The following is a 144,179-nucleotide window of genomic DNA, read 5'->3' on the forward strand; positions in this document are numbered from 1 at the left end:
CAGGCCTGCATATTTAAACCCGCTCATTGCTTTATGTTTGGTTCTAAAAGACATTTGTTTTGAATTTAGACTGTGCCTTTAAATATTCTCTTTTTTTTTAATAGTTTTTCTAATATCATTATGTGCTTTAAAGTAGGCCAGAAGGGCTGTAGAAATCAAACTGTAATCCTTGATTTAATTATTTCTTGGCTAATATTTTCTAAGTGAAAATATTATTATTTTATACATCTTCATGTATACATATGTATAATGAAATTAAATGTTATTCTACTTATTAAGAGAAAATGCTTTACAAGTGAAAATGTGCAATGCTCTGTTTTCTTTTATAGGTAGATGAAGCAATTACCCTTGGGAACTTTGCTACTTAATCCTGTGGATAGGATGATATGTGAGACATAGCTTCTGTAATGAATAAGATGTTAATTATGGAGATTTACATATTAAATGGGAGAATATGTATTGCATTTGGCAATGTAATGACTATAATAGATATTAAGGGTGATGCACTACATATTTTATTTGTGCCAAGTATTTTTCTACAGTGCTGAAGAAATCATAGGTAGATAAAACCTGTTGGATCATATGGATCAACACCTTGACATGCAGGGTATTCTCTACAATATATTTTTTAAGGATTTTTTCCAGTTTTAAATGACATAATCTATAGTTGTTCATAAATAGCTCCATAGCTAGAATAAAACATTAAAAATATTTATAATGGTATGTCAAGTAATCGTAAAAATATGCAGATTTTACTTTCCTCTCTCAAAGTTGCACAGATTAGCACAATAGTTGTGGCTATCAGCATACAATCCAGCACTTATAACTTCAGATTTGGAAGAAAGTCTTAAGGTCGGCAGTTCTACTGCTTCCATATTTCTAGCATCCTTCATAAAAGGTGTCCAATAAATTGTCATCCAACTTCAGTGCCCACATTTTCTAATCAAATTATACCACAGTGATCAGGAACTGTGGGATGATTATTAGAAAGTGTTTTCTTGCTCTGGTTCTGAGTTTTGTTTTGTTTTCCATGAAACTATGTAGAACACCTCCAAGTCCTTGACCTAATGCCATCCCTTCAAATATGTACCTGTAATTGTCACTCTTAAGTGTCTCTTCTTATGAAACATTTTCATTACCCCACAACTTCATAAATTTCATGGTTTTAATAGTCTACGTCATTCTTATACTTCTCAAGATGAACTGCTCTAATGTGTCAGCATTTTTCTTAAATGTGTTTCATGAAGAATTTAACACAATATTCCAAAGAAGTATAAACAAAACTGAAAATAGTACACGTATTATCTCCCTTGCTCTATACACTGTAATTTATTAAACTGAATCCATGACCTTTCCAAACATTTCTTATTTTATCGCGTTCAAGATTTTTGTCATTTCTTTTTCTAAGTGCCCCCAAATTAAACAGCTGATGCTGAGTTCTGCTATCTAGTCTGAAGTCTAGACTTAATCTGCTTCCTCTCTGAAACATTCAGTCTACATTTTTACGTCTTCACCAACTCCTTGTCATCCTATCATTCTCACATGTGTTTGGCTTTCATTTAATGAACTCATTAAACTCATTCCTTCAGTGCATGAAGATGTAATTTGAGCCAGGAATCTTAAACTCATTTAGTTACCTAGGGTCTCTATTACATTTTTTCTCAATATTTTGACTTATTTTCTTAATCGATGTTTTTCTTACCAATTTGGTTTTAATTTCATACCCAAATCACAGAGAAAATGGACTCAAAATAACATTTGAGGACTTTATCTTGTTATGTTTCAGTTGTTTCTGGACCGTTTTTTCTAAGCATCAGACCTATGGCTTCTCTCCTTGTTTTTTCCCTCCAAATATAGCCAAGACATTCTGTTCCTGTCTTCTGCTTTTTTGCAAGTAGTAGTTATATTTTAAACTTTAGGTCCTCCACAGCTATATTTATGGACTCCTGACATTTGTATTTTTTTCTTGTTTATGAACTGTCCTTCTGTTTTTCTCACCCTTTAGATATGTTAATCTTGAAATTTTGTGTTAAATATGTTAATATCATGAAATCATTTCCATTTTCATTCTCATTTGGCCCATTCAAAATTACGGTTTTTGTAGTATAATTTTCATAGGTATTTAAAATACATTTATGATTTTTAAAAATTAAGATATTGATTTAATATCTGTATTTCCTCTGGTTAAAGTTTGGGATACACATCCAAATCATTCAAAAATGTTTTTCCTCAGATATCACTAATTTCAGGTTATAATGCAATAACTTTTCATTTGATTTAGCCAGACAATTCATCTTTCTTACTCAAAATTAGTTTAGATCAGTATTGCTTTTGCAATATTCTGGGAAATAAAATGATATAGAATATTCAGGATATATGAAACCAACTTTATTCAGGTCTATTTTATTTTTAAAACTATTTCTCCTTCAGTGAAATTTGGTTCTGTTTGTCATTCAAGGAATTTAAAATATTGAACTGAATTTTAATGTATTAGAAAAGTTATTCATAATATTCCCTAATCATCTGTTAGTATCTAGAGTTTTGTTACCTCTCTGATTCCTTATAATGATGATTTGTGACTTCTCTCTTTTTTCCTGAGCAGTCTGACTAGAGATTTATCGATTGTATTTATTTTCTCATAGAACCAGTTTTGTCTTATATATATTTCTTCATTGTTTGTGTTTTCTATTTTATTGATTGATTTTATAATCGTTATAATTTCCTTCTTATTGCTTTCTTTTGGGATTTCATTTATTCTTCTTATTCTAGTATCTTGAAGTCAAAAGCTGAAAGTGCTGATTAAAGATTATTTTTCTTCATTGCCATGAATTTTCTGTTTAGAATTGTGTTAACCGCATCATACTAATTCAGATACACATGCTTTTATTTCGTCCTGTCAAAAGTACTTTTCAATAACACTTTTGATTTCTTTGACACATGGGTTATTTAGAGTTCTTTTTCTCCCATATATTTTGGGTATTTTCCATAAATCTTTATATTATTTGCTTTTAACTTAATTCCACTGTTGTCAGAAATAATACATCATGTGATTACAATTCTGTTCAATTTATTGAGGTGATTTATGGTGCAACTTGATAAATGTTTCATGCATACTTAAAAACAATGTGTGAGCTCCTGTTGTTGGTTGGAATCTTTTATAATTGTAAGTTAGGTCAAGTTCATTGGTAATGTTGTTCAAGTCTTTTATATCCTCATTGATTTTGTTCATTTGTTCTCAGTTGTTGGATGAGAGGAATTAAAATTTCTAACTATATTTGTGGATTCTTCTATTTCTCCTTGAACTACATTGGCTTACCTACATGAGCTTTAAAGGTCTGTTATTAGGTGCATATATATTTAGGATTATTATCTCTTTTTGAAGAATTGACCCTTTTATTATTTTGAGATGGCCTTCCTCATACCTAGTAATATTCTTTGATCTGAATTCAATGTTGTTTGATATTAATATAGTAACTCCACTTTCCTTTTGAGTAGTGTTTGTGTGGTTTATCATTTTCAATCCTATTGCTTGTAATATAATTTTATAGTTGTATTTTTTCTCAGTAGCAGCATATATTAGAGTTTGTTTTTAAACCAATCTGAAAATCTCTGCCTTTTAATTGAAATATTTAGACAATTAAATATAATATGCTATTGAAACATTAAGATTTATATCTTATATCACACTATTTATGTTCTGTTTGCTTCTTTATTCACTTTTTTCCTCTTTCTCTGCATTTTTCTTGATTGAGTATTGTTATATATGCATTTTATCCCCTCAATAGCTTATTTAGTTTTATCTCTTTTTTTTGTTATTTTAGCAATTGCTTTAAGTTATCACAGTCTAGTTTCAAGGGATATTATACCACTCGACGTAGTATATAAGAACCGCAAAATAATAGAATACTTTATTTTTTCCTTCCTAGTTTTTATAAAAATGTTGTCATGCATTTTTAGATGTGTATTTTTATTTTATATGTGTTTATGTATTTATATGTGTGTATGTATGTGTGAATGTTACATATCTCACAATACATTATTATTTTAAGCAGCCAATTATCTTTTAAAGAGACTTAAACAAAAATAAATGAATCTCATATATTTATCCTTGTAGTTACCATATCAGTGTTCTACATTCCCTGGATGTAAATCCATATTTCCATCTGGTATCAACTTCCTTCTGCCTGACAAATTTTCTTTAACATTTCTTATAGCCTATGTACTGATAATAACTTTTTTCAGCTTTTCTGCAGTAGAAAAAGACTTTATTTTTCTTATTTTTTAAAACAAATTATTTTATTTTGGAATAAATCTGTCACCCAATTTATTCTAAAATATTTTCTGAAAACAAACAGATTATAAACACAAAGTGACTTATGGGTTTAAGTGTGCAGGACTGCTAGCTTTAGAATCAGGGAAAAATCAGAGAAAAGAGAAAATGAAGACTCTTCAGGATAATAGGAATGAAAAGGGGAACCTGTGATGTGAGACCTTACTGACTCCTTGAAATCAAGGTCTGAGATGGGTTCCTTACTCTGAACAGAGGTTGGGAAAAAAGTAGCAATGGATATTTTGGTTGCTGTTATGAGTTGGATATAACTGACATTTAATGAGGTTGAAAGAAGGAGATACAGCCACATATCCAACCAGGTTGAATCTGTTATACGTCTGGAACTCCAACTTTATGTATCTTAGACATTCCCATTTAATATTATACATTTCTTAATTTTTATTTTTTCCCCATGTCTTTAGGTATCTATGCAGCATTTTGTGTAATTGTAGCTCGGTCTTCCAAGTCATTAATTTTCAGTTCAGCTTCATTTAATGAGCATTTTAACCAACCCACTGAATTTTTAATATAGAATATATAAATATATGTATATACATATACATAAATATATGTACATATATTTTCTATTTTATAGAAATTCTAGTTTTAAGCTGACTTAATTTTTTCACAATGAATTATATATTATTCTTAAATTGCTCTCTCTGCTTATTTCAATAAAATAGGCACAACTTTATAATAATCATAAATTTAGGATATTTTGTTGTACAAGTTAGGCTGGCTAATGAGATCAGCTATTTTTCTTACAGATAATTTAAGATGTGTGATGCAATGTGAATTTTGGTCCTTAAATTTCATATTTTATTTATTCACATAATAATTTTTGAATATGACTCTTTGAAATTGCTTTTCATATGACAGAGGAAGTAAATATATATCTTAAAAGTGTAATGGCATGACCATAGGTTTTTATTTCTTGGGAGATAAAATTAGGCATTCAACCCCAAAACCTGAATTGAGGAAAATAAACTTATATGATGCATAATGAATATAATATGCTTTTAAAGAAATAAAATAGTTCCCAAACCTGCATAACATTAGATATGACCTGGTTGGATACACTAACATGGAGTAAAAGAAAGTAAAACTAAATAAATAATATGCTTGATTATGCAGCCTTTGAAGATAGAGACAAAAGAAACATAGAAGAATGTGAATATTCATTTCTGGTAGATTGTATAACTTTTCACCAAATATTCACTACCCCCATGCCCTGTGGGGAAAGAGTGTACTTTTCACCTCATAGATGTTGAGCTTGGCAATGTAAGTTGCTTTGACCAATGGTATGTAAACGAGAACAACACACCCCACAACTAAGTAAATTATTTAAAACGTTTGCATACTTTGACATGGTCTCTTGAACCTCTTCCCTCTACCATAAGAAGAATATAGTCCAAGTGTCACTGTTGCAACATCCTGAGTTTTGAAATGAAAAAACAAGAGGATCAGAGCCAAATTCAACTCACGTCTGAACCACCACAGCCAACCTACAGGTATGTGATTGAGAAATAAATGATGGCAATTGTAAGCTACTGAAACTTGGATTGTAATGTTGCATTAATACAGCACAATTGGATTAAAACTATCCAAACATTGCCCAGAAGACTTGAAATAAGAGACTTCAGTTATTCCAGCTTCATTAGAAAGGATCTGCTTAATGCAGAGAAGGGTACCTCCAACTCTCCAGCGTCATTCCCCTTTAATATTTAATTTGTTTACTCTTCCTTTTATGGTCACCAACAATCTACTGAATGCAATCTGATTACCCACATAGTCTGTATAAAGGGAATGAACCAGTTAATGACACATATACATATATACTTGTACTTACAAATCTTTTCCTCTTCATTTTAAGTAAGTAAAATGACTCTGTTGCTTTATTATAGTCTTACATACTTGAAAAAATTAGTTTTCCTTGAGATGTGCATCTCTTCTTAGTGTGCTGAGATTACCCTTTAAATCACTATGTGCCAGGTAAAAATACATTTCAAATTATTATAATGTGTAACTATAAATTATTATGAAAATAAATTCTGTTAACATTATCAGTGGTAAGTCATGTTAGTACCATAAATACTTGAAATTATGTGATGAAAATGGCAGTTTACCTTTATGGTCTTCCTCCCCCAAATATGTAACTCGAGTATAATGTAGGAAAAATATCAGACAAAACAAAATCAATGGACAGTCCACAAAATACCACATAGGACACCTCAAAACTGCCAAGGTCATCAAAAACAAGGAAGAGAAATAGTCAAGAGGACTCTAAAGACATATGACAACTAAAAATAACATGGTATCCTGTATAGGATCCTGGATCAGAAAAAGGACATGAGATTAAAAATAAGACAATAGAATAAAGTATAAAAATTAGTTAATAAAATGTATTCATATTGGTTTATCAGTTGTGACTAATGTACCTTATTAGATGTTAACAATGAGATAAATGGGGTGCAGGATATAGGGGAACTCTATACTCTCTTTGAAACTTTTCTGTAAATATAATACTATTCTAAAATGAAACATTACTAAGAATTGAAAAAGTATTATTTGTATAGGATGAAAAAAAGGGTACAAATGAACTTATCTACAAAACAGAAATAGAGTTACAGATGTAGAAAACAAACTTACGGTTATCAGAGAGTAAGGTGGGAGGGATAAATTAGAAGATTGGGACTGACATACACACACTGCTTTATATAAAATAGATATGTAATAAGGACTGGCTGTAGAGCACAGGGAACTCTACTCGGTACTCTGTAATTGCCTGTATGGGTAAACAATCTAAAAAAGAGTGGATATATGTATACATATAACTAATTCACTTTGCTGTACTAACTAACAGAAACTAAATCAACTATACTCCAATAAAAATTAACTTAGAAAATACATAAACATTTCATGCATAGTTAAAAAAATGTAGATGTAGTATATTTTCATTTATATAAAGGAGGACATATCTCACTTGGTACCAGTTAATGTTTTAAAAAAGAAAAATAATAGGAAGACAACCTAGGAAAGAGATTTGCAATAGCAATATAACATTCTTCTAAGCTCGGGTACCTTTCTAAGATTAGATAGATCATTGTGAAATCAGATAAATTTATATCCGTTTCTTTCTTTATTTACGAGACTTGTATACCATACTTTTAGAAGATGAGGATAGATATTATTCAAAAGGGGAAGTTCTGAGAACTGTTACCAATTAGCAATCAAGTGTTATTTGAAACTATATCATATCGAGACTCATGTAGATGCATATTTTTTCTAGTTTATTTTATGTTGTTACAGATTCATTAACCTTAGGTTTTATCCCAGATAGGAGATTCAGAAAAGCTGAATAAGGCAGAGTACTGTAATTTAACAGTCTTTGCAAAAATAATAGCCTGTTTAGAATGTGTCAGAGAGAAAAATCAATTTTGAAAAAAATTATTATACTATACATAGAAAGTATTGAAGCCCTATAAAACACTCATAAAAAAGGTTATATAATAAGTTATAATATTCAGGATAATTTAAATCTATTTAGAACTAACATAGGGCTTTTTATTTATTACTATAGAATACCAATTATTTTTAAGTTTCTACAGAAGTAATTGGAAGAAATAAACAAGTTGGTAAATCAGGTAATTACAGGTTATTGATTGATATATGTAAACAGTCAGCTTTCAATTTTATGCCATATAGTTCTCTCAGAAAATATATGAAAAACAGATAATTATATGCTAGACTATTTTCTCAGATAAATAGTGGACTTAATTTGAAGTCACAATATTGAAATAAAATTCAACAAATAACATCTTTGATTATAATGGAGCATAGAAACAAAATAAAATTACAAATTCTTTTAAATCTAAAAAATGAGAGAACTGTGATAAAAATTTTATAAAATTGAGTTTTTAGTTTGCTGAAGTTGACAGTGACTGAAAATTCATGATTGTGGAGTTATTAAATATTAAGAAGTTATGCCCAGCTAACTCTTGTCTCTCCTCTTAGTATTGAATCAAGGATTAAATCTGTCTATGTCACATTATTTATAAAAGGTACAGCACAATTTCATGAAGAAAAGTGTACATCTTCCACAAGTATGTAACACTACAGTTGACCAAACATCATATTTTGGTTTCTTTCTCTTTCTCTCTCTCTCTGTCTCTGTTTCAACGTTGTATTTGGAAAAAAAAAATTGAATAATTAGATCAGCTGCTATTTTATTTTAACACATTAACAAATTTTGCATTTGGCACTCCACTACGCAGTTTTACACAAAGATTCTACAGCTAATCCTATATTACTTTACTGATGCAAATGGAAATATTATGCTCCATAAATGACTGCAGATTTCCTCAGGGCTGATCTTAAAATAAGGAGGCAAACTACATGTTTTGTAGTTTTGTATTCCATCTTCTTATCACATAACAAATACACAACAAATTATTAAATAATAATTTATTAATAGCACATTTGTGTTTCAGGCCATGAATCCTGAATGCATCAAAGAAATTATTATAATTTAATGTTACTTTCTTTGAGCTTTGAAATGGACTTGAAATAATGTGAAAAAAATGTATACAATTTTTAATTCTCATAATCTCTTGGGTGATTAAAGAAATACTTGAAGGTTTCAACATCAGGGACTGTAGATGTTATCTGACCATTATGTTGCATCCTCCACATCTGGCCTACCTCTCCTAGGATGAATCCTGTTTGCCTGATTGATATATTAAATCAAATAGCTGTCCGAAATATTTTGGAAGTTCACATACTCTTCCCTTAATCCACCATTAAGAAAACACCAATTGAAATATCTTCAAGTCCATGTAAACTCTTAATGGAATGCTGTCTCTGTCCTCCACCAGGTTAATAGCAAGAAAAGTGTATCCAGCAAAGCCTGGTAATGTTTACATATCCTTCCCCGTGTTTCCTCCTACCTTGCCAAAGCTGTTCCTTCTCCTGAATTTCCTGGCTGGAACTTCCAAGTTACCAAAGACAGAAACTTGGACATTATCCCTATCATTTCTTTCTCCATCCCCTCCAAGATTTGGGGCCATTACACATGAAATTCACTCAATTAATATCCATTGAAACAATGAATACATAGAGACTTGATTTCATACTATATGATCCTGCTATCTAGACTTTCCATTTGTGACTTTGGATTTTAGGATTTTAATATATACATTTTGGTGTAACACAAACATTCAGATCATAGCACCATCATATTTCCTTATGAGATGAATCAGTCTGTCTTAAGCCACCTGTCTTCCCATTTCAAAGAATAACAACCCAAAATGGAGATCATCTGATCATTGTGAAATAATTTGGGATTATCCTCTTTAGTGTTTGCTGTTTTCCATCCACCATCCTGTTTGGTTAATATCAATTATTGTCCATTCCAGAGTGTGATGTAACCAGTTTTAAAGGGTGACATTTTCCAAATCATGAACTTATGTATTAAGGTACTGAATAGTCCAACTAAAATATTATGCCAGTTCTTTCCTTGAATAATTACAATAACTCTACATATTCTGCATGAGAAGTAGGCAGGATTTAGACATGCTATTTCCAGCATTGATTTTTGTTATATGCTCTGTCACATTGTGTAGAAGGTTCTGAAGGTAATAACACATTTTTTGTAGCATGATTGGGAGTTTACCTGCATAGTCTTAAGTTGCCCTGAAAACTCTGCCTGGGATACCCTTCCTTCTGCAACAAGCTTTATCCCTCGCCTTCCTCTATGTCACCGTTCATCGGAGCAGACTTTCTATATTTGTCCTTTTACAATACATATCCCCCATGTCCCATCGTTTTCTGTTCTTACCTTTAATTTTTAAAATAATATTTGGTATCTTAAATTAGAAGTAAATCTTTTTTACTGATTTATTTTTGGTCTTACCACCAAAATGTAAACTACATGAAGACATAAACTCTTTGATCTTTTATATCTACACTAATGTCCTGATGTGGTGTTTCTTTATCAGTTCAGGCTGCTACAACAAAATACCAAAGACCAGGTAACTTATAAACAACAAACATTAATTTCACACAGTCTGGAGGCTGGGAAGTCCAAGATCAAGATGCCAGACAGGTCATGTTCTGGTGAGAGCACTCTTCTTAGTGCATGGCTGGCACCTTTTCTTTTCTTTCTGTGTCCTCATATGGTGGAATTGGCTAGAAATATCTCTGGAGCCTCTTCTATAAGGCACTAATGCCATTTATGAGGGCTCCACCCTCATGACTGAAGCACCTCCCAAAAGCGTCACTTCCTACTACCATCATCTTTGGATTTTATTATTTTAATATATAAATTTTGGGGTAACACAAACATTCAGATCATAGCACAATTATATTTCCTTATGAGATGAATCAGTCTGTCTTAAGCCACCTGTCTTCCAATCTCAAAGAATAACAACCCAAAATGGAGATCATCTGATTATTAATCCATCTGAATTATTTGATAATATGGATAAGTTTTTTGACTGAATGAATAAGCTCCAAATTTGTGCTTCCTCATGTTACCGAAAAGTTAAAAAAAAAAACTTTACAAGAGCAATTTTGAAAACTATAAAGCCAAACTTATCTCTTACAGTTCTAAAGTTTTGCCATAGGTAAAGTAAAGAAACTTTACTGTCAGTTTTTACAAGATACTAACAGGAAAGCAGGCAGAATGTAAGGCTATGGTATGCAATGCAAACTGGAGAATTTATGACATTTAAAGAGAGAGCAGATACTCCAGGAAGGAGTATCTAGTTGCTAGGTAGAAATGAATGTTAGGTGCTATCATATCTTCCAGTTTTTTGTTTGTTTGTTTGTTTGTTTTTAAGTTTGACATCTAGATATTGAGTTAGTGTCCCTAGAGATTCAAGCTTTGGAAGTTAATTGTAAACTTTTTAAATAAGTCAAACCATGTTTGAAGAGGACTGTGATCCACAGGTCTTCAATTTTTAGCCACAGAGCACTGTGCACTCATCATTCTAATATCTTTTTAGAATAATGTTTACTCAAATGCACTTTATATTCAGGGACAGCATAAGAATTCACATGTGAAATTCATTGTTGTGTTTATTGCTGGAATAATTAAAAAGCATTGCTTATAAAATTAATATGCACACTTTGGAAAATTTAACTTAGTCCTTCACATTTCCTCCTCAGAATTGGTGTGTTTTCATTTTACAAATACTGTGAATTAAGTAATAAAGAATGTTCCATTCTTGTGATGGCTGTGGATAAACCATCTCCATTCAATTCAAACAAATATAAGGATATCATGACATGTATTTTTGGATGACTTTAATTTATTGCATCACAAAATTCTAATGGAAATTGAGATATACTCCAAATAAACCTCTAAGATGATATTCTATTTTTATGATATTCCTATCTACAGTGCATATATGTATATGTGTGAAATACAATTATGTGTAATGTGTGAAATACAACTGTGAAATACAGGCATTGTCTGTTTTGTTCTTATTGCATGTTACTTCCACCCAGAAAAGTGCCTGGCACATGGTAAGTGCTTAATAAATGTATTTTGAATGAATGAACAAATCCATTAAGTTATAAATTGGATGCCTACTAGTGTTAAAACCTATACTAAGTACTTTACCTCAAGTAGTTATTTGATAAAGAGCCATTTGAAATTTTTATGTATGTCTTAATTCTCGTCTTACAAATGATGGAACTGAGACTAAAAGAAGTTACAAAGTCTGTTGATGAACACACACAGGAAAATAATGTATCTCTCAAAACCCTGTGCTTTTTCCATTATTCCATTATTTTAAAAAAATTATTTTAAATCGCATTCATTACATGATTGTGGAAGTGATTGATAGTTTATTAAATCTGTTCTTAAACATAAAGAAAAAAAGCATGTCTCAGAAAAATCTTTCTTAAAGAGCAATTGCATTAACTATGTTAATGAAGAAAAAATTAGTAATTTGGCTGTTAAGGTTCATGGTAGTAGTAAAATGTTATGCAAATAGGAAACAAAATTATTACTATATATTTAATTTATAACACTTGTATTTTTAATACAAATTTTTAATTTATAAAAATAAAAAATAGCAATATATATTGTGTTACTATCACATTTCCAGGGCCTATTATGTTTATAAAATTACTTTTACAAACAAAAGACTTAAAATAGTTATATTATTTTAGTTTCCACATTGCCAATATAAACACTAGCCCTAAATTCTAATTAAGATTATGATGAAGGTCTTGTTATATATTATCTTGATATAGATATTAACACTTACTTTGTAGTGGATGCTGACATGGTAGGGAACATATACATGGAGTGACGAATCCTGATAAAACTAGTATGTCAGTCTTAAATACCCCATATTTACAATTTATTGCAATGCAGAAAGAGATCTTGAAGCTATACAGAACTGAAAGTTTTTTGATTAAAGAAAATCTGATGGTGTCCCAGACATTATTCTTACTTTTCTATTTTTAGTGGTATTATAGATCTTGGGATATCTTCAACATGAGGGTGAGGTGAATGTTTCAAAAAAAAATTTTTCTGAATTTATTTTCTAATACTGAATATAAAATGGAATATGCATAGAATACCTACTTGGGATTATAACTATTGCAGAAAATAGAATTTATATCACATTATTTAATTAGTATATCATCATCATAAAATTCACTTTTTTTTTTTACATCTTTATTAGAGTATAATTGCTTTAAAATGGTGTGTTAGTTTCTGCTTTATAACAAAGTGAATCAGTTATACATATACATATGTTCCCATATCTCTTCCCTCTTGCGTCTCCCTGCCTCCCACCTTCCCTATCCCACCCCTCCAGCCGGTCATAAAGGACCGAGCTGATCTCTCTGTGCTATGCGGCTGCTTCCCACTAGCTATCTACCTTACGTTTGTTAGTGTGTATATGTCCATGACTCTCTCTCGCCCTGTCACAGCTCACCCTTCCCCCTCCCCATATCCTCAAGTCCGTTCTCAAGTAGGTCTGTGTCTTTATTCCTGTCTTACCCTTAGGTTTTTCATGACATTTTTTTCCCTTAAATTCCATATATATGTGTTAGCATATGGTATTTGTCTTTTTCTTTCTGACTTACTTCACTCTGTATGACAGACTCTAGGTCTATCCACGTCATTACAAATAGCTCAATTTCATTTCTTTTTATGGCAGAGTAATATTCCATTGTATATATGTGCCACATCTTTATCAATTCATCTGATGATGGTCACTTAGGTTGTTTCCACGTCCTGGCTATTGTAAATAGAGCTGCAATAAACATTTTGATACATGACTCTTTTTGAATTATGGTTTTCTCAGGGTATATGCCCAGTAGTGGGATTGCTGGGTCATATGGTAGTTCTATTTGTAGTTTTATAAGGAACTGCCATACTGTTCTCTATAGTGGCTGTACCAATTCACATTCCCACCAGCAGTGCAAGAGTGTATCTTTTCTGACCACAACACTATGAGACTAGATATCAATTACAGGAAAATATCTGTAAAAAATACAAACACGTGGAGGCTAAACAATACACTACTTAATAACAAAGTGATCACTGAAGAAATCAAAGAGGAAATAAAAAAATACGTAGAAACAAATGACAATGAAAACACAACGACCCAAAACCTATGGGATGCAGTAAAAGCAGTTCTAAGAGGGAAGTTTATAGCAATACAATCCTACCTTAAGAAACAGGAAACATCTCGAATAAACAACCTAACCTTGCACCTAAAGCAATTAGAGAAAGAAGAACAAAAAAACCCCAAAGTTAGCAGAAGGAAATAAATCATAAAAATCAGATCAGAAATAAATGAAAAAGAAATGAAGGAAACAATAGCAAAGATCAATAAAACTAAAAGCTGGTTCTTTGAGAAGATAAACAAAATTGATAAACCATTAGCCAGACTCATCAAGAAAAAAAATGAGAAGACTCAAATCAATAGAGTTAGAAATGAAAAAGGAGAAGTAACAACTGACAGTGCAGAAATACAAAAGATCATGAGAGATTACTACAAGCAACTCTATGCCAATAAAATGGACAACCTGGAAGAAATGGACAAATTCTTAGAAATGCACAACCTGCCAAGACTGAATCAGGAAGAAATAGAAAATATGAGCAGACCAATCACAAGCACTGAAATTGAAACTGTGATTAAAAATCTTCCAACAAATAAAAGCCCAGGACCAGATGGCTTCACAGGTGAATTCTATCAAACATTTAGAGAAGAGCTAACACCTATCCTGCTCAAACTCTTCCAAAATATAGCAGAGTGAGGAACACTCCCAGACTCATTCTACGAGGCCACCATCACCTTGATACCAAAATCAGACAAGGATGTCACAAAGAAAGAAAACTACAGGCCAATATCACTGATGAACATAGACGCAAAAATCCTCAAGAAAATACTAGCAAACAGAATCCAACAGCACATTAAAAGGATCATACAGCATGATTAAATGGTGTTTATTCCAGGAATGCAAGGATTCTTCAATATATGTAAATCAATCAATGTGATAAACCATATTAACAAATTGAAGGAGAAAAAAATATGATCATCTCAATAGATGCAGAGAAAGCTTTCGACAAAATTCAACACCCATTTATGATAAAAACCCTACAGAAAGTAGGCATAGAGGGAACTTTCCTCAACATCATAAAGGACATATATGACAAACTCACAGCCAACTTCATCCTCAATGGTGAAAAACTGAAAGCATTTCCACTAAGATCAGGAACAAGACAAGGTGGCCCACTCTCACCACTTTTATTCAACAGAGTTTTGGAAGTTTAGCCACAGCAATCAGAGAAGAAAAGGAAATAAAAAGAATCCAAATCAGAAAAGAAGAAAATTCACTTTTAAGTTACATTTTTATTACAAGTATTTGAAAAGTTAACAATAAACGTTAGGCATGTTTTGTTATAGAAGGAGATGCTATTTTTTCATTTTATTTTTAATTCTTGTTGGAGTATAGTTGATTTACAATGTTGTGCTAGTTTCAGTTGTACAGCAAAGTGAATGAGTTATAAATAAACTGGACAGCTACATGTAAAAGAAGGAAATTAGAACACTCCCTAACATCATACAGAAAAATAAACTCAAAATGGATTAAAGACCTAAACGTAAGGCCAGACACTATAAAACTCTTAGAGTAAAACATAACCAGAACACTCTTTGACATAAATCACAGCAAGATCATTTTTGATCCACTTCCTAGAGTAATGAAAATAAAAACAAAAATAAACAAATGGGATCTAATTAAATGTAAAAGATTTTGCACAGCAAAGGAAACCATAAATAAAACAAAAAGACACCCCTCAGAATGAGAGAAAATATTTGCAAATGAAGCAACCCACAAGGGATTAATCTCCAAAATATACAAACAGCTTGTGCAGCTCAATATCAATAAAAGCCAATCAAAAAATGGGCAAAAGACCTAAATAGACATCTCTCCAAAGAAGACATACAGATGGTCATAAAGCACATGAAAAGATGCTCAACATCACTAATTATAGAGAAATGCAAATCTAAACTATAATGAAGTATCTGTCACCTCCCACCAGTCAGAATGGTCATTGTCAAAAAGTGTACAAAAAATAAATGCTGGCGAGGGTGTGGAGAAAAGTGAGCCCTCCTACACTGTTGGTGGAAATATAAATTGATACAACCACTATGGAGAACAGTATGGAGGTTCCATAAAAAACTAAAAATAGAAAACAATATGACCCAACAATCCCACTCTTGGGTATATACCTAGAGAAAACCTAATTCAAAAATATACATGCGCCCCAGTGTTCATTGCAGCACTATTTACAATAGTCAGGACATGGAAACAACCTAAATGCCCATCGACAGATGAATGGATACAGAAGATATGGTATATATATACAATGGAGTATTACTCAGCCATAAAAAAGAACAAAATAATGGCATTTGTGTCAACATGTATGGACCAAGAGATTGTCATACTGAGTGAAGTAAGTCAGACAGAGAAAGACAAATGAACTTATTATTTTTTCAACTTTAAATTGTATATGGCTCTAGAGAGTTATTGTGATTTTTAAAGCTTAAAATTGAAAATATACCTATTTCTCTACACAGGAAGTAAATGATTAACTTTAAAAATAAAACTGAATTTATGGAAATATTTTAACTTTATAGTATAAGATAACCAAATATTCTAGAAATATTCACAAACTAACAAAATAGGAGATGACACTGTTAATATTCACTCAATTTTGAGAAGTATTGAAAACTGTATTAGCATGCAAACTCCAGTGTCAAATTTTCAAGGTTTAGGTTTAACTTTGTTAGCTACTGGATATTTGAATTTGGTCAAGTAAATTAACCCTTCTGTGACTTAATCTCCTCATCTTTAAAATGAAGACAAAAAAAGAAAAATATAGGGATTTTTTGAGGGTGAAAGAAGAGAGTGGAATTAAACTCCATATAAATCACTTAGAATTATGTCTGCCACAAAGTAATCATTCAATAACTCATTCTTGAATATGGATACTCTTCAAAGACGTTCAACAAATTTCACTAGATTCTTCAAGGTCCAGCATTCTGAAATGGGGTCTGGAGTGGATTACTCGTTTTCTGCTTATATATATATATATATATATATATATATACTGTTTGATCCTAGTAGGACCAGCATTTCATTCCATAGAAACACCTGTCCTTCTCCATCTTATCATTAAATTAAAAAAAAATATTTGTCAATTTTGTTTTCTGTTTGTTTGTTGACCAACATTTTTTGAGCCTTTAACTTGGGCCAAGAACCTTCCAGTTTAATCCTCAAAAAACCTCTCCTAAGTAAGTATTATTGTATGCATTTTACCAGTGAAGAAAGTTGGTCTCAAAGCCGTTAATAACTTACCAAATATATACAACTAGTTGGAGGTAGAACCAGGATTCTAAACTGGGTTTTTCTGACTTGAAAACACATGCTCTTTATCCTTAGATGTAGTCTGATTGAGCTTCTGAGGTTCAGGACAGAAGAAGTTCCACTTACTCAAAAGGTAATTGAGATTAAGAGAGACAACAAAGTTCAATAATTTAGGATATGTGTGAAATCAACAAACTTTTTTCTCTTCACAATGAAGGGAACAGTTATAGACTGAATATTTATGCCCCCTGCCCCCCTGCCAAAATTCATATGTTGAAGCACTAACCCCCAATATGATGGTATGTGGAGTAGGCCCTTTGGGAGGTAATTAGGTTTGATGAAGTCATAGGGGTGTTCCCCCCATGATGGGATTTGTGTCCTTATAGGAACAGGAAGATACTACAGTTTTTTTCTGTGAGGACACAGTAAGAAGGTGGCCATTTGAAAGACAGGAATAGGGCTCTCACCAGGAACCAAATCTTCTGGCACCTTGATCTTGGACTTTCCAGCCTCTGGAACTGTGAGAAATAAATACATGATACTTAAGCCACCCAGTATATGGTATTCTGCTGTAAGAGGTCAAGCTTAGACAGGAATTGATTAAAATTTTTGATCTATTAGATTTCATCTTCTTTATCCTTCAAAATTCCTTCATTGTTATTATGTTTTCAATGAATCTCTTGCCCTAGGTCTTCTCACAGCACAGTAACCTCTCATTTGTCCTTATTTCTATCACATAAAGATTCCTAGCACATAATAGGTGTTTTGTAAATTTTGTTATTTGCTTATATGATTCTTTATCTGGCAACTTGGAAATGTTTTCATTATTTCATTCTCAAAATATTCTATCTCCAATTGAATAAATTTTCCTGTCATTCTCTATGCTAATATTTTCATTGCTGGGAATTACAATTTTAATAGAAACTCATTCTCTTATTAGTGTGAATTTCAATGTCAGGAAACTTTCAAATTGATAGTGTGGGAGTTGAATGCTCTACTCAAGGCAGGCTGATATAATTACTGTCCTCATGGGTCACTGTTGCACCATTATCATTCTCATTTCCTGCAGGTTCCCTAAGAAAATTTCAGTTATTCCTGGAGTAAGTTGACCTCAAAGTGTACATATGCTAAGTATTATTTTTCAGAGTTCAAAAAATTACCTACTCTTTATTAAACTAATTTATAGTAATTGGAATAAAGACAAGTAGAATGATGAATGCTACTTTTTATAATAATATTTTGTATGATTACCAATCTTCCTATTTTTTCACATGTATGTTCATAATATACTGTTCTTGACTGTGAACTGGTGCTGAGATCCCAAAACTAAGATCTAATAAAAAAATTTAAAAATAATAAGGCTCGTTTAGAGAGTTGAATTGTACTTTCTAAATTCATTGCTTCACTGAACTAGCAGCCACTGTTGCCCTCAGATTATAGAGCCAATGAGATTAATGGCAAGTTCCTGAAAGGTTTAAGCACCGCTCCTACTGTTTCAGATGACAACAAATACACACAAAATGTGTAATCTTTGATTTTAAGATCTTATAATCACAACAAATCAGAGTTAATCATTTTTTCAGCATAGCTTACAGAATATTGATGATAAAATTAGGTAACAAAAGTATTTTATCCTAGCTGTCAGACTATCCTTTGGCTTGTGTAATAACAGAATTTGGGATTAAATAATGACCTTATAGATGTAGTGTTAAATATTTTAGGACCATATCTGTTGATTGTAGAGTGCTAAATTATAATCAATGTGGTTGCTTTAAAATATATACTTTACTTTTAATTTTCAGGGTCAAAAATATTTTATTTTATCAATCACTTGTTTTTTTACTAATACATTTTGGGATTTACATGGAGAAGTAAATTGGCAGTTTTACTTGAACCATCTAGTAAATTCAGAAAAGAATGACTGAACAAGTATGTATATATATCTATGTGTCTATGTGTGAAAAATTCAGATAAGTGAATTATTCTTAAGAATGCCAACAGTACGATAAAAGAACAATATGTAATCTTTTTTTTCTGTTTTTATTTATTTTTAAAAATTAATTTATTTTTTATACAGCAGGTTCTTATCATCTATTTTATACATATTATTGCATATATGTAAATCTTAATCTCCCAATTCATCCCACCACCACCATGCCCCACCAACTTTCCCCCCTTGGTGTCCATATGTTTGTTCTCTACATCTGTGTCTCTATTTCTGCCTTGCAAACTGGTTCATCTGTACCATTTTTCTAGATTCCACATATATACATTAATATACAATATTTCTCTTTCTGACTTACTTCACTCTATATGACAGACTCTAGCTCCATCCACATCTCTACAAATGACTCAATTTTGTTCCTTTCTAGGGCTGGCTGAGTAATGCTCCACTGTATATATGTACCACATCTTCTTTACCCATTCATCTGTCGATGGGCATTTAGATTGCTTCCATGACCTAGCTATTGTAATAGTGCTGCAATGAACATTGGGGTGCATGTGTCTTTTTGAATTATGGTTTTCTCTGGGTATATGCCCAGTAATGGGATTGCTGGGTCATATGGTAATTCTATTTTTAGTTTTTTAAGGAACCTCCATACTGTTCTCCATAGTGGTTGCATCAATTTATATTCCCACCAACAGTGCAAGAGGATTCCCTTTTCTCCGCACCCTCTCCAGCATTCGTTGTTTGTAGATTTTCTGATGATGCCCATTCTAACCGGTGTGAGGTGATACCTCATTGTAGTTTTGATTTGCATTTCTCTAATAATCAGTCATGTTGAGCCTCTTTTCATGTGTCTCTTGGCCATCTGTATGTTTTCTATGGAGAAATGTCTATTTAGGTCTTCTGTCCATTTTTGTATTGGGTTGTTTGTTTTTTTTAATATTGAGCTGCATGAGCTGTTTATATATTTTGGAGATTAATCCTTTGTCCGTTGATTCATTTGCAAATACTTTCTCCCATTCTGAGGGTTGTCTTTTTGTCTTGTTTATGGTTTCCTTTGCTGTCCAAAAGCTTTGAAGTTTCATTAGGTCCCATTTTTTAATTTTTGTTTTTATTTCCATTACTCTAGGAGGTGGATCAAAAAAAAATCTTGCTATGATTTATGTCAAAGAGCATTCTTCCTATGTTTTCCTCTTAGAGTTTTATAGTGTCTGGTCTTACATTTAGGTCTTTAATCCATTGAGTTTATTTTTGTGTATGTTGTTAGTGAGTGTTCTAATTTCGTTCTTCTACATGTAGCTGTCCAGTTTTCCCAGCACCATTTATTGAAGAGATAGATAATCATTTTGTAAACCCTTACTTTGGACTTCTTCTAAACATTAACATACCAACTTAAACTTACAGCTAGGTTATAATTTTTTCTCATTCATCAAGTTACCAATAAGTATGTCATTTCATAGTTAAATAAGCCAATGTTGTATATTACTTCATTTATTTAAAACAAATGTAAATAAAACATTTTAGAGGAATAATTTTTAAAGCATAAAATCCTTTGAGATGCAAAACAGGACAAATTAACTTCTTACTTATTTGGATGAATTAATTGCTTACCACAATTCAATCAATTAAATTCATTTATCTTAAAAAAGAAACACTCTAATAAACAGTACACTGCTCATTTTACCTTGAAAAGTTTACAAAAGCCACCATGCTGGGCTACAAATAAACATTTAATTTAGTGAAATGAAAGAGTAAAACAGAAATCATCTTTACCAACAATTGCTGCAGTTTTCATTGTCATGTTGGAGAGGTTTTTTGAAATTTTTATTTTTAAATAGGATAAATGCTTATCCATGCTGGGGTTAAGCAGTGCAATGGAGTGTTATACAGAGAAAAGCTATTGGCCTTTTAGTTATGGAAATGGTCTCTATATTTCTGTGAAATGCATCTGTAAAGTACTAAAAATAAATTGAGTTAAAGGAAATTCTTCTCACTATCTATGTCAAACAAGTTAGAGGAATACTCAGTTTCTGTTCGAAACATTTAGCACTGGCAATTGTCATGATGTAACGTGTCATTTGCAATACAGTCAGCTTTTTCATTAGGTTTTCAGATTTAATTTCAGAAAATGAATTCACACTTAAAGCTCAGAACACCTGGTCTATGACTAAGCCATGAATCAGTAGAAACAATTGGACTGTTTGATGATAGGAGCCTGCTTCTGGATTTAGTTGGCATTTTGTAACTATGGGAGCTAATTGTTAAATGGCTTGGCTGGTTTGACACACTGACAATGCTCCCATGTACATGGAAATCCTCCTTTTAGCTACAAATATCTTACTCTGTATTGAGAGTGAGTTTTCCAAGTTTTTCCAAAGCTTCATCAAAATAGAAACTTGCAGAATAATTTATAATAGTTTTAGGAACTTAGTGTCTAGAGTCTACAGTTCTAAACTGATTCAATCATACCTTTGTAGGGACTTCAGATGCAAAAAAAAGGAATCAAAATGTCAAAGTGGAAAGATCTTTAGGTCTTAAAAGTAACAGTGGACATATATACACTACCAAATGTAAAATAGGTAGCTAGTGGGAAGCAGCCACATGGCACAGGGAGATCAGCTCAGTGCTTTGTGACCACCTAGAGGGGTGGGATAGGGAGGGTGGGAGGGAGATGCAAGAGGGAGGAGACATGGGATATATGTATACATATAGTTGATTCACTTTGTTATATAGCAGAAACTAACACAACATTGTAAAGCAATTATACTCCAATAGAGATGTTAAAAAAAAAAAAAGTAACAGTGGAATATTGTTCTTAAATGATTACAGTTAAAGATGTATTTGGTTTATCAACAACTTCCAAGTATACATTTTAAACATATGTAATTTCAATTCTCTAAAGAAAAATATATAGTTACTTTCCCATTGATATTTGTTAAAGGAATAACACAATGATGTTTCTAAAACACTTTCTTAATCATAATCTAACTCAATACCTGTGCCAACAGCACAAAGTAGATACTATTTTTATTAATGTACCATTTTCATCCGCGTAGACTTAGTCACCTACACATGCATGCGCACGCACACACACACACACACACACACACACACACAATCTTTCAAATGTCCTTCTTCTGAACTGTTTCTTTATTCATTGCCCTTGCTATTCAAAGTGGTGGTTAGAGAGTTCACAGTATCATCATTGATGGGAAGCTTGTAAAAAATGCAGAATCTTGGGCTCTATCAAAGTCTCACTGAATTAAAATCTATCTGGGTTTTAAATTAAATTCCCAAATGACTCTTATGGACACTAAGGTTGGAATAGTACTGATGTAGACTACCGTCACATTGTAGCAGAGGTAATCTTTTTATGGTCTGAGATAAATATTGGTCTCTGATATTGAAGCTGGCTCCTATGAACCATGCCAGAGACCTGATTCACAATCCAGAAATGGCTATACTTTTTGTAGGCAAATAAATAAGTCCTATTTCTATACTGCAATTAATATATAAGGAGACCTATTATTAATTAATATTATTAATAATTATGTATTCTGAGCTACACAATTCAGAAGAGAGTATAAAACTAAATCTAATCACTTGAATAATAGGGATACTAAGTTAAATGCCACAAAAGGGGTAAAATATTAACTACTAATAGGGTCCAAAAAGTTAAAAAATAATTCCAACCACCTGAAAAATAAAAATTAGTTTGGTGAAAGTTTCATTTGAATTTGAATAGAAGAAGAATAAAATGTCAGCAGATATAGCTAGAAACTTGTTTCCAAGAGAGAAGATTAGAGTGTATTAGTCCAACTATAGGAGAAAGGGATTTTTTGGTGAATAAGTAGTCAGTCTCTGTTACTTGAAATATATTATATGATACGAGGTTAAAAATTAAGACAGGCAAAGTGAATTGGGATGATATTATTAAGAGGTTAGAAACCTATCTCGAGGTGTTTTTACTTTATTTGGTACTGTGATTCTTGAATGACTCTTTAAGGAACCAGTGTGATTGTAACAAGGTGTCACGTTTAATTTTATGTATCATCTTGACTGGCCTAAGGTGCCCAGATTAAAAAATTTTGGGGTATGTCTGTAAAGGTGTTTCTGGAGGATGAGATTAGCATTTGAACTGGTGGACTCAGTAATGTAGATCGCCCTCTCCAGTGTGGGTGGACATTGTACAATCTGTTGAGGTCCCGAATGGAACAAAAGGCAGAGGAGAAGGGAACTTGCCCCTTTTGCTTCATGTCTGCCTGCTTGGGCTGCAACATTGATCTTCTCCTGCCCTTGGACTGGAATTTATACCATCTGTTCCCCTGGTTCTCAGGCCTTCAGACTCTGGGGGAATCACACTACTTGCTTTCCTGGGTCTCCAGCTTGCAGATGGCATGATATTATATACAAATAAAATATTAGCTGTTTTTTTCTGGAGAATCCTGACTAATGCACCAGAATTTTGAAAGGTCTGTCCATTTGTTGTAGAAAAGGTTGAAGAAAAGAAAGACAAAAAGCTAGGAAATGAGTTTGCCCTTGAAAAATGAAGGATATGAATGAGGTTGATGGAGAAAAGACAGATAAAAGGGTTATTTAAAGAAATTTTGGGCATGTGTTCTATAGGACTGGGCGCTAAAATCCCTCAAATTAGACTTTGCAAATGATGCTATTACAAAAATATTCCAATTGAATACAAGAATTCTACTCACACTGCAAGCATATTTGCCTTAGACATTCAAAACCCTAAGCAAAACAAAATGGACCGCTGATTTATTGATGTTTCATAGGATCCAGGTGAAAAAAGATATATTTTTTTTTAAATATTTGAAGAAAAGTTTAATAACCAGTAGCGGAAACTTGTGGCTGCCTGACCAATAGATATTTACTTCTTTTCTGGCTGAATCAAATTTTTGTGTTCATCCCTTACCAACTCAAAAATAGTCACCCCTCTCCAGCTCCAGATTTCATACTTGATCAGTTTGAACCAGACATTCAGACCCCATTCTTATTTCCAACGATGGGTTTAGGCATTGGCTTGTGAAGCAATTCTAGCCAATTAGATTCTAAAAAGCCTGTTTTCCAGAAACCTCTAGGGTAGATTTCTATCATCTTTAAAGAAAAAAAAAATTCCCTTCACATTTGCAGGCCTTTTTCGTTTCTGGGTGTATTGATTGGAACCGCTGTAGGTTTCCTTTTGTCTGGTAAAGAACTAGACTGTAAACAAGCCAACATGGTAAGGGTGGCAGCACAGATTTTTTTTTTTTTTTTTGCGGTACGCGGGCCTCTCACTGTTGCGGCCTCTCCCGTTGCGGAGCAGAGTCTCCGGACGCGCAGGCTCAGCGGCCGTGGCTCACGGGCCCAGCCGCTCCGCGGCATGTGGTATCCTCCCGGACCGGGGCACGAACCCGTGTCCCCTGCATCGGCAGGCAGACCCTCAACCACTACGCCACCAGGGAAGCCAAGCGCAGATTTTTAAAGGTCTGTTGGTCCTTAATGAAATAACTTAGCAGCTAAATTTATAAACCTGGAGCCTTCTGTCTCCAGCCTCTTTTATTACAGCAGGATAATTTATTTCTTATGTTTTAAACCAGAGAAGTAGGGTTTTCTGTTACTTGCAGCCAAAAATATTCTTTAAAAACATGTGAGCAAATAGATACCAATTGAAGCCTATTCTGGGCATGCCTAGTAGGATTATAATTTCCTGTTTTTTTTTTAAATTTTTAATGTAAAATAAATGCGTTTTCTATTTTCTATTAAATTAAGGGTGATACAGAACGTTCTGGAGTATAATCCCCATTGGAGTTTCTAAACTGTGATCAATTCAGAATCCTGGACAGTACACTAGACATGTTGTATCAGCATATTTAAAGGTGATTACCAAGATTTTTAAATTGAAAGACTATCGCTTCCAACTGTCATTAGTTTTTTGAGAAGCCATGATAGATACATAATAAACTTTTTAGTATATCAAAATCTGGGCACGTTTGCATCTTCTTCATTCAATAAAATTCTATGGCTTAATATTGTCATGAAGACTATTTCAAAAACTTCAAAATCTTATTTTAAAACTAAGCAATTCTGAAAAACTTAGTTCTCTTCAGTCCCAAAGATATGTCTCATACGTTAAAACTCAAACATAACTAGTATCAGCAGCAGCAGTTTCTGAAAACTTGTTAAACTTACTTTTAACCAACTTAATCAAGTCAGCATATTCTCTTCAAAAATTCCTGAATGTGCACTATCTTTATAATAGATAAATGGCATTCAATGTTTTAAGATAGTATTTAGATTGTTAGAAATGAGTTCAATAATGCAATTCCCAAAGGATGTACAATTCCATTATATAAGCATGAATGGATCAACTTAAGCATGGTTGTGTTACGGAGGATGTAGAAAGATTGCGATTGTGTTATTGCCTCTACTGGCTCCCAAAACTAGCTGTAGAAGGAAATCCATTGTGTTGGGGTTTTTTTGTTGTTTGTTTTTTTAATGAAAATACTTGTCAGATTCAGCAATCACCAAAGAAATATGCTTTCTGCTTGGGAGTCAGGACTCACAACTGAGCTTCGTCACCTACCTGCTGTCATGCAAACCAACAAGAGTTGGGCAAAGAAAATAACTCACTGCCCTCAGTGTAATCATGAGAATTTATGTGTATTCCTTGAAGATACAACTGCAGAGAGGATCTGAACAATTGCCATCATGGCATGCTATGGTCTGTATTGAGGACCAAACTGGCTTAGTTGCTGAAGAATAAGACCCACCAAGGTCCTAACCAAAGATACAAATCAAAAGAAATTTAGAATGTCAGTAATACTCTCTGTCAAGGTGTTCTATGGTAATATGATTTGTTGTGATACAGCAACTGCTGTATCACATCCTGTGATGTCTTTGTAAACACGTTCTAAGAAGAATTTAGTATGCAAATATGCCCGCAGAATTGAGGATACAGGACATACCTAGAGCTTAATGTTAAATATGCATGAACATAATGTCTTCGTGTTTAATTCTATTATAATTCTGGGAGTTATATTTGCACGTTCAAATTTTAATTTCTACTTTTTATTAATATATAGATATGAGTGCAATTTTCTGCAGGTAAAATAACTTAGGCTTTCAAGGCTTCTTCCCTGATGTAGATAAAATCATTATTATGGGACATGACTAAAGTAGCCACCTTTCTGTTCAATGACTAGCACACAATATAAGTTTATCTTAAAATTTTTAACAAGATTATTTGTGTACAATATGTGCTTAACAACCCATAGTGATAAGTAAGAATAGAAAAGGGCTTTTTACTATAAACTTGTAAAGGTGTCCAACCTATTTCAAGGTACATTAATAATTTATTTAAGGCAACCTTCATAAAGTTAGGAAACTAGTTCTTATTTCTGTTGTTCTGCAAGATGGGTTTTCCAATTATTAACATTTTAAAATGGGATAGTATTGTAGGATTTTTAATGGAAATATGAAACAAAGAGATTTAATTTATTTCTAATTAGCATACTTATTTTTCCCATATACTGAGCTAGAGATTATTCTTTCTCTTTATAGAAAACCGGTACATGTTTCCTGGGTAAACTTACAGAGATTAGTTACACTTTGGCATATATTGCTACATAATAGCATAAAAAGAAAACATTCTTGATCAGTGACATTACTTTGTGAATGATCACAAATGACCATTAACTTTGGTTTCTAAGTATGGACTAATGATATTCAGAGACTCCTTTTATTGCTTCAATTCAGAGGCTAGTTTTATAAGCAAAAAAATTTAAGATAAACCCTGTCATTTAAGAAAAAAACATTTTAGTGCTATTGATAATGAAATTGAGATTAAACATAATTTTTACATATCAAAATTCTGACATGAGTTGCATATAACAGCTAGCCAGCCTCAGCACACAGATCACCTTATAAATCTACTTAGACTATTTTTACCAGCACCACTAACATTGTTGGAGTTGAGAATTTAACATTGATTTACTTTTTTTTTTTAATTTCACATATGACAACTACAGGCACTTAGGTTTCCAATTTATGAGGCATTTGAACATAGTCGCCAGAAATTCAGAGCAAATGCATCAGAGTTCTCAGTCCACCATAAACACATTTTTCTTCCTTCTGTGCCTGTACTCTTTACAAAACCAATCCAGTCCTCTTAATCCACATTCCTCTCCCCTGAAACCCAGACTCCTCTCTTCCTGTCTAGTTTATCTCGATAGTGACAATATTCTCTCTTTCTCCATTAAACCTCTCTCATACTCTAGGTAGCTAATGCTGATATGTTTTTTCTCAACTATATTACATATTTTTTTGTGCCTCTCCTTTTGGCAGAGAATCTATGCTCTTGCTGGTATTAACAACTCTCCCAGAAATAGAACTAAGCACCTGCTGTGAGTCAGAGATTTTAGATCATTTCCCACCTCTAGCTATTGCTTTGGCTTAGGGATGGGTAAATGACCTTCATCTTAGATATATTAGACCTCCCCCACCACCCCCCAAAAAAACAACACACACACACACACACACACATTTATCAGTGTTCCCAGGTCTCTGAGTGTTGAGTTCATGAACATAAGAAGAAATTATACATTTTTACATGGCAAGCTATATAGGAGCTGGGGTTGGCTTGGTGGGTAATTACCGCTGGTTCTTTCTCTAGTAGATCATTTTGTGGCTTTCTTAGATCTCTCATCCCCCAAAATTCCAACTAATAACCTCTGGATAAGGAACTATTTTTTTTCCAAAGGCTGGATGTTTACAATGTCCTTTCTACCAAGTTTCTTTCTGATACAACCCACTGATAGAGCCTCTCCCCCAAAGCCACCCTCACTCTCTTTAAGCCTTTTGTTCCTTATTTATTTTTACTGTCATGATAGTGTAAGGGTGACAACACTAGTTTTTCTCATTTTTTGTCAAGTGCTACATAGGTTTTATTGTGTGCCTGATAACTATGGGCACATTTTATTGTGTGCCTGATAACTATGGGCACTGGGAATATATCAGGAAACAAAAGAGAAATCAAATTCTGCCCTCTTTGAGCCTAGAAAGGACAAAACTAAAAATTAAATATATAGTGTGGGGCTTCCCTGGTGGCACAGTGGTTGAGAGTCCACCTGCTGATGCAGGGGGCACGGGTTTGTGGTCTGGTCCGGGAAGATCCCACATGTCGCGGAGCGGCTAGGCCCGTGAGCCATGGCTGCTGAGCCTGTGCGTCCGGAGCCTGTGCTCTGCAACGGGAGAGGTTGCAACAGTGAGAGGCCCGCGTACCGCAGAAAAAAAAAAAAAAAAAAATATATATATATATATATATATATATATATATATATATATAGTGTGTGTGTGCTACATGATGATAAGTGCTGAGGAAGGGAAATAAGCAGGAAAGATGATATGAAGTATATTTGCATGGGTGGGTGGAGTTGAAATTTTATATAAGGGTGTCCAGGGCAGGCCTCCACCCTGAGAGCATTAGTTTTGAGTATTTGTGACCACTTTTGACCTAACGAGGAGAGAGGATGAGTCTGGGTGGCATGGGAAAAGATCTTTCAGACAGAATGATTAGCATATTCAAAGTGCCCTGAAGTGAGAACATCCTTGGATGTTCAAGGAATCTTATAGAAGCCAGTGTCAATGGAATGGAATGTGGTAGATTAGGAAGGTAGAGAGAAGTAAAGTGGTGAGGGCAGAGACATACCTATGTCAGTAGTAGGCTTTGTAGGCTCTAAGAAAGACTTTGGGATTTTAACCCTGAATGAGACAGGAGGCTCCTGGAGCGTTTTGAGCAAAGGATGGAAATGATCCTGTTTATGCTTTAATATGGTGACTATGATTGCTGTGTTGAGACTACTCTAAAGAGGGCAAGGGCTGGAATAGGGAGACCAGTTATCAGACCCTTGTCATAATCCTGGTGAGAGGTAATGTGACTTGTACCAGGATGGTGATGATGGAATTGATGAGCAGTTGTTAACTCTGGGAAATATTTTGAAGGTAAAGTCAACCTGATTCACTGAAAACTAGACACGTGTGAGAAAGAGGGGGGTCAAGGATGACACCAAGATCTGTGGCTTCAGCAAATGGAATAATGGAGTTCACAGTAGTTGAAATGTTATAGACTGCAGTAGTGGGCTAGCTGGGTAGGAGCTGTGGAGAACATGTGCTGTTTGAGATTCTGATTGTGTGTATATCTACAGGTGTCAAGTAAGGTGTTAGATATATGCGTCTACAAGTCTGGGAATATTCAGCACCTCAAATGCTCTCCACCAAATATTACTTCTCTGGACTATAACCAGATCAGAGAACATGATCATAAATGTTCTAATACAACCTTATTCCATGTATGTTTTCTTATTTGATCCTAGACTAAAAGAAATTCTAAAAGACCGATAGTATTTCCCCAATTTAACAGTTTAGGAAGAGGAGACTCTAAGTTTTTACAGTTATTTAGTTGTTTCAGGTAACAGATTAAACTGCTTACCCTATGTCCTTTATTGACAGCATATATGGTTAAAATCAAGGTGCTAGTTAGGGCAATCATGCCATTTTTGTGGGTGAAAAAAAAAAGCCCTTAAAAGCAAAATTCACATTCCAGATTCTCTCTTTACTATTTTTCTTTATCTGGATCACAAGTGCCTCTACATTTCTAGAAATGTAGAGACATTTTATTTTACATGCACCACAACACCAGTTCAGCAGCTGTTCCCAATTGTCTAAGATGTTTTAATTTTTTTGTGTTTTTTCTTTGATTTCTTTCTTGTGAACTGCATTTTTAAAATTTTCTTTTACAGACAAGACAAACATCTAAGAACACCTGCACTGCTCTACATTCTATATTAATAAGCTTTTGATCAAACAATAAACAACCTTGGGCACTCAGTAGATTTCATTATATTCTTACTCATATTTAGTGGGAGAAATGCTTAATCTGCAGCTGGACTGTGTAGGGCTGGGCCAAAATTTTTGTGTCTTCTCTTTCTAGGACCCAGGATGAAGGAGCACTTCTACACTGAGCACACTATTCTGATTGATGGCAGAAGCCTGAAGGGAAAGGGGCGGGGGAGGGGGAACAGACCTGAACCACTCAAGTGCATTTACAGCTCTAATTAGAATGTGACTTACGTCATGTATGTCCACATTCCATTGAGCAAATCAAGTTATTTGACCAAATCCAAAGTCAATAGGGCAGAGAAAATACTCCCCCAGTGAAGCATGTCAGGAATGGGGAGGAAATAAATAAAACACATTTCATTTTCAAATATTTTGTTTTTCTAAGCTAGTTGTTTCTTCCCTTCAGTAAATAAAATCACCCCAAGAAGTCAAAATCGACAATATTGATTTCCCTCATTGCAAATGCAGTTCCATCTCATAATTACCTCTTGGTCTAAAACCCAAATTAACATGTAAGAAGTAATTATTTTCAACCATACAAGTTCCGTTCAGACTGAATGAGTTGGAGGTTTAATCTGTATTTTTTTTTTCTTCAGTGGTTGCTGTTGTTATTTTGATGCTCTTAACTTGTGTTCACATCCCACCTGACATCTTTTCTAGATATGAAAATCCCTGGCACTTTGTCTGCCCAGAAATATTGTCTTGTATTCATGGTTGTCAAGAGATTTTTAACAAACAGAAAAAAAATCACAAACCCAACAAAGGAAATAAACTATTGAATTTCATAAAGTGAAATAATTCAAACAAGCTGGATATGACCTTTTCACTGAAGGAATCTCTTGATATTTTTATATAATGGTGCACAATAGTTTCTTATCATTGTGAGAGAGAATTCTAAAAGCTTTCTATCTCTGAGATAAAGTAAAAGCCAAGATCATGCCAGAGTATGAAACCGTGTTTCTAGAATGAGCAAAATTACATATTTTTAGGTACTACTGGGAAAGAGAAAAGTCATTAGAACAACAGGCAGAACTGAATTATTTGGATATGGGGGTTGGTGTTTTATTTTCTTTTAAAGAATTTGCTGAGAATGCTTTGTTTTGTTCTATAATTTAGGTATAGCAAGATATTGGTTGGGGGGTGGGGGAGTGGATGTATGAAGGCTTCATCTGGTGATTAATTAGTATATACCAATTATATACTACTTCATTTCAAAATTTCTTTAAAAAGTTTCCATATAATTCAAAGTACTCATCCAAAATACATTTAACCTGTGGCCATTTTTCCCCTTCAAGTTCAGTAAAAAATGTTTTACTTGAGATCCAGGACATATAAAGTGGATCTGTGTGTGTATATATATACACACATAAATGTATATATTAATATATGTATGTATTCCCATGCATCCATATACATACATGTATGTATATTATACATATATAGGCATACATGAAACAAATGTTTCATGAAGCTGTAATATTATTACATATGTTTGACTCTGGTATTTCTGTTCAAGTTCATTAAAAATAAATCTTAGCCATGACCTAATAAACTGATATCATGAGCCATCAGTTTGAAAAACACTGTTGTAAATCTATTTAAACACTTTTATTTCACTTACAGTAAATTAAAAAAAAATAAACAACAACCAAAACCTGGTTTAGAGAGGACAGAAATGTATTGAATAATATTTGATATCTCAGAAAGAGCTGTAGAATAATTTTTGGAGTTTATACAACCAGAGTTTATGCTCAAACCATATGGCAGAGCTGTTTTTCGAATGCATCACTTTTGCTGCTGCTGGGCAGAGGAGCTCGGTTTTTGTCAGAGACACTAGATGTAGCATGTTGTCTTTGGAAGCTCTGCTTCCACTGATCCTGAAGAGGAACGGGTGGGAGCTGCCATTTCTTGGTGTCTCTAATTTAATGAATATAAGGCTCAAGCTAGATTTCTGATTGTTGGGACTCATGTCACATAGTAAAATACATCCTGATAGAAAGCCTTGTTAGATGAGTTTCTACCTTGCAGATGGATAGACTCTCAATAAGGTTAGTTTCACTAACCTAGGAAGCATGTCTAAACCTTTTGGACCACCAAAAGGTATGACAAATGATACTTGTACTGTACAACACAGAAATTCTGCCCTGTGTTTATAAATCTTATCAATATGCGATTTCCCTGTCTAGAAAGCTATAACAATAAGAAAACCACAAAACTGGCTTAAAAAAAAGTAATACAACATAATATAGTAATTTGACTTAAAGACAATTCTGTGTACATTGTTTTCCATATTTTCCATAGATATTTTCCATAGATATTTTCAATCGTTGATTCTAGTTAATGCTTTATTAAGACAATGAGAGACAGTCTAATTTAATTGTGATAAATACATTTCACTGATGATATGTATTTTGTCTTCCTAAATTACATAATACATCTGACAAATCAGTGATAATTCAGTTTACCTTAGAAATGCATAACAAATGAAAACAATTATAGACTTGAAAATCATGTTTACTTACTCCTTTTCCATTTCGCAAATAACAACTTCCTGGAAGTCTCTGTTAAGATATTCTTATTCTTATCTAAAATATTGCAAATTATTTTAAAAATAACATAGCAATGATTGTAAATAATCATACAAGGCCAAACTAAATTACACATGAGATTATTATAGAGCCTCAATATCACTTTGGAATATATAACTTGACATATGACATATATAAAATATTATTTAAGTTATATCTGACAAAAACTTACAGCAATTCATGTCATACTGATGTTTAGATTTCCCCATATACTACATAGGGCTAATCAAAGAAAGCAACTTTTTTTCACTCTAAGTTTTAAAAACAAAGAGAATTCATTCTTTATTTTTTTAATTGCAATAAATAAATAAATAACCCCTGATTTTCAGTGATGCAAAAAAGGAAGAATGACAGCTTCTTTACCTCTAACATTCCAGGACTTAGAAAACATGCTGGTCTTCAAATGATTCCTGACTTAATAAGCTACCACTGGAAATTATTTTTAGTTCAAAATTCTACCAAATACCCTAAGAGGATGCACTTCAGAGGCATGTGCCAGTCTCTTTCACCTCTGGGCAATAGTATCTAGAAATTGGTATGATTTTTAATGGAGAAGATTATCAAATAATCTCTAGTGAATGAAACCTAAGTGTTATTTTTGAGAGTGCAAAGAAAGAACTGTAATAAATGGGGATCCAACCATTATTTCTTTGAAGATCCCTGGGCTCAGACATGTAAGATTCTTTCCTGATTCCCCTGAACCTGTCCCTCATCCACATGCATGATTTTATGAGTCAGTTAGTCATAGATGTATTCACTCATATATATTTATTTTTTTTTTATGACCAGTTATTAACTCCATTTCTAGCCCCTCTTTTCTCTCTAGAGAAGTTGGAGGGGAGTTGAAAATTCCATACTTCTAATTATGGCTTGGTCTTTCTTATGACCAGCCCACATCTAGAAGTCTTCCAGGAGCCCACCCAGAGTCACCTCATTGAAACAGAAGATGCCCCTAGTGCTCTATCGTTTAAGAATTTACAAGGGTTTTAAGAGCCTTGTGTAGGGGACAGGGGACAAAAACCAAATATAAATGTTTCTTATTATATATCACAATAGCATAACATATGTTTATTGTCTGATTTTTGCTTCTTTCTTACAAGATGTAACATACAACATATGCCATCTTGCACACCTTCCTGTTTTTAAAATATAAATTTATATGCTTTCACTTATTTCTCCCCCTGCTGCCCCAGTAATCAGCAATCTGTTCTCCGTATCTATGAACTCAGATTTTTTTGTTTTAGATTCCACATATAAAAGAGATCGTATGGTATTTGTCTTACTCTGTCTGACTTATTTCTCTTAGTACAGTGCCCTAGAGGTCCATCCTTGTCACAAATGGCAAGATTTTATTCTTCTTTTATGGCTGAATAATATTCCATTGCATATATATATATATATTTTATATATATATATATAATATATATATATATACACACACAATTTCTTTATCTATTCATCCTTCAATGGATACTTAGGTTGTTTTGATATCATGGCTATTGTAAATAATGCTGTAGTGAACATGGGACTGCATACATCTTTTCAAGTTATTGTTTTTTTTTTTTTTAAATAAATACCCAAATGTAGAATTGCTGGATCATATGGTAGTTCTATTTTAAATTTTTTTGGAAACTCCATATTGTTTTCTATAGTAGTTGCACAAATTTAGATTCCCACCAACAGTGTACAAGGTTTCCCCGCATGCTCACCATAACTTGTGTATTTCTTATCTTTTTGATAATAGTTATTCTCACAGGTGTAAGGTGTTATCTTGTGGTTTTGATTTGCATTTCCCTGATGATTAATGAAGTTGAGCATCTTTTCATGTATCTGTTGGCCATTTATATGTCTTCTTTGGAAAAATGATTGTTCTGATCTCTGCCCATTTTTTAATTGGATTATTTTGCTGTTGAGTTCTTTGTATATTTTGGATATTAGCTCCTTACCAGATACATGATGTGCAAATATTTTCTCCCATTCATTAGGTTGCCGTTTTGTTTGTTGATGACTTCCTTTGCTATGAAAAAGCTTTTTAGTATGATGTAGTCCCACTTACTTATTTTTGCTTTTGTTCCTTTTGCTTTTGGTGTCAGATTCAAAAAATCGTTACTGAAACCTATGTCAAGGAGGTTACTGCCTGTGTTTTCTTCCAGGAGTTTTATTGTTTCAGGTCTACATTCAAGTCTTTAATACATTTTGAGTTTATTTTTGTGTATAGTGTAAGATAGTGGTCGAGCTTCATTCTTTTGCATATGGCTCTTCAGTTTTCCCAACACCATTTATTGCAGAGACTGTCCTTTCCCCATTGTATATTCTTGGCATGTTTGCCATAAATTAATTGAATATATATGCATGGGTTTATTTCTGGGCTCACTATTATGTTCCATTGATCTATATGTTTGTTTTTATGCCAATGTCATATTGCTTTAAATACTATAGATTTATAATATAGTTTAAAATCAGGGAGCATGACACCTTCAACTTTGTTCTTAAAAATAACAGAAGAAATGAGCATTTATTCTTAGGTAGTAAATAAAATAAGTTTACTTAGGTTCCCTCCCCAAATGTATACTCATCACAAGGAAAAAAAATTCTAACAGAGAGCTTCACAGGATGGTAGATTTCTTTGTTAACAAACAAAACAAAACAACCCAGAGAGAATGAGGGTGGAATAAGCTATTCTAGGGCACATTTTTTCTCATATTTGTAATTTTTTCTGGGGCCCCACAATGGATTGAACAAGGAGACATTGTAGGAATGTTGATTTTTATTTGGTGCATTTTAAATGATCAGCAGCTATTGCTTGTCACTGTTTGCCTAAGCTTCATGGCATGACAAAAATGTTTATCATCTTGATATCCCTCTTTCTGCCATTTTATGGTCTTGATACTTAGAATTTTTCTATCAAAGATGTGAAAGAGTAATAATTCAGGTCCTTGCTTTAATTTTATGCATAAATTAGGATCATTTGTAAATTCTTTGAACAAAAGATATTGGAATCTATTTGTTTTTCCTCCTGAAATTAATTGCCTCATAAGCAAACCCTCAGTATTCTCTGAACTTAACCCAGCCATGGGTGTCCTGGTTCTAGCTTGCACTGGATCACCAGAGTTAATTATTCAATTTTTAAGAATTTTGCAAGCCCTTTGATGTCCATTGATAAATTAGCCATGGTGGGATGACTGACATGAGGGAAATTGGCAAATATTACAAATGGGAGTTTTTGATTCTTTTTTCAAACACCATTCTACCAGCACATTACTGAACCCAGCATGGGTTGATGAACATGGGACCTTTTGACATATTTACTTGGAAGAGAAAACTCCAAATGTTTGTTAATGGTTCAGAATTGTTCATGTTTATATAGCTGGGTACAGATATAGTTACTGTATCTGCTGGCCCTAAAGACTGTTTCCTTTGTTAGAAAAATACCTTGAGGTTGAGACAATGAGAATCACAATGAAAGGTCTTGAAATTATGTAAAGAATTTACTAAACTGCTGTATGTATGATGGTGTGGCAGTTACTGGAGTTGGGGACTGGAAGAGTGGCTTGAGATAAGAGGAGATGATTATGAGGAGGAAGTGGTCACAAACAATATAAGTATGGAAGTATTTTAAAAGGCTGAACACTTTCCTCTATCCTAAGCTTAATACTACATTGAAAATGAAGAACGCCAATTCTTTGTCTCTCTCTCATCTTGTCCCTATAGCAATTCTTCTACTACTGTACTTAGTAGATCTTTCCTCTCTCCAGAGAAAAATGGGAATGTTCAAGGTTTAGTAAGGGTATATAGAAATGAAGATAATGTGTGTGTGTGAATTTCAGAAATGTAATTCAATAAAATTTTGTATGGGTTAAATGACTGAAGGCATTGTATTTAGGACTTCTGATTCCTCACTCAATATTTAATTTTATTTAATTAAAAAATATTTAATTTCAGAGAATTTGGTAAATAATATCTTCAATATGATCTATACTTTTAATATGCAAAAATAAAAATAGCAAAAAGGACAAATGTAGATTACATAGACATTCCAATTATATTGAAGGATACTCTAATGAGACCATTGACTCATTACAGTTTTGACCTCTCAGCAAATTCTTCCTTGTGATGAAATGTGACACATATTCAACCTCTAAGACCACATTTCCACATCTTTCTTCCTTTGATTACATTTATCAGACCATATTAGACTTACAGCTTACCTCCTAATGCTTCATCTAATGGTCTAGGCAAAGGATCTTAATATGTTGGGGACTTAAGGTATGTCTACACTGGAGAAGAAAAAAATAACCATCCAAACATTTTGCTTCATCAACACAGAACACTTTTTTTAGAGGAGCAGGATATAAGAAAGAGGTTGTAAACAGATATAATTTAATTATTTACTGAGTTGTATATGTCTTAAGTTATAGTTTATATATAAAATAGACAGTTGAACTCTATGAAAGGAGGAAAAACTATACTCCTGGACTTGAGATGTTCTCAAACTGAGAAGGCATTGGGAAAATTAACTTTTATCTATGGAAATACTTGTTGATCTCTTTATACAAGTTAATCAGTTTATTCCCCCACTTAAAAGTCAATTCACAGTAAGTATCTCCTTATAAATAAATATCTATACCATCTCTGTGAAGCCCCATGTAATATGCACTAACCTCTTAAGAACTTTAATGGTCTGCCAGCTGTCTACTCTGTCACATTCTTAAATGCTTCATTTTGGTATGTAACAGCTACCACCACAACATGGAAATGTTAGTTTCAGCTTTCAAAATATTCGTTAGTTGTATATTTGTGTACAGATATTTTAAAAAGTTCCTTCCTCCAGCAACAAAAGGTGTATCGAAGGGATCCAGCGATTATAAAAAAAGGTTGAGACAGAAAATCACAAACTGCTTTAGCAAACATTCTCTGGTGTATAGAATTTGCTCTGTAACATGGTGGGAACAGAATCAGGATGATATTGATAGGAAGCACCCAATGCAACTGACATTAATGAACTGCAGCTGTTGTAGCAGTAATCATGGGAGGAGGAGGGGACCAAGACTCCCAATGATGAAGACAATAGACTTCATCTTTGAAAACAGGAAAACTTACTTTTATTTTATTCATACTCTAGCCTCAAAATACTATGCCTATTGAATCTCTATTATTAACTGATTGACATGACTCCTTCACAACATTGCTTCCTAATCATTTGCATCATTCTCTTTCTCAGCTAGATTTTTAGATGGTGTGTATGCACACAAATGCACAACACAAACTACGGCTTACTGATTAAAACTTTAAGTTAATACTGACTTTGACATTATTGTTACATACAGTTTTTAGCTCTTAAAAATGTTAAGGAAACAAAAATAATGTGGGCAAAGTCATAAATATAGAGAAATAGACTCAAGTTATCTTCCATCACTTAATTAAATCAGTGCTGTCACATAAATGTTCTTTTAGATGTTTTATGAGTATTTTTTAAAATAATTTTTATTTGAATTTGAAAAACATAGTGCAAATTTGTTTTTCTACAGCAGCTATATGGTCCTAATTATATTTTTCTTGGGATATTATTAAGTTACCTTGTACTACCTGAATCTCCACCTTTGTAGCAGAGGTAAGTGGCTGAGGCATGGATTGAGAGACTGGGAAAGGATAGTCTCTGATTTAACTTTTACCACAGTCAAGTCACATGTGAACAAACAAAGTATTTGAATATCATTCATAGGAAAAGTAAAATACTGAATTTGTAATTACCTGTATTTTTTATGAAAGCCTAATTGGCATCATGTAGCTGAGAAAACTGAATATCTGTAATATGTAGGAAGAAATACAATGACATTTCTGCATTTATTCTCATATTCTGGGTGTATATATATTTCTAGAAAATAATTTTATATATTCTGGTTTAATCTCTGACTATATTTCTGGATTTCCAGGTCTCATGTTGACATTTATATTTCAGCATCAAAGTAATAAAATGAGTTTGAGTCAGAAAACTTTCCCAGTTCCTGGCCTTAATAACGGGGGATGTCTATTCTTTTCTGGGATTCAGCTTTCTCTCTTGGGAGGGAAAATGTTCTGTGCTATTCTCTCTTTGCCTTGCCTACTGATTTAATTGGGCTAAAGTGAGGTAATCTTGGGTCTTTGTACAGTGTTCTAACCATTTTTTATCCTGATGCAGTTTTATTCCAGTTCTGCTCCATTTCCTCCTGTTTATAACTTTTAGGGAAGCTTCCAACCCCATCTTGAGTAATGGATTTTTAGAGTCAACCTTCCTATTATCTACCGCAGTCTAATTCTCCACTGTGATGTGGACACTTCTGGTAGTCATTTTATTTTCTTATTTTTTTCTGGGGCAGCTGTAAATGCCACCACTTCTACTGGATCTTGTTCTAGTTCCACACCCTTTGCTGTTACCACATCTCTGGGTCACCTAATGTCAACAGTGCTGCTTTTGTCCCCAGATCTGACACCACAACTATGAGTCTTTGTTCCCTTACTCTGCTATAAATTGTGGTGGAGCTCTGGTCTGATTATTTCCTCTGCATTTGTTCTATCTCTTGATAAGGCCTCGATTCTCTGATAGTACACAACTCCTGCTGCATGTGGGTTATAGCTTCTTAGGTAGGTTCAGTTCACCAAATATTATTAAGCTTTTAGAACAGTACCCAGCATGGTGTTAAGTGTGGGGAAAACAGGGACAGATAAGACAACACCCCAGACCTTAAGGGACTATTCACTTGGCTGGGCTGAAGAAAGGAAATTGCAAATCATTTTAAGTGCTACTTAATAGTACTGATGGTTTCACTACTGTTTCTATTCCAGCTTGCTCCAGCACTCACCTTTACTACTGGGTAATCTACAGAGACCAATTGTTGACCTTACAGAGACTATAGGAATTTTGTATACATTAGCAAAAATAGGACCTGGCTTTGTGCTCCAACTCATCATCAGTATCTCATCCTGTACTGCTTCCCTCTTGTAAATCCTACAAAGCATTGACAGCATGCCCTTCTCTGACTAAAAGTAGATTTTATTAGGCTCTAAATGGTAAAAAAGACATTGCTCTTTTGCATCTACCACTTTAAACAAGTATCTTTTTGACATGCTTTCTTCACATAAAAAATCAATAAATTCATCAGTTTTTTTGCGAACACTAAAAACCACAAGAAGAACTGTGTTTTTATATAAACAAAATGGAAATTAAAAATGGGTCCATAAAATTCCAAACTGCTGATTCTCTTTCTAGATATTGATTAAAGAATTATACATTTTACCTTGTGTTTATGTGGGGCAGATGCTCTTTTTAAATATTTTCACTTCTAGAATAAAAATAGGAATCCTAAGCTACAGCGGAAGACACACTTTACATTTTCATAAGTATCCAAAACATATAGCATTCTTAACTTTTTGAGCATAGTAATAGCATCAGATGAATTCTTCATTATCTCTAATTTACCCTCCAATAACAAACATGTATTCAAGTCAGGAAATTTTCTCAGTTGTTGGCCCTGAGTATATCTATTATACTTTCCACACAACAATTATTGCTCATGAATTTTTATGAAAGCAACATAACAGTATATTATAACTGAGTCTATATGCACACAGTGAATTGGGGAATTGTCACACTCAGATATAATGCAAATATGCAAATACATAATATGTCCAACTAAGATACCTGCCTATTTCAGGTCAATAGTCTTTTGGCTTGAATTGCAAATAATTTTCCAACACACTATTTGGCATGTATGGGCATAATCTTAATCAGTCTTATCATATCTGGTTTCAAAATGCCAATGCTTCTAAGTACTTAATAATTAAATATGGATGATAAAACATTCCCTGGCATTAAAATGGTACACTGGACTGTAAAATTCACAATAGAGACACTAAAAATTAAGGTGACAGTCGATAGCCAGATGGCTTCTCTGATGCTCTAAAATACACATGAAAGATTTTATTAATTTTACCACCATCTGGGATATAGTTGAAAATTAGCATCTATGGCCAGTTAAATTCAAATATAATCTGGATTTCACAATGTGTTCTCCTCCAACTTCTGCTATTTTTCTATTTGGTGAAACTGCATGGTATCATTTTAGTTCTTTTCCATGTGCATGCAGAAATAGGATACCTGCCTTCTGTCAGGACAATATTGATAAAAGTACTTGAAATTGAAATAAGAAAACATTTTTGTATATATCCGAGGTGGTAATTGATTCTTATACAAATCTTAGCTCATTGCCTTATGAAACCTATCATTATATGCCTTCAACAATAAACATTAATTTGACTTCATCTTCACTAGCTCTTGAAATGGTTTATATCAAACATAATTTTCAAGTTAAAAAAGTAAGGAACAATTTTTTAAAATAAGTGTACATCCAGAGAAATGGATTAGACTGGTCATTTAAATGATAGTTTGCCCTTGGATAAGCAGGTCAACCTTGCTTAAGTATAATGCAATTTCTCTCCTGTGAATTTAAGGTACTGAAGCTTCAGATGGCATTCACTCTACCAGACCAGGGATTGGCAAACTATGACCCCTGGACCAAACCCAGCTCACATGCTTTTCGACTGCCCTTGCACTAAAGTTGTTTTGTTTCATTACATTTTAAACAGTTGTAAAAAATAACTAAGCAAGTAAACACATAAATATTAAGAAGACTATGTGACAGAAACTATATGAGAGTGAAGATATTTACTATCTTTGCATATATTATGAGCATTCTTTGCAGCCTAAGATATTTACTCTGGTCCTTAGCAGAAAGTTTGCCAACCTCTGCAACTAGATTGCAAATTAATATAAAGATTTGTGTCTATTGGTCTCAGCACTGACACTGGATGGCAATAATTTTACAAGTATAAGAAATATACACCAAAAATCATCCTTCATAAATATGGCAGAGTTCTTAGTTGAGTAGTGCTAAAAGACCAAAACCTAATTGGCTAATATGTCAAAGTACTGACAGTACTTAGTGTAGATGGTTGGGAATTTAAGTTAATTGTTAATATTAAGGTATTTTAATTAGCTTTTTTCATAACCCTAAAACAAGTAATCATATTTCTTCCTGAATTTAATAATAAAAAAATTTGTAACGTCTTTGAATTTTATAAACTACTACTCTATTGTCTCATTTAATATTCAGAAAGATCCTGGGTTTTCCTATTTGTTTACAAGAGTTACATAAAGCTATGCAGCTACTTAGTGATAAACTTTGAGGTTATTAATTCAAGTTTCCTGTTCCCAAGTCCCATGCCCTTTCCTGTACATAGCATCACCTCTCATCAGGAGAAAAACAAATAAATAAATAACAAAAAAGAAAATTCTAAAATAATTTTATTAAGGGAAAGAAAAGAGAGTTTTCTTATGCATGTAAAAATGAGTAAAAAGCATACCGACCTCAAATAAACAAGTAGACTGCAAGTTTAAATAAATCGTTTAGTTCATTATTTTTTCTTTAAGAGTTAAATTTTCAGTAAATACAATAGAAATTAAAGAAATTGTAGTGAAAATTTATTAGCACTAGGTTATAAAATAACTGTTTCTTTTATAAGTACAGTAGTTTAAAATGGCTATTATGAAACTGTTTCTTGTATATTTCTACTCTAAGGTAGAAGAAATCAAAATCATTAGATGTTGTCATATCCCCTGATAAAGTCAAGATAGCTGTGAAAGTACATAACAAAAAAAATTTCATAGCTCTTCTAATATGTTATAAATCAAAAATAATACAGTGCAAAAATACTGGTGGTATGTCATTCACATATTTCCTCCAATTTCCATTTTTTTTTTTTTTTTTGGCTAAACATCTTGTTTAATGCTAGTAGAGAATAAATGTATCATTTATTTCAAATTATAAATGTAATATATTTTAGTAAATGGTAAGAGATTACATTTCCTCATTGATATTCAGTAGCTTAATATAAAGTAAAAGTTACAGTATTTCTGAGTCATGTAGATGTCTTTTTTACTACAACTATTAGTGTTGGTTTGTAAAACTATAGCTTTATTATTCTATTAAAATCTTTTATACTGAATTATATAATATGGAGCACTCTAGTTTTCCCTGTGGTATAGAACCTTCCACACTTTTAGGTTTTTATAACCTCACTGAATAACACTTTCCAAGTTACTGATTTTTTTTAATATAAAAATTTTAAGTATCAATAGCAAATACACTTGATGAAATAACCAGGCTTTCTTTTATTTTTTAAATTTAATTTAATTAATTAATTTATTTTTACACAGCAGATTCTTATTTGTTATCTATTTTATAGATATTAGTGTATATATATCAATTCCAATCTCCCATTTCATCACAACACCACCCTCCCAGCCCCGCTTTCCCCTCTTGGTGTCCATATGTTTGTTTCCTACATCTGTGTCTCTATTTCTGCCTTGCAAACTGGTTCATGTGTACTATTTTTCTAGATTCTACATATATGCGTTCATATATGACATTTGTTTTTCTCTTTCTAACTAACTTCACTTTGTATGACAGTGTCCAGGCCCATCCATGTCTCTACAAATGACCCAACTTTGTGCCTTTTTATGGCTGAGTAATAATCAATTGTATATATGTACCACATCTTCTTTATCCATTGATCTGTCGATGGGCATTTAGGTTGCTTCCATGACCTGGCTATTGTAAATAGTGCTGCAATGAACATTGGGGGTGCATGTGTCTTTTTGAATTATGGTTTTCTCTGGGTATATGCCCAGTAGTGGAATTGCTGGGTCATATGGTAATTCTAGTTTTAGTTTTTTAAGGAACCTCCATACTGTTCTCTATAGTGACTGTATCAATTTACATTCCCACCAACAGTGCAAGAGGGTCCCCTTTCCTCCACACCCTCTCTATCATTTATTGTTTGTAGATTTTCTGATGATGGCCATTCTGACCAGTGTGAGGTGATACCTCATTGTAGTATTGATTTGCATTTCTCTAATGATTAGTGATGTTGAGCATATATTCATGTGTCTCTTGGCCATCTGTATGTCCTCTTTGGAGAAATGTCTATTTAGGCCTTCTGCCCATTTTTTGATTGGGTTATTTGTTTTTTTATTATTGAGCTGCATGTGCTGTTTATATATTTTGGAGATTAATCCTTTGTCCATTGATTCATTTGCAAATATTTTCTCGCATTCTGAGGGTTGTCTTTTCTTCTTGTTTATGGTTTCCTTTGCTGTGCAAAGCCTTCTAAGTTTCATTAGGACCCATTTGTTTATTTTTGTTTTTATTTCCATTACTCTAGGAGGTGGGGCAAAAAAGATCTTGCTGTGATTTATGTCAAAGAGTGTTCTTCCTATGTTTTCCTCTAAGAGTTTTATAGTGTCTGGTCTTACATTTAGGTCTTTAATCCATTGAGTTTATTTTTGGGTATGTTGTTAGGAATTGTTCTAATTTCATTCTTTTACATGTAGCTGTCCAGTTTTCCCAGCACCACTTACTGAAGAGACTGTCTTTTCTCCATTGTATATCCTTGCCTCCTTTGTCATAGATTAGTTGACCATTGGTGTGTGAGTTTATCTCTGGGCTTTCTATCCTGTTCCTTTGATCTATATTTCTGTTTTTGGGCCAGTACCATACTACCTTGATTACTGTAGCTTTGTAGTATAGTCTGAAGTCAGTAAGTCTGATTCTTCCAGCTCCATTTTCTTTTCTCAAGATTGCTTTCAATTGAAATAACCAGGTTTTTTAATAGGCTATTATAGATGTAATATTAATATTAATTGATGCAATATTAATATTAATTGGCACAATTTTGCATCAATTTCAAGCACAGTTCCCAAACTTAAGGTAAGTTTTGTCTCATGTACCTGCAACCAAGGAGATGAGATCACTGAAAATAGTTTTAATCTGTGGTCTGAGGGTATTCATCATGAATTCCCTACTAAGGGAATTTATGATCTTATATTTCAATTTTGTATTAAGAGAAAAAATTACATTTCACAAGTTTAATCACACAGTATTTGCTATATAATAAAATATTTCACTTATACAACCTAAAAATACTTTTTAAATATTAATTTTGAAAGCCAAATCAAAAAGTGCTAGTCAATTACCAGACAAGTTCAAGTGTACCTATTAATTTCTGTGACTTATTTGATCCATAAAAACCTTCCTTGTTGAACATAGCAGAAGCATTACTGTGACTTTCCTATCTCAGTGGAGGATTAAATGACAGGATTCTACATTGTAGCAGTAGCAGAGGGTCACCTTTGGTCAGGTTTTTTGGGCAACTGTTCAATCTTTCTAAGAATAACAGTTCTGCCATTGCACGTGGCATTGGCTTAATTTTCTTACTTCTAAATGGAAGGAGAAAGTTATGAACTAAATAATTTCCCCAAAGGACTTATCTCCTCAGGGGAAACATAAAGCAAAATAAATATGTTTAATTATAATTTGGTCATGCCTAAACTATCATAGCCTGCTTAGATTTTTTTATTTAACTCTATTTTGCACAAAATTATGGCAAATAAACAAACACAATGAGGATTCCAAATCTTTCTGGTACACAAAATGATACATTTTTTGGAGAGGCTGGAAATTTAGCAATTTAGTAATATTATTATATATTTAAAGCAACAATAATTTCAATTATACTACAAACATGTATTCAAAAAACTTCATCCAAGATATAAAGGGAGTCTCCATATCCTCAGCCTTCAGTGTTTCCTCTCTTGAACAGAATGGACTTCCTTCCAACATTCACAGATAAGTCAATCTCACCAGCAGGAGCAGATTTGAGAAGGCTTGTCATGTCCAGGTCATGGCCTTAAGACTGTGGGCTCTAGTATTAGGAGTGCGTTCAAAGCACAGCCCTGCCATTTGCCAACAATATAATCTCAGGCACAATTAGTTCATCTATCTGAGCTTTGGTGTTTTCATCTGTAAAATGGGCTTGAAAATATCACACGTGTAAGGTTTTTGTGAAAATAAATGAGATGATTCATGTAAAATATTTAATGTAGCACTTGTTTCAGAATATGCACTTAATACATAAAGGTTGTCTACTATTATTATTATTTACCAGCTTGTGCATATGTACATCTGGATGTATAAAAATTTAATCCCAAACATACTTATTTTTGTGTTGAACTGTCCACCCATAAACCTGAACCCCACTTCTGAGACTTTGTTCTTGCTTTCACCTCTATCCTTTTCCCTTTCAACACTCTCAATGATATTATAGCATGCCATGTTTAAGATTCAAGTCAAATTCACTATTTAAGCAAGTCCATTTGAGATATATATATAAACATATCTCCCATTACAATCTACTCTACTGTACTATTAATTGGTTCTTAATACCATTACCAGCTGTCTTTTACTTCATTTTTGTTAATAAATCTAGTGTGCAGAATATCATTGGGCACATAATAGGTACTCAATAAATATATATCAGGTAAATAAATAAACTATTACTTTAATTAAAAACTTTTATTTTAGAGCTACTAGGCAACTAAAGCTTACCCTCCCCTAGTCCTGTACTGTCAATCAATACTGTATAGAGGGAATAATGTACATACTGCACACTGGAGAATATGCCCTTATAAATCAAACAAGCTGGTTAATTGACACAATATTTAAATTAAACTAAGTTGAGAGTCTTCTATAGTCATAGTAGCATAAGTGGTGAAACGGTATCATAGTCTTAGCACAGTACTCAATGTGCAATGGGAATTCAATTCAATTTAATTTTTTATCCTGTAAGTCAGATAAAGAAATCTTCCTATAGGTTATGCGTGATCCTCCCAAATACTCTTTGTCACAACTAAATTCTATTAAACATGATGATTTAAAATAGCATTGACTAGCATAAGGATCTCTCAGGGGTCGAATAAAATAAAATGCTAGACGTATGTATATTTCAGGACTTGGCAACATTTTAAAAATAAGTTGTCAAACAATAAAATATGTGATGTAAGTTTCCATCAACTTTGGAAAATGGTTTTTAATAAGAGTAGTAAAAATGATACTATCTTAATAATTATAGGCCTGAGATGTTATCCTAAGGAAATTTTAAGAAAGTAAAAATTACGTGGACAAAGATGCTAATTACTACAGTATCAAAAATATTGAAAAAATAGCTTTAGTTAAATGACTATTTGTAAATTGATAGAATATTATGCAGCATTTAATATTATAACTGAGTACTATATCATATGAAAAATGTTTAAATACAACTTCAAGCAGAATAAAGCAAAATACAAAATTATATGTTCTCTCTGATTAAAAGTGCTCAGCTTATGTTTTCAGAAGATAAAGTTTAGAATTTTTTTTTTTCAAATTTCAAAAAGATTGCCATATTTCCAAGTGTCGATTTTCCCATTTGGAAGATGATTGGGCTGCTGAATCTGCTAACACTGATAGTTTGAAAAGGGGAATCTGACACATTCTTCTATGTTACAGTGAGAGGTGAGAAGGGATGACTCAGTTTCTCTTGCTAATAGAATAAACGATGGAAATTTCTTTACAAGCAATCCGCTGAAAATCAACTTGGGTGCATATCTTTATATCTGGTGGTCAGGGATTTATATTTTTTAGAGATTTGTTTATTCCCTTCCCCCAAGGAATTTTAAAGTACTGCACTGAGATGAAAAAATTATGTATATGTACATTTTTTCATGGTGTGATGGCAATAATAACATATTAAGGTGATCTTACTGCACATTAACAAACAAATCTAGATAAGACAAAAGTTATCTTGGAAGCAATGAGTCCTCAAAATCAAAGATGCTGGTTATCCATGGAGTACTTTTGGAAGAAGCTAGTCTCTTCTCTGTAGTGTATAATTTAAAATTATGACAGGCAAGCAAAAGTTCTTCAAGAGGAAGAACACTGGGGTTTTGTAAATTTAATCATTCCACATTTTTTAAATAATAAAAATAGAGTTCATATAATAATAATAGCTAACCTTTCTTAAACCCTTATTTTTGCTAGTCACCAGCAAGTACTTTTCAGGTGTTATCACATTTAAACTTCACAAGATCTTATTGCAATAGGTAATATTTTTATATCTTTTTTACTTACGTGGAATCTGAGGCTAAGAGAGAAGGAATAACTTGCATAATGTCACAGTTTCAGAAAGCCAGGAAAACATTGTACTTTGTGGTAGTTGTTACTGTTTATAATATCTTCTTCATCAATGAAGGCTTCCAGGGCTAGATTCAATAGTACAGTAAAAACGTACTTAGATCAAAGAATAGTGACTCATTGTGGTATGACATTTGTCCCAAAATTCTTAAGAAAAATATTGGAATCCAAATGTGAGACCACTGATGTTGTATTTGTTTTATTAGAAAAAAGGGTTTGGGATTGAAATATACACTCTGCTATATTTAAAATAGATAAGCAGCAAGGACTGACTGTATAGCACAGGGAACTCTGCTCAATATCCTGTAATAACCTAAATGGGAAAAGAATTTGAAAAAGGAATAGATACATGCATATGTATAACTGAGTCACTTTGCTGTATATCTGAAACTAACACAATATTGTTAATCAACTATATACCTCAATATAAAATAAAAATTTTTAAAAAGGTGCTGTCTATGAACATGACTATTCTTTCAGATAAGTAAGTTTTGGGGGCCATGTGTAAAACCTTTGCAGAAATGGGAGAATAAATTTAGGACATTTCAATCTTTTTCATCATGTTGTTTTCTTCTTTTCCTATGGAATATTCCAACTTGTAAAACTGAGAGAAGTCAAGGAAATGTCAACTTCTCAGGGTACCATAGCTAAGAAGTGTAAAAACTGGGATTTGAACTCATGTACTCTACTTAGTCTGTACTCTACTTAGTAGTGATGTAAGAGGAAAGATGGGTAAAGATATGTAGAAAGAAGTCATAGCAGTTGTTAGTTGATTCGATTGGAGAGGTGGAGTAGCATTGGTCACCAGAAACTACAAATTTGAGGAGCAGGTAACAAAAACATTCACTTTTAAGGTTAGATGGCAGTGGGGAAGCCAATATTAGCCAAAGTATTAATAGCCTATGATCAAGATTTTCATTAGACCAAGAGACACAGTTTTTAATTCTGATTTTTATGCAGTGCGAATCTGTATTGTACATAACAGAGGTGTGGATAAGGATTTAGGGAACCTCATACATTTTTGTATGAATTATAATGGAATCCACAAGAAAGATAACATCTTCTGAGATATAAAGGAAAAAAATGAACTTAAGAAGCTCCAGTTCTGCACACTGAATGCTTTCTCTCTCAAGGAAAATATAATATCTTGTTAAGTTGTAAGGTTTGTTCAGATAAGCTCCAATATATTGCTTTTTCTACCATAGTGTAAAGATCTTTTTAAGTCCTTAAGACAAAAAAAAATATCTAAAGACTCAAAGTTTATTTTAATATGTCATTTTGAATAGAATACTCTACCACCCAGAGTTAGAGAGCTATATACCACTGTTAGATTAGATGATTGAGAATGTTATTCTATGAAACTAAACTTTTTCACCACATTCTCTTAATTTTGTAACTGACATGTCATTTTTATTGTAACATACATGTTTAAAATTTGTTTTAAAAGAATAAACCTATTTATGAACCAAGTGAAAGAACACGCTTTCCTTGTTTTGACATAATATCTGTAAATAGATTATAAGGTTCTTAAAACACTTTAACTCTAATTCCATGTGGGTGAAAATGAGACATTTGGAATTCAACCTGGTGGTATAGAAATAAAGGAAAGATTGATTTAAATGTTAAAACTTTGAAGTCAAAACATGCAAAGGGACATTTCCATTTACTGTACTTTTATTTCCCCAACCTTATATTCATCAACATTCTAATAAAACCTGAAGAAAGCAGAGGAAATCTGAAGCTTCTCTGTTCTTGGGTGTTTGGGAAGCAGGAAAGGAAAATTAAAAAACAAAACAAAACAAAACAAAATAACCAAATGTCATAAAAGAGTTGAAAATTGCAGTCATGGAGCAGATGTAGAGTATAATATAGCAGGACTCGTATTAAGTAAGTTACTCAATCATGAGTCACATAGAAGTTTTATTTTAACTAGGAAACTAAGTTTCATTTTAATCAGGTATTGGGGAATTTCTGACTGTTCATGTTACAAATGAAGAAGAACATAGCAAAAGTGAAGAGACCAGCATTTTCAAAGAAATAGCTAGCTCTGCCTTTAACTGACACTCAAATCATATGGCACGTCTTAGTGGTAGCCAAAATATCCATGCCCCTTCACTTTCTTTGTGATGAAATTCCACCAAACTGGAATTACCTGGGAATGAAGACCTCAGGTATAGGAAAATGGTGAGGACAAGACTACAGAAATCAAGATAAACAAGGTAAGGAATCCAAACAGGGAAGGAATTACTAAATCAAAAAGTGGGAAAATGGAGCAGTCTTGGACAATGAGTAATTAATGAACTAAATATAAAATGGAAGTGCACAAATAAAATCTTATGCTGCCTCTCTTAACAAATAGAGATAAACAGACATTTTTGAAAAGAAAATGATCATCATAAGCCTTTGTATGTTTCTTGAAGAAGAAAATGAACTAAAGCATTTAAAATTGAACGTATATTAGAGAAGGAACTAGATATTCATCAGTTATGTTATTAACTTGATCAATGCCCATAACCAAACAGACAATTAAGCATCACCTTAACCCTCAGTTCACTATAGTGTTTGTAATCTCCTATTGATTGTCAGCTAACCAAATAATTATGAATCTCTGCTTTTCTATCTATTGAGTAAATGTTATCTTAGTGGCAACCTTGACTTATTTAAAATGGATAAAAGATGTATGTAATAATCTGCAAATAGGCAAAGTATAGCCAGTTTAAAAATTCAGATTATCTCTTTGATTATCTAAATAGAATTATACCATAAATTATCAAAATTATGCAATCAACAAAATGTCTAAAATAGCAATATTTACTATGTCATGGTCTACTCATACTGGGACATTTCTGTAGAAATGAATAAAATTAAATTACTGCTCAATCTGAATTATTTGTAAAGACTTAAAATACTGTAAATAAATATGTGTTCACATTTAAATAAGATAAAGTTTAAAATATGTGAGTCGAATACAGTATTTTAAAATAACAAATTTGTCATTATACTTTAAAAACTAAAACATACAAAAATGCTTACTATAACATAGATAACATGCCCATGTCTTAATATTATGTTTTGATAGTACAATATAAAACTTGCTAGAATAAATGTAGGGGTCAATAAGTATAAGTATTGTAGCTTAATGCCCATGCTTTTTCCCCTTAGGCTGTGAGAAAATAATCAACAATAGGGTGAAAACTCAGAAAAAGCAAACCCAGACAGACTCCTTGCCAGGCTGTCCTTGCCTGAAGAACTAGAAAAAAAGAAGGATCTAGGCAGGTAAAATCACCCAGCTGGGAGTGCAATTAACCTAGAGAATATTGTTCTTTGAATTAGTGTTTTGAGGAAAACATACAAATTTCCCTTCAGTCTTAAGTTTATGCCAGGCTCATGCCAGGTTTTTAGGGATAACCTCTAATCTAATTTCTGGATTAAATTAGTGTTTGTGTAAGATTGGAATGATCAATTCTATGAATATTAAGTAAAATTCATTGCAAACACATCTGAATGTGGTAGGTTTTTTTCCCCCAATGGAATATTTGAAATTACAGATTTAGTACTTTTGAATTATCAAAAATGTTTACATTACTTGTTTCATACCGAGTCTGATTTTGGTGAGTTTTAATTTTCTAAGAATCTGTGTATTTCACCTATGTTGTCAAATGTATTTGTAAAAATTTATATCATGTCCATTATATTTTAAATCTCTGCTGCATATATTACTTTTAAGTTATTTATATGTACCATTTTCATCTTATTTAGTAATTTATCTAGAGATTAGTCTTTTTGTCAGTTTTTCAAATAATCAAATTTTAGTGTTTTACACTTTTCCTTTCTTTCTTTTAACTCATTTGTTTCCCCTCTTAATATTCCCTTCCCATTTTTTTAGGTTTTTAGTTTGTTGTTCCTTTTCTTCTTTCTTCTTTTGAGTGTTTACTTTGATCCTTTTCTAACCTTTTAAATTTAGTTATTTGATTCATTAATTTTGATTCATTCCTCTCTAAATTAAATCTTTTAGTAAAATTTTCTGCTAAGTACATATTGGCTCCATCTCCTATGTTATGACATGATGTACTTTTTAAATACTAGTTTTAAGCAATGTCTAGTTTCCTTGTGAATTTTTTCTTTAAACCATAAATGAGTTGAAGGGCAGTTAAAAAGAAAAAAACTCAACTATTTGGTATAGTTAATTACATTTTTGTACATTTTAAAATTTTATTGTAAATTTATCATAGACACAATTACTTGAACTCTGGCTAGGCTTGCTTCAGGGCCTCACGTGTGTGAATTTGGGTAAAAGTTTCACGCTTGCTAAGCAAGAATGTGAGAGCTTCTATGTTCTACAAATGTCCAAACAACTGTGGTATTCAAATATTTCACTTTTCTTTTTTTTTTTTTCTGTTGGCTCTAGTAAGTACTTAGAGGAATATTTTAAAATATCTGCACATAATGGAGAACTTATTGATTTTCCCTTGTAGTTGCTTTATATAATTATAGTAGATTGGATGCATTAGTAACCTTGAATCTTCACCTCTCCCTGAGTCCATACTCTTTGTTGTATGCCTTATTGTGCCTGAGAGTGTCCTCCCACTTGACTCTAGCCTTTGTCTTTTTTGGTCAATGGAGTTTTAGGAAACATGACGTGAACTTGAACAGTACTTCATCAATTGTGCTTTTTTTTTGCCATCTGCTGAGATCATGCCCTGGCTAGTCTTTTGGAGAATTTCTGGCAAGACTCTCCAGACCAACTGGCATTTAGTCGATGATGAGTTATACAAGCAAACCTATTTGAGAACTAGAAAAAAACTATACAATCAAGCCAGGCTTAAACAGCTGACCTATAGACTCACGACCTAAATATATGTGTATTTTTGAATGCCTTTGATGTTGTGTGTGTGGGTGTTGTTTGTCATGTAAAGATATTTTTAAGAAGAATAATACAGCATTTTAAGCTTTAAAAGGTACAAACATACATTCTATTATTTTATTGGGGATTGATAACATTTTATTATTATTTAAAGACTCTCTTTGAGAAAGGTAGTATGTTTGACTTTTTTTTTCTTTTACATTGGTAGTTGCTTGCTAAAATCTTTAATCTTTTTTGCCTAACTTTTCTTCATTTTCATGTTTCATGAGGCTCTTTTATATAATATACAGTAGAGAAGATAGTGGCTCTCATAGTCAATAGAAATTCGTATGGCTTATGTTGCCTTGCTTGTGCTACTGAAATGGAGCAGGACCCTATGGTCCTTTCCCCTCCCCCCCCCCAAACCCCATGTCCTCTGCTTGCCTTTTGCCTGTGGCAAAACTTTAGCCAAAGAATAAATTTAATCAGAGAAGTGAGAAAATGTAGAAACAAAGGAAAACAGTCAAACAGGACAAAACAATAGTAGTTTAGTCATTAAGCAGATTCAAGGACCTTTACTTCCTTCTCAAGGGCTATAGATAATATTCTGAGCCATATCCTATGAGCTGTCTTAAAGATACTGAAAACTCCACCAGGTGGAAGAAGTTAACTACATAATGACCAGACTCTAGCCATGACATAAGCTGTCACCATTCTGAGAACTGGCCTGAAAAAAATGGGAACAAACTGACCCTGGGACTGAAGATTAACTATACTTAAAACAGTCAAGATGATGCTGATCAGACCACTGCATGATTAATTTCAAGATGACTGTCAGAGTTGACTGTGCTGTTTCTGCATGTAGCCCCCTTGCTCTGTCTATAAGAGCCCTTACCCACTGATTGTCAGTCGTGGTGGGGGAGCTTAGCCTTGGGACAGGAGTCTGCCCTCTCCCCCCGCACCGCCGGTTGCTGGCATCCAAAAGAAAGCAAACTTGCCTCTCTATTGGCTTTTGAGCAGTGAGCAGCCAGACCCTCAATTTCGGTTACAATACTTGTAAGATAAAGAAATCTGTGCAAATAACATACAGAGTTAAACGGAAGTTGGACACCCCTTACCCACTTCAACTTCACCTTCTATCTTATTGTCAAGGAATCACAAAGTATCAAAATCCTTTTGGTATATTGCCTCTTTGATAGGCTAACACTGGATTCCACATTAACGTTAATTAATACAGCTGGAGGACTGAATCTATATAAAGGAATTCCAGCAAAATATAGTAAGTTCCTTGCCAAAAAGTGGGCTAGGCCCTTTGACATTGTCTCACGCATCCCCATGACTGTATGTTGCAATGGAATACCGTGGATACTCATCTTTTATTATCAGTCTGTCCTACACTCTGAGCTTGAGTTGGAAGGACCATTCACCACAGACATATCAGATTCACCAACACCAAAAAACATGCTTGACTCTTCAGCACGTAATTGATACTACCTGAGATGGTGGAAGCTTTGCACAGCACACATATGTCACCACCATCTGTGGTAGCTTTGGCCTAGAGGAAAGAGTGGGCTAACTTGCAGGGAAGAGTGTGGTATGAAGCAAGTGAGGCACGAACTTGGGTGCAAACTTTAAGATGCCAAAAATTTAGATAAAGTATTTAACTAGAAAAATAATATTTTAATGTCATATTTTTTAAAAAATAAAAAAATAATACAAAAATTCATGATGAAAGAAATACCAAAATTTTAAATAAAGACAGGATCTGATAATACTGTGAGCTCCCAGAGTTTTCACTTTTCCTGCCTAAATATCATAAGATCCTTCCTCAACTGTTGCCTAAAGGACAATTTTGGGGGTGGGTATTAAGTTGTTCTCATGTATAAATAAGAAACAGAAATTTTTATGTCAAGAATATGAAGTTTGATGTTCCCCAGTCTCTGGAAGTGAAGGTGGCTGTATTCTTGAAAACTTGGTTTAAAATTCTTTGATTCTGGAATGTTTCCCTCACAAGCTTAGCTGAATTTTCTTTTTGTTTACATTCTGAAAATCTTTTCTTTGACTACTGTGTTTATTTATTGTAATTTCTGATTTTTTACTTTTAAAGTTTAGTATGTTAACTTTTACCGGGATTACTGATTTATTGGGGCTTATTTCTAACATCGTATTTCTCTTCTGCATCTGTTTTATTTGTCTTATATTTTAATATATCTAGTTATCTTAACACAGTCTAAATTTATTCTTCAGTTTCATTAACCCCTTAACAAATAATCCTTTTTTTTTTTTTTTTTGCAGTACACGGGACTCTCACTGTTGTGGCCTCTCCTGTCACTGTCCTCCCAGTGGCCATAGCTCACGGGCCCAGCTGCTCCGCGGCATGTGGGATCTTCCCAGACGGGGGCACGAACCAGTGTCCCCTGCATCGGCAGGCAGACTCTCAACCACTGCGCCACCAGGGAAGACCCAATCCATGTTTTTAAAACTTATTTAGTCCCCAAATTTCCTTTTAATTAATTTTATCTTTTTTCCATAAGCAAAATAGATCATATCTTTTTGGAGGACTTTTGCATTTGTAGATCTATCTTTCATGTCAATAATTTCCTCTTCAGTAATATTTAATATGCTGATTAATCAATCTACTACATCTTGGCTTTTTAATTTTTTTAGTTATTCCTTCAAAAATTCTATTGTGTTATTTATTTTTAAATTGTTCCATTACTTCTTATAGATTATAGTTCTTTCTTCATATGTTCAGGCCTCATAATTATCCTTTATAATGGATTAAATGTTTATTTTACATTTTATTTCTAATAAGCCTGAATTCTAAACACATCATGTGTTTAATTCTGATGTCTATTGCATCTTCTGATAATTAAGGTATTCTTCTTCTTTGGTAATTTTTAAACTCATGTTGACTATATTTTTTTCTTGAAACCCTACTCTTGGCAGTTACTTGAGGTCTGAATTAAAATAGTGTCCCTTAAAATAGAATGTGTGTTTCTGCCTGTTGCCAGAGGTATTATCAACCATTAACATTTTAGTTTTTCACTTAATATTTGCAGATCTGCAAGTCAAATGAATTCAATCCAAAATCTGTTTAGGGTCAACTTGTCATAGTTTCTGAGAAGATTTTTGCTTTCTTGCAGCTGAGTATTATGGTCAAAAATTTTTTTGCTGCTCTCTTCTGTTTCATAGATATATTCACATAAACTGAAGGTATTTTCCTTTGGTGCCCTAATGTTTATGGGTTGTTTTTTAGAATTCTTAACTTGGGCTTTTCCCGGTCATTCTTGAATGTTCTCTTTTCTTTTTTGCTTTACATAGGCTAAATTTCACCAGGGTTTGCCAAAAGCCCCAGGGAGAATATTCTCTTTGGGGTTTCCTTACCCTCCATGAATCCTCCTTTTAATTTATTATTAGCCTCAGAGAATACCTTACATTAAAAAAAAAAAGTTTATTTCAAAGATTATTTTAAACTATTTTCTCTGACAGTTTAGTTATTTTTTTAAAAAAAGTTGCTTTCATGAAAGTGTTTCTCAAATATTTCATATCATGGCATGCATAGAAAATGCTAAAATTATATGACATATTGAAAAAAATGAATAAGTCATTGATGTTGGAAGCAGCTGGCCTAATATTTCAAGTCTTGTTTAACTAAGTAGGTGCCTGGGGGGGATAAATATTTCTGCAGACTTTTTACCTTTTTGTGCACACTTGTAACTCATTTGTGGAAAACAAGGTTGCAATAATAATACATGGATTATGAAGATTTTTATTTTTTTGGTTTAGTATATTTTGGTCATCACATGTTTGTAACATGTAAAATCATTTTTTTGTTTAATTGAGAAAATTCCTGCAACTAAAATTTTTTCTATTGAAAAATTATCAACCTGTTCCTAAACTTGCACTCAGTAGCTCATACCTTTAATAAGACACTAAATAATAAAAAGTAAAAAAAACACCAAAACATTTTGTTGATATCACATGCAAAATATACCCAAAAAACAAAAAACAAAAAACAAAAATGAAAAACCTCTTGCAAAAAGTGATATATGAAATCTACGGTACATGAGCTCTGCCCCATTCCATTTATCAAACTCTAGCTGTTCTCTAGGTATAAAGAGATAATTCTGTTGTTTCCCAAAGGTATATAAGCAGAGCACTATCTAACACCAGATGAAAAATAAATGTACCTATTCAAGTGAAAAAGTATGGAAAGTGCATCTGTTATTTATGACACCAATTATTTCATGAGTTTGCTGCTTTGTTTTCAATATAAAAATGACAAATAAGGGCCATAGTGCATTTCTATATTAGCCATGTCTATGTACCTAAATCATAATGGAAATTGGAGAGATTCATGTGGATAGTTCAGGACAACAGTGCCATTTCACTTGAAATGAGGGTAAATAAAAGGTAAGAAAACAGACTCTTGTTATCATATAACTTATTATTTTAGTCTTTGAACTTATAAATAAAGATATGTAGCCCACTGAAAAATACTGTTATATGTGCTTTCAGAAATGTAATTTAATCTTCTCTCTCTCTCTCTCTCTCTCACACACACACACACACACACCCCACACATGCATGCATATACACTTGGAATTTGACATCTGTATGAGTATACTGAAGCTCAGAAATAAAACTGCATGAAGTCACATAACTAAACTGCACTGCTGAACTTTATGACCATTTCTGCCAGATTACAAGGACATATTCATCTTACCATATCATCTTATTAAAATGAAAATTTTACACTGGATTATGGTATATCAAATTTTAATGCAAGGAGCTCTCAAAATGAAATATATTTGATGATGTATAAAAATAATTATAAAAGTTTTTCTTAACACCTCTTCAATCTTTAGGTATTAGCACAAGATTTAAATGATGCTATATTAAGCTTTCATGTTCAAATTTTTCATGTTATCCTTTATATTTAATTAACTTCTAGGTATGTAAATTTTATTTATACTGTGTTGGTTAACAGTTTGGCTCACTGTAAGAGAGAAGTTGGATCATTGTGTGTTAGGAATTAACTTACACAAAGAATGTTTTCATTTGTAATCGGAATATCTTGTCTTTAAAATTATTTCTTAAAAATATATTATTATATTTAAAATTATTTGAAAATACTGAATTATCAAAAATGGATCTATGATAAAAGATGAGATTGTGGTATTCTCTATGAGTAATCAAATGTTTTTTTAGTTTGTAAAGAATTATCAACAGGGGCTTCCCTGGTGCACAGTGGTTGAGAGTCCGCCTGCCGATGCAGGGCACACGGGTTCGTGCCCCTGTCCAGGAAGATCCCACATGCCGCGGAGCGGCTGGGCCCGTGAGCCATGGCCGCTGAGCCTGCGTGCCCGGAACCTGTGCTCCGCAATGGGAGAGGCCACAGCAGTGAGAGGCCCGTGTACCACAAAAAAAAAAAAAAAAGAATTATCAACAATATTAGAGGTCGTTTGTGTATGTAAAACAAATGGCAGGAACAAGAAAGAGCGTAATATATTAATGTATTTATGTAATATTAATTAATTGTTTAAATAGTAAAATAATATATACAATTGGCTAAATGTTCAATATTATTATTGTTACTTATATATAAGTTCATTTCCTCAAACACATTTAAATTAAACTCATTTTTTGGTCTACCTTTTCTTATCCTGGTGCTTCACCTCACCCTTTAGTGTTCTGTCTCTCAAATTTTAAAGTGAATTTGGCCACTGAAATGTATTTTTTCCACAAGCAACATGGTGTTTTCTGAACGGACATTCCTTATTTTCAAATAAAGGGCAATGTTTCTTGGATAAAGGTGGTGGCTAGTGTATATGCAGATTTGGAGCAAAGGATCAAAAATATTACTCATGGTCACTGCTGGATTATATAGTCAGTGGCATTAGTGAATGCAGAAAGACCAAATATTGTTGGGAAGTTTTTCATATTTGATATTCTAGTAAAAGCATCAATATACTATGATGAGAAAAGTAAGAATTTGATTGAACTTCCTGACAAGGTCTATAAAGGACTTAATATAGAGATGAATAAAGAACAGTGAGAGTAATATATACAATGAAATATTACTCAGCCATAAAAAGGATGAAATAATGCCATTTGCAGCAACATGGGTGGACCTAGAGATTATCATACAAAGTGAAGTAAGTCAGACAGAGAAAGACAAATATCATATGATATCACTCATATGTGGAGTCTAATTTAAACAATGATACAAATGAACTTATTCACAAAACAGAAACAGATTTAAAGATACTGAAAACAAACTTCTGATTACCAAAGGGGCAACATGGTGGGGAGGGATAAATCAGGAGCTTGGGATGAACATACACACACAACTATATGTAAGATAGATAACCAACAAGGACCTACTGTATAGCACAGGGAACTCTACTCAATATTCTGTAATAACCTATAAAAGAAAACAATGTAAAAAAGAATGAGTATATGTATATGTATTGGGTTGGCCAGAGTTCATTTGTTTTTTTCATAAGATGGCTCTAGTAGTGCTTAGTTGTCTCTAACTTCATTTGAAACAATTTTGTTAGATTGTATTGTGACAGCTGTCATATCAGCATGCAATTAAAAAATAAACTTATCAAAATTGGTGAATTTTTGTGTAGCCATTTTAATATTGAAGATGGAAGTAAAAGGTAACATTTTTGGCATATTATGCTTTACTATTTCAAGAAAGGTAAAAACACAACTGAAATGCATAAAAAGATGCAGTGTATGGAGGAGGTGTTGTGACTGATAGAACATGTCAAAAGTGGTTTGCAAAGTTTCGTGCTGGAGATTCCTCACTGGACGATGCTCCATGCTCGGGTAGACCAGTTGAAGTTGATAATGATCAAATCGAGACATTAACTGAGAGCAATCAACGTTATATCATGCAGGAGATAGCCAACATAGTCAAAATATCCAAATCAAGAGTTGAAAATCATTTGCACCAGCTTGGTTATGTGAATCACTTTGATTTTTGGGTTCCACAATAGTTAAGTGAAAAAAACCTTCTAGACTATATTTCTGTATGCAATTCTCTACTGAAACGTAACGGAAATGTTCCATTTTTAAAACAAACTGTGATGGGCAATGAAAAGTTGATATTGTACAATAATGTGGAACAGAAGAGATCATGGGGCAAGTGAAATGAACCACCACCAACCATACCAAAGGCCAGTCTTCATCCAAAGAAGGTGATGATGTGTATATGGTGGGATTGGAAGGGAGTCCTCTATTATGAGCTCCTTCCAGAAAACCAAATAATTAATTCCAACAAGTACTGCTTCCAACTAGACCAACTGAGAGCAGCACTTGAAGAAAAGCGTCCAGAATTAGTCAACAGAAAACATATAATCTTCCATCAGGATACTGCAAGACTGCATGTTTCTTTGATGACCAGGCAAAAACTGTTACAGCTTGGCTGGGAAGTTCTGATTCATCTGCCATATTCACCAAACATCACTGTACCATCGAATTTCCATTTATTTCGGTCTTTACAAAATTCTCTTAATGGAAAAAACTTCAATTCCCTGGAAGACTGTAAAAGGCACCTGGAACAGTTTTTTGCTCAAAAAGATAAAAAGTTTTGGGAAGATGGAATTAAGAAGTTGCCTGAAGAAAAGGCAGAAGGTAGTGGAACAAAACAGTGAATACGTTATTCTGTAAAGTTCTTCGTGAAAATGAAAAATGTGTCTTTTATTTTTACTTAAAAACTGAAGGAACTTTTTGGACAACTCAATTTATCTGAATCATTTTGCTGTACACCTGAAACTAACACAACATTGTAAATCAACTATACTTCAACAAAATCAAAAAAGAAAAAAAGAAGACAATGAGAGTGGGCCACATCTCATAAGAGAAAAAGCAGAGCTTGTTAGGAAAGAACAAAAATGGGAGAAAAGGAAAGAGGGTGGGTGGCTGCTGACCACTATGGCTCATGTTTTTCTTAAAGTGCAGCATTCAAGGTAGCTATCCCTTTAGGTTTTTCCTGCTAGTAGTTTTATGTGCATTTGTTTTTATCTAACCTAAGTAGATTCTTTCTCCAGTTTCTCCTTAGCACACCTTGCCTTATTAAGAGCTCCAGTGAAAAACTAATATGTGACCCGAATTCTTAGCAAGATGGTAAAAACATATGTGGTTCTTCAGAGCTTCCAATATGCAGTGGGACTATGCTGTTTTGAAATGCCAGTTTCCTTTTGGTCAGTACTTGGGGACAACCTACTTTACTTTCCAGCATGTTAGAGAGAAATAACCCCTAGATCCCTTTTCCATTTCAGTGGAGATAATGATGCACTGAAATAGCTCTCTGTTGTACCTGAAACTGCGACATTGACAGGAAGTTTATATTTCAAAGCAAAGAAGTTACATTCCATTAGGTGTTAGTATCTAATAAATATGCAGTATACTGAAATACTTCCAAGAGAGATGGAGAGTTGGTACATATTTCCAAAATTGTTTGACAGACATTAAAAGTGATATAAATCACAATAAAATAGAGAGGAAAACTTCATCTACAGTATAACTAGACAAGTTCCCATCATCATCCCACACATTCTGAAATATCAACCTGATACAATGAAATTTTTATGAAGCTGAGAGAAGATACCAGGAGCTAATACTCAATCTTCTGGCAAGGGAAGAAAGTGCAATTAGAAGACTATATATAAGATTATTTTTTTAAAAACACAGCAATATTTCTTTTCCTGAAAAAGTAACAGCTCCAGCCCTGGATAGAATATCAAGAGCATACGGGGTGAATTATTTGGAAATCAGACTTGAAAGTAGGTCCTGCAGACAGAATTCCATCATGAAAAGCAGTGTTTTTCAGATTTTAGCATGCAGCAGAATGCTCAGGAAGCCTTCTTCAACAGCGATTACTGGTCTGCAATCTCAGAATTTCCAGCAATTACTCCAGTAAGGCTGGAGTGGTGCCTGAGAATTTGCTTCTCTAAAAAGTTCCTAGGTGATACTGAAGCTGATGGTCTGGTACTATACTTTGAGAATCTCTGGTATAAATGACTTGGTTATTGTGGTTGTTGGTGGTATTGTTCAAAAGACTTAATTTTTTAAAGCAGTTTTAGGTTTACAGAAAAATTGAGAGGAAGGTACAGACTTTCCCCATACAGCCCTCTGCCTCCACACATGCATATCCTCCCCCACTGTCAACATCTCCCACCTGAGTGGTACATTTGTTGTAATTGATGAACCTACATTGACACATCATTATCACCCAAAGTCCATAGGTTACATTAGGATTCACTCCTGGTGTTGTTCATTCTGTGGGTTTGGAAAAATGTATTGGAGCACATATCCATCATTATGGTATCATACAAAGTAGTTTCATTGCCATAAAAATTCTCTGTGTGCCTACTATTTATTTGTACCTGTCCTCCAGCCCCTGGCAAAAACTGACCTTTTTATTGTCTTCATACTTTTATCTTTTCCAGAATGTCATATACAGTAGTTGGAATCATACAGGATGGAACCTTTTTAGATTGCTTTATTTCACTTAGTAATATGCATTTAAAGTTTCTCCATGTCTTTTCATGGCTTCATAGCTCATTTCTTTTTAGCACCAACTAATATTCCATTGCCTGGATGTAGCACAGTTTATCCATTCACCTACTGAAGGACATTTTGGTTGCTGTATAAATAATTTTTTAAAATGTGTTTTATTTTTGTCTTCAGACTAACTTCCCAAGGAGAAAGAAAATGGTTTGAAGACAAGGAAACAAGCTTATTCTAATTGCTGTGGGATGAGGGTAGGCGAGAGAACACACTAAAAAAACTACAGTGCTACAGGAGAAAAAAAAAAAAAAAAGGGAGCTGGTATCATGTTGGGATGACTTTGTGCCGTATTAGCTTGTTAGGCTAAATGACATTCCCAAGAATTCCCTTTCTAATATGTTTCCAGTTAGGGCAGTCTGTAAAAAATATATACATCAACACACCTATTATTTTTATTTATTTATTTATTTATTTTGCGGTATGCTGACCTCTCACTGTTGTGGTCTCTCCCGTTGTGGAGCACAGGCTCCAGACGCGCAGGCTCAGAGGCCATAGCTCACGGGCCCAGCTGCTCTGTGGCATATGGGATCTTCCCAGACCAGGGCATGAACCCATGTCCCCTGCATCGGTAAGTGGACTCCCAACCACTGCGCCACCAGGGAAGCCCCTATTATAAAATTTAACCTAAATATTTCCAAATATAACCAACGTGAACAATAGACATTTAAATCTTTTCTAAATATTCCAAATTATAAGAGAGCAATATTCCACAACAATAATCATAATTCCTTATGCAAAACTATGCAGTAAGCTTTCAGATTTTTAGAGTAGTCAATGTAAGTTATCAGTGAAAAGAAGAAAGAAATAAATTTTAAAATTACCAGAATTTTCTCATGCATTTTCTAAGGTAGAACAGAAGAGCATTAAGTTGATTTTGTAGAAAAAAAATAGTTTCCTCTGAAGGCTAAAATTAATAATTTCCAGGCAATAAACAGGCTGTTACCTACCAATAAAGAATTAATATTGAGCAACCATGAAATGAAATAGTAAAGGTCATAGGCCCCTTACAAAGACACTGCAAGAATTCAACCTTAAACACTTGAAGTCATTAAACGAAACAAAACAATACAAAACAAAACAAAATAAAATGAAACTTTGTCCTAGCTTTGGACCTAAGTTAAGTTTTAGTCAAATTTTAAAATATTTTTATAGAAAAAAAGGAGTTAATGCAAATATAAATTAAGTCATCAATTGATAGTTTGGAAGTAAATAAATTTTATAATTTATTTTTAATTTACTGATGACTTTAAAAATTCTTACTTTGTAATAGAGACAAAGTGGATAAAATTGTATTTATAGCATGCTTTAGTTTTTTGATACTTCCCTCTTTAAAATTAAGCCAGATAAAAACAAAAACTGAAGCAGCAGGTATTTTTAAAAAACATTAATTCAAGAAGGTGCTGCATAGCTTTTCTGAGTATCTCAAATAATTCACCTAATTACACTCTTTTTTTTTTCCTTTCATTCTTTGCAGAAGGTTCCCTCCTGCTTTGCTTTCCAACGTCATTGGATATCAGTAATTTACTTAGATTCACTGAGAAAACTGAAGCCTTCGGTTGTGTCTACAAAGTTTAAGACTAATTTTTTATTTATCCTACAGCACACATACACACACACGTGCACAGATTTACTTATCTAAATGGTGTGAAGTGACTTTGTGGGGGGGGTCATTTCTTACCTGAACACATAAGACTAAAATCTATAGCAAAATTGAGGTAGAAAGATTTTAGATAGGTTAAAAAACTAAAACTTAAAATACATTGATATTTAAGACAGAGTGCAGGTGAAAGAGTATGAGGCTAAGGTTAAGAACAAGATTGATTCTGATTCTAGATACTTTTACATTTTTAGAGGGTAAATTGCTAGAATATTAAAGAGTTTGAAAATACAAGCATTTGCAAACATAACTGCTAGTGACAGACATCCATACAGATTTACACGTCATTTAGGTAGTCTTGAAGAACTGCTTCATGTTTGACAAAATTCTATCATTTTGGCAATGATTTCTGAGACATGGCAAGAAAAAGAAAGAACAAAGAGATCACATCTGTGATCTTTAACTTTCTTTTCAGATACTAAGTTCTGTTGGTGTAGCTAGCTGTCTATTAATTCCTCTGCCCCAAGCATTCCCTGACAAAGGAAGATACAGCAATTATGGGAGTGGTGTTTTTTTACACATTGGTAACAGTCTGGTGACAGTTTTTAAATCCTTGTTCATCACAATACTAGAATAATTTCTCTCAGGCTGGGGGTGTGGTGGTTAAAGAATTATTTCTAGAACAGAAGAAGAAATGGCAGATTGTTTCAGTATATATTTTTTTCTTTAATAGTTTTAGTCAACTGAAAGCCAAATTTATTTATGGCCCTTCATATTCTCATTTGTGGCTCTTCTCAAATTTTACCTAGGCTCTGTATGATTTTCTGACAATTTAAATTGCTTTGAGAACAAAGACTATTTAAAACAAAATCATATTATGACTGATTCGACAGAGACACGTGAATGTGACAGGGACATCAATAGAAATTGGTGGCTTTGCTGAGAAAGGTCTCCCATTCTAACTAACACAAGGCATGGAGAAGAGCCTTGTTCGATCAAAACTGTCAGAATTGTAACTGTACTACACATGTTCATGCCTTCATAAGTGCTGAATAAGCTCTTCAGTGTGGTTATAATTATCTTTTTCTGCCTTAAGAATTGTAATGAAGGCCGTGGCAAAATGCTGTTAACCATGGTGCACCATATGTTGTAATAGTAAGTATGTATTTGGTTGAAGAGGTAGTTGATTGTTATCAAATCAGCATTACTGAATGAAAATGTGGCAATTTTCTTGAAAAATAAAAAATCCAAATGCTTTGATACATAAACAAAAGAGATCATTATATTATTCATTCTCCAGGAAACAGGACATCCTGGTGACATTTGTACTGAAATAATGCTCACTGTCCCAATCTATGAATAATCCTAGGTAGAAGGAGTATTCTAAACCCTAACAGATATTCACAGTAAATCCAAATATAGTAAGGACCTCTCTCCCATCCCCTTTATACAGTTGAACTAGACACCAAACTTTGAAACGTATGTGGTAATAATCATTTTAGAATAGAGACTTACCTTAAAGAAAATGTAAAATAACCTGATAAACACACATGCACAAAATCCTCACAGTAAATGTACACTAATTAGACACACATCTGAGTTGTAAGAGTAGTGTGTATATCACAATATGTGCTTTACATTTAAAGTTATTTTTTTTCTAGCCCGGTAAATTCACTACAATTTAAAACACATTTATGGAAAAATTTATGAGAAATACAAAAACAACCTAATACATGATGTTTTCTTTTCTTTCATTTTCTTCTCTTTTTGAACACAACCTGTGTATATTTTGGAGATTACCAACATTGAATTAGCCAACCATCCTCAATCAACAATCTGTTGTGTGAAAGTCTCCTGTCTCTATGTGTTCTATGAATATGTTCAAGAGGAATTTGGCAACTTGATGCCTTTGATGAATTCATTCAGCAGGCATGCATTTAAAACCCATCGTGAATCATGCTTTCTCCTAGGTACTGTGCTTCATGAGTTATATGCACATGACCCTTTCCTCTGAATCTCAGCCTAGTGATAGAAGTAGGAGTACAAAAAAAGAGCCATGACAAACCTCAGTATGTAAGGCAAAGAATACATTCCTGACCACTCTAGAATGCAGGTCAGTATAAGTGGCTTTAAGGAGGAAACTTCTTTAAATCTTCCTGAGTTACAAATAAATGAGTCAAATCTGATCTCTGCTTCTTTCCCACCCTGTGACCTTGGGTTAAGTATTTTAACCTTGCTTTTCTCCTCTGTGAAATGGAGATAAGAATACCTATACTTTCTGTCTTCCTCACAGGCTTGTGTATATATAAAGCATTTTTGTGTTGTTGATAGCAGTAGTAGTGCTACTATTACTAATAGTATTAGTACTATTATAATAGTAGTATTATAATATTATATTATAACAATAGTAGAAGTATTATTAATATTACTGTGGGAATGGTGTATTTAAACAATTCCAAGTTTTTAATCCACTCTGCAATCCACCTTAATCCACAGATATGTCAATGAAAAGGGCATAGACAAAATGGTGAGAGAGACAGAGAGAAACAGAATAACAGATTCAAAAGACTGAATACCCAAGTTCTGAACAAAATTCAGCAGCAAGAGCCTGGAGGGTTTACAAAATTTTCCTGTGCCACCCTGCTTCTTCAGGTAGTTTCTTTCTTTCTAGCTCATCTAATTGGGATATTGTCAGTAAGAATAATTTTCACTGGATTTTTATAATGCATGCAGCATGCATTTGAATGAATAATGGTTATCTGTGAGTAGATAGTAGCAAAGCCAGAAATCACAGAGTGCAGCATTTATAAACCGTTCACCATGTGGGAAAACAGGCACCCTGGAAGACAGAAACAATTGCATCTGACCCTGATAACTGAATGGGTCACATGTACCCAAACCTTGCTCTTTAAAACAAAATAATAGAAGTATGCTTCAGAGGAGATAAATGGCTCCCCGGAGAGGGGCAAAAGACATATTGTTCTGTGACCTCTGAAACATTAGTTATAAGGGAGATAGATTCCTATCCCTATAATCCCCCAAGGAGGAAAGGCACTGGGGAGTAGAGAAAACAGGCACTGCATGAATTCAGGGAACATTTTCATTTCCCTGAGCATCTGCTGACAGACAGTAAATCCAGTGGTAAGTGTCATGCAGTGTGGGGGCCTTTTTTTCTGGTAAGCGTGGTGAGAGTACCTTATCCCTCCTGGCATAATTGTTCTTTGTTCCAATTGAACATAATGGGGATTTAAAAACTGTAAGAGAAGCTAAAAGGCAAATAAAAATGCGACTCTATTGAAAATGAAAATGTATTGCTAACGAACCTATTTTCTTTTGATGCAAGTAACACTTAGCATTTTATAATTTCACACTGTTGTATAGAATAGCTTATCAATGATTATGAAATTTCTTATTATAAATCCAGATGTCTACTTTGTGTGAGTACTGTTACTTTCAAAAGGGAGAATGGAAGAATTTAAGAAGTAGTAGTGACAATAAAGATGTTGCTTTGGTTTCCAAAATCTTTATGGACAATAACTGCTTAAAGAAAAATGTAATTGCTTGTTTCAACCTGCATGTGTAAAAGAAGGTCATAGACATTTTAGATTTACAGTTAGATGGAACCTATTTCTCAAGAACTAAATAACAATGTCCTTTCCCCCTGAATGTATTTATGCTTGTTCCTTAAAATGAATGGAATTTAGAACTCCATAAAATATTTATGTATTTTAATATAATGAATTGTATTGAATTAATGAATTATATTAAGTATAATCAATTAATGTTGAAGATATTGATAATGACTAATTACTAATATAAATATTTATACATAGGGCATTTCCAAAGCAATCCAACTGTACAATAAAAGCAGTAAAACTTGGTACGGGATTACAGAATCTGTCCAAAATGTTTTTATTGGGAGTCCTCTTGGATCTCATAAAAACAGCATTATTCCAACATGTATAAAATTATTGCAGGGTTATTCTCTGCCAAGGACCATTCTAAGTGCAAGCTGGTCCTGGGACACCTCTGAAGAAATATCTTTATCTCAACTCCAGCATGACATAATTCCCCTGTCTGGCAGAGGTAGTTCTAGGTTATTGATTCTAGAAACTGAAATATATGACTTCAAAAAACCTGGAATAACAAAGTGTTGCCAAGGTCAAGAAGTATTTTATCAGTGAAGATTGCATGTATACTACAGAGATTTGCTGTCAGAGTTCATTTTTCTGCCTGAATAGCCACAAGAAATCATTTCAATATTTGACTTCATCATTACCATGCCACACAGCATCATACAGAACTCATGACTGACACTACTTTTGAACATTTCCCAGAGCATGGATACCAAGGCTTGTCATCGATAAATAACACTTGTTAACTAATCACACACTGTCAGATCATGTGTCTGAATAATTTGCTGTGTAATTTTTTCACATTAGTCAAATTAAAACATGGAAATGCATATACTATTCTAGTCAGTGAACTTAATGATATGTGATATGTTAAAATTAATCATCTGCTCTGTCACATTATTCCAAACATGAATGAGATTCCCATTTGACCCAAAGGTCTGCAAACATCATATAAATATGGGTGACTGGCTAATTTATTCCATACATGTTTATATATATTAAATGGAAAGTAATGTCTTTAAAACTCATACATATCTGGTTGCATATTTTTGTGCAGAGGGATGTCGTGTACAAAGACAAGTAGGTCCACATGATACAGATGTGACTTAGGGTTCACTGGGGAAATGTACTGGCAGAGATATACCAGAATGGATGCTGTCTGCCAAACTCTCATCATTCTACAGCCTAGGTGGTATCTATAATGTATGCCAAGAGGCATTAGATAACATTTTTTTTTCTCTAAGAAAAAAGAAGTATATCAAGGAATGCCCAGGCCCAAGTATACAGGGAATGTGCATCGCAAGGACCATGTCTACACACCGAGGACTGTGAGAAGAGTTTTGCATGGCAGATCAGCCAAAGGTTTCGTCTCTCTGCAGAATGCTTAGTCCAGCTGAGCCATCTCTGCTTAACTACTGACATGGGAAGGACATTTTCCTCCAGGACCATTAAGATTGGTTTCTCATCATATATCTATTTTTCTTCTACATTTCTTCTTATGACCAAGAACAAAATCTTGGTTAAAAGATATATTTTGCTTAAGTATTGATTCACTTCTAGTACATTAAAAAGGAATTTTATACTGTACTTGATTTCAATATTAGTTTGTTTATATATGAATAGGGCTCTTTCCATCTTTTCTTTTTTCTTTTACTAGGTTCAGGTCATCTGTTATACTTCAGGCCATTTTGCAAGGCATTGGGGTCATAAAATAAATAAAACTGAGTTCTAGACTTTGAGAATTTTAGAATAATGTGGGACTCAGTCTGTAATAATATAAGAACCACAAACTGTATAAAGAATGTAGACATAAATTACACAAATAAATACATTTTATTATGTAGTGATGTCTATAGAATGCAGTTTATAATAGAGAGTGATAGACTCCTTGAGGGAGAAAGGGGTGTCAATAAAGTCTTAAAAATAAAAGGCAACATTTGAAAAAAAAAAGTAATACAGAAGGAAGTAGGCACTGATTCAGTCTGTTCAGGCTGTTTTAACAAAATATCATAGTCTGGTGGCTTATAAACAGAATAAATTTATTCCTCACAGTTCTGGATACTAGCAGTCCAAGATCAGGGTGTCAGCATGATAGGCTTCTGGTCAAGGCCTTCTTCTGGGTCATAGAAGGAACTAGGGTGCTCTCTGGGGCCTCTTTTTTGGGCATTACTCCCAATCATAAGGGCTCTGCTCTTATGACCTAACCACCTCTCAAAGGCCTTGCTTCCTAATGCCATCACCTTGAGGATTAGGATTTCAGCATATGAATTTTGGAAAAACACAGACTTTCAGACCACAACAGGCACTTTACAGACGGGTGAGGTTGGGGGTGGAATTTTAGGTTGAGGAGCAATATGAATAAAAACATGGAGTTATGAGCAAACAGATCATTGGGGGGATTTAACATATTTCATAGAATACCTGGGGCATTGGGTGCACAGAGAAAAGAGGGTTAGAGATTAAGTGAATGGATACAGAGGTGCTCCATCATGCCTTCCTAATTTCTTCAACTTTGAATTTTATGCTGAGGTCTGCAACTGACAGGTTTAATGCAAAGAGGGACTTAAATAGGATTATATTTAGAAAGAACACATAGAAAAAGTACAGAGGATGGATTGAAAAGAGGTGAAATTACCATGGTGGAGACTGGTTAGGAAATGACTGCAGGACACCTAATGAGTTAGTTTCATTTTTATCACATATTTCTTACTTTCTACTCAGATTTGAACCATTTGTATCCTGACTTCTGTTCATAATCAAATTCAACTTGAATGAATGGATCCCTAGAGCCAGAGTTTGGCAGTGAGATGAAGACACAGGTAACTGAAAAACAAACAAACAAAGTAAATAGATATATAAATCAATGGGAAGGGAATGTCCAAAAGAAAATATGGAAAATAGCTTCAAGCTGTTAAAAATCAGAGTGAAATTCAGTCAATGTAAATATTAAATAGATTACACCCCCAAGAATTATGATCAATTTTTAAAAAAATAAATTTATTTATTTATTTTAATTTTGGCTGCATTGGGTCTTCATTGCTGCATGCGGGTTTTCTCTAGCTGCTGCGAGAGGGGGTTACTCTTCTTTGCGGTGCACAGGCTTCTCATTGCGGTGGCTTCTCTTTGTTGTGGAGCATGGGCTCTAGGTGCATGGGCTTCAGTAGTTGTGGCACACGGGCTCAGTAGTTGTGGCTCGCAGACTGTAGAACATAGGCTCAGTAGTTGTGGCACATGGGCTTAGTTGCTCTGCAGCTTGTGGGATCTTCCCAGAACAGGGATCAAACCCCTGTCCCCAGCATTGGCAAGCAGATTCTTATCCACTGGACCACAAAGGAAGCCCCTGATCAAATTATTCTTAAAGAAATAATGCTACATGAAATATCCATACCCACCATATTCACAACCTGCTTATCCTTTTATTTCAGCAATCATTCGAATGAAACAATTAAAATTATTGTGGTGGTTTGAGTGCAAGAACCTATCAAATAATGGGTTTGCCATCATTTCTCTTCAAAGATTCAAAATTCCTTCTGAGGCCTTGACTCTCCTCTGAAGCTATAGATCTTCAGAAGAGAGTCAAGATGTGACTTTGACCAGATGGCCATTTTTGTGAGGGAATATTCATATCTATTGTAATTTAAAAATTCAGTGTATTTCTTAGTAGGATTTTCCTCTGAAATCTCTTCATGGTCAGCAGAACCTCAGAGATCCAGGTGCAGTATACCTGCAGACTAATGTTCTGGCTCCCCCTGGAGAATATTAAGGTGTCACAGGACTTTTAAAGTTATTGAGTCAAAGCTAGTTTTCCACAAGCAGTGTAAGGCTGAAAAGATGAAATGAAACAACAACAACAAAATTCCGGGACTTCTGCTTCTGACTATGATAGAATAACTTGTATTGGACTTGTCATCCCAAGTAAACAACTTTAAAGTTGAATAGAACATATGAGACAACTGTCTTCAGTCAAAGGAAAATAAGCAACAAAAGACTGATCACTGAGGGAAGGGAAGCTCAGGAGGTGAACCTCAAGATAACCATGGCTCCTGGCTCCTTGCCTGGTAGAAATTTCACCAGGAAAGCAGGCTGGAGTCTTAGTACAGCACAGGGGTACTACTGAACCCTAGAGGCAAAAATCAGAGCTGAAACCAGAAACTTGGATTCATCAGGGTGGGGCTCTGGAAAGTAGCTTCAAACGGTTGAGGAATGAGGGTTAGGCAGAAATCTATCTGAGGGCATCCTGCAACTCACTGATGAATGCTTGGCTGAGAATGTGCAGGGCAAGATGGCATGAAGCTTACAACAGAGTAAGCTGTTAGCAAATTGAGAACAAAGGAGCAGGAAAAAGAGAGGTCAAACCAGTGCTAAGGGGCCTTAAAGATTCAGCCAGCCTAAGGGGAGAGAGCTCATTAGCAACTACTTAATCCCTAGGGACTGAAGCCAGAGACAGTGGAAAGGCTTTGATTTGGGAGTAAGGACAATGCCCAAAAGATATACATTAAAATTAAAAACACAATGAGGATGAAAGTAAAAGGACACATCACCAAACAGTAAGCATAAGAAAGCTCTATGACTATATTATTATCAAACGACAAAGGCTTCACTAAAAAGAATGAACAAAAAATGAGGAGTGAGATTTTGTAATGATAAATGGGCAATTCATTATAAAGACATAACAGTTCCAAATATGTATGTACCTAACAACAGAACTTCAAAACAGATGGAAAAGAAAACTAACAGAATTAAAGATAAAATAGACAAATTTTTAAACTTAATTTGAGATTTTAACATCCCTCCTTAAAAAAAAAAAAAACTTCTGAATAATTAATAGAACAAATAAATGAAAATATGGAATGCATATTGGAGATCAGAGCAATACTATCAACAAAATTGACCTAATCATCATTTACAGAGAACTGCACCCCACAATTACAACTGCAAAATCCAGACAGGCTTTAAAAATACATGTGGAAAAAAAAAATATCCTGGTCCATAAAGTAAGTTTCAATAAATTTTAAAACATACAACTTATGTGTTGCATTTTACCTGATTCAAAATGTATTAAATTAGATATCAACAAAACAAGAAGCAAAATATTCCCAAATATTAAATAATTGGATGCCACACTTCTAGGCAACCCATGAGTCAAAGGAAACATCTCATGGAAGATTAAAAAATATTGCAAAATAAATAAGGAATATCTCAAATAAAAAATTTGTAAGATATAGTATAAGCAATACTCAGAGGCAAGATTGTAACTGTAAATGTCTATATTTTAAAAAGAATAAAAGCCCAAGAAAATTATGTAAGTTCCTACCCAATTAACTCAAAAAATAAGAGCAAATTAAATTTAAAATAATAGCCAGAAATGAATAAAAGTAGAAACAGAAATCAATGAAATAGAACACAAGAAAAAAACAAAAAAGACAAGGGAAAAAGTTAGTTCTTTCCAAGTTTTAATCAAATTGATAAACCAATAACAAGAGTAATCTAGGAGTAAAAAAAAAAAAAAAAAAAGAAAGAAACAAACTCAAATTATCAACATAAGGAATAAAAGAAATGATATCACTACTGATCATACAGATATTAAAAGGAAAAAAAAACCCTTCATAATAATGTTGATTACTTAAATGAAATGGAAAAAGTCCTTGAAAAACATAACTTAGCAAAACTAAGTCAAGAAGCAATAAGGAATCTGAAGACCTTATTCGAGAATCAAAGAAATTTAATTCATAATCAAAATCTTCCCACACAAAAAAATACTTCAAGCCTACAGGCTTTCAGGAATTATTTCTTTATGACATTTAATACTCGGAGCATATTTGGAGCGAAGTGTAGACACTTTAATTTCATTTAGTTCCTTTTACTTTCACCACTTTTAAATCGTATTGTCTTGAGTATAAGATAGCACTATTATTTTTGTTTCAATTATCAAATATGGTTTATAATCTCATGAGGATAGTGTGCTAGGTTCAGTAGCAGCTATCAGAAACAGAGCTACAGAATATAACCCTACTTGGAAATCAGGTTTTTGCTGATGCGATTGATGCTAAATTAAGATGAAATCATACTAGATTAAAGTGGGACCTAATCCAATGACTGGTGTCCTTATAAGAAAATAAAACAGAGACACAGCCATAGGGACAATGCCTCGTGACCATCTAGGAAGAGACTGAAGTGATGTGCCTACAAGCCAAGCAATACCAAGGATTGTTAGCCACCCCCAGAAGCTAGGAAGAGGCAAGGAAGGATAAGAGAGAGCAAAGCCCTAAGGATAGCTACTTTAATTTAGGACTTCGAACCTCCGGAACTGTGAGAAAATGCATTTCTGTGGCTTTAAGGCATCCATTCTGTGGTACTTTGTTATGGCAGCCCTAGAAAATTAATGTAGATTTTTGTCCAGTAAAGTGGGGTATTGCTGTAACAACTACCTAAACATGTGGGCATGGTTTTGGAATACAGTAATGGATAGAGGCTAGTAAATGTTTTGAGATCTTTAATAGAAAAAGCCTAGCTTATCTTGAAGGAACTGTTGAAAGAAATATAGATATTAAAGGTATTCTAGTGAAGGCTTAAAAATACAGGAGGAGAGCTACAGAGAATGTTCTGTCATCTTAAAGAATACATATATCATCATGAACAGAATTTTGGTAGAGATATGAATGTTAAAGGTGTTTCTGTGGAGGTCTTAGGAGGAAAAGAGGAATATATTATTGGACATTGCAGAAATTGGTTCTATAAAGTGACAGGAAACTTGGTTAAATTGTGTTCTGCTGTTGGGTGGAAAGTGATGAACTTGGATATTTGATGAGATTTCCAAACAAAGTGTGGAAGGTACAGCATGCACCTTGCTGCTTATAGTAAAATATGAGAGGAACGAGATATATTGAGGAAGAACATGCTAAGTAAAAAAGAGCAAGCACTTGATAATTTGGAAAATTATCCACCTATCCAGATAGCATGCTTGGAGATAGATGAACCAAGGGAAAATTATTTGCTAAAGAAATTAGTCATATGGCTTATATACCTTATCATCTATAATAACCTCTCTAAGTCGGAGTCCCATAAGACTATCCCATAAGAATATTGAATCTTAAGCTATTTTTCTACAAGTCCTTAATGCTCTGCTCATTTTTTTTCCCAATCTTTTTTTCTGTCTGTTGTTCAGATTGGGTAAATTCTATTGATCTGTACTCAAGTCTGTCGATTATAACCTGTGTTATCTCCCCTGTACTACTGAATTCTTCCAGGAAGTTTTTCTTTCTCCTTTATTGTATATTTCATTTCTGCAATTTCCATTTGGCTCTTTTTTTATAATTTTTACTTCTTTGCTGATGTCTTCCATTTCTCATTTGTTTCAACAGAATGTGTAATTGATTGTTGAAGCATTTTTATTAGTGCTGTTTTAAAATCCTTGGCAGAGAATTCCAACTTTTGATTCATTTTGATGTTGGTGTCAGGTGAATGTCTTTTCTCTTGTTGTTGTGATTTTCATTATTCTTGGCATGATAAGTGATTTGTATCGTATCCTGGACATTTTGACTATTGTGTTAGAAGACTAAGAATCCTATTTAACCTTTTATTTTAGTAGGCAGCCACCATATTTAGGTTTACCACACAGGTTTTGGCCTATATTTGTGGACTACGGGTCCAAAGACCATTTTATTCTTACAAACTTTGGATGGCTAGTTTTGCCTGCTTGGCTTCTCTGGTTCCCCTGGGGCTACCACTGGCTGCAGTTGGTGGTGACTGAGCGAACAAGAGGTATTTAACCAGACTGGACCACAGTAGGGGAAGTGAGTCTCTGATCTCTGGGGATGAAAAATACTTCTGGAGCCAGACTACTTTTGTGGGGAGATTCCCTTTGCCATTGCCTACTGGCCACTTGGTATCTCTAGGTTGGGGACAGGAGACTCAGGCTCATAAGGACAAACAGTCTTCCTGGATGGGTCTCTTTTTGTGGTAGGAACCCCCTTGCTTGTAGGAGACAGAGACGTCTTCCCTGGCTTGTTTGGTGGATCCCCACTTGCTGATGACACCAACTGCCTGGTGTTTCTGTGTGGGGAAGGAGACTCGGGCCACCAGCACTTTCCCTGGTTGATCACTGTCAGTAGAGTTTCTATCAGTCTCTCTTTCCAGTGCTGCTAGGCTCACCTGGTACTGTTGCTGGTACCCCGACTTGATCTAGATGAGTGATGAGCATGCCTGGCCACTTCCTCTTGCTAAATTGGAGAATGGGAAACAGCTGGCCTAAGGCACATTATTCTGTTGGGTGAGGCTTCACAAGACACCCTAATGCTATGTTAGTCCTCCAGTCCTGGAATTTCTAACCAGTCTGCCTTCCCTTTTCCACTTTTCAGAGTTTTCCTTTTGTTACCCATTGCATTATTTTGCAAGGTTTATGGTTATACTAAGCAGGCAGGAGCAGGGAAAAATGAGTTTATACCATCTTATCTGGACCATAACTTTGTATTTACCTTTATGTTTGTATAACATTTAAAAAGAAAATAATACCAACATTTTACGCATTCTTTCAGAAAGTAGAGAAAGAGGAAACACTTTTAACTGATTTTTACAAAGACAGTATAGCCCTAATAATAAACCTAAAGAAAGATTTTTTGGGGACTTAATTAAAAAAAAAAATCCAGTAACATATGAAAATTATTATCAAGTAATTTTATACCAGAAATTCAAAGAAGTTTCTACATTTCTAAAATCAATCATTTTATTTGAATACATTACCAGAATTTAAGAATGAATTATAGCATTGTTTCAATAAATGCAGAAATAGAGAAAAAAATCACAAAGGATACGCACAATTTTGAATATGAAAGGAGTATAATGGAAATATTTTACCAATTGTCTTATATGTAATTGGGTGTTCATTGGCTATGAAAAGATAGAAATAATGTTTTTTTCATTGAGATGGTTAAAAACTTTAGACAGTAGATTCAATGAAACCTTGAATTCAATTCTCCTGATTCTGTTATGTAGGAGGTCTGCAATACTGACATAATACTTAAGTTATCTTAATTTTGCCTTCTTTTGTAAGACCACTAAAATTATCGTTCCACTCCAAACAGTATTTTTTTTTTTTTGTAAGAATTAGTGCAAAATGCATGCAAAGGTCTTGGTACATAAAAAGCACTTGCTCAGTAGTTTAGTGCTGTTGTTTGCTATTTCTGTTATTAATGTCAAATTTATAGTAGATGCTTACTTATGTTTATAGAATGATTATATGCATGAATAATTGAGCAGATAATGTAATTCAATCTCAATACTACTGTTCCTTTTTAATTACATGTATACAAAAGCTTCGGGATATATTTAATCCAGTGGAGACTTTACTCAAATAAACAACTATCTGTTGAATGCCTACTATGTGCAAGGCATTTCCTTAGATGCTGGGGGTACAGAAGCATCTCCTGTGTTCCTAAAACGTATTAATTTTCCTACCCATTGAAAATAATAGTTTAAAAAATTAATAAAATATGATAAATACTTTGGTAGAGTAGAGACATCTAGTCTAGTTTGAAGTTTTCAAAAATCATTTCTTGAAAGTAATGGGAAAGGTGAAATTTGAAGGATAGTAGCAAACTGATAGGCAGAAGAATACTCTGATCCATCACTGACATTCTCCTGAGTCTCTGTGCCTGGGCAAGTGTCTTGAGGCAAGAGAGGGAATAACAAAATGCAAAGAATTAAATGAAGCTTCATGTAGCATCTATGTCAAAATAAGAAGAGTTAGAGATTTCTATGTGGGTCAAAGACCAGGAAAGAAATTGCAAAAGTTGCCAATGATAGAACATGAACAGGGAATACATAAAGTACCATGAAATATGTTCATTATTGAAGAAATGAAAAACTACCAATATGATAGTTTGCATAATCTGTTATATAATATATATTATATTATAATATATTATATTATAATATATATTATATATATGCATATATATAATTTGATTGGGTAATTACCATATACAGTGTTTTAAAGATCATGAAATACTATGTTATCAATAGAGAAAATAAAGTAAAATTATATGTTCCCTTATGGAAAGATGTTCAAGGTAAATGATTAACTGAAAAAAAAAAAAAACCAAGTGTATATGTAAATAATATTATATAGACATGTATATACCTTACATATATGTGTGTATGCATTTATACACACATGCATATATATTTCTATACATATAATTATAGAGAGATATTCAAAGAAATTTTTAAGAATGCTCACTTCTAATAGATTAGGTCTGGTATATTTCTGGTAGATAACTTTTTACTTTTCATTTTAAATGTATGTTTTTATTATGTTTATGTTTTAGATATTTTTAAAGAGAAATAATTTTAATGATGAAAAAGAAAGCTGAAGAAATTAGGAAATACAAGTATACTCCTGAGTAGTTCTGCTAAAAAATAAAAATTGAATATAACCCCCAATATGAAATTTGATTTGACCTGGTTATAATGGCTTCTTGGAAAAATATTGAAGAATTTGATTATATTCAATCTAATCCTTGGAATTAATATTGAGAAGAGTTTTCATCATATTTTGAGACAAATAATATATAGGACCCTGAATATAATTATGGCTCTGATAGTTTATTGGGCTTCAAAATTGTTGACGTATTCCTTAGTGATCATGGAAAATCATATAACAGTTACGGGTTTTTAATTGCTCACGTGTAAAATAGGGACAGTAACCTGATACACTTCAAATTGTGGAGGGTTAATTATATAAACTATCGAATTTTAAAACTGCTTTAAAAAACTGACTACACTTTTCAAGTGATCTCAGAAAGTAAGCTGATATCTTCTCTATCAGGAACTCTTTGCAAGAGTTTTTTGAGCTATTATGCTTGGGACAATAATTACTATTAACTCTAATATTAAATAGCGTAAGATGATTCCAAACATATTGTTCTAGCTTTATCATGTTTTTAAAATAAAAAAAAAATCTGTCAAACAATTTAAATGTTATGCAAAGATATACTATTTTTCATAACTAAACCAAAGTATGTACTATAAAATTGGTTTATGTAAACCTAATTAAATCAAATTAGTTGTAAAAATTTATACTATCAATATTTGTGCTCAATTATCATTAGGAAACATTAATTGTATGTTCAAGGGAACCATGGCTTTCTACAGCAGAGGGCACAGTTCTTTCTTCTTCTGCAGCATAAAAATGCCTCCTGCAAAATGACCTTACCCCCTTTCCTCTATACTCCACTTGAGAGTTCTCAGCCAGAGTAATCGAGAAGAGATAGATCTTTACTTCCTCAATGAGCAGAACTGGTTTTGATACTTAGACTCAAACTGATCCAGATAAAGGTGACAAATTATTGCTGAATGGGCACATGTAAACATTAAGAAGGAGGGAATCAACATTTTGGGATGGGAGGTCAAAGAAAAGTACTAAAGAATGGCTGTCCTTATCTCTCTTGAAAAGAATAATCAAAGTAATATTGTTTACAAATTGCATTATTTGTTTAAAGGGATTTAAGAAAAGTTAATATCTTGTAGTTAAACTCACAAGTAATTGTAACTAGGCAGGAGAAAGTCGGATAAGATTAGAGGGCACATTTCATGTATTTTTCTTCTTTTGTTTTATAGAAAGTAAAGATAAATAGAATATAAATAATGTAATCTCTTACTGAAAATACCATAAGACATTTGCAGTTATTTTGAAATACCTGCTTTCCTGATCGAATGTTACAAAAGTCTATGAGCTTCAACAGAGTTGTTATGACTTTGTTTTGAGCCCTGGCCTTGCTGACCTGAAACAGAACAAAGATGTAGAAATGACATTCAAACTTCTTAATTGGTATCATTAAGAGACTTTTTTTTTTCATGCCAGAGGACAAAGTGAGAGACCTCCTTGAGATTACTGTGCTCTTGGGAAAACTTAAACTGTCTTCTAATGAGAATATAATGCTTATAGCTCTTAAAAAAGGCACCAGTTACAATTTAGTATATACTTTAAAACAGATATTCTGCTCTGAAAGTATTGTTTTTTGTGTCCCAGAAGGGTAAAAGAAAGAGCTGTGAGAGAGGTTGAAACAGTGTATGCTAATTGAAGAGATGATAGAAAATCTGAGGGGAAAATTGGGATTTCATGTGTCTGTGTGAGCCTGCACACCTATACTGTGTATGTGAATATGCATCTGTATATGGGAGTTGGAGAAGCATTTAACAAAAAACCCGTGATTTATTGTAATGCATTTCACACTAGAAACTGCTATCTACTGAACATTTGTTATGAAAATAGTAGGATAGTAAATGTCAGAAATTTAAAGCTTGCTTTATTATATCTTCAAATATCTTAACAAGGTATTTAAAGAGAGTATGTACATTTTGTTTGAACATTACCACTGGAACTATTATTGCCCAGCCTATTCAAGAGTCCCTGATTTTGTGTGTGTGCATGTGTGCGCGTGTGTGTTGTGTGTGTGTGTTTAAAACACATTCATTCTTCTTACCCACCCCTAAGCAATTATGTTGTATCAGAAGCATCTGTACATTTTATCCAAAAGTGTCTATGACCATTATGGTCACTGTGTTCAGTGTGACATTTTCCAACAAGTTTATGACCATTGTGTTCAATATACAAGTGAGGACCTCCTCTTATCTCTGGCTTTCACTCTTCCACAACATAACCATAGTGCTTGGTCAACATAAGTAAGGATGTGTCCCATTTTAGGGAGTCAGTAGAATTCTAGAGATCTGATCCCCTCTGGTTCATATTAATTTTTCACTTCTAAATTTTCAATAAATAAGAGTTCATTAAGCACTTTCTCTGGATTTGAAAATAATGAATACTCTTAGATTTGAATCTCAAATTTGGAATCAAAATTTGGTTTCATTCTTTCAGTTGTAAAAAATTGATAATATTGGCCACCTAACATGACATGTTTGTACTAGAATAGTATCTTACATAGATGAATAAGGCATAGTTCTTTGCCTCAGCTGTTTACTTGGAGTCATCTGGAGGAGTATAGCATGCAAGTTGATAATCAGAATATAAGAAGTGCTAAAACTTCAGCCATAAATAGAGGGGCATGGGAGTAGGAAGGCAGAATATACTTCTGCCTAGAAAGAAAAGTGGAGAAAGTGTCACTGCATGTGTACATCTTGACTGGAGTTTTGAGAATAAGAATTAGACAGGTGAATAAATGGAGAATGGTGATTCCATGTGTTATATTTTCAAGGAATTCTATGTAGAAGGTCTACATAGAGTGATATGAAAACTGATGGGAGATAAATGTGGAAGGCCTCTTGAGGGTCTTCAAATAGATCTCCAGGAGGTTTGGATTTTATCCTTTAAGTACAGGGGTGAGCAAAGGATTTTAAGTAGGAAAGTGGCATAATTACATTTAGGTTTTATTAATATTTTGTAAGCTGTGTGGATAAGAGAAAAAACAGGAAGCAGGAAAGCAATTTCAATAGTCTGATAACAGATGATGAAACCAAAGCCAAAACAATAGCAGTGGGGATGGAAAAAATGTGATAACATCTTTTAAAAATCTATTTTGGAGCTCAAATCAATTTGTTGACTGAATAATGAGCTTCATCAATTTGAAGATAAGGAAAGAATTCTAGGATAACACTCAGATTTCTGATTTAGATAAATCTATATATCTGGATTTGTGTTAAGTATGTGTATATTCTTCTGAAATTCTAAAGGGTGGATAAATCACACCCTTCTTTACTGTACAAGTGAAGAATCTATTGAGATAATGACCCCAGATTCAGAAAGATGGAAATCAAAATGTTATTTTTATTACTAATTAAAACACAAAGTTATATATGGAACCAAGTGAATCTTCTGATACCCCCTGACTTAGACTGAGGCACCCATACATTTAGTTTTAGCTCCAACTGGACAAGAAAATGCTTCCTCTGTCTCCTCTCAAGCAGTTACAAAGCATCCCTTCTCTATAGGCAAGCAGGATTCTCATAAAATAAGCTCAAGATTTGTTAAAATACTCACAAACACACACCCATGCATACAGATATACTCATATATACATATATGTATATATACAAATATCAGTACAAATGGTTTTATACAGAAATATGGATTTATATACAAAGTATGCTGAAATATCAATATGTATGTTTCTATATAGGTATATTTTTATTTGACTTTGTCTTCATTAGGTGATATAGGAATTGGCATTTTATTAATTTGATATGAGTGCTCTGATATATGAGAAAAGTTTATTATAATAATTCACTTAAAATTTAACATATATTTATATAACATATACATTTGTCTTCAGAATTTTAAAATTAATTTTGAATAATTATATTATATTTCCAATTCTAGTATAGCCTGAAATAACTTTTAAAAAGTGCATTTCTCTGAGTCATATGCATCTATAGCTATCTGTAGATAAATATATTAAACATGTACAGCATATTTTTCATATGTCACATTGATAGCAAAATTGAAGGTTTTTTATGAAAAAAAATTACACAAAAATTTGCATTGAATTCCAGCAAGCTCCTACACTACCTTTTATGTTTTAAATTTGAACATGTAACTGTACATTACCTTATTTCTGTGATTGGTATTGACACTGCATTTCCACAAAAGAAGGAGTGAAAGATTTATTGTTTGCAAACATTTGTACCTTTTTGTTAGCTATCTTTGAACTAGACTAACTGAGCTGAACTGAATTAACATAGGTGGATGAAAAAAGTATGAGCCATGATATCACACATGGTCCCTTAGATTTCTAAATTTAAAAGGTATGATTAAATTTGCAATAAAAAATATTTTGATGTTATTTCTCATAAACCAAACATCTTTTAGAAAACAAGAACCACTTAGTTTTTGCTTTAATTAGAAAAGAACAAGTTCCCAAGTTTCCAGTTAACAGTAATGGGAACGTAAGTCTGAAGAGTGGCACAAACAGCTGTCTTCCTAATGGCTTATAGATTTCAATTGTTGGGTTTAAATTAAGATGGATTTTATTTTTTTATACTTCTGCTATTTGTCTTCATTATATGAAATGCATGAATCTTAAGATTCTCATCTTCAACTTGTTTTTTTTTTTTTTCTTTCATGTCTTCCTGGAATATCCATTACTTTTCTCCTTTTCCACTCTCCTCTTCTGCATGTGTACTCAGGTTTTCCTACAATGTAGTTTTTAATATTTTTCTCTATTTTACTCATTATTGTCTATCTTACCTGTTGTTGTGCTTTGAATTTTGGATCCAAAAAAGATATGTTTAATTCCTAACACCAGATACCTGTGAATGTGGCTTTATTTAGAAACAGAGTCTTTCCAGATGTGATCAAGTTAAGATTAGGTCATAATGTAATACAGTAACTTTGAATCCAATGACCAATGCCTTTATAAGAAGAGGAAAATTTGTGCATAGGGACACAGAAAGGAGAAGGCCATGTGAGATGGAGACAGAGATTAGAGTGATGCATCCAGAAACTAAGGAAAGCCAAGGATTACTGGCAAATGCCAGAAACTGGGAAAAGGCAAGGAAGGATCTTCCCTCAAAAGACTTCAAAGAGAACATGGCCCTGCCTACACCTTGGTTTCACACTTCTAGCCTCCGTGACTTCTTGAGAGAATAAATTTCTGTTGTTTTAAGCCACCCAGCTTGTGGTAATTTGTTAAGGCAACCCTAGGAAACTAATACACTTATCAAATCAAACATATCAAGTTTTCAGGAGGGTTTGCAATTATGTTAAACTACATTTTGAAATAGGCAAAATTAATATTACTATACTATTACTTATTCTTCCATTTGTCTCTTCATAAAATGCAACTATATCCACTTTAAAGTACACAGAAACACCCAAATATATTGAAATAAATGTTGTTCCTATTGCCTGTTTGATATTATTGATAATAGGGACAATGTCAGATATATATTTGCCAAGTGAGTGCAAATTTTGCTCAAACATATGTATGTACTGAAGCTATTATTTCTCAATATTACTCTCACTCAGTTTTTATCTAATTCATGTTGCAGTTCCCAGATTCTTTTTTTCAAATGCTAAGCAGGGCAAAGACTGTTGAGGGACCCATTTTCCCTTAGCTATTTCCACCTTTGCTCCTAGCCTTGTGGTTGCATCTTTTTGCATATGACTTCACTTCACCTCAAATTAAAATAAATTTTTATAGACAATAAAAAAATTTTCTCCCTAATAATGAGCTCTATCTTCCTTCAGATTGCACATAATTTTAAGAAATTATATTGAATTTGAATTTGAAACCTTAATTTAAGTGCTTATCTTTCTCACAGTAATACACACTTCACTCTAAGGGCATTTTGGGACCAAGAGAGAATAGAGACAGAGGATTGTGTAGAGGCCAAGAATGACAGGAGTGTTCTCTGTCAGTTGGTTTGGACTTGAAGGCAGATGGACAGGCAGAGCTCTCTTAAAGAATATCTGAATGGAAGTGGCTGAAGAAATGTCTGCATTTTAGGATAGTTTGAGCAAAATTTCTCCTCCCTCTGGTGAGTACTGATCTGACATGTTTGCTCAACGAGGTCTGGTCATCAGATTCAATCAGAGTGGAAGCCTGCTCTCCTCATCTGATTCTGGACTCACAGACTACTCTCTTTAGAATCTAAGACACCATCTTAGCATAACAGTTTTATCTGGTTTTAGAGCTAATGATCACCTTAAGCATCTATTTCATTTTTCTCTCATATTTTGGATGACATGAGAGTTTGAAATTATTGTCTCTCCATTCTTACCAATATTAAAAAGCATACAAATTTATACTTTTTACATTTTACAATGAATACTTACAATTTTCATTAACATAGTGCTCCCCAGTATTATAAGGGGAAAAGGAAAGAAAGAACCCTTGTTTAGTTGGGAACTTTCCTGAAACTCTTCTCTTCTTTAGCTAAATATATTGCTAATTTCCCTATGATTATTAACTACAATCACTTGTTTTCATATTATAGTATACTATAATATTCAATGCTTAATTTAATTTTATATTTCTCCATACTTCAGGAATAGTTTTACATTAGAAAAAATATTTTTTTCAATAGAAAATATATTCTCACTAATTTGTCTAAATCATCATCACATGTTTTGTAGATGGGCTATGTTTAATCCTGAGGAAAATTCTTCTGAGGGAGAGAAAATGTCTATATAAACTTTTCTAGGTCACTATTTCTTCTGCAATTTTATCATTTTAAGTCAAGGAAATAAATATTCTATTCACTGAAAAAAATTAATAAAAGTCAATAAAATGTTAAGTGGAATGTATTCAAGTAGATAAGATTAAATATATGTTGTCTTTTAATAATACAAAACAATGTCTTCTGTTACTCATGTTTGTGATTCTTCACATTATGAGGAAAGAATATTCAGGTACTTAAAATAGTTCAATGTTTTCTGAATTATAATTTAATATCTTTGACAGCAATGCATATGGTAAACAGCCTAAAGTGTTAAGAAAAATTAGTCTTAAAACTCAATTTCTAAAATCTTTGACAAATTAATAGTAGATCTTGAAAGTAGTTGAAAGTTCTGTTCTCCACACCACACAACACACCTCTAGCTGGCTGTGTTTTTGTTTTTTTTCTTGTCTGGCTATGTTGCATTTATGTGTAGGAAAAATTTTAAAAGTCACTATAAAGTATATAATTTGAACCATTATGTTTCCTGAGATCCATTTCTGATTTTTATAGTTTATGTGAAATCTTTCAATTATTGAATCGTATATTCAAAACTTTCTTCAAAGTGTTGTTAAAATATAGCAACAATAAAAACAAACAACAACAAAACTTTGAGTTACCTTTCTTAGAATGTCAAAGGTAAATGGAGTAATATTTTTATCAAAAAGGAAGAATCCTCTACCCTGTTTTTGAATTATTGTAATATTAAACACATTGTTATTGGTAAATATTGAGCTTTTGCAAACTGGAGAAGATGTTTTGATATTTTTCCAAATTCTGTTCAAATCAATTTTCTTTGAGAGCAGATTAAGATTTGGTAGCATAAAGGATGGCCTTAAAGATATATATAGATATAGATGTTATATATGTAGATATTTATCTACATCTATATATAACTTCAAGTCCATCTTTTGTGCCAGCAAATCATATATATATATATATATATATATATATATATATATATATATATATATACATACAATATATCCAGAATAGTTTCATTATATGTTCATAATAAATTCTGATTATCAATGCTCAAAAATGTGAATTCCTTTTTAAAATATGCCCTGAGTATTGGCCTACTAGTCGACAGGGACCAGCCAGGGACTAGCTGGTCTCAGGGTAGGGTCTGGCCTGCATTGTGGGATCAGAGTTTTCTTGAGTCTGGTGTCTGCCCCCTGTGCGTGAGATTGGTCAGGACACTTGTGCAGGCTTCCTTGTGGGAGGGGCTGGTGCCTGTTCACTGGTGGGGGTTCTTGGCCCTCTGGTGGGCAGGGCTGTGTCTAAAGGTGTTTCTAGAGGCAGCTGTGGTCTTAGGAAGTCATTCGGCAGCTTATCTGCTGATGGGTGGAGCTGTGCCTCCACCCAGTCAGTTGTTGGCCTGAGGTGTCTCAACACTGGTGCCTACAGGCTGTTGGGTGGGGCCAGGTAATGGTGCTGAAAAGCCAAGATGGCAGCTTCCAGGACGTGCAACACACAGTTGCATGTTCCCAAATATTTCTGCCACCAGTGTCTATATCTCCAGGTGAGCTGTAGCCCCTATCCCCTGCCTCTTCAGAAGACTCTGCAAGACCAGCAAGTAGGTCTGGTCCTAGATTCCATCACATTATGGCTTTTGCCCTGGGTTCTGGTGCATGTGAGATTTTGTGTGTGCCCTTTAGGAGTGAAGTCTCTGTTTCCCCCAATCCTGTATGGTTCCTTCACTTAAGCCCTACAGGCCTTCAATGCCAAATGCTTTGGGCTCAACTTCCCAGTGTTTGACTCCCAGGCTGGGGAGCCTGACTTAGAATTCTCACTCCTGTGGGAGAACCTCTGCAATATATTTATTCTCCATTTTGTGGGTCACCCACCTGAAGGGTATAAAATTTGATTATATTGTGAGTCCACCCCACCTACCCATCTTGCTGTGGTTTGTTCTTTATGTCTTTAGCTGTAGAAGATCTTTCCCGGTATGTTTCAGACTTTTTCTCTGATGATTGTTCCATGATTTTGGTATGCTCATTAGAGGAGGTGAGATCAGGGTCTTCTAATCCACATCTCTCCAATGTGAGTTCTTAAGAGCACCCTAGTTGCCCTTTATGCTTCCAGTTGAGTTTGCTCAATGGGAGGTACTGGCATAAAACCCAAGGCAATACGAGAGAGAGGAGGTATTACTTACCCACTTCCTTGAGATATCAGCCCTGAAGTTCTGGCAATGTCTGCATCCTTTATGGCTATAGCTCCTGCCAGGTGATCCTACTTCCTGGGCTATCTCTCCCTGTCTTTCTCTGTGTCTCTGTGTGTGTGTGTTTCTCTCTCTGTCTCTCCAAAATAGTTTCACTATATGTTCAAAATAAATTCTGATTATCAGTGCTCACAAAAATGTAAATTCCTTTTTAAAACATGTCCTGAGAACCTGCGATATTGCAGGCATGATTCTAGGTACATAAAACTTAATGAAAAACAGAAGTTCCCACACTGAGGTATTTTGGAAGGTGAAAGTTTATAAGTTTTACTATTATTATTATAGTTAATTATTATAATTAAAATATAATAAGTGAGTAAATCATACGGTGTACTAGAAGATGAAAAGAGCAATAGAAAATAGGGAGGGGAAAAGCAGGATTATGTGAAGCAGGGTTAGGTGGACATGAAGTTCTCTGGCCTTAAGAAGAGCAGTTGACCTGGAATATGTGTGTATGGAAGGTGCAATAGGAGGTGGTAGGGATCACTGGCAGTAAGATTTGAATCAAAACCTGAAGGATGTGAGAAGCTGGTCAAGCAGATTTTTGGTGGGAGAACAGCTAGAGCAATGCCCTTACATAGAGAAGATCTATTGCATCAATGGTCAGTGTGATTAAAATGAGTGATCAAGGGTCAGATTATAATGAAGTCCAAGAGGTAACGGGGTGAACTCTTATAGGGCCATGAGGGTCACAGTGAAGACTTTGACTTTTTATTATGAATGAAATGAAGAGCATTTATAATTTTTTGAACAGTTTTACATTTAAAAAGTCAGTTTAGCTGCTATATGGGCAACAGATTTTAGGGGGACAGGATAAATAGAGGAAGATGTGTTAGTAGGCTACTGCAGACATCTAGGAAAGAGAGTATAGTAGCTTTGGGCTAGGGGGCATCAGAGATGGAGAGAAGTGTTCAGATACTGAGACTGAGCCAACATGATTTCCTGATGCAGAAATTTCCTGATTCCTTATGGATGCAACATATGAATAAAGAGACCATACAAAATTTATCCATACCAGAGCCCTTTGGGAGTGGAACAGGATGGTAAAATAATTAAAATAGTATATTTAATTTTTTAATTTATTTACTGACAATTGTTTTATTGACTGAAAAATTGTTTTTATTATATATGGCCCTATATTATAGCTGTATTGAAAAAAATTAGGTAAAACTTTATTTTAAATAAATAGAGCAGATCTATACACATAAAGCTAAAATTAAAAAAAAAAAGAACTTCACATTGGTTATCTGAACATTAAAATATAACATAAGCAAAATAATTATTCTGCAAACATTGCCATATATTTTCTTAGCTATGCTTGTCTATAAGACCATATTTTAAAGAATATCCTTTTAAAAATATGGTACGTTTTCATTTTATATTCATATAATTGGCTAAAATCTGCTTCATAATTGCACTCTTTTGGTTAATAAATTTAAAATTTTGACAGCTGATTCTACTCTCTATACCATAACAACAATGGAGAAATTATTCTCTACAGGAGCTGAGATACTTGGTAAACTCACAGAAAATTCTGCTATAAGATATTCTCTATTCTACTTTGACAATATTAATATTTCAGTCTAAATATTTTGTTAAGTGGGACATTTTGCTTTTATTCATGGTACCATTATTCAAGAAACAGGTTTTCAGATGAAACTTCTCAAATAAGTTATCTCTATTATTTGAATACATCACTACATAAAGATGCTAAAATTTCATTTCATTTCAAAGCCGAATATAAATCATCCCAGATAAAAATAGGAGCTCCAGCCAATAATTCTTCTCAGAGTTCTAGATAATATCTTTTTGTTTGCTTTTATAGATATGTTTGAGTTTTCTTATTTGCAATTATTATTTTCAGTACTTGAATTTTTCTAACAGTTTCAAAAGTGAAAATTTTGAGATGTTGCACTTTTTGAATACTTTGATTAAAGATTCACAACTAATTTGCAAAGATAAAATGAAACAATTTTAAGGACTCATTTGCAGTAATGTTAAAAACCATTAATGGGATTTGTAGGTTGATTTATAAAGTAATACTTCAAAAATTTTCTAAAATTTGCTACTTAATGAACAGTAAAGAAAGTATATTTTCAATGCTGAAGCTTCATCAGCTTCATCACACAAATTTGGTAGCTCAATACACTATGTGCATGTTTTTAAGTTATAAATTTTGGCAACTACAGCTTTTATTTTGATTAACAAAATATTGATGCTTGTTTGGACACAACATAAGTTATGTGTTCATCACAAACAATTTGAAGTACATTCCTCTTACACAGACTTCTTAAGCTAGTATTTATTATTGATTAGTAATGCAAGAATTAATCATTTTAACTTCAATCTTGAAATTTTAACATGGTTTACAATTTACCATAACACTCAATACAATGTCAAACATTTCATCTTTAACAGAATAAATTCCAAAGGTTTTATTTGATTCACTGAATTGAATTAAAAAAAAAACAATCCATTATTGGAATTTACTTAATTGATTTTCTACTTGGAGTACCTGATAATGGTGAGGACTTCATTTAACGCTGAAGTTCTTCTGCTAAAGAAACTAGCACATTAACATACATCACTTCAATTCTCTATGTACAACAGAGCAGTAGATTAAAGAAATGAGAAAAAATAATTTATGAAATCAATCATTTGATCTAAATGAAAATTATTGCTTCACAGGATGATATGCAAGTGTATCTTCTGTGGCTAGAATTTTTTAAATTGTCCCTTTTGAGGATAAACTTCTTAAAATGCTAACTTTTAGAGTAGAAGCCAATACATTTTATTCCTTTTGGCTTTCATGTTGTTGTGGTATCAGTTTGGCACCCCAAGTGTATGATTAATATCAATAAAGATACTCTGCAGATTAAATGTTCAACATCAAATTTCTCAAGAAATAAATTTAGTATTTAGTTTTTCATTTAACTTGAACTTTAACTTTTTTGGATTAATTGCTGCCTAAGGAATCTTTGAAAAAAAATTTAATGCATACCTAACAATAAAATAGTAAAAGTTTAGAACTTATAATAAACTGACAAAGCAATGTAACAAGAGTAGTTAGACTAGTCTCTTCATATTCTACAGGAGCAGGACATCCTCTATTTCTAGCACATGTGTTATGTGAGGTTACTTTTGTTGTTTTTTTTTTTTTTTTGAAGTATAGTTGATTTATAATGTTGTATTAATATCTACTGTAGAGCAAAGTGACTCAGTTATACATATGTATATATTCTTTTCCATATTCTTTTCCATTATGGTTTATTACAGAACATTAAGTACAGTTCCTTGTGCTATATTGTAGGACCTTGTTGTTCTGGCACATATGTTATGTTAATCTAATTGACTATTTTTCCATTTCTCACTGGCTTTCATCGACTGACAATCTGAAGACTTGCAGAGCACTGAACAAACCATGGCATATTGGCTTGGACAAGTGACTAACAAGGACATAATTCTCTCTCTACCACCAGAAGATAGAAGGTCTTGGCTGCTTCTTTCTACCTGAGCCTGAAAGCTGCTTGTTTTATCAGTGAGCATCCTGTGTGGTATATTTGAGAAAGAAATGTTCATTATGATTAGATAGGAAAGCTCTGAGAGAGAAAGAGAGATGGATTATTACTATACACTTTTTATAAAACATGCTCAGTTGAGAACCCTGTTCACTGCACTTGCATCTCTACCACTAACAGATGAGATCATAGCAGAATCTGTATGAACGAACATACAGAACAAAATCTATCTTCCCTTAATTTAATGCAACTATAAGTAATACTGGCTTATTAAAAATAAAAATCTTACTCAAAACCTAAATTGGAAGAGGCACTGGGGAAACAGAAACAAACCAAGCACGCCCCAGGTAAACCAGTTTTCGTGGTCACCCTAGGTACGAAACAAAGAAACATGTCAAGGGAGATTGAAAGACCTTTCTCTCTGGTTTAAAAAAAAAAAAAAAGACTGAATGGGTGCTAAGAATAAAGCTAGACCATGATTTTTTTCAATCAAAGAACCTCACTTGATTAACTCATTTGAGGAGGAAACAATACTGTAACCAAATAGACCGACATCTGTGATGCAAAGATGGATAAAGAGATGTAGAGTGTCCTCTGTCCTCAGAAAATTAAGCACTTTGAGTTTATATTTTTAGTGAAGTTATGAAAGAGAGTTCAATACTTTCTTACACAATAAAAGGGGGGGGGGAAGAAAACACAATGACTCTGATAGGCAGCAGATGTCCTGAGAAACATCCACAAAGCAGATGGCAGTGATGTATGAAGAAAAGGACTTTGCAATGGAAACCACATGAAGAATGTTATTCGGAAGAATTTATGAAGTATTTTACATTAAAAAACAAAACAAACTTTAATGACTGTGTGATTACCTGGAAAGCTTACAAGCATAATAACAATTAGAGAAGAGCTAGGAAAGAAAGAGATAGAAAGACCGTGAGAGAGAGAGACAGAGAGATAGAGAGAGATCCTTGGAAGGAATACAAAGCAAAATTCCATCTGAGATGTCGCAATGCTCAGAATCCAAATGACCAGTTTTAGGAGCTGATCTATGATCTATATAGGGATGAGGTGAAATATTTTCATATGATACATAGAGTTACAAAAGTTTATATTGACAGATAAATACATTTTAGCAAGACAAACACCCCCTTCCACTTGTTAACAAAATACACTGTGTAAAAAAAAATATTTGCTGTAGTCCATGCCTCTATAATTACCCCCTGTTCCTGCGGTCCCCAGTCCACCTGAATTTGTTTTAATCCTCATCTATAAAGATGAACTTTCAGACTAGGAAACTATTTTTTTTTTAATTGATAAATTCAAAAGGTCAGACATTGAATATAGCTAGAAAAGAATCCACCTGCTTGAAAGAGTAATGCTTATTTAAATATTGAAAATTAGTTCATGAACAACAGGGCAATAGAACTCTGTGATCAGACATTGGAGAATGTTTAGAATAGCTGATTCATCGTTTAGCACCATAAGTGGTATTCATGGAACATTTTGTTTGTCTTAACACAAATGTAGTTGCCTTTTAAATGGTTTTACAAGCTTCTACTGTAAGCATGTTATGATCATTTAACAATCCTAATTCCCTTTATCCATTTAAAAACCTTGTGTGTAACTCAGACAAGCACCATTGCAATCATTTAAAGTTGCAACATTATCCATTTCTTCAAATATTAGGATTTATCAGCATAGAAAATAGAACCTGCTAATTTTCCAGCCAACCACCTGTAAAGTACGATTTATTGAACAGATAACATGTGATTGTTTTCCATGCCTTGCTCTTCAGTTATCTTCATTATTGCTATTGGAAAGAAAGCATATGTCAAAAGCTGGACAATTGTATCTTTCTATCCATTGTACGACTTGCTAAAAATAGTGCTTTGTTGACATAAAATTAATTTTGTGTTCAATTTATAGATATAATCTACTGGGATGCATTTATATGTTTAACAGCTTAAAAATTTTGGATATCTGTTTGAATAGTTTGTAGTTAATTATATAATAGTTAATTATACATTTATAGAATATTTCAAAGCATATTTACCAGTAAGCCACATTATATTCTTTATCTTTTCAAAGTTTATTTTCCTACACCACATTATATTCTAATTAACTATCCTGAGGAGCAGTGTCAGTATTATTTTAAATAATGTCTTTGATATGCAAATCCATCAACTAAATATAAACTTCTATTTTAAAAATATAGTAGTAAATGATCTTCTATTTAAAAAATTTAGTAGTAAATTATCAACAGGGACTTTTTCTAGGATTAAAAAATATTATTTAAACTGTGTTGTTAAAATGAGAACTAATTCCATGAGAATAAGGACAATACCAGATCTGTTGTTACTTTCATTTTATTGTATCAGTGTGAATGTGGTTTTGCTTTGACTAGTGGAAAAGCCCTGATTTTAGTGACTTAAATAATACTAAATTTGACTTGTCTCATAAGCAAAATCTATGTATGATACAGCAGTTCCATGAACCTCCAAAACTGGCTCCTATTTTGGTTTTCTTGTGCCATCCACAGAATGCAGCTTCCACCTCGTGGTCCAAGACATTTGCTCTAACTGGAGGTATCATTTCAGTATTTCAGCCAGCAATAGGGAGAAAAGAGGAGGAAAAGAAAATCTAAGTCCTCTCTCTTTCTCGGACACTTCATAGAATATATATATAGTATTTCCACTGACATCTTTCAGGTCAGAATTGACTTAATGGCCAGAGCTAGCTGCAAGGAAGGGTGGGAAATGTAATCTTTACTTTGTTACCCAACTGTCCAGCAAAAATCAAAAGTTATTATTATATTGGAAATATTGGAAACCGTAGTCATTTCTGATACAATTATTTATGAGTGCATTCTTGGTGCCTAAAGTAATGGTATTCATAGAAATAAATATACATATATTAAATAAATATATTGAGTAGAATAGATGTTTAAATTAATACCCCTAACACTCTCTGTAATCTTTTTTATTTTATGATTCGGGGTTAATAAAAACTAGTTTTTATGTGAATAGATCGTTTAATCAAAACTTTATTTTTTTCTCAAATTGTTTTCTATTTAATTTTATCATAAAACAAAACTCCTAAAACTTTCAGGTCAATCTTTACCTATAAAGTGGTCTAATTAGTACAGGATAGTTAGTAAGGGAATGGGAACTGGAAGCAGGTGGCCTCATGTCTAACTAACACAACTAATAGTGTGGGATTGGGCTAGTTATTTATACTCTCTGTGATTGAGTTTGCTTATCTTTAAAATGGGGATAAAATTCAAGTTAATATAATTAAATTGCTTAAAATAGTATTATATTAGAGCTGTCAGACCTTATGATGACCCCATGATTCTGCCTTCTAGTATTTAGGTTCTTGTGTGATCCTCTCCCCTTGATTGTGTATGAAACCTATGACTCATTTCTAACCAGTAAAATGCAGCAAAGTTAACAGGATGTATATGATTATGTGTACAATGGTAATATTCTTCTTGCAAAGAGGCTCTCTCTCTCTCCCTTGCCAGCTTTGAAGATGCAAAAGGGAAGATTGGCAAGGCATTCATGACAAGGTACTGAGGATGGCGTCTGTTGACAGTTGGCAAGAGACTGAGCCCTCAGTTTAAGAGTCCACAAGGAACTAAATGCTGCCAGCAAGCTGGGAAGCAGATCCTTCCTCAGCTGAGCTTCAGATGAGACTTTAGCCCTGGCCAACACCTGATTGCAGCCTTGTGACATGAGATACCGAATTAGAAGATCCAATAAGGTCCTCCCCTAACTGCTGACCCACAGAAAAAATATGAGGCAATAAGTGCATGTTGTTTTAAGCTGCTAAGGTCTGTAGTAATGTTGTTATGGAGTGAGAGATAACTAATTTAAGTATCTAGTGCATATAAAGTGCTGAAAAACTGTTTATTACTATTATTATTATCACTATTACATGTGGCAAGACCACAGGCTTTGAAATCACAAAGATCTGAATTCAAAAATTCTTACTAGTTGTAAGTCTGTACAAACACTTTTGGAATCCAGATTTCTTCATCTGAAAAATAGGAGTAATAATAGCTACCGAAGAACTTGTTTTAGGGATAATCATAATGAAAAGAAACTTGTTAACAATGATAGCTAATACACTATGTCCTTTTCCTATATTATCTCACTTAATCCTCATGAGAATATTGTTAAGTTCTTACTATATGTCCATAAGCATTTACAAATAAGGAAACTGTATTATAGTGAGACTAAGTAGCTTCAGTCAAACAGCTATTAATGAACATAGGTATGATCCAAATCCATCTAAGAGCAGCTTTAGAGTCTGAACCATACACTGATCCTCTGCCAAATAAAATAATGATTTCAATGTAGGTATTTTTAGGCATTAATTATGTGCCATTTTTTCTTTTAGATGTCGGTGATGTAACAGAATTAAACAGATATTTAGATGTTAGGTAGATGTGACAAAACCACCAAAGGGAACTGACAATTAGCTGCCAGAGAAGTAACAGGGAAACCAATTAAGAATTGTGTTCTATAAGCCTAGTGAAATTTTGATCACTTTTTATATGTTTTCCGCAGACATGAGAACTGAGAATTGGCCATTGCAATAATGAGGTGGAGATCGTCATTACCATTATTGAGAACAAGGTTGTTGAAAGGTGTGCATAAAAGTGTAATTGAAATAGGTTTAGAAAGAGTTGAGGGAGAGGATTGGAAGCAGTAAGTATAAACAATTCTTTAAATAAATCTTGAAGTAAAAGTAACAGAAAAATAGCATAGCACTAGCATGCAGGGAAATAGAGGTCCTGAGGGAGGTTTTTTGTTTGCCTTAAAATGGGAGAGATGACATGTTTATATGCTAAAGTAAATAATCCACTAGAGAGGAAATATGAATGATCAGGTGAGATATGGGCAAATTGCTGGAGTTGTCCTGGAGTAGACAATGTATGTCATGCAAATTACCTCAGGAATGTTGATCAGGAAATTCCAGGCTGATTGGTTTAAAATTCCATTCCTGGGAGAGGCTGAAACTGCAATTAGGTTAGGTATTATGTTTTTAGTTTGTTTAGTGCGGCTTAGCACAAGTAACTCCATTTTGGGCCTGTTATTTCCTTTTTAACACTCCCATTAAAATGATTTTTCTATTATGCACCCTATTTCTTCAGTTAAAGAATATTTAGATGAGGACACTTGTGCTATGTTTAATTTCTTCTTGCTTAGGCTTGCTGTTAATTGATGACTGAAAATATAATTTTCCAGAAATGTGCCACCTCCAATTTCTTCCTACATGCAGGTGCCAGAGTGATCTACCTCAAATGTATGATTGATCATGTTCCTTCACTGATTAAACCGCCTTTAAAATCTCCTATTGCTTATAGCTGTGTTTTCTAACTTTATATTTTAACACACAAGAAAGTAACAGAGAATGGTATATAATCTCCAAAACAGACTTCCTTTTCTTCCCTCCTCCCTTCCTTTCTTCCTCCCCCTCTCCTCCACTCACCCCATCTCTGTCTCTCTGACTCTCTCTTCTTATTCTCAGGTAAACTACATTTCCCAGTCTCTCTTACAGTCAGGGATGACCAGGTGACTGGGTTTTAACCATGGAATATCAACTGAAACAAGGTTGTCTTGTCAAGCTTAGGGAAACAGGTATGTCTTTTTTACCCCCCCCCCCACACACTTATTTTTGCTAGCTGGAAATCACCACCAGGATGACCCCAGAAGCAGTGGTAAAAAACTCTTTCCAAGTGACTGTGTGAGCAGAAAACTCCCCCACCTCTGACTCCCCTGGGCTCTGATCAGGAATACCAGCTTTGAACTTTAAGTGAGTGAAAAACAAACTTCTATTATATGAACACGTAGATATTCCAAAATGTATCTTTCCTAGCCACTTGTGTTACTTTAACTTACCTATACGTCTCCTAAGTTCTGATTCCGTGATACCCTATGAATATTTCACATTTTGTATTCAAATTATTTATTTGTGAATCTGTGCCAGCCAAAAGGCTGTGAGGTCTTGATAAAAGGGTTGGTGTCTGAGATTAGTCTGGAAGTATCCATTGATCAATAAAGAGTAATTTTGGAGTAATATCTAAGGTTGAATCTATATGGCTAAAATATTTTGCTTCCTTCTATCAAATGGATCAGTACAAATAATCAGGCTGCACAGCTTAAAAAATTTTTAGATTTGTGAAATGGAAATAATTTATACATCAATGAAGAAAACAGCTTGTTTTATTTTTTAATTCATGTGAAGCATTTGAAAATATTACTAGAATGTAACTGCCTATTCAGAAAGTGCTATTGCTTTAAAAGCTATTGAAAATTGCATGTTTTATTTTGTAATCTTAAAAGACGTTATACTTATATTTTTAAAATGCAATTATGTCCTGCACTTCTCTTGGTTTCTTTAGGTGGTTAACAGTATATCTATGTGAGATGAATTAACCAAGGTAGCAATTAGTGTACTGCAAGTTGTCATTTGTTAAATGGGTGAGCAATCACATGGACAAACACTTTACTCTCAAAACCTAATTTACTTACAGAAATCAGTACCTTTTTTTTTTGGCTCTAAGTGGTTTATGGAACATAGCCTCAACAAATTGTAGAAACACAGTCACCACTGCACATCATGGCTGTCTTTAATAAAAGTAATACATAGATGATGAAATTAAGTTTTTCTTGAATGATATTCATATATAAATTTTAAGTATAATAAATGTAAGTATAATGAATTTAAGGAATGGAAATTAAGCTTTTTACAGCTTGTTGATTCCCTAATTTTGTTTGGATATTATCAAAAATCATAATTTTAACACTCACTAGGAGCTATCTTTTAGGTAAGAGATCAACCGAGGCAATTATTGCTATTTAATAGGCCAGGACCACAGCCTAGGTACTTTGATTCCCATTATAATACTCACTACCACTGGTTTTTAGTGGATGTAGTATTACTAGTAGGGGAGAGCTTCCAATTTTCAGAGTTGTCTCCAGCTGTCACAAATATCGGACAGCATCACTGTCCTTTAGCATGCAGTGGATAAGAAGGATAGAAGACTGCAAGGACAGTCCTGCCTTATATTCCACTCACATTTCAAATGACCACTGGACATCCAAGAAAGGAAAGACCTGATTATAATTATCTGACTTAGAACCTATTTAAAACAGATATCAATACCAAGTATTTTTTGAAGTCCTAATATATACAAAGTTTCCCACAAATTAAAATTCCCTTTAAATAAAGAAAAGTTTCAAAGTTCTATCAAGAGTGGTTTTACCATCTTGGAAACTCTTATCTCCAGTGCTTGTGGTATTTGAGTCACTGATAACACCTGTATCCATCTACAGAGCTGTTAACATTTGTGGTGATTTTCCATATAACTATAAGCACTTGGGCATCTTCATCACATCTTGTGATGATTCATTCCTGTTCCTTTACAGACTGAATTGAGCCCTGTTATATTATAAATCACTTTTCTTATAATTTTTTATATTCTAATTATAGCATTTTGTTGATTTTTTAAACTGCATGCTTAGGTAAGCTTAATAGCTATGTATTTTATTTCAGGATAGTAAAGGGAATATTATTAATATTTAAGTCAGAGTTTTATATTTAAACATGAAATCAATGTGCTAAAACTCGAAGCATTTCATTTGAGTCCCTTTTAAATATTTGTTTTCTCATCACAGAATGTCTTAAATGGAAGTACAAATAAAAAGGTCTTTCTGAATATGTTTTAGGAGGTATAGTTATTAGGAGTTGAGACAAAATAACTTCATGATTATTATCTGGTCTGGAGAAGCTAAATGTATATTTCACTCTTATTTTCAAGAGGCAGTGCTTTCATACCTCTGTACTCCATATCAATTTTACGTTTCTTTCAAACGTACACTAGGTATTAGTTTTTATCAAACCAGCTTATTATGTGGAGGACATGTGAGTTTTATTATAGTTTAACAGAACTAATTACTCTGTATTTTCTGGAAGAGAAATTTGTTGATTGCAATGTTAAATAAGTATATATGAATATTTTATATATATAGTTTTTTTTTTCCCTCCACCATGGTCTTCAAACATAAGTTATCATATTTTCTTTTTCTGCCACATAATTACATATTGGACAGATACCTTGATTTTCTGACAATTTGTACATAAAGTAGTCCATTAAGTTCAAATACTTTAGCTTGCATTCTTTTATCTTATTGTCCATCACTAGCCTGATTGGAGGAATTTTGAATAGAATGGATAACAATCTGTTCTTTCACTCTGCTCCCTTCTCTCTTTCTTTGTGTCTTTCTCCCTTTCTTTGTGTCTTTCTCTCTGTTTTAGTCTACTGGAGTCTGGGAATGTCTCAGTTTGTTCAGGCTGCTTTAACAAAAATTCCATAGCCTGGGTGACTTATAAACAACAGAAATTTATTTCTCACCATTCTGGAGGCTAGAAGTCCAAGATAAAGGTGAAGGCAGATTCAGTGGTGAGGGCCTGCTTCCTAGTTCATAAATGGCTATCTTCTCATTGTATCATCACAAGGGACAAGGGAGCTCTCTGCAGAGGGGTCTCTTTTATAAGGACACTAACCCCCTTATGATCTAATTTCCTCCCCAAACCTCCACCTCCAAATACCATCCTACTGGGAGTTAAGATTTCAGCATATGAATTTGGAGGGGACACAATCAATCATTCTATAGCAGAGAGGGAAGATGGGGGGAAAGAAAACTGTTGTTTTGCCTAATTAGTGCTCCTCCTGTTATCTCCTGGGTGTGGGTAAATACGTGAGCTCTTTTCTATGCCTTTTATGCAAGGGATTGTGGAAATAGGAGTCCCTGCAAGAAGGGGATGCTGACAAATTATTCCCATGTTTGACATCTGCCTCTTCAGTGTCTGGTTGTTTTGCCCAGCATATCTATTGGTCCAAGGGAAAACAAAAATGAGTAAGAGGTAGCTGAGGTTGTAGTAGAACTAGTATTGCACTATTTAGATTCACAACTCTTAACACTGATCTTGAATTCCTCTATTTTCTGCTTGCATAATTGGTGAGTATCAGTTTCATGAAGTAGCAAGTGGATTCTATAAACTCTTAAAAGTAATGGAGAAATGTGCCTGGCAGTTTTCTTTAAGCAAAGTCAAGGGTCACTATATGTTTGGCTTTTTTCTTTCTTTCTTTTTTTTTTTTTAAACTAACCTCCGTCTCATTAAAAATGTTTCTTTAATTATATTTTCTTGTGTTTAGATGGCCTAAGATGTGTTGAAACTGTTCCAATGGGCTCAAAAGAGTCAACTATTAAATAACCAGGAAATTTGCAAACTGGTTGTTAAACACAGCTACTATTAAAAATTAAACAATATAAACCTACAAATAAACACTCAAAACTCATCATTTATAATTATTTTATCACATTTCAATTTTATGTAACACTTGAGGTTATTTAAAAATATTGCATCTGTGTGGTAAAATCTGTATTGAAATCTGTATGGTGAAAATTTTATATAAAAGGGTGCTACTGAGTATCTCTTCCTAACTTTCAGTGACTTCAGGTTGGTAGCTTGAAATTGGCTATGGAAGTAGTATTTACACCGTGATATTGGCAAACCTACAAATCAGAGTTTACCAACTACTCTGATTACAAATCAGAGTAATTACCAACACACCACTCTCAGAAACTATGCTTATTCATTATAGATAACCAGGATATGTAAATTCTACGTATTGTGCTAGTCATTAACCAGGAGTTAATATAGTTAGCTATGAGTTAAAATAGGTAATGGCTGGGCTCCCCTGGTGGCACAGTGGTTGAGAGTCCGCCTGCCAATGCAGGGGACACAGGTTCGTGCCCCGGTCCGGGAAGACCCCACATGCCACGGAGCGGCTGGGCCCGTGAGCCATGGCTGCTGAGCCTGTGCGTCTGGAGCCTGTGCTCCGCAACGGGAGAGGCCACAACAGTGAGAGGCCCGTGTACCGCAAAAAAAAAAAAAAAAAAAAAAAAAAAGGTAATGTCTATTTAAAACCATACAAAAAATTCTAATTATTAACTATACAAAACTGATATCTCCCTTTATATATGCTTTCCATATATAGTCAGTACTTTCTAATGACTCTATGTAGCAGGTCAAATATTTCACTTACTTATTGGATGTATTTTGCAACCAATTTTTCCAGGAATCATTAAGACACAATGTTGCATAAAATTATATTTCCATGGAAGAATTATTGATCTTGTTCACACTTATGCCATTGTAAGCAATTGGTTATGACATAAATTTTGAGAATTGTAAAGCTAAAATTGTCTTGAACATCTTGTATGGTTCATAATTTTAAATGTTAGTCATTCATGTGCTCTACTAGATTCACATTTTCTTTATGAGAAAAAAGAATCCACACTTGGTCTGAAGGCATATCTTCAGCTAAACATACCAGCACCCTCCTAGGTCCCAGTCCTGAGTGGGCTCCTTAAAAACTATCTCCTATCCAGCTTCTTAAGAAGCATAAAAGTAAGTATAGATATGATGTTAATAGAGACCCTTTTGCAATGAAGGCATCCAACCCTTCATCTAACAGATATCGTAGTAACTTTTTTCACACAAAAAGCAATTTATTAAAACAATGCTATCATTTGCTCTCCCAAAATAACACTGCAATGATTTTTACATGATCAAAAATTATATTAAATTCAAATTATGGATAGACAGGAGAAGACGGCGGAAGAGTAGGACGCGGAGATCACCTTCCTCCGCACAGATGCATCAGAAATACATCTACACGTGGAACAGCTCCTATAGAACGAACACCCACTGAATGCTGGCAGAAGACCTCAGACCTCCTAAAAGGCAAGAAACTACCCATGTACCTGGGTAGGGTAAAAGAAAAAGCAGAGACAAAAGAATACGGACAGGACCTGCACCTCTGGGAGGGAGCTGTGAAGGAGGAAAGGTTTCCACACACTAGAAGCTCCTTCGCTGGCGGAGACTGCGGGTGGCGGAGGAGGAAAGCTTCAGAGCCGCGGAGGAGAGCTCAGCAACGGGGGTGCAGAAAGCAAAGCACAGAGATTCCTACACAGAGGATCAGTGCAAACCAGCACTCATCAGCCCGAGAGGCTTGTCTGCTCACCCACCAGGGTGGGCGGGGCTGGGAGCTGAGGCTCAGGCTTCAGAGATCAGATCCCAGGAAGAGGACTGCAGTTGGCTGCATGAGCACAACCTGAAGGGGCTACTGCGCCACAGCTAGCTGGGGGTGAGTCCGGGAAAAAGTCTGGAGCTGCCGAAGAGGCAAGAGACTTTTTCTTCCCTCTTTGTTTCCTCGTGTGCAAAGAGAGGGGGTTAAGAGCGCTGCTTAAAGGAGCTCCAGAGACAGGCTCGAGCCGCGGCTATCAGCACGGACCCCAGAGACGGGCATGAAACGCTACGGCTGCTGCTGCCGCCACCAAGAAGCCTGTGTGCGAGCACAGGTCACTATCCATACCTCCCCTCCTGGGAGCCTGTGCAGCCCGCCACTGCCAGGGTCCCGGGATCCAGGGACACCTTCCCGGGGAGAATGCATGGCACACCTCAGGCTGGTGCATCATCATGTGGGCCTCTGCCGCCGCAGGCTCGCCCCGCATCCGTACACCTCCCTCCCCCCGGCCTGAGTGAGCCAGACCCCGGAAGCAGCTGCTTCTTTAACACAGACCTGTCTGAGCGAAGAACAGAGGCCCTCAGGCGACCTACACACAGAGGTGGGGCCAAATCCAAAGCTGAGCCCCGGGAGCTGAGCGAACAAAGAAAAGGGAAATTTCCCCCAGCAGCCTCAGGAGCAGCGGATTAAAGCTCCACAATCAACTTGATGTACCCTGCATCTGTGGAATACCTGAATAGACAACGAATCATCCCAATTTGAGGAGGTGGACTTTGGGAGCAAGATTTATTATTTTTTTCCCCTTTTGCTCTTTTGGTGAGTGTACATGTGTATGCTTCTGTGTGAGATTTTGTCTGTCTAGCTTTGCTTTCACCATTTGTGCTAGGGTTCTGCCTGTCCGTTGTTTTTTTTTTTTACTTTTTAAATTTTTTTTCTTAATAATTAGTTTTCATTTTAATAAATTTATTTTATTTTATCTTACTTTATTTTATTTTATCCTCTTTCTTTCTTTCTATTTTTCTTCTCCCTTTTATGCTGAGCCATGTGGAGGACAGTCTCTTGGTGCTCCAGCCAGGCGTCAGGGCTGTGCCTCTGAGGTGGGAGAGCCAACTTCAGGACACTGGTCCACAAGAGACCTCCCAGCTCCACGTAATACCAAATGGCAAAAATCTCCCAGAGATCTCCATCTCAACACCAACACCTAGCTTCACTCAACGACCAGCAAGCTACAGTGCTGAACACCCTATGCCAAACAACTAGCAAGACAGGAACACAGCCCCATCCATTAGCAGAGAGGCTGCCTAAAATCATAATAAGGCCACAGACACCCCAAAACGCACCACCAGACGTGGAACTGCCCACTAGAGAGACAAAATCCAGCCTCATCCACCAGAACACAGGCACTAGTCCCCTCCACCAGGAAGCCTACACAACCCACTGAACCAACCTTAGCCACAGGGGACAGACACCAAAAACAACGGGAACTACAAACATGTCGCCTACAGAAAGGAGACCCCAAACACAGTAAGATAAGAAAAATGAGAACACAGAAAAACACATAGCAGATGACGGAGCAAGGTAAAAACCCACCAGACCTGACAAATGAAGAGGAAATAGGCAGTCTACCTGAAAAAGAATTCAGAATAATGATAGTAAAGATGATCCAAACTCTTGGAAATAGAATAGAGAAAATGCAAGAAACGTTTGACAAGGACCTAGAAGAGCTAAAGAGGAAACAAGCAATGATGAACAACACAATAAATGAAATTAAAAATACTCTAGAAGGGATCAATAGCAGAATAACTGAGGCAGAAGAACGGATAAGGGACCTGGAAGATAAAATAGTGGAAATAACTACTGCAGAGCAGAAAAAAGAAAAAAGAATGAAAAGAACTGAGGACAGTCTCAGAGACCTCTGGGACAACACTAAATGCACAAACGTTCAAATTATAGGGGTCCCAGAAGAAGAAGAGAGAAAGAAAGTGACTGAGAAGATATTTGAAGAGATTATAGTTGAAAACTTCCCTAATATGGGAAAGGAAATAGTTAATCAAGTCCAGGAAGCACAGAGAGTCCCATAGAGGATAAATCCAAGGAGAAACATGCCAAGATACATATTAATCAAACTATCAAAAATTAACTAAAAAGAAAACATATTAGAAGCAGCAAGGGAAAAGCAACAAATAACACACAAGGGAATAAGTTTAATACCTGATCAAACTCTGCAAGCCAGAAGGGAGTGGCAGGATATATTTAAAGCGATGAAGGAGAAAAACCTACAACAAAGATTACTCTACCCAGCAAGGATCTCATTTACAGACAAGCAAAACTGAGAGAGTTCAGCACCACCAAACCAGCTTTACAACAAATGCTAAAGGAACTTCTCTAGGTAAGAAACACAAGAGAAGGAAAAGACCTCAATAACAAACCCAAAACAATTAAGAAAATGGGAATAGGAACATACATGTTGATAATTACCTTAAATGTAAATGGATTAAATGCTCCCACCAAAAGACACAGACTGGCTGAATGGATACAAAAACACGACCCGTATATATGCTGTCTACAAGAGACCAGTTCAGACCTAGGGACACATACAAACTGAAAGTGAGGGGATGGAAAAAGGTATTCCATGCAAATGGAAATCAGAAGAAAGCTGGAGTAGCAATTCTCATATCAGACAAAATAGACCTTAAAATAAAGACTATTACAAGAGACAAAGAAGGACACTACATAATGATGAAGGGATCGATCCAAGAAGAAGATATAACAATTGTAAATATTTATGCACCCAACATAGGAGCACCTCAATATAAGGCAAATACTAACAGCCATAAAAGGGGAAATTGACAGTAACACAATCATAGTAGGGGACTTTAACACCCACTTTCACCAATGGGCAGATCATCCAAAATGAAAATAAATAAGGAAACACAAGCTTTAAGTGATACATTAAACAAGATGGACTTAATTGATATTTATAGGACATTCCATCCAAAAACAACAGAATACACATTTTTCTCAAAAGCTTATGGAACATTCTCCAGGATAGAATATATCTTGGGTCACAAATCTCGCCTTGGTAAATTTAAGAAAATTGAAATCGTATCAATTATCTTTTCCAACCACAATGCTATGAGACTAGAAATTACAGGAAAAGATCTGTAAAAAATACAAATACATGGAGGCTAAACAATACACTACTTAATAACAAAGTGATCAGTGAAGAAATCAAGAGGAAATCAAAAAAATACCTAGAAACAAATGACAATGGAGACACAACCACCCAAAACCTGAGGGATGCAGCAAAAACAATTCTAAGAGGGAAGCTTATAGCAATACAAGCCCACCTTAAGAAGCAGGAAACATCTCAAATAAACAACCTAACCTTGCTCCTAAAGCAATTAGAGAAAGAAGAATAACAACAAAAAAACCCCAAAGTTAGCAGAAGGAAAGACATCATAAAGATCAGATCAGAAATATATGAAAAAGAAATGAAGGAAACAATAGCAAAGATCAATAAAACTAAAAGCTGGTTATTTGAGAAGATAAAATTGATAAACTATTAGCCAGACTCATCACAAAAAAAAAGAGAGAAGACTCAAATCAATAGAGTTAGAAATGAAAAAGGAGAAGGAACAACTGACACTGCAGAAATACAAAAGATCATGAGAGATTACTACGAGCAACTCTATGCCAATAAAGTGGACAACCTGGAAGAAATAGACAAATTCTTAGAAATGCACAACCTACCGAGACTGAACCAGGAAGAAATAGAAAATATAAACAGACCAATAACAAGCACTGAAATTGAAACTGTGATTAAAAACTTCCAACAAACAAAAGCCCAGGACCAGATGGCGTCACAGGCAAATTCTATCAAACATTTAGAGAAGAGATAAAACCTATCCTTCTCAAACTCTTCCAAAATACAGCAGAGGTAGGAACACTCCCCAACTCATTCTACGAGGCCACCATCACCCTGATACCAAAACCAGACAAGGATGTCACAAAGAAAGAAAACTACAGGCCAATATCACTGATGAACATAGATGCAAAAATCCTCAACAAAATACCAGCAAAGAGAGTCCAACAGCACATTAAAAGAATCATACACCATGACCAAATGGGGTTTATCCCAGGAATGCAAGGATTCTTCAATATATGCAAATAAATCAACGTGATACACCATATTAACAAATTGAAGGAGAAAAACCATAGGATCATCTCAATAGATGCAGAGAAAGCTTTCGACAAAATTCAATGCTGATTTATGATAAACACCTTGCAGAAAGTAGGTATAGAGGGAACTTTCTTCAACATAATAAAGGCCATATATGACAAAGCCACAGCCAACATCATCCTCAATGGTGAAAAACTGAAACCATTTCCACTAAGATCAGGAAAAAGACAAGGGTGCCCACTCTCACCACTCTTATTCAACATAGTTGTGGAAGTTTTAGCCACAGCAATCAGAGAAGAAAAAGAAATAAAAGGAATCCAAATAGGAAAAGAAGAAGTAAAGCTGTCACTGTTTGCAGATGACATGATAGTATACATAGAGAGTCCTAAAGATGCTACCAGAAAACTACTAGAGCTAATCAATGAATTTGGTAAAGTAGCAGGATACAAAATTAATGCACAGAAATCTCTAGCATTCTTATACACTAGTGATGAAAAATGAAAGTGAAATTCAGGAAACACTCCCATTTACCACTGCAACAAAAAGAATAAAATATCTAGGAATAAACCTACTTAAGGAGACAAAACACTTGTATGCAGAAAATTATAAGACACTGATGAAAGAAATTAAAGATAATACAAATAGATGGAGAGATATACCATCCTCTTGGATTGGAAGAATCAACATTGTGAAAATGACTGTACTACCCAAAGCAATCTATAGATTCAATGCAATCCCTATCAAACTACCACTGGCATTTTTAACAGAACAAGGACAAAAAATTTCACAATTTGTAGGGTAACACAAAAGACCCCAAATATCCAAAGCAATCTTGAGAACAAAAAATGGAGCAGGAGGAATCAGGCTCCCTGTCTTCAGACTATACTACAAAGCTACAGTAATCAAGACAGTATGGTACTGGCACAAAAACAGAAAGATAGATCAATGGAACAGGATAGAAAGCCCAGAGATAAACCCACGCACATATGGTCACTTTATCTTTGATAAAGGAGACAAGAATATACAGTGGAGAAAAGACAGCCTCTTCAATAAGTGGTGCTGGGAAAACTGGACAGGTACATGTAAAAGTATAAGATTAGAACACTCCCTAACAACATACACAAAAATAAACTCAAAATGGATTAAAGACCTAAATGTAAGGCCAGACACTATCAAACTCTTAGAGGAAAACATAGGCAGAACACTCTATGACATAAATCACAGCAACATCCTTTTTGACCAACCTCCTAGAGAAATGGAAATAAAACCAAAAATAAACAAATGGGACCTAATGAAACTTAAAAGCTTTTGCATAGCAAAGGAAGCTATAAACAAGACCAAAAGACAACACTCAGAATGGTAGAAAATATTTGCAAATGAAGCAACGGACAGAGGATTAATCTCCAAAATTTACAAGCAGCCTATGCATCTCAATAAAAAAAAAAAAAAAAAAAATCCAAAAATGGGCAGAACACTTAAATAGATATGTCTCCAAAGACGATATACAGATTGCCAACAAACACATGAAAGAATGCTCAACATAATTAATCATTAGAGAAACGCAAATCAAAACTACAGTGAGATATCATCTCATACCGGTCAGAATGGCCATCATCAAAAAATCTAGAAACAATAAATGCTGGAGAGGGTGTGGAGAAAAGGGTACCCTCTTGCACTGTTGGGGGGAATGTAAATTGATACAGCCACTATGGATAACACTATGGAGTTTTCTTAAACAACTACAAATAGAACTACCATACGACCCAGCTATCCCACTACTGGGCCTGTACCCTGAGAAAACCATAATTCAAAAAGAATCATGTACCAAAATGTTCATTGCAGCTCTATTTACTATAGCCAGGACATGGAAGCAACCTAAGTATCCATCAACAGATGAATGGATAAAGATGATTTGGCACATATATACAATGGAATATGACTCAGCCATAAAAAGAAACAAAATTGAGTTATTTGTAGTGAGGTGGATGGACCTAGAGTCTGTCATACAGAGTGAAGTAAGTCAGAAAGAGAAAAACAATGCCATATGCTAACACATATATATGGAATCTAAGAAAAAAAAAAAAGGTCATGAAGAACCTAGCAGTAAGACAGGAATAAAGACACAGACGTACTAGAGCATGGACTTGAGGATATGGGGAGGAGGAAGGGTAAGCTGTGACAAAGTGAGAGAGTGGCATGGACATATATACACTACCAAGCATAAAATAGATAGCTAGTGGGAAGTAGCCACATAGCACAGGGAGATCAGCGAGGTGCTTTGTGACCACCTAAAGGGGAGGAATAGGGAGGGTGGGAGGGAGGGAGACGCAAGAGGGAAGAGATATGGGAACATACGTATATGTATAACTGATTCACTTTGTTATAAAGCAGAAACTAGCATGCCATTGTAAAGGAATTATACTCCAATAAACATGTTAAAAACAAACAAACAAAAATAACAGAGGAAGTATTTGGGGCACTGAATTTTAAGGATTTTGAAAGATAAAGCAATTGTGTATGTAATAATAGCGGAATATCATGAGTAATTGTTGGCCGTAGAATAAAAATGAAGTTCTAAGAAAAAAAAAAAAATCAAATTAAGTCCCTACCTGACCTTGTCACAGAAATAGTTTGTTCTATATACTCTTCATTGTCAACATTTGAGATACAGTGTGGGAATAGTATTTGATCTTTGTAATCGGTTAATTATTAGCTTTTCTTAAAATATCTGTCTTCGTCTCTTTTCACTAAAACCAATGAAATGATCACATCTCCTTTTCACTTTAGCTTTCAGGAAGCTAAAAGTCGAATAAGGTTAATTTAACCAATTCTGTAATCTTACAGATGTGTTTATTTCTAATCCGTAATTTTCTGCACTCATATTTTCCATTGTAGTAATGGTTTATTTCTATTCATTAGTTTACCTTTTTTTTTTTTTTTTTTGTCTCTGTTCTTGCCGTAGCATACTCAAAATCCTGTGGAATGAGAAAGTCTATACATAGGTAAACTATTAGATAAAATTATACAAAATTGTATTTTCCTATATTTTACACTAACACAAAGTAATATAAATCAAGAAATCAAATTGAATAAAAGAAAAATTCAATAAACATTTGAGCACATATTTTAGTTCACCAGGTTATGCCTCTATACCTTACTGGCTGAGAAAATCACACAGATAGATAAAGCAAAGGTGATCATATAATGAATAACAACTTTTATTTTCTCTTTGGCAAATGACATTTGAAGAAAAATTAGAGTAGATGTACGCAAAATAACTACTATATTGAAATGTATATAATTTTATGATTATGAATAGAACTCCCTGAAGTGTACTTCATAAATTAAAAGCATGTGCAAATATCACTTTGTAATCACTTTGTAATCACTTTGTAATCTTGAATGGCATTATCTAAGTAATAAACTTATGTTGGGGAAATGTATTGATCTTGATAATTGTAAGGATGCATTTTGAATTCATATTACAGTCTTTAAGTGACTGGCCTTTTTTTTAATCATCAATGATGTCTTTGGGAATATTCACTTATGTTTTTCTCCAACTAGACAGTTAATGTCATTGATATTCTTCTTTCATTTAGCTGAAGCAAGACTTTCCTTACCACCTTAACTAATCTACTGTAGAATAGAGTAGTTGTACTGTGATATATTGGAGCAGTTTGTCATTTCTATATGAAAATACTCCTTTCATATTATAACACCTTCATTAGGATAACAGTTTCAGTCACAGTAGGAAAGTGAGAAGCAGCAATTAAATTTGCTGGGGTGAAGAGAGAATTCAATGTGTAGTGTATTAATAGTGCACCAATGCAACATCAAGTAGTGTAACCAATGCATTTGACAATGGAATTTCTTTTCAAAAGATGGTTTAAAAAATTAATGATTCACCAACATCCATCTCACAGCCAAGAGGAAAAGATCTGATTTGTCATTGCCTATTTTCTTTACTCTGATTTTTTGGTGTGTTTCTTTTGATAAAAATGGCACATTAAAATGCTTTCTACTTTGAATAGCTCATCATCTAAATTCTATTATTTTTTTTAGATGACTAGTGTTACAGAATAGCTGCTACTTTGCTGAATGTTGCCATTTTTATGAAGTAAAATTTTCCTTTGCAGGGACACTATTTATAAATTCATTCAGCACTCCTGTAAGTCTTTCTTTGATGTTGGTAAAAGTTACCCTGATGGTGCCGTGTTTACAAAGGAGGTTTCTAACTGAAGTGACATTTTCCTCAACAAAGATTCAATAACTTAACACTGTGTTGGTTAATGGCTTGATTTATTTTACCACTTATGTAGTAAAAGCTTTGATTTAGAAAGTACCTCTTTGCTATATTGTGGTATAGAGAATAGGGAATTTATTATGGCTCTCTCAATTTATATAATACACAATGTTTAATTTTAAACAAACTTCTGTTATCTTCTTGTAACCACGATTACACTTTGGCAGTTCAATGAGGCACTAGGAAGTCATAACTTATTATCCCATAGAAAAAGAACTGCTTTAGCCAGGTAATACATTTTTCAATAACTTCTTTAAACATACTTTTATTAAATTAACTAATATTAAATTTGCCTTGGCATATTTGATCTGAACAAAGTAATTCCTTATGTTTATAAGGAACACAAAATAAAATGCAATTTATTTCATTCAATCATTTCACAGATATTAAGATCTTCTTATGTGTCAGACACTGTTCTGAGCATTGCGGAAACACTAGATATTCAAAATACCAGTACTTTTACAGCTAGTATATTTTTGTGGGTTAGATAACTAAACAAAGTAACAGGTGTATAATATGTCAGGTTGTGAAAGGTGCTCCAAATAAAAATAAACAAGATAAGGAACTAGAAAGTGACAGTTCTAATGGATCAGGAAGAAGGAATTTTAGTTTAGACAGAGTAGTCAGAAGATTCCTCTTTAAATGAAATTTAAGTAGGAAATTGAAAAATGTAGGGACATAAATAATAGATACCATGTAAAGGAATAGTTAAGTGCAAAGACCCTGGGCTGGTGTGGGTTTAACATGGAAATCAGGGTGACAGACAAGAGCATAGTGAGAAAATCAGGCATTTTTAGGAAATGAGTTCAAAGATGTTGCTGAGTCAGGAGAGACTCAGATCATTAACTGTTTTGAGGCCAGGTAAAGACTTTAGATATTAAACCAGGTGCGACACAAAGCTGTTGAGGGTATTGAGCACATTTCTGATTTTTTTTTTCCTTAAAAATGAACTATTTGTGCAGGATATTTCAGGTGAAATGTAAACATATTTCAGTGTATAAGCTATATGTCTCAACTCATTAAAAAAAATATGATATTTAAAAAGCTATCAAAAACATTGAGAAACCTTGACAAATGCTATTAAGAACTTTTTTAATGCAGTAAAGTCAGTTGAATATAAAAGGCACATCTAACACCCTAAGATGCATAAAAATGATGGAGAATGAATTAAATTCACTTTTGGAAACAGTGAAAAATAGATTTACTTTTATGCCAGTAATAGAATCACATTAAAAAATTATCCTAAGAACTTAAAGGGAAAAATAAAATTTTGAAGTAAGGAAAATTACATGAAAAAAGTAATATGAATATGTAAGAAAAGGAAAATAATCTAGGAAACTTATCTTATGAAAAAATTAAATTCCACAGATATCAGAACAAAGACTCTATTTGTAACAGAAAATGCACCACTACAAAGTAATAAACTTAATAATAAACACAAAAGGAGAATTTAAAAAATCCTATTATAATTTTTAAACATTACAAACAAAGACTTCTACAAATATTCAGACAAAAAATTTAGATACTGAAAATGGAAGAAAATCAGACTGGCCTAATTTTTTTCTTCCTGACATAAATACTAATAGGCAATGGTACTTCTACAGAAAACTGAAGAAAAAAGTAATCACATACTGTGAACCCAAAAATGCTACAACCAGTCAAGTATCTTGTCTTGAATGAAAGCAACGTAAAGACTTTCACAGATTGAGAAGGAGTCAGAGAGACAGAGAAGAAAAACTCTTTCAGAATAAACAATTTGTGATTCTGGGCTAAAATAGTGAAAGATATATCAGAATAAAAATATATTAGAAGAAAATTCTGCTTTTGAGCTTTCAAACTATAAGTATATACATACCAACCTAAATATATTTAGAGAATTGATTTCATCTTTTTACTGTGGAAATGTTTGAACAAATTGTTTTAAATGAAAGGTTAGAGAAGTCTTCAATGACACACAAACTTTGAGTCAGATTTCCTATACAGCTCCCTGAACTTCTCCTACCACAGCCCTATTACACAGAATTACACCCATATGTTTGACCATGACATACATTGGATTATATGCACAGTCTATCTTGTTGGTGTCTATCCTCATTTAGTACCATGTGTGGCACAAAGTAAGCCATCAAACATGTGTGTTGAACAAAGAAAGTATAGACTGGCAAGAACATACCCACCTGGTATTCTATTTTAAAACTAGAGAGGTACAGTTGGAATATTATACTGTGTGACTTTTATTCTTGCACTCATAAATGTTTATCATTCCTTGTGGCCCTTAACTGGTTCAATCTGTCCCTTCAAAGGCAATGTAAAACTCATATTTTATTTTCTAATTTCCGGAGGCCTGTGGTCAGAAGAGTCTACACCTGCCATCGAATAATAGTTTTCATATTTCTAAAACACACAAAAAAACCATTGACCTCATGGTCTTTTTCAATAGATTTGTCTATTTTCCCTTTTGCAGATTTAAAATATATTTTTTATTTTAATTAGTAATATCTAAAGACTACAATATTAAAAAAATAAATGCACAAAACCCTCTGGAATAAAAGACCATGGTGGCTTTCTCAAAGGAAAATCTTTAAGAATTTGGAGCTCAGAAAGATGATGGGCAATATTAGTTTTACTTCTAGTGATCTCTTTATCAGTATGACTCAACAGAAGTGTAGAGTTAATATACATGATGATATATCACTATATGTATTATATGTATATATTGACAAGAACTTATGTTCTATTTTGGTTTATGTATCAGTCAGCGTTCTCACAGGAAGAGAACTAATAGGTGTGTGTGTGTATATATATATCTATATATATAGATATATATATATAGATATAGATAGATAGATATAGATATAGATAGATATGTAATATATATAGATATATATATGTAATATCTATCTATCCATCTGGAGATATAAAGAAAAGGCTCATACAATTATGGAGGTTCAGAAGTCTCACAAGCTACCATCTACAAGCTGGAAAACCAAGAGAGCCACTGATATAAGTCAGTCTGAGCCTGAAGACTTGAGAATCGGCAGAGCCCATGGCCAAAACAGAAGATGGATATCCCAGCTTAAGCAGGGAGAGCAAATTCACCCTTCCTCCACTCCTTTGCTCTGTTTGGGTCCTCAACAAATTGCATGATGCCACCCACATTAAGGCAAAGGATCTTCTTTCACTCAGTCTACACATTCAGATGCTAATCTCTTCCAGAAACACCCTCACAGACACACCCAGAAATAATGTTTTATCATCTATCTGACGTCCCTTAGCCCAGTCAACCCATATAATTAACCAACGCAGTTTATATGCCTTACTTTCTGTTGCAATTTTCTTGACACTCCTATTGAATGAGTCCCATACTGAACATTTTGAAAGGTAAAATACTGACTGCTTATGGTACTGAAAAGACCAGTGAAGAAAGAGTACACTGAAGAGGAACACTTTTTAACTGAGGTTACATGTATTTCTGAGAAAACATGAATAATTCAAAATAAATAATGGTGATGTGGTAGGCAGACTTACAATCTTCCAAAGATGTCTACCTCCTTATTTCCCAAATCTATGAATATGTTACCTTACATGGCAAAATAAACTGTACATGTGATTAAGTTAAGGATCTTAAAATAGGTAGATTATCCTGGCTTTGATAACAACCTGCTGGATTTGTAGATGGAGGTTTTGAAGATGGAGGAAGAGGCATGAGTGAAGGAATGCAGATGGCCTCTAGAAGGTGGAAAATGTACAAGCAAACAGATTTTCCCCTAGAACCACTACAAGGACACAGCCTGGACCTAGCACCTTGATTTTAGCTCAGTGAGACACATATAAGACTTACAACCTCCAGATCTGTAAGATAATCAGTTTCTACTGTTTTAAGCCTTCAAGTTTATGGTAAATTTTTACAGCAACAGTAGGAGACTAATACAGCTAGCAAATTAGCATGTCTGTCTTTGGAGACATACTGTACCTTTTTTTATTGGTTTTATTTTCACCAACTCAACTCAACTTAATTTTTATTAAGTTTTCCTAGTTTTCTTGAGAAAGAACCTCAAAAGCCCCTAAGTGAAGCCCTCTAACTTGCAATGAATCTACAGTGGTCAGCAAGAAGAAGCTTTCTAACTCTGGTCACCTTATATTTACTATTAAATCCCATTTCATTTATTCTTGAATCAGTACTTTTCTGATGTGTTCATTTATTTATTAGACATCATCTTACTTGCAACACATATGATTGTGTTTTTTTATCTTTCTCTCACTTTTCTGTCAGAAGGGTACCACTGCAGCTATTTCAGAATTCAAGTTCAATGTGCATCCAACACTGATCCTGATCACAAGTGATGTATAATATCAGTTAGGAAACCACACAGAAAAATAAGAAGAAACCAATAAGCAGGGATTTTTCAGTGCTGTCTTATTTGGTTCTCACACTCTCAAAAACTACCTTAATCTGTGAATCACCTTTTTTTTTTTTTTTTTTTTATGGGCAAGCCTCTTAAAACCCACTTACATTTACTTATTTTAAATTTCTGCTCTGTCATTCATTTGGCATTTTCTCCTTATTTTTGGATTTTTGTAAAACTAAACTAGAAAAGAAATTGCCTAATACAAGCAGATTTTCATGACTTTTCTTCTTGTTATAACACATTTGAACTTATAGACAAGTAATATTTCTTCCAATGCATGAACTATAATGGCATTTTTATTTCATTTTTGAGGGATCTCACAATAATAAAGCAAAATACTTAAAGTCAGAGAAATAAAAATGTAAAATTACATACAATGTGCTTTTCCTCTCTTGTAGTCATTTTTTAAATTTAAATATTTTTATTCAGTCCTTATTGCACTTCATTTAAATTCAAATTCTTCAGCATGTTATTCATGTTTCTTCTTCCTCTACCTCCTGTCTTTCTTGACCCTTTTATTTTTTTGCCTGGTACATACACCAAGTTTATTTCTACAACTACAAATTTTCTTAGTCTAAATTCATCACTTTAGAGGGCCTCCTTTACTTAATGTTTTGACATTCATTGATTTATCCATTTATTTATCTAAGAAGTTTCTATTGATTAAAACTCTAACATTGAAAATATTATAGCCTATGATAGAAATTGAAAAATAACTCAGATTGACATAGTCTCTGTCCTTAAGAAACTAATAATCATTCTGTAGAAATACATATGCAAAGACCTACAGTTGTAATAAACACAATTGGATTATACAATAGAGGGACTTAACATGTTTTGGAGAGTTCAAGAGACTTCTCTAAGTTGAGATAGGAAAAGTAAGGAGGTATTAGCTACAAAAAGGATAGGTGGTGGAGAGAACCATATGAAAAAACAAAGTACAGTTGGTTGGTGTACTGTGGATGGAATGAGTTTAGTATATTTAAGAAATGGAAAGATAATGGGATGGCTTTACCACTGAAAGCCTGCAGAAAGTAACTCCCTAGGGCTGAAGAGGTGGTCAGAGAAAAGATCCTACAAAACCCGATCTTCAGATCAATTGAGTGTCATTAGGGAGTTTTTTTATCAGGGATATGACTTGTTCAAAATTCTGTTTTGTTAAGATGTTTGACTTCTGTGGACTTTGGGGGATGAGAAGCATGGAAATGAACTCATTTGCACTATTGACTGGCCCCTTGTAGCATTCAGGCAGGAGTGAGAAGCCCCTCTATGTGTTCCAGACATGAAAGACTTGAATGGAAAAAAAATATATAGGCTTACTCAATCATTTTTGGGACAAAAAGTAGCACAGCTATCACCCACTTTCTCCATCTGCAGTACTAAAGTAGTTGTTCTGCTGATTCTCAGAAATGATTACAAAGCTTAAGAAATTTTCAGAGCTCCAAGTATCTCAATCTAGGGCACTAACATGAATTCTCTCAAGAGGTTGGACAGAAGTTGTGGTGAACTTGACATTTGTAATTGCCTCCAGAGAATGACGGTTTCTCTCTTCTATCTTCCAAACCTTGCCTGAGGACCTCCCATTGAGTGACTTTGTCAGAAACCGAATGAAGAAATGACTTTGGGACATGAAGTTCCCAGCTTTGCCCATCAAAGTCAGAAGTTACCCCAGGAGAGGGGTGAAGGTGAACTTGAACTGACCACAGACAAAAAAGGAAAATCTACTCCTTTGTCAATTGAGGATCCATAGGGAATTCCCTGGAGGTCCAGTGGTTAGGACTCAGCGATTTCACTGCCGAGGGCATGGGTTTGATCCCTGGTCGGGGAACTAAGATCCTGTAAGCCGTACAGTGTGGCCAAAAAAAAAAAAAAATTGAGGATCCATACACACCACTACACCACTTTTGCCAATTTAAAATTTTTAAATAACAACAGTAATAACATTATTCTTCAGCTTAACATAAGGAAACTCTCCTGTCTATGTTATGGGCTGTGGTTTCCTGTCTGTGATAAAGAGATGATTCTCTCCTCAAAAGGGAAAGTGTATAGCTCTATATACCATAGTATCCATTTTGGAGTGATGTTCACTCCTTTTCTAATGAGGTCCCAAGCCCTTTTCGATAAACTGTAACATAAGTACACAATTATATGGTGTCAATTTGGAGTCTCTTTAAAAGCAGAGATTAAGTCAAAGATTTGGGTTTAGGTAATCTGTTTGGGAGATGATATAAGGAAATAGGAATGAGGATGCTGGGAGAGTAAGACAAAGAAGGAGAGAGAAAATGTTTATCATTGAGCCAGATACCACCGTGAAGAATGTGACTCAACCCCTGTGTAGAACACACTACAGACTTGTCCCTCTCAGGGATAAAAGGCTACAACATTTTCCCACTGACCTCCTTCCTCCATTCATTAAGAATAAACTGCTTATTCTCCAGCTGTCCTGTTTGTGGGCTGAGTGACTTCAGAAAAAATGTCTTCAAAGAATAGGCACAACTTGAGGAGAGATGTTTTAGCATGCACTAGAACTCTCTAACACAGCAGAAGGTGATTAAAGACATGGCCTGTAGGCATATTGTCAGGGCACTAAAGATTCTGCTATAGTTCACCACCTAGACCCTCACAGCCATTCATACCTCACATTGAATCCACTCTATCACTAACTTCCTCTTCTAGTCAAGAGGGAGTAACAAAGGCCATATTCACCAGTCCACTTGGAACAACCAAAAAAAAAAAAATAGACAAAATATGAAACAACAACATTCAATGTATTTAACTTAAATCAGGCAACAAAGGATGATGATCCATGAGAGACTGAAGAAGTAAAAATTTTCCACTGTCACAGCTCACCAGCTGGAGAAAATTTTCAGGCCATAGGACAGGAAGGGGGAACCCAGGTAGAATTCTGAACACTCCTTGAATTCATTCAATGGAGTTGGGAGCCTGGAGGGGCCAAGGCAGCCAGCATTCACAGTTAAGAGTACTGGAGAAGAGAGACCTGCACAAGAGCAAGGACTCCAGAAATCTGTCAAGTTTTACTCAAGTATTTAGTTGAGTGCTGTATGTGAGGAAACTTCTGGAGACCAGAGAAATATGTATAGACATAATGTGGAGAACCATAATAAGTCTTTTAGGATATCACTCATTTCTGAATTTCTCTCAGAGACCAGTAATGCTTCTGATTTACCCTTCTGGCTGGAGAGTGGAATGTCAGGCACATCACTTGGCCTTCCTTGCTGTAACTGCCATAGATCAGGGATGCTTGTGAGGGTTTAGCCAATATGAAGTAAATTGATACTAGTTATGCATCCAAGGACCAGGAAAATGGTCACAAGCAGGAGCACAGGCCCACTGGACACACCATCAATTGTACTGGGGTCAGAAATCTATTTATCACTTGGCCTCCTTCAAGCCTAAATCTAACTGGGGGGTAGGGAAGAATGATGACACTTTGGAGATTTTATTATCTGTGTCACCTTAAACTCTATTTTTAGTTTCTCTCAAGAAGTTTAAGTGTTCTTAATTCCCTAATCTGGTAAACAGCCACGGTTTTCTTTCAGGAAGAAAAATAGGAATATTTATTGCAGAAGAACTTCCTGGGATAATAATTATTTTTAACAAGTTGATATTAGTTCTGAGAATAGGTTTGAATCTGGAAACTGGGTGAGGGATCATGATTTTCCATTGTGGTGGCACTAACAGATCTTGAGATCTTGAGTTTCTCCTGCTTGTCGACATCAAACAATACTCTGTCATATCGACAGCTGTCTTCCCCATAGGAATACTACCACATATTAGTAAGCACTATAGCTCATTGTGGAACAAGGGCACCATGGTTGTTACCCTGACATTGTTTCCATTAGGATATTCTTCTAACTCTTCTCTTATAGGTAAGTGCAGCCACCTGGCTTGTACCATTCTGGAATCCTATTATCCCCATTGAAATGAAGAAGCACAGTTCCATGCAACTTTTCCTACTGTCAACTCTGCTCCAGAGCACAGCTATTGCTGACCTTAATGATTTCAATGCCCTTTATACAGTGCAGTCTTTGTTGTTTTTATGTAAACAATGTCCTCCGGGACTTACTGGAGAACACAGTCAGATAATGAGTTCTCCAGTCTTATGTAAAAAAATCTGTTCTTTCAAGCCTCTTCCCTGCATTTTCTTTCTTCACTTCCCAGTACTCTGGCAAGGCTAAAATTGATATGACCTCATTTCATATGGGCCATTGTTGTTTCAAAACTTCAAGCAGCCATCCCAACAGTATATTTGGACAAATTCCAGGTGTCCTTGACTATTGGGCAAGTGATTGAACATTCATAAACTCAATATTCTTCAGCCACATTTTTCACCACCTCCCAGCCTAACAACCAGAAGATTCACTCTCAAAAATATCTCTCTTATCCTTGCTGGTACATAATGCCAGGTCCTGCAATATTTTTTCTATAAATAAGCTGCCTAATTCCACAGCAGGGAGTATGCTTTTCAGCTACAGCCTTGTTGAGATATAAACTTAATTATTCATCTAGAGACAGTGGTGAGTGCAGGTGTGGATCAAGAGTTAAGACAAGTATCTTCTTTAACAGGAATGCTTCAGGTGATGTTTTTCTAAGACCTCCAGGCAGGAGAGGCTGCTGTCTTCTAGCAATGAGGTGTGTGCTGTTTGTGCCAGGCCTGAGCATTTAAGGGAATCTGTGGGTTCAAGTGTCCACATACAGCCATAGAGTGTCTCACTCTTTCTATACTGGGCACTGGTTTTATCATGGGAAATCTATCAAATCTCTATATTGTTTTCTTTACTATTCTTTCACTTTTATGGTTAAATCTGTGGCCTGATTTGTAGCAGTTTAGACAGTGGCTACAAAAGTTGAGGGCCTCAATAAATGATGCCACGTAGGCCTTCTGACTTCCACTGCATGTCTTGAGTGCTATAAGGTTATATACGCCTTTTTGATTTAAAAAACAACCAAAGGCTAGAATGAGAGTATAACTCAATCATTCCCCTTTTACCTGTGTCTCATTCTAGTCCCTCAGAAGTGATCATCTCAGGATCACCATGTTATGATAAACTCTAGGACACCACCCCCTACTTCCCACCAGCAATGGGATGCTGTTGCCAATTGACAGGTGAGTGTCCCAAACTGAGGACCTGCTTTCAAGGGCCACTTCTGCTACAGTTCACTTCCTTTAGGAACCTCCTGAAAACAGAAGTGTCAATTCCATCTGGAGAATTTTGTCCCAAAAAATAGGTGCTTGAAGTAGAAAGTGTTACTGTTACTTGGTGAAAGGTGCATGATAGCATTAATTAGCTCAACATTCTGTTGTCTTTTAAACCTAGCTATTTTTCTTTTCTCCCTGTTATCTCAGCTGCTATCAGCCTGTTAACTGCCCTTAGTTGGATAATAATATAATCATCTTATTTGTAATATTTTTCCTTTCATGCATTTTCTAAACCTCACTTGTACTTTTTTTTGAATAAGTGCCATATTCTGGAGCAGCAGGTTTATCAATGGATTTCTCATTAACATAAAGTCATATTACAGATCATGTATTTAAGTAATAATAATACAATTACAGTAAATAATCAAGTGCATGTTTATTCTTTGTCCATTCAGATTTATCAGTGTCATGAGTGTAAGGTATATATAAATATATTTCAGGTTGTGATGGTTGAAGGTGTATCTCTTTTTTGTTTTGTTTTGTTTTGTTTTTTTTGGGTTTTTTTGGCGGTACGTGGGCCTCTCACTGTCGTGGCCTCTCCCGTTGCGGAGCACAGGCTCCGGACGCGCAGGCTCAGCGGCCATGGCTCACGGGCCCAGCCACTCCGCGGCATGTGGGATCCTCCCGGACCGGGGCACGAACCTGCGTCCCCTGCATCGGCAGGCGGACTCTCAACCACTGCGCCACCAGGGAAGCCCTGTATCTCTTTTTAATATATGTATGTTTGCTTACTCTTTTAATAAAATGGAGAGGTCCAAAATAGCTTTTCTATTTTTTATGATTTCAATTCAAAATAGTTGTACTCCATTATCTAGGAATGTCTTGAATAAATAAAATATATATTCTTATTGAATAAAATCAATTTTACTCTACAACAAGAAAAAGATGTACCATATCAAGAAATCTTCATATACCAATAGCAAATACTATGAGTGTTTGTATGAAAGTATTAATTGAGATATAGATTTTTCTAAATTTCTCCAATCATATACTTATGAATATCACATGGATATGAATCCATCTGTTAAACTTGCTACTGTGTTAGATTCTGTAATTTATAGAATTTATACCTTATTGGAAAACTTAATTTTCATGAAAAATACATATATTATATTTTAATATGTATGTATGGAGCACTTTAAACCTAAAATGAAACTTTATACCTTTTTCTAAAATTGTTTCTGATATCTAATGCCTCCAGATGCAAATTGAACATAATTAACCAATAAAATGAATTTAACATAGGGCTGAGATATTATGTAAACCTGTAAAAATCCAGACTTCTTATGAAAAATTAGCCAGTCTTGTAAAAAATACTCTTTGCTCAGTCTTAATACTCCAGTTCACATTTAATTCAACATATACTAATCGGAGGTGAGAAAGGGGGTATACTATTCTTTTGGAATAACATCTAATTCAATCTGGTCCCAAGGGTGTGCATCCACACAAATATACTGTCTGCAGTGACACTTCATCAGAAGGAACCATTTAGCTTTGCTTTGGTCTGATTTGGCACTTTGTTAGAGAGGGTACTTTCTCTCATAGAATCTGATCTAATTGTTAGAAGATTAGTGAGGGGGCCTATGATGTCTCAAAGGTCATCAGATATTCCAACAAGTCATAATTAACTTGGTGTTTAAAGAGGAGAACAACAGGGTCACCAATAACATATTCTGGGCAGGCAGCCAGGACACTACCATGGGAGTCATGATGTCTAAACATAAATTGAGTAGGCTGGACCTGCGATGTGTACTGATCAGAAGCAAGGCAACTATTAACACGGCAAGAGAAGAGACATTTTTAATAAGGTGAGCAGATGTCTTGGAGAGCCTGGAACTTTAGCCTTCAGCTTAAAACCTACAGCATATATATTCTCAAATAGACATGACTGTATTCTAGAATCAGCTCCTACCATAAGCCAATAATTATTTTGAGCCTGAGGGTGAATAGGGAGTCAGCGTCTCCTGGAGCCAGCATGAAATTGGTAGGATAGTGAGAGAGACAACAAAAATAAGATGAGGGGCTTCCCTGGTGGCGCAGTGGTTGAGAGTCCGCCTGCCGATGCAGGGGGCACGGGTTCGTGCCCCGGTCCGGGAAGATCCCACATGCCGCTGAGCGGCTGGGCCCATGAGCCATGGCCGCTGAGCCTGCGCGTCCGGAGCCTGTGCTCCGCAGCGGGAGAGGCCACAGCAGCTAGAGGCCCGCGTACCGCAAAAATAAATAAATAAATAAGATAAATAAGATGAAACTCTTATTCTTTGGACCAATTTCTTTGGGATTCCAAGGGCCAAATTTTTAAAAATCCCTCCAAACCAGAGAATATTTTACTTCATTTAAATCTTTAATAGAAACAAGCTATATTTTAAGAAGAGGCTCTTACAAGATTCTACCCAAATAATGTAAGCTCCCATTTTTTTTCACAAGACTACTTTGTGAAGTCTCCAATATACGTTAACAAGCTTTATTTGCAAGACTTCAAAATAGCACAATGGAGCCAGTTGTTACTACTTGCTAAGCATAAAAAAGCAGAAATTTGTCCAATTTTATATTTCTCCTTATTTTTGCATTATTTGAATACTTTTTCCTTTCTGTGCATTTCTCTTGCACCACTTTCATCTAATCTCTGCACTAGGCTGTTTGTATACTGCTCCACTCCTTCCTGATTATTCATTTAATAACTTGATATTGTATTATTATCACAGAGGACAGGCTCCCATTACTGCACAGATTCCTGTCTTTTATTTTAGCAAAGTGACTATGCCAGACAGTAGCAGTGAAAGACAAAGAGACTTAGGTTGAGATTAATTGTTGTGAGCATTTTGCATTACCAGTGAACACAGTCCTGCCTTGGACTCAGTCCTGCCTTGGACTCAGAGGCTAGTATCAAAAATCCAAGGATATTTTTTATAATTTTTCACTGGAGAGAAGAGCATCACTCTTAACCAAGAGCATCACTCCCCCTCTCTCTCAACCTGTTATTTTTTAATGGAAAATCTCAGACATATACAAAAATAAAGAAACTTGACATGAATCCCTATGTACTCATCATCCAGCTTCAGTGATCTTCAACGCAAGGTCAATCTAGTTTTCTCCACACCACCACCCACTCTTCTTTGTCGTCTTTCTTTAAAATCCCAGAGATTAAGTCATGTCTTCCATAAATACCTTCACAGAATATTTTATATTAACATTAAGACAATATATGCTGTTTAACCACAGATTACTTATGCACCTCCTACTATTTTCTAAAATAATTATTTTAATTACCTGCAAATACACACACATAGACATCTTCCTCAACGAATAACATATAGGTCATATATGATAGCCAAGCATATGTACAGATTAAATGGCAAATCTGCTTATAAAAGGACCATCATGACTGTGTAAAGTTAGAGAAGATCTGCTATTTATCTGCCTGCACTACTGCATACTTTCTGATGCTCACAGCAGGAAATATCATGTAGTTTGTATTAACATTTGGGGCATAATTCATTGAAAAAAGGATTTAATGTTATATGGGAAATTAGCCCATATTTTGACTTAACACAGAATCTGTAATTCAAATGACAGTAAAATAAACAGAGTTCACAGCCAAGTTTACATAAAGTAAATGTAGAAAACTCAAACATACTCTATTAAATAGTCAATGTTATTGTGAAGGGTTATTCCCCCCACTAGAGAACTATAATCCCATTGTGTTTATTCTACTTATGACAAATTGTTCACATGAAATTTCATTAGGGGATTGTAGTTTGTTTTTACTCTCTGGAACATTCGTTTGAAATCAGAAATAAAAAAAATAACAAAGATCTTTATAGGCAAATAGAAAACAATTATGAAGAAACAAAATGAATAAAATATCTTGAAAAAATGCTAATAAAAAGAGAATGGTTAAAAAAATAAATAAATAAATAAAAATAGAACTACAAAAAAAAAAAAAAAAAGAGAGAGAATGAAGGCAAAACCTATCATGGTTACAGTAATTTTACTCAAACATGCCCTAAATTCTCCTGTCTCATGATATAAAAATTAGGCATTATCAGAAAATGATAAAGACTTCCATTTTCTGCATGAAATAATAGAGCCAGTGACATCGGGAACAGTACATGATGCTAATTATACAAAGGTAAAAATAATTACAAGATTATATTTTACATTGATTGTTTTAATATTAAACATGTTGAATTAATATTTTGTAAGATATTTGGTTATACAAATATATTAAAATCCTTAAAAAAAATACTTTCTCTCCTGGCTCTGATTGTATTGATAGCATGGTTTCAGGTTTTCTAATCCTCCCTGAAGTTACTGGACCTGAGGGCCTCAAGGATGTATAAAGAACATATGCCAAGACAGAGAACCACGATGACAGGAGAAGCCCTGATGACACAAAGGGGGTTAACTCAGCAGCTACCGCACTGGAGGAAGATGTCAAGTAGCAGTGAATCCCATAATTGTTTTAATCTTCTTTTATTCCTAGAGAGATTAAAAACTACTTTTCAGTAGGCACAGTTATTTTGGTTTTTATATGGGGATTCTTTCTTAAAAAAATGATTTGTGGGCTTCCCTGGTGGAGCAGTGGTTAAGAATCCACCTGCCAATGCAGGGGACAGGGGTTTGAGCCCTAGTCCATGAAGATCCCACATGCTGCAGAGCAACTAAGCCCGTGTGCCACAACTACTGAGCCTGCACTCTAGAGCCCACGAGCCACAACTTCTGAGTCCACGTGCCACAACTCCTGAAGCCCGTGGCCTAGAGCTGGTGATCCCCAACAAGAGAAGCCACCGCAATGAGAAGCCCACGTACCACAACAAAGAGTAGCCCCTGCTCACTGCAAGTAGAGAAAGTCCACTTGCAGCAAGGAAGACCCAAAGCAGCCAAAAATAAATAAATAAATTAATTAATTAATTTAAAAATTTAAAAAATGATTTGGCTTTCAGAGGACATTATATTTTTCCTTTTGCTTTGTATTGTTTTCTTTTATTTTCATCAAATATGTTGGACACACATTGCAAAAGGCAAACAGTAAAAGAAATCAGAGGCAGCGTTCTACATTACAGGGAACCAAGTCAACTTGGCATTTAATTGCTAGGTAATATCTTAAGTTGTACCACCCCTCTCCAAATATAAAAATAAAAATAGAGAACAGAGAATAAAACAACAATGACAGCAACAACAAAACTACAGATGAAAAATAACGATACTGAGTAATTAGAGAAATTTGGTTACGGACTTTATATTAGATAAGAGTTTTGTAATATCTTTAACATTTTGTGTGTAATAATGCTGTTACCATTCTGTAGGAGACTTTATTTCCTCTTTCAAGAGAAACATGTTAAAATACTTAGGTTAAAATGGAATGATGTCTACAACATATACTTAAATTGTTCAGCAGAATAAAACAAAACAGACATATATATGAAAGAGAGAGAAAGCAGAAAAATGTGGAAAATATTCTTTCAACTTTTCTGCAAACTTGAAATTCTTAAAATAAATATTTTAGGAAAAAATAAAACAAACTATACCTGGCAACTTTATTGATTGACTGAATATAATTAATAATTAATAAAAATAAATGAAAGCAATTAATTATTGGCAAAATTTTATTCCTTTTAATACCATACATCAATAAGAGAGAGAAGCATATTGCTACTTGAAAACAAACACACACACACACACACACACACACACGCACACACACACAAAGGGATAAATCTCATGCAAATGAAGTTGAGCAAGAAAAGCCACACACTAAATAGAACAGAGCATATGATTTCAATTACATGCATCTCTAAAACAGACACAACTGTTTTGTAAAGAGTAGTCAGTTTAGTGATAATTTTATGATTGGTAAAAATAAATAAAATATTCACCTATTTATGAAGAATATTACTTTGGCAACAAAAGAATATTACTTTGGCAACAAAAACTATATTTCAAGTAAAAGTCATTAATAGGGATTTTAACTAAGAACTGTGGTGGGGAATATGCAGAATTAAATTGAATGAGAAATATATAAAATGATCTTATGCTGTGACCTCAATATTTATGAGCAAGATATATAAGATATATATATATAAAGAAGAAAGATTGTATAATTTTCCTATAGAATTTTGGGAAGACAAGGTCAAATATGGAGAAGATGCCAAAAAGAACTAAGCATTTAAGGAGAGAAATAGAATTCTTAAAGTTACACTTCTAAAATTTGTATCAGATTAATACATCTTCTCTCCAATATTATTTCCAGTTTGTCTCTTCTCTCAATTATTTAAATGTAAAATACTTCCAAGGGAGTGTCCTTTTTTCACACTTCATTGCTCTTTGTATGTCTGCTTATACTCTTTTAAGGGATAGTTAAATGGATTACATAAGGGAAGAGAAAATAATGTTTATGAATACTTTAACGTGATTTATAAATGTGAAATGGTAATAAACTGTGCAATCCTGCTGGGCTATTATGGAAATTTATTTTATAAAAGTTGAAAAAACTGGTAACACTAAAAAATATTCTGAGAAAATTAACTAACTAAAGGTTAAATGCCAAGATTGAATTACTATGTCTATCTACTCTCTATACATACTTCCATAATGGAAAATTCTTGAGACAATATTTGGTGTCTAAAAGAATACTTCTCTTTGATAATGTGTGGTACTTTTCTTTGATTAAACACTTCCCCACACATTTGATGAAGAACATAGGGAATCTCTGTTACTTAGGTGTCTTTCATTTGTCCTGTACTAGAGGCTTATTCCTTGCTAGGAAGATTAGCTTTCCATGGTTTGGTTCACTTCCACAGTGGGAGCCATAAGTCCATCAAAACACATAGAATAGATTGATGGCCTCCTAATTAAAGGTGGAATTTATGGTTGAGATGGTCTTCTCAGGAAAATTCTTCATGAAGCAATAGAGTAAGAGATGCTTATTTTTTCTCTATTAAGAGATTGTTAAGTTTATTTTGAAAGCATAAAATGAAGATATAAGGAACATACATGTGGTTACTCTATTAACTCTATTACAAGCTGGTAGCAAATATATGACATTTGGCACCAAAAAGTGGGTAATTAAACAAATATAAGAATTGTTGTTTATAAAAATGTTTATGCAAAGATGATAAATGGGGGAGAATTACTACAGAGAGAGCACTGATGTCAATTTAGATGCCTGTGAAGTATCCAGGTACTTCAAGAGACTGTCAGAGCTCCTGATCACTGAGACCTTTTTTCAAAGAATAAAACGTTTGGGAGTTTCCTGGTGGTCCAGTTGTTAGGACTTGGAGCTTTCACTGTCATGGCCCCAGGTTCAATTCCTGGTCAGGGAACTAAGATCCCACAAGCTGAGCAGTACAGTCAAAAATAAATAAATAAATAAATAAATAAAAGAATAAAATATTTACTTGTTTTAAACAGAGACAAGGTAGGATATCCACAGCGATGTTTTTACCTCTTGCCTCATTGTTATTTCTATTACCAGATATATTCTCAAACAGACTCATTTCAATTTCACTTTCTTGAAGATTAACATAACAATCAACAAAATAATTTAAAACAGAAAATAAGAAAACCGAGTCTTGTATAACTCAAAGTTGGCTGTACAATCCTACACCCGAGATTAAATGTCAGTTCACAGATATGTGGTTAACTGAAACTGCATTTTGTGAGGTTTCATAGAAAGAAAATCTTAGAAATAAATGGGCATATATTATTTCAACTCCAAAAAAGAGGTAAAAAAATGTTCACGGGTATATTTTAAAATCTGATTTGTACTCTTTCACCAAATGATTTGTAACTATCATCAAACACCCTCTATAGTATCCCATCAAATTTTTTTTTAAAACAGTGTAAACAGAGCTAGAAAAAAATTAGTTTCAAGTTAGCATCAGAGAAAATTATTAAACTGTTATTCTATTTTTTAAAATATTATTTTTCTAACACAAAATTCCTAGCTATTTGTTATTGAACTATTATTCAATTTGAAAAAAATATTGAAACATTTATACAAATTTTAGTATTCTATGTCTGTAAATTTCTGTTTATTTTGAAGAGATTTGTGTTAAATGCAGTTTTAAATGATACATTTTAATGTTTTTGAAACAAATTTTGTAAAAGTTGCTCATTATAGCAATGACTGTAAAATAAGTATCAACCTATTTTGCAAGAAAATATAGCAATATGATTAAAGAAAAAACAATTGTGTTTCTATATGAATTCCAGACAATTGAGTCATCAAGTTGTATTCCTTAAATATATACTGCTTTTTGATTGTCAATTATACCTCAATAAAACTGAGGGAGGAAAAGGAGAATACAATATCTCTCTCTCTATCTCTCAATTGGCTCTCCACCATGAGAGGACTTAAGGAGAAAGCTACCTACAAATCAAAAGAGTGCCTTCACCAGACACCGGCTCAGCCATTGCACTGATCTTGGACTTCCCAGCCTCCAGAGCTTCGAGAAATTAATGTTTGCCCCTTGAGCAAAATATCAATAAATGATGGATAGATAGATAGATAGATGATAAATGCTATCAAATTAAGTGTGGGCAAAACCATTACAGAAGATTGGGGCGGGTGGTTGTCAGAGGCTGGCAGCTGGGCTGAGTTGGGGGGAAGTAGAGAGTTATTATTAATGGGTGCAGAATTTCAGTTTAAAAAAATGAAAACTCTTCTGGAGATGGAGAGTGGTGATGGTTACCCAACAATGTTAATGCACTTAATACCATTTTAAAAATAAAATAAATGGTTAAAAGAAAACACTTTTAAAATAAAGTTGGTAACTTTTACCACAATTAAAAAGGAAAAAAGAAAAAAGTCAATTCATACAAGACATATTTTACTTGTTTGATTGTTTTTGTTTACCACATAAAAAATAAATCAGATGACCTATTTTAATTTTTCATTAAATAGCAAATTAATATCAGTGTCAGTATTGAATAAATATAAATAATGTGAGGTTCAATTAAAACTGGTATGAATCCCAGATACCTATTTGAATTAGTTATCTGCTCATTCATGTGTCTGATGCTTGATAATTTATAGTCACTTCTGTTAATTAAAGGACATAGTATCCTACATAAACTTTTCTACATTTTGTTGTGCTCTGAGCTCTAAAAGAGAAACATTTTTGAGGCCAGTTGTATATTGCATGCTTAAGAAAGGCCATGTAACCTAACTGCTCCCATGAGAGAGTTCTGATTATTTGAGAGGGATGCATAAGTTCAAATGCTTTAAAAGTGAAAGTGCATCTGTCAAGTTCAACACATATTTTAAAGAAGAATAGAAATAATATATATTAAAAGAGACTCACTAAATCTGTTAGTGGCTAAATCACCCACTTTATTACTGTGAATCTGACCAAATAGCTTGTTGTAAAGTGGTACATTACAGTTATATTAGATCCTTTGAATATTTATTTACTTCTAAAACTGAACTCAAATTTTCATTTTCATAATTTCAACATAAAACATGACTCAGAAATATTTTGCAACTCAGGAAGATAATTTGTCAATCTTTAAATATTTTACTCTTGATCATACCAACAGTTCTTATGATAAATCACATTTAGTGTAATTGATTGACACTTGCTTTGAATGTGTTGTTAGCATTAACTGGCATTGGGTATACATATGTTTGTGTGTCTGTGGTCTGTATGTATGTGTATGTTGGGAGGTCCACAGAAGAGAATTTATCATAATTCTTGAGTCAAAACACACTCATCATAAGTCTATGCATAATCTGTTTTATTATTAACTATTTTAATGATGTGCTAAGAAACCTATAAAAACACTGTCCCCACCCTTGCAACCCACACAGGCACAAGAAGTGAGATTGGGGCAAAAGGAATATATATATATATATATATATATATATATATATATATATATTTCCATTCTAATTTCTGCTTCCTCACCGCACCCTAACTTTGATAAGATCATTATCTGAAAGATAATACTAATAATTATCTTATTTTTCCTCTTAAAATATAACTTATAGTATCCACGTATATACTTGCAAACTATATTTTTCTCATTTAAATTATTTTCTCTTTATAAACAAGAGTTGATCATATAGACTACGGTGAAACTCTAAAATATTATTTGGATATAATTTATTCATCTTAACTCATATAATATAGCATGGCAAGACTATATCATGGTTTAAACATCCACTGTTCTATTTATGAGTATCTGAGTTGTTTTCAGGTTTTACCTATTCTGAAAATTACTCCCTTGAACACTCTTGTATGTTTCCTTTTAAACTCAGGAACAAATTTCCTTTAAATATATGCTTAAAATAGTATTGAGATATGCAGTATGTGATTTTTCTATTTTAGAAGTCATTGCCAATCTGTTTCTACAAGCAATGTGTAAAATAGGTCACTATATGATTGGTAGGTAGATAGATAGGTAGATAGATAGGTGATAGATAGATAGATAGGTATAAAGAAAAGGGTGACTATATAATTTATTGTCTATATGGACACACTTTTGTAAATGGAAGTGGTTCTATAACTGATTAGATTATTAGAAATAGTAATTATTTTTATTAGTGTTCCACCCCAACTGTTATAAACCTTGGCTGTCCTAAAATACAAACAATAAAGCCCACAACACAAAAACTAAACAACAACAAAAACTGGGTCTGTGCTTAAGATAATTTTGGAATTGTCCCCACTATATTCGTGGAAGGATCTTAAACATAAGCTTTACATGATTTCAATGTTTTCAAGATTTTAGGATAACAATAAATCAAATTTCAAGAGAGGAAATTCGGATTATGTTATATGAATACCTCATCACCAGACCTTTCATTCTTTAATTTATTCATTTATTCAGTATTATTTGATAGTAACTAAGTACTAGTTTGATCATTTTTATCATTTATCCTTGCAAAGCTCCTCTAGAATAAAAGTCCATGAAAGTATTCAGTACAGGGAAAATATACAAAAATATAAATGAAATATTTTATTCTTATTTATGCCTATTGGTATATTAAGATCCCAATATAATCAATTTGGAACAAAATCTTCAATTCTCTTTACTTCTATCATTTATGAATTCTTATAGGGTAATAATTTTATCTGAACTGAAATGTCAGTGCCATGTTTTAATGCCAAGGATGTTTATACAATCATCTTTTATATTTTCTTCTACAGACTATACAGAATTCTTTGCTTTTAATTCTTGTGTTGGATTTTCAGAAGCATGTCCTTGGGGGAAAGACGTGTATTAATCTACTGTCACAAGCAATTTAATGGTGGTATCAGTGTACCTCCAATTACTCTTGGCCAAATAACCAAAAAATCTCACACTATGATTGAACTATAAAGGGAAGACAATAAAATTATTGGTTAGGGCTACAAGGAACACTCCATAATTTTTAGCAATGTGAAGACATGATTTCTTATGCAATGTCTTAAAATCCATAGTGAGAAGATGAGACAGACTGCTAGTTCTAGGACTAGTGTGTATTCCCCAACACAATTATACTTTTCTCAATTGTCCTTGTCCTGTTAACCAGGTTTTTTCCTTGTCTGTCCGTTATATCGGTATCTGTCTAACTATCAATCTATCAATCAATCAATCTATCTATCACTGAATCTTGATAGGTTTCAAAATAATAGGCAGTATGGAGAAGTTTTTAAATTAACAAAACAAATATAGAGTCAAGCTCAGAATCCAAATCATAGCTTTGTCACTTTCAAACTGAGTGAGCTGAGCAAGTCACACGAACTCTCTCTGACTCAGATTCCTTGTATTCCTATAATATCAATGGACATTGTAGTAGTGCTTATCCTATGTGGTTTGGGAGACGGTTTTATAAACTATTTCATATAAAAGTACCAGCATAATAGTGAGTACGTTTAGCTATACATATATGGATAATAGGCATTCAGAAATCATAATGTTGTTTTAAGCACTTTATGTATGTATTTATTTATTTTTTACATCTTTATTGGAGTATAATTGCTTTACAATGGTGTGTTAGTTTCTGCTTTATAACAAAGTGAATCAGTTATACATATACATATGTTCCCATATCTCTTCCCTCTTGCTTCTCCCTCCCTCCCACCCTCCCTATTCCACCCCTCCAAGCGGTCACAAAGCACCGAGCTGATCTCCCTGTGCTATGTGGCCGCTTCCCACTATCTACCTTACGTTTGGTAGCGTATATATGTCCATGCCTCTCTCTCACTTTGTCACAGCTTACCCTTCCCCCTCCCCATATCCTCAAGTCCACTCTCTAGTAGGTCTGTGTCTTTATTCCAGTCTTACTCCTAGGTTCTTCATGACATTTTTTTTCTTAAATTCCATATATATGTGTTAGCATACGGTATTTGATTTTCTCTTTCTGACTTACTTCACTCTGTATGACAGACTCTAGGTCTATCCACCTCATTACAAATAGCTCAATTTCGTTTCTTTTTAATGGCTGAGTAATATTCCATGGTATATATGTGCCACATCTTCTTTATCCATTCATCCGATGATGGACACTTAGGTTGTTTCCATCTCTGGGCTATTGTAAATAGAGCTGCAATTAACATTTTGGTAGGAAACACTCTTGCACTGCTGGTGGGAATGTGAATTGGTACAGCCACTATGGAGAACACTATGGAGGTTCCTTAAAAAACTACAAATAGAACTACCATATGACCCAGCAATCCCACTACTGGGCATATATCCTGAGAAAACAATAATTCAAAAAAATAGTTTTAAGCACTTTACTCGGTTTATTTAATATTCACAATTGCACTGGCACTTAAAAAGAACAAAGAAGGTAAGTGACTTTTGTGAGATCATACCTTTAGGTAAATAAGAGTTTCAAACCAGGCTGTCTGACTTCAAAGCCAGTGCTCCTAGCATTCTTTCTACCCAGAACTATAGATTAAGTTATGATGTCAGTTTACATGTCCATATTAAACTCATGATAGTAATGTTAAAATAAATAGTTTTGTACTCTTAAACTGATGTGGCTTTATCATAGTTCTGACTTGGCCTAGTGACCCATCTGTTTTTAACTTTCATAAAGTGTTCTCAGTCTTTGCCCATTAATTCCAAGACCCGCTGTATCCAGTGTTCAAGAGAGATATGTAATTATTACTTCTGTAATTATTCTTTGGGACTACTGTAATGGGTCTTCCTCATCCTGAAGCTGTGTAAAGAGAGATTCTAAATATCTTTGGCCAGGAAGGAATATTTCCTGCTTGGAAAAAGAGCTGGACTCTGACTACTATTTGTATAGTGCCAAGTCAATTTCTGTTAAATCTTTTAATATTGTCTTTAGAGTAATATGTCTGTTCAATGTAGCTCACTGACCTCCTGACTAAGGTACAGTAACCTCGCCTGTGTTGTTGCAGATATCACAAATTAATCAAGTTCAAATGTAGTAGCTATGCTACATTTCCAAATGATGCTTCGTTCTTTTCAAACTAAAATTCCTTTTTTTCATCTGAAAAACATATGACTGAGAATATTAACTCTTAGGATATTAAATTAAATTTTATCCCTATTCAATTTTCCTCATGCCCACCCTCAACCACCAGCTTACACACACACACACACACACACACACACACACACTCGTCATAAGGAATTGAACAGTTTCCCCTTGGGCTGGATAATCTTGTGTAAAGCGGAAGCTGTAGCAAAGAAGGAAAATTTTATTTTTTCTTCATGATTCTCTTCATAGAAATCAGATAAGAAAGGATCAGAATATTTATTAGTGATGCTTCTAATTAATTAGACCATTGATAGCAAGACAAAAAAAGTCAGTTCGCTCAAAATTATTTAAAATGGTTGAATTTATACTATATAATTAACCCACAGAAAACTCAAGCATAATACTTATGTATAGGTCCTGGGATGGTTTGTCCCCAGTACACAAACATGTACTACCACAGAGCAGAGAAATTAGGGGCAATCCATTTTTAAAATATTTAGTAATGCATTTTATTCAAGGTGTTCAATAGTTTATTTTTTGTCTTTTGACAAATAATGACAATCAAAAATATTTATATAAAATGCTCTTATAAAATCTCTATAATGTCTAAAACAAATTACAGTCTAGAATTACAAATACATATGGGAAGTCACCAAAACACTGATTTTAAAAATTGGCTTTATAGAAGCACTGGTGCTAAAGAAAGAAAAGTATGAGAAGAAAAAATATATTCATGATATCTGTTGTAAAATATTCCTTCTACTATGAGAAAACAAGTCACAAATATGAGAACAACATGACACCTTTGAGATTCTTGACAATTATCATTAATGATCTAAGAACTTAACAGTCATAAAACTTCCTATATGTGGCAGGAGGAAGATAAATGTGATCAGTAACAAACATAGCTCATGGCTGGAGTTCCATAAAATCCCCAGATATACAGCATGAGCCTAAATTCATCTTTGCAAGTTTGGTCAAAAACATAAAACTATATCTACTTGTTAAATTCTATAGCTCTGTATTCATATAACTTCTAGCACTTTAGAACTCTGTATTTTTACCAGGTTAACAAATACTAGTGTTTTAATTCTTGTTACTATATTTCTAGGAAAACATAGGCAATGTGGAATGTAGATGCAATATCTTTCTTGGTTTTCTTGCTTTCTGAATAAGCTATGATTTCTACTTTATATCTGTTTGAAATAATGAAAATGAACTCTGAACAGATGAAATACATTTTCCATTTCAGTTTTGTTAAATTTCTATACATGTATCATGTATTTGGGAAAAAATTCTCTTTAACAAATATTTGACTCTACTATAGAAATTGCATACTTAATATACATAACATTCACATATAACTAAATACTTTAATAATATGATATAAACTGAGACTATTACTATTTTCTAAGAACACTGGCTAAATTGTCAGAGGAGAGCTGTCAGTGTTTTATTTTTTATTATGTTTAGTTAATTAATTCCTTCTGTTAAACTGCCATTAATCACAGTATTGAATTCTTAATTTTAGTTTCTATGTTTTTCCTTTCTAGTAGTTATACTTATTTTTGATCTTCTATACATATTTTTCATAGCATATTCTTTTCTGAAGATGTTTCTAATCTTACTTTTATTCCTTTATACATTACAAATGTAGTTCTCTCATATTCTGTGTATAATAATTCTAAATTGGAGCCCAGTGCAGGAGTGTTTCTGCTGGTTCTTGCTCATTTTTTCCCGTGTCCCTGGTTATCTTTTATCTTATTCCAGCCATTTATTTGAAAAATCATTTGTAGAAAATATTTGAGGCCTAGTATGAATGTTGCTTCTACTGAAGAGAATTTCCATTTGCTGTTGGTCAGGGGTCCAGTACCTACCAGGAATCCATATCCTACTAGACTAGAATAATCTTAATCTAAGTTCAAGAATTTAAGTTCTCAGACCATGTAAGACTAAGCAAGCCTGCAAGCTCATATAAAGACTTAATTTCATTTTCATTCAGTCTTACCCTTAGTATAGTCTTTTAGCATCCTGGTTTTATATTTTTTATATGTGGGTATCACTGTGTGGAAACTCTTATCAGAGTCTTTACCTAGGATTTCCTTGGACTTTGACTTCTGTTCCTCTCAAGTAGCTAAGCTGCTTAACTTTCAACAATTTTGCAGCTGTAATTTTCTCATTAGAAATACCCTTAGAGAAATATTGATTTTTAATATTAGTCATTTTTCTGGTTTATCATATTTTCTTATGATTTTGCTTGGTATAAATTTCCTTGGTGATCTTTCAAAATCGCAAACATGATTCTCATTCTAATTTGTCAGATACATCACTCCACTGTTTTCGGGGAAAGGACACCATAACATACAAGCACTTTCATGGAACTACAACTGCTCACACTTTAAAGTTAACTTTTATCAATATAAACTCTTCAAGTATACATGCTTACACAGAACTAGTTTAATTTTCCTGAATGGTCCTACCCTGTCTCACTTTAATTTGCTCATACAATTCTTCCTACTTTGTATTACTATTTCTCTATCTTTCCTTAATAACTTTTAATTATTTAGAACACTTTATGTAAATTGATCATTTTCCTTATCTGTTTATATTTGGAATTTAAATTCTTCTCAGTTTATATGAAATTTTAAATGAAATGTCAAGATTAAATATTTTTACATTTGTAGCAAATATATTCTATATATTCTATCAGTCATATTTTGCTTATATCTTCATTTTTATTAAATACATTGTGGTTAACTTTATTAAATACATTTTACAATGCTATAATTTTTACTTCCAACTTACAAATTTGATATAAGAGCATGGAAATATTTTTGACATATAGTTATAATTTCTAGTGATTGGAATAGTCTATAATGTGATTTTCAAGGTATTTATACATTATATGAAGTTTATTTCTAAATTAGTGGTACAAAATGTACATTTTTCTATTTTTTTCTCCAATGGCCAACTGATATCCCACATTGTTTTCATTATTCTTATCTTTATCATCCTTCTATATCATATATTTTTCACAATGTATTCTAACCTTAACTTTTAAAATCTTTCTTTGATATAATTACTGAGTCATAAATGAGGAGTATCTGGTAGAGTCTAGGTACTTAATAATAATATTATGTAGTTATTGATGGATTTACTGGTTTTAAAAGATTTCACATTATTGTTTCATTTATTTCTACCAATAGTCTCATAATGTAACTAGAACATATTTTATCCCATTCATTTATGACCCCAAATTGAGATTTAGTGAATTAAATTCACTGCTTTGAATCTGTTATTTTGTGAGTTTTGTTCCAGGATCCAAGCACCCATGGCTTAAATGGGGCCTAATCCACTCCTATTTTCACTATTCTTGCTATCTGAATAAAAAGAGACTTGTAAACAGATTGATTTGATCAAAAATTTATATAGAATGCCTTCATTTCCACTAGCTAAATATTAATACAATAAATAAGAAAATCCTTACACTTTAATTTCCTGTCTCTTATTGTAATGTGAAGTCCTTATCCATTTTCATACCAAAGCTTATTTTTTATTAGTTTAGAATAAAGTAGCTAGAATGTGACTTTTATTCCACAGAAGGACAATTCATACATAAATGTCCACACATCATGTGACTAACAATGTTGATTTTGAAAGCAATTGCTAAGCTGTTTTGATAAGCCTGAGTTGTATGGAGTAGAAAGAATAACATTCAACAGAATAGGCTTTTCCAATTTTCCCTAATTATAATAAAATTTGTTTAATTTGGTCTAACTACATTATTTATCTTCTCTGATAGCTTTTAATTTCCTGTAAAAATGTCCACTTTTTTTTTTTTTTGTATTCTCTACTCTTTTGAAAAACAATCTCACTTTTGTTGGTATTTCTAATTCATACAAATAATTTCGTGTTATTAGAAGGAAATAACTAATATGTATCTTTACATTTTCCTAGTAAATGCTATGTGTTTAAATCTGTCAAGATCTTGAATAACATCAAATATTAATTTTACTTTTATTTTAAATTTTACTATTATTTGAGACAGATATTCAAGCCAGTGAAATACATTTGTGAAAATATTGTGTCATGTTTAATCTTCCGTGGGTATGGTATACATTTAAATTAATTTTAAAGACAAAGATACAAAGTAAGCCAGTCTTTTAATATCTAAATATAACATTTAAAATATTTTTTTTGTCATTTGGACATATACTTATTTGGGAAATAAAAAGGCCTTAAGATGTGTGTAGTACTGGCAGTATTCCTTTCTAGTTGAATTAGACTGTTTTTTCTCTTTGTGTTCAGTTCATTAGTTTTCTCTTTCACAATGATGAGAATTGTCCCTAAGGAATTCAAAAGGATCTCCTATGATCACCTAATCAAACACTCAGAGGAAGATCCCTGTACCTCTGTGATGTCAGCCTCTTTCTTAAGGAAGGAAAATGTATTAGTTCATTACATTTTTAAAGGCACTTACTGTTAGAGTACTTTCCTTCTATAGTTAATTTTCATCCATTCTTCTGTTGTAATAGCCTTTCCACATCTCAGCCCACTAGTAGAACTGGAAAATAGCTGATTAAGATGGTGCTACATTTTCAGTAACTTTGCGTGTATAAGGAAAGAGTTGTCATGATACCCATAGCTTTCTCCTTTGCAGAATTAATAGTACTAATGTTTTTCTCTAATAGAACCTTTTAAATCGTATTGCTCATCTAATGACATGTTCTAAAGCCCATATGGAAATTGTGATAACAAAAATGAACTAGGGCTCTGGGAGTTTTAAAACAGGTTTTTAAACCAGGCTTTTGCACATAGAAGCAATGCAGTGCATGAAAGCTACAAACCACACTCCTGCAGTCTTTAGCGGTGCCCAGAAATTTTCAGAATGGAATTAAAGGTAAGGAATCAGGTTCAATATCAGGCAGCACCTCTGTTGGTCTTAATCAGAGGCAGAAAATTCCTGTGGATCCCAAACAGATTTTGTGGTTAAATTAAAAATATAACCACCCAGATGGGGCTAAAGCTAGCCAGGTCAGGATCCTAGAATCAGTGGTCAGGTAAGTGAGGCCTGTCTGATACTGCTGGTATATTTCACTGTGCTTAACCCATATACCTCATTCTGAGTGGGCTGCCTGATCCGCTTTCCCATCAGCTCTCAGTTGTACTTGACCTCTGCCCTAACTAGACTTGGAAGTTTTGCCTGATCCTCCCATTCTCCTATGCTAACTCAGATTTTGATCTTTACCAAAAATCAGAGAGAAGCCAATAATAAGTGTGGAAAGATACAAAACACTTGTGTGCAAAAGTAGTTGTGTGTTCAAAGCTACTCAGAAATGACAGGAAATAAGCAAGTTGGTGAATAGATGCTAGGGGCTCAGGAGAGCTGATATACAGTCCATCTTATTTATCAATAGCAATTTCACAAGAACTAAAATGTCATCCCATTGACATTCTCTTCCCCCCAAAGTTATTTCTTGTTTTTCATGTTTGAGGAACTGCATAAGAACTAACATTGTGGCATTATTGGTACCTTAGAATGCACTGGTTTCTTTCTTAATAAACATCATTCTGACTCATCTGAAGTGCTAACATGTTACCACTTATTTATTAGTCTGAACTCATGTATGCAAGAGGCAGGAACCAGAAACAAATAGTACCAGAAACAAATGAAAAACAAGGATGCCAATAATTACATAAACAATTCAGACAATAAAAATTAGACATCGGTAGAAAGGGACCTTAAAATTGAGGGAATTTCTTTCTCAGAAAAGAGACTACTGTTCACTTCTTGCTGAGTTCTGACCAAAATCTGTAGGTAAAAATGAATACAATGAAGTAAGCATTACAACAGATGATTCACCATGAGGAGCATAGTGTGGAGTCTAAGGACAATAATTAATGTTAAAGTTTCCTCTTTGATAATGTTTTATCTCCTATCCTAGCTTTTCCATAATGACATAAAATGATTTATAACATTTTAATCAAAGATAAAACATGTATAGAACCTTCTTTATTCATTCTTGCATTCTTCTATTTATTCAATAATTATTTCATGAGACTGCTTTATGTAATGGAGACTTAAAATATAAAAATACGATATAGCCTCTTATGTGTGATAGATAGATATAGAAAGATACAGAGGTAGATAGCTAGATAGTTAAAAAACTGATAGATAGATGATATTGTATGTTAGATACCAAATAATGTATGCAAGAATATGAGTACCAATGGCAAATTCTTAAAGAAAATGGACAATCTATTCTAATAGTCATCCTATTTGCATAGGATCAGGAAATCTAACTCAGAAATCTATTTTAAAGTGGGACTGAGAAGTTCCACTTAGGGGTAGGTTTAGAAGACCATGGATAACCTTCCCTCCTACAGAAGCAGCAAGAAATCACAGTATTAAAAAATAAACAGTCGTCTTTAAAGCCGTAAGCTGTGGATACAAAGAAATCGAAGAGAATAAAACTCTATTGGGAGATGTCCTTCATAGGTGAACAAGGGACAAGAAGCACTTTTATACATGGGTCCAGTTACTGAGGTTGGGATTAGAGCAGATATGGGAGGCTTTTTTTACAGTCTGAGAAAGATAGCATTTGGGAAAATAGCCACATTTTGACCAACTCTGGGCTGATATGTTAGATTTTAATCTGAAAGAACCCCAAGTACAGAGTTAATCCTCTTCAACAAGTAATTCTCTTTTTATGTGAATTTTCTGAGGAAGCAGAAGTTGGGATTAGGATTGGAAAATCAAAACTGATCATGTGTTTTCATAGTCTAGCACTATCAGAGACTCATGATCTCGATTACTTCTGGTATCACAGTGTCTCAAATTTTCATCTTAATATTATGTTTAGTAATCTTACAGTCTTACAGACTTGAAGTCCCACAATCTCACGATGTGACAGTCTCAAAACCTTGTAGAATTGTCAGTTCCAAAGTGGTCAAAATAGCAACTCACAAATATAAGAAAATGAGGAAAATTCATTTAGGATAAATACAAAGAAGATCAATTAATTTAGGGATAAATACGAAGAAAATGGATGACAAGGAAAAAAGAAAAATGTGAATTCAAAACTACGTATCCAAGAAAAAAAATTTGAACAACAAACGTTAAACAGATTTTCAGACAAAAAAGCTAAAATAATCTGTTCCCAGCATACCCATATTATAAGAAAAGCTAAAGGAGTTTCTCCAGGCTAAGGGAATATATCAGATCATACAAGACAGAATGAATACCATAAAGAGTAAATATGTGGGCATAAATAAAAGCTCATTTTATCACAAATCTATCTTTACCTTATTTAAAGGATTATTGGTCTTTTAAAGCAAAATAATAACAATGTATTATGAAGTTCATAACATATAAATTAAAATATATAACAATAGGAGTATAAAGGGCAAATGGAACACTTAGCTTCTTTATGAAGTAGTATGAGATTATTTGAAAAGGCACTTCGCTTTCCTACATGTGAATATTGTAATCTCCAGAGAATCTACCAAAACACTCACACAGATGAGAAAAGATTTTGCTATAAAGTTAATACAGTCTCTCCCTCTTCTCATTCTCTTCCATTCTATTAATGACTAATTCAGTCTTAAAGCCATTAGTTGGAGTAGAGTAAGTCAGGTATCCATTTCTGGGTCTAAAGAAGCTATGTGGCTCAGAATAGAGTGTTAGGACCCAAGCAAAATGAATAGGGCAACCCCATGGCTGGCATGATGAGTCAGTCCCAGACAGGAAGCAGAGAGGTGATTTTGAGTGTGTTAAAGGAACTCCAGAAGGGTGGAAGGGGTTTTCACGCAAGTGGATTTCTCACTTGGGGAGTGTAAGCTTGAGCAGGATGGATAAGGCATCCAAAATGAAAGACCTAGCATGGAAAATCAAAACAAAAAAGAGATGGAGGAGAGCCTCTACCCAGAGTATGGTCCATCATGAGGAGGCAGAGGCCAAGTGTTGTGAACCAAGCATCCGTGAATGGGGGTTCTGGGATGTAGTGTGTCACAGATTTAGTAGTTTGAGGAGGACATCCACATGGAGGCAGGGCAATAGAGTTGGAGCAGTGTGAGGAGGTATTCATGAGTGAGGGAAGATCAAGACAGTGCCTAAGCCTAAGCAGGGTAAGGAGACCATCAATGTGGCACCAATGTAAGATGACCTTGCCCAAAACATCAGATCTCAAGCAAGGTGGGAACAGCATCCATGCAGACAGACATAATTTTGAGTGAGTGGTTAAAGCCCCAGTGGGATGAGGTGGAAATTTTCCTGGGAGGCCTGGTGTGGGGTACTGGAAAGGGAGTAGGGGGTCAGATCATGAGTAGGGTGATAAAGTAATCTACACAGGGAGAAGAGTGGTAGCAGAGATAGTATATTGATTACATATGACGGGACTGATCAAATAATTAAATCTATTAAAAGTAATGGGGTCATATTTTGTACTGGAAATATGAAGGAGAAAAAAAGTAGAATTAACCCTTTGACTTTAGGGTTGAAAGGACTGATGTGAACTTAAGCTTTTTAAAATGAAAGACATTGCTTTTTAGAGCAGTTTTAGGCTCACAGAAAAATTGAAAGGAAGATATAGAGATTTCCCATATATTCTTGCCTTCACACAGTCATAGCTTCCCCAATTATCAACACCCCTGTGAAAGTGGTACATTTATAACAACTAATGCGTGTACATTGACACATCATAATCACCAAAAGTTCATAGTTTATTTAGGTTTAACTCTTGGTGTTCTATGTTCTATGGGTTTGGATAAATGTATGACCTGTATCCATCACTGCCCTAAAAACCCTTTGGGCTCCACTTATTCATTCCTTCCCCAACCCCTGCCAACCACTGCTATTTTACTGTCTCCATTCTTTTACCTTTTCTAAAATGTCATATAGTTGGAATTACACAGTATGTAGCCTTTTCACTTTGGCTTTTTTCATTTAGTAATACACACTTTAAAAATTTCCATGTCTTTTCATGGCTTCATAGCTTATTTCTTTTTAGTACTGAATAATATTCCATTTTCTGGATGTACCACAGTTTATTTATCCATTAAGCAATTAAAGGACATCTTAGTTGTTTCTAAGCTTGAGCACTTATGAATAAAGTTGCTATAGGCAACTGTATAGGCATACAGTATAGGCAACTGTATAGGCATCTGTAGGCAGCTTTGTGTGTGGACATAAGTTTTCTTTGTGTAAATATCAAGAAACACAATCGCTGTATCACATGGTAAGAGTAGTCTTAATTTTGTAAGAAACTACCAAGCTGTCTCCATAGTGGCTGAGCCATTTTGCATTCCTACCAGAAATGAATGAGAGTTCCTGCTGTTCCACAACCTTAGTAGCATTTGGTGATGTCAGTGTCCTAGATTTTGGCCATTTTAATACATGTGTAGTAGTATTTCAATGTTGTTTCTCTTTGTATTTCTCTGGTGACATATGATGTGGTGTCTTTTTATATGCTTATTTGCCATCTGTGTATTTTCTTTAATGAGGTGTCTGTTAAGATGTTTGACCCATTTTTAAATTGTGTTTGTTTTCTTATTGTTGAGTTTTATGATTTGTAAATTTGTAAATTTTTGATAATGCCTTTATCAGATGTATCATTTGCAAATACTTTCACTCTCTCCGGGTTGTCTTATTCTCTTGGCATTGTCTTTTGCAGAGCAGAAGTTTTCAATTTTAATGAAGTCCAACTTATCCATTCTTTCTTTCATGGATTATGCTTTGATGTTGGATCTAAAAAGTATCACCATTTCAAAGGTCATCTAGATTCTATCCCGTATTATTTTCTAGGAGTTTAATAATTTTGTATTTTACATTTAGATCTCTGATCCATTTTGAGTTAATTTTTATGAAGTAAGTGTTTAAGGTGTGTGTCTAGATTTATTTCATGTATGTGGATGTCCAGTTGCACCAACACCATTTGTTCAAAACATCATCTTTGAACCACTGTATTGCCTTTTTTTTTTTGTCAGATACCAGTTGACTATATTTGTGTGGGTGTATTTCTGGGCTGTCTATTCTGTTCCATTGATCTATTTGTGTATTCTTTCACTAACACCACACTTCTTGATTACTGTAGTTTTATAGTGTCTTGAAGTTGAGTAGTGTCAGCCCACCAATTTTGTTCTTCTCCTTCAATATTTCATTTACTGCTCTGAATTTTTCCTCTATATATTTCAGAATTAGTTTGTCAATATCAACAAAATAACTTGTTGAGATTTTTATTCTGATTGCATTGACTCTATAGATCAAGTTGGGGAGACATCATGACAATATTGAGTCTTCCTACCCACAAACACGGAATATGTCTTCATTTATTGAATTCTTTGGTTTCATTCACCAGAGTTTTGTAGTTTGTTTGTTTTGCATGTAGATTTTGTTAGATTTCTACCTAAGTGTTTCCTTTTCTGGATGCCATTGTAAGCTGTATTGTGTTTTTAATTTCAAATTTCACTTGTTCATTGCTGGTATGTAGGAAAGTACTTAACTTCTGTATGTTAAACTTGTATCCTGCAACCTTGCTTTAATTGCTTATTAGGTCTTGGAGTATTTTAATCTATTTTTCTGGTATTTTCTACATAGATGATCATGTCATCTACTAACAAAGATAGTTTTATTTCTTCCTTCTCAATTTGTACACTTGTTTTCTCCTTTTCTTGCATTATTGCACTACCAAGTACTTCCAGTACACTGTTGAATAGGAATGGTGAAAGGGAACATCCTTGCCTTATACCTGAACTTAGTGGGAAAGCTAAGAGTTTCTTATCATGAAATATGATGCTAGCAGTAGGTTTTTTGAAGAGATTCTTCATCAAGTTGATGACATTACCCTCTAATTCTTAGTTTACTTAGCATTTGTATCATAAATGGTTGTTGGTCAATTCATACATTTCAATATATATTTTGAATTAAATACTGAGTGTAAGTGTGAGCATACACACACATCCACATATGCAACCATGTATACTTACATATTTAGGATATATATATATATAATATATATATCGTACATATCATACTTATGTATATTTATATCTTTCCTCCCTATATAAATTTATACATATATATTTATCCTGGATCTGAGCACTGAAAAGACCTTAGACAGTGACACCCCAAAAGCAATGAGCACACATGAGATTCTAAATATCCTTCTCCACTTAAGGAAT

The sequence above is a fragment of the Grampus griseus genome (assembly GCF_964374135.1).
Source record: "Grampus griseus genome assembly, chromosome: 5".
In the NCBI taxonomy this organism is placed as follows: Eukaryota; Metazoa; Chordata; class Mammalia; order Artiodactyla; family Delphinidae; genus Grampus; species Grampus griseus.